At 38.8% G+C, this 144179-nt stretch overlaps 1 protein-coding gene across 1 annotated transcript; it reads left to right on the plus strand.

The window, feature by feature from the left end:
- The first annotated feature begins 50049 nt into the window (after positions 1–50049).
- On the plus strand, positions 50050–94801 carry LOC128664754 (alpha-2,8-sialyltransferase 8E-like). The gene is made up of 5 exons (XM_053719562.1): positions 50050–50075; positions 51193–51337; positions 63427–63554; positions 93928–94014; positions 94339–94801. Exons 1-5 carry the CDS (start codon positions 50050–50052, stop codon positions 94799–94801), a joined length of 849 nt encoding a protein of 282 aa, XP_053575537.1.
- Positions 94802–144179: the final 49378 nt, after the last annotated feature.

Raw genomic sequence — 144179 nt, forward strand, 5'->3', positions numbered from 1 at the left:
TGCAATCTAAGTGCCGAAACCGGAAGTGGCGTTCTGTGTATGACGCCACCTCCGGAGATTCGGTTTCCCCATCGTTACAGTCCTCTGTTGTCAACCTGCTCTGAGTGCCGAAAACCGGAAGTGGCGTTGGCGTGTAGCGTCACTTCCGGTGTTTCGTTTTCACTTTTTTGCTGTTAGGGTGGATACATCCCTATAGCGGTATGTTGGCTCAAGTCTATTATCGGGAGTATAATTACCTTACAAAAAATAGCCACAAATATCTGAAAGCAGTTCAATTGAGTAGAATGATATCTAATTCCTGCTCCTAGCCACATCGGTGAAATATATGTTTAAAAACAATTGACAAATGCGTAGATTGTAAATACAATTGGCAGATATATATAATAAATTTAAAAATTAAAATTACAATGTGTCTATAAGATCCCTATCTAAAGGTGTAATGTATCTACTAAAACCATCATATATAAGTGTCATATAAAAATGATGCATAAGGTGCATCTTACTAAAACACTTGCTTAAAAATGTAAGATGTAAAATATAAAATATTTAAAATCCCTTTTAATCTAATGAATGTGAGGTAAATTGTACATACACTTGGGGGGGCGGACCTAGCCGCAGTGGAGAGCAGACGTGTTTTGCAAGAGCTCCGTCTGATATATTTTCCATAAACTTTAATATCCCTGGTTATACTTAAAAATTTTACCTTCCACATCTCTATCTACAAGCTACTTGAGATCCTGCAGAGATTGGGACAATATATAAAGTCCGAAATTCCTAGAGAAGTCGCTGAGGGCCTTTCAAGCTGCGGGCCTTCACAGTCGACATCACTGCGCCAAGACACATACTTTACTGCCGCCAGCCTAAATTGGCAGAGTTGCTATACTCCGGAGGGTCGGGGCTCCGCTCCGGAGTAGTTGTGCGACATATACTTACCCAGCTTAGACACACGGCCAACTGAACTTATGAAATAGCAGTTCCTCACGTGGCCTATAGCTTGACCCGGCGGAGATCTGAGCGGCTCATCTTGATCTGCCTGAGGTACCGGACGTCTTGCCTGACATAGAAGTATCAGCACAATCAAACTCCTGACAGGTTGCCGATTGCAAACAGCCGGATAATCTGAGGTGGAGATCACCAGAGTTTTGGCGCGGAAGCCCGCCATCTTTCCTGAGACCGGCTACGCAGCAGCTGCCCTCTGCATTTCCCTAGCGCCAACAAGCAGATACAGTGACCGGAAGATTTGGGGTAAGAACTTTACACCCCAGCCCACACGCACGGCACAGCCTGTATATGCTTTACTGGCAAGGGCCTATTATAAATAGGAGAACTGAGCCTCACATAGACATATCAAGCCTATATAAGGGAATTATCTTGGGTTGTTTGTACTGACACAGTGGGGAGATTGAAGAATATAGATCTCAGCAAATGAATAAAAGGCTACGCATCTCACTCCAGAGACTCCACGTGTTTATGCTGGTGTTAAGCAACTAAGCCCAGTCGTATTCACTCTGATACTCTGACTTATAAGTAGTATAACCTACTCTGTAACTGGTACTTTCTATAACAGAACTCTAACCTTCACGCATAAAATGTCTACAAGCACAGGGGAGATCTGGTCCACTTGTGTGACTTCTAGGCACAGCTTCTAACATAACGGGGCCAACCATTCAAGCCCCGTATAGACACTGGGAATAAAGAGGCCCTGCTACATTATTTCCAGAAAATAGCTATTAGTGCAATTTTCATGCATAGAGGGCCACTGGCTCAATGTAACTGCTCTTTGATATATATTCTAAGCTGCTGCGTCAGCTCAGGTGTCTCTGTAACTCCTCAGTACAGGGTGTAGTGTACATTTCTTAACCTGCCTTTTTCTCCACAGGGAATTTGACCTGTTCTTCTCATCACTCACTGGGTGATTATAATTTAAGGTTATATCCCACCATATATACACTCTCTCCACCCCTTTCCTGCTGTAGATGGTTATAGCAGGTCATACCCAACTCCCTTTCTCCGACATGGCCCAGTGAGGGCAAGGTTCCCTGGAGAGAGTGTACGGTAAAGTTAATATATTGGCCAACCATATGTGACAATTGTGCAAGTCCTACTACTGCTATAACTCATACTAAATCACCACTCTCTGCTATTAGATTTCTGGTGCTCATTGCTCATATCCCTCCTAGGTATCAAAGTGTGGTGCTTGTTGCATAAAGTGTTTGTTTCTCCACAGGACACCATATCCGTTTGCATCTTTACTCACAGGGTGCCTATAAAGGAGAGATTAATCTCATCTGCTATACTCACTCTCCACTCCTGTCCTGCTGTGTGAGACTGCAACAGGTCACACCCAAGCCCCATCCAGTGTGGGCATAGCTCACTGGAGGGAATATACACCACGGATATTATATAACCAGTTCTTATGTGACGCTAAGCAGGACACTCTATTGATACACAGTACATTGCTACAATTCTCTCTGTCTGCAGGTAATATGCTGAACATGGCTGCCTAATCTAAGATTGACGTCAGGGGGACTATGTCACAATTTTCTACAATTTACTCTTTATAGTTGCTATTCTACATTTCAGTGCAATTCTTGCCTGAATTCTGGTTGCCTACACTCCTCCAACTGAGGACAGGAAACAGAGCATGTCCCAAAACTCTAAAAGAAGACCAAGGCTATCTCAACCACCCAAGAAGACAGTGGTTGACCACTTTAAAGGCCAGTTATCTCATAAAACTCAGGCATACCGAGACTCTGCTTCTGCGATGGATGACAGCGAATCTGACAACAGCATTGATTCCCAAGCTCCCACATCGGACGTAATATCTACATCTATTGTTGATGCTCTCACCAAACAAATGAACCTCCTTCAAGACACGTTAACTAAAGAAATAAAAGGTTCTACAGCTGAGCTGCACAGAGAGATTGCGTCACTAGGGGAACGGACGGAAACTCTAGAGCGCAAACAAGAAGATCTTACAGTTGATCAGGCTCATCTTCTAGCATATTCCCAGAGCTTGGCAACCCAGTTATCAGATCTAGAGATAAAGCTGGCTGATATGGAGGACAGGTCCAGACGGAATAATTTGAGGTTCCGGGGGATACCTGAAGATATTGGCTCACAAGATCTGGAACCCTATGTCCTAGAGTTCTGTAAGACTGTATTGCCTGATACCGACCCGACAAGTTTCCTATTAGACAGGGTCCACAGAGTGGCAAGACCAAGGTCGGTATCTCAAGATAAGCCGAGAGATGTCCTTGCTAGGATACATTTTTTCACCCATAAGGAGAAGATAATGAGAGAGTTGGCCAATAAACCTCAACTACCAGCTAAATTCCAGCAGATCTCAGTCTTTCCAGACATCTCAAGCTTCACTCTGCAAAGAAGAAGAACCTTCAGGAATATTACCCATATCCTAAGAGCAGAAAACATTAGATATAGATGGGGATACCTGACAAAATTGATAGTCTCAAAAAATGGGGAAACCCATACCATTCTCACCATTCAGGAGGGATTTGACTTGCTAAAGGAGTGGGATCTGATAACGCCTGAATCCAGAACAAGAAGGGACTCAATACCTAATACATCTGGCCCTGATACACTCCCTCTGACCCTTCAACCTAAATTGCGAGCTGGAGCCCCAGACTTCACACCTGGGCCACAAAAGCCTTCCATAGGAAAACAAATTTCCCCAGCTGCTGTTCTTCTGAGGGACAGAAAGTGATATGATAGCACTCTTTCAAACGATATATATGCCATTACAAGTTTTGTTGTGTGTACTTATGTTTCTTTTTAGATATCTGTTTCATGTTGAGGAAGGAGAGATTCGGGATTTCTTGTTGGAAACAGAAAATCTGCCCTGAGGCGTTTTGCCTCTATCTACTAAACATCCTTTTTCCAGAGGATGAGGGTTGCGAATATCTCCCCTTCTCCAAATAGTTTATGCTGCAAACTGTTCAACAGGCATATAGTAAGAATTGTTTAAAACTAAATCTAGATCCAACTGGAATTTGAATATATGGTTATAACATAAAATAGACCAATAGCACTGAATGTAGACTTATGTTACTATGTTAGTTCATTTGAGTTATGATTGTTGTCCTGAAGTTCACACTCCCCCATGGATAGTCAATCTACTTATACAAGTTGATATACTTGTACCGCCCCCCCCCTCGTATACGCAAATTATATTTGTGATATCCCCTTTTAAGGGGACAGGAGAAGTTAGTCTAATTCCTAGATACGCTTCTCCTTTTGATGATCCGACGGGTCATCATACTTGTTAATACACTTACACTTTAAGTAAATAAACCTGAGTAAGCTTGGTTTAGTGTTAACGATATAGGTCGTACTTTTTATATGGCATAAATAATCCCAGGCTAATTGTACTTCTTCTTCCAGGTAACAAATATAGATTCCTTGGAATTTTGTCTATTGAGACCTTTCTGAACATAGACCAGAACTTCTTAACCTAAAATTACCAGGAGTCATATTTGGGTGTGCAGATCTAGGCGGGGTAAGTTTTGTACCTTAACCCTATTTCTTTCTCCACTATATTTTCCCTTCTCACCCCCTCAGCTTCCTAGGCCTGCAAATATGTCGATCCCCAATAATATCTCTTTTGCAACACTGAATGCTAAGGGCCTCAATTCACAAGACAAAAGAAGTATGCTTACAAACACCATGAAGGCTCTCAAAATACAAATTATCTTTCTACAAGAGACACACTGGTTAGCGTCCTCCCAGGCCCCATACAGACCCCCAGATTATCCCACGGTGATTCTAGCCTCTCACTCTGAGAAATCTAGAGGGGTAGCTATTGCCATACATAAAACTATACATTTTGAACATATCTATGTGGAGAAAGACTCTCAGGGTAGGTATTTATTACTCACCTGTAAACTTAACGGTATTTTATTCACATTGGTAAATATCTATGCCCCTAACCAAACACAACCCAATTTCTTGAAAGGGATACTGTCTAAAATAGAGAAATATAAGACTGGAACTCTGATTCTGGGGGGTGATTTTAATATGGTGTGGGACCCCCTAGTTGACAAGAAAGTTCAGAAGGGAAAAAAAATTGACGCATATACCATAAATACTGCCAACAGATTCCATCAGCACATAATCCAGCACAAGCTTTATGATATTTGGAGGGCGTACCACCATAATGACAGAGATTACACATACTTCTCTAGACCTCATCACTCTTACTCGAGACTGGACCATTTTTTCACTGACTCATGGACACTTGACAGAGTTTTAATGTCGCATATAAAGGTTTGTGCTTGGTCGGACCATGATATTCTCACGTTTACTCTCTCCACTGACCTAACAACTATGTCTAGGCCTAGCTGGAAATTCCCTAAACAAGTACTCCAGGATAAGCCTTTTAGGACATCCCTCCAGAACTCAATAAGAGAATTCTTAAGACTAAAGAAACTCCAGGTATGCCATCCCAAACAGTTTGGGCTGCTCTGAAGGCGTATATGAGAGGGATCTGCATTCGGAGACAGGCAAAGCTTAGACATCAGTTGAAAGGCCCTCTGGGCCTTCTTATGACAGAGTTACGACTGGCAGAACAAGAAAATAAGAATTCCCCATCGGGCCCTCTAGCTGATAAAATCAAAACGCTTAGAGCGCAAATAGCAGATAAGGAGCTGGAGAGAGTAAAAGAAGCCCATACTCGATTCAAAAAGTTTCTATACTGTCAGGGTAATATAGCCTCTACGCTCTTAGCACACAAACTGAGAGGTAGAACCGCGGCAGCTAGAATACTGTCACTCAAACAGGGGACTATATCGGTCTCGTCACCTAAAGAAATTGGGCAAACTTTTGCGGCCTACTATTCTGATTTATACCATCTCCACCCTTCAATGGCTGGTGAGGAATCCCCTATACCAGAAGTGAAGGATTTCCTACAAAATCTTAATCTGCCCACTCTATCAGAGGAGGTTAAAGAAACACTTAAGGCCCCATTCTCTCTAACTGAAATTAATTTAGCCATCAAGCATACCCAAAATAATAAAGCCCCCGGCCCAGATGGGTACCCGGCATCCTTCTACAAGCTCTTTAAAGCTGATTTAAATAAAATCCTTCTCAAGGTTTTTTCAAAGGCCCGAGAGTCAGGTCTATTTACTAAAGAATATCTGCAGGCAATAATTCTACCTATTGCCAAGCCAAACAAAGATCCAACACAATGTACCAGTTACAGACCAATCTCATTGATTAATGGTGATGTAAAGCTCTATGCCAAACTTTGGGCCAACCGCCTTAATACTCTACTCCCGAAGGTAATACATTCAGACCAGGTGGGGTTCACCTTTGGTAGAGAAGGGCCGGATAATTCTCGAAAAATGCTGGACATCCTCACAGAGGCGTCTCGTTTAAAACTTCCCATGCTGGCCCTGTCTTTAGACGCAGAAAAAGCGTTTGACAGGGTCAGATGGGATTACTTGTGGTGCACACTAACTCAATTCGGCATACCAGACGAAGTGATAACAGCGATCCGTGCCTTATACTCCTGTCCATCTGCGGTTGTTAAGGGCCTGGGTTTTGCCTCTCCGGAAATTCGTATCACTAACGGTACCAGACAGGGGTGTCCCCTATCGCCCTTAATTTTCACACTGGCCATTGAACCTTTGGCCCAAGCCATTAGAAATTCACGTACGATACAGGGAGTACAGTTTTCCGGACGAACTGCAAAAATAGCACTGTTCGCGGATGACGTGACACTATTCCTCACAAACCCACTAGGCTCCCTACCTGCCCTCCTTGATCTTGTTTCCAAATTTGGTGCCCATAGCTATTATAAGGTTAACGTCTCTAAGACCGAGGCTTTGCCTGTTGGTCTTCCTGCTTTTGAACTAGATGTTCTGCGAACCTCATACTCCTTTCAATGGTCACATTCCACCATCCGACACTTGGGGATTCAGCTTGGCGCAGACCCGAAAGCAGTACTTGCTATAAACTACTCAGACATTATTAAAGAAGTTACTGAGCTCACCACCTCATGGAACTTTAAAGAGATCTCATGGCTGGGCCGCATAGCATCTTTTAAGATGACGTTCTGCCCAAAATTCTTTATTACTTTCGCTGCATTCCTCTCAATGTTCCTAGTGCCCTTATAGATAAGCTCCAATCTCTTGGTCAAAAATATATCTGGGGTAAATCTAAGCCTCGTATTGCAGCAAAGATACTTCAGAAAAAGTACGACCAGGGAGGCGTAGCTATGCCTAGTATTCGCGGGTACTATGAGGCTGCCAGACTCTCTCATATTTTAGCATGGGCACACAAAGGTGAACCGCAAGGATGGAAGACCATAGAGGCTTGTGATCTCCCTACAGGTTTGGGTTTAGCTGACCTGCCATGGATCCCTACCTATCGGTTAGACACTCTGGGAATAAAGAATGTCATTGTTAGAGAAAACTTAAAAATTTGGCATAACCTTAGGAATCTACCAGAGGTTGCTCCGCACCCGTCTCCTATACAATCTTTGCCCGCCTTGCTCGCAGCCCTGCCGGACACACATGTGCAGCGCTGGGGTGTTTGGGATTTGAAACTGATCTCCCAGTTATATCCCTCGGGCACTTTGGTCATCCAGAGCAATATAGGATCTGTCATTCAAAACCCCCCCGTGTGGGTTAAATTTGAATACTCTAGACTATACGCTTTCCTGATTTCTTGGGGATTCCCTAAAGGCCCTAATAGACCTTTGACTGTGGCAACTCCCTGTTAGGACCCCTAAACTTATCTCATTCCATTATAGCTTACTACAGTCGTCCACAAACAAGGACAGACCTTGGCAACTTAGAGCTTGGGAGGGAGACTTGTCCAGACCAATTACTGACAAAGATCTACACATGGCTATGACACTAACCAAGAAGACAGTACACTGCGTGAACACTCTAGAATCGTATATGAAATTGTTTCTGAAATGGTACTATACCCCCTCTAGACTTTCACAGATGTTTCCTACAACATCCCCTCTCTGTTGGAGAGACTGCGAATTAAGAGGTTCAGATATACATATATGGTGGGACTGTCCTAAGTTAAAACATCTGTGGACACAAGTGTCCTCCCTCTGTTCTACCCTTGGGCTAAATAGACCACTTACCCCTGATATAGCTCTACTACACATATTAATTTTTGTTCTCGCGGCCACTAAGTTGGCGATAGCGAGAGCTTGGAAACAGACGCAGCCCCCAGACATTGCAGCTATTACCTCTATAATACAGACATATGCCAAGATGGAACAGGGTTTCTACTTCAATATGGATAAAGAAGATCTCTACTGGCAGATCTGGGAACCTTGGTTTCATTACCAAGAAAACTCTAGATAGATGGGCGGACCCTGACTTTTGTTACAGGCCCCCCCATCTGCTCTCTTTTATCTGCAAACACTGACCCATGCTCTCTCCCCTTCTTTTTCTGTTCCCCTATCCCCCACCCTCTCTTCTCATAATATGCAACCTACTTTCCCTACCCCAGCCCTTTCTTTCTACTGCTCCTATTTCTTCTGGGGCGGCTTGCCCCGCCTGGAGATGCACATTGGAATTGATCCGTCGGGTCACTGAGAGAAGCATGGTAATGGTTTTCCCTAGACTGACTTGTTGAAATTACTACAATGTTGAGTTAATACCTATGATTATTGTATTCTACTAATCACTATTATTAAGGTCGGTCAAAATGTAATGTCCTTTTTAATATGTTTATGTAAACTGAAAAACCCTTGCGGGTGTATGATATGACCTGTGTTTGCTTATGATGGCATTCTCACTGTGATTTCAGAAAGACCTATGTATATACAAGAAACTGTCTAACATGTTATTGTTATTAACAAGTTTATCTTAAAATAAAAATTACTTTTGAAAAAAAAAAAAAATTGTACATACACTTAGCCACATGTGATGTTGAAACTTAAAAAAGTTAAAATATAAATTGGCATTTAATAGACGGTACTGGAGTTCTTATTATAATCTTAAAAGAGTTTAAAAAGATTTTAAATGATTTCAAATTTTTAAAAACTTTAAAAATCTTTAAAATCCTTAGTATAATATAAAAGTAAATACCAGGAGGAGGCTGTATGATCGGAATATTTCAAATTTAAAATTAGAATTAAAGATTTAAAACGAGGTTGTGGCTATTTTATAGTAAATGTAAGATCTCTGTGTTGCCATTAAAACCTTTGGGGAATATGCAGTGTAAATTAAAAATCCATTTGGACTCTTCTCTCAAGAGTGACTTTTCAAAATCCCCTCCTCTCCAATTCCTTCTAATTTTACTTATTCCCATATATCTAAAAGTTTTATTGGAACTACCGTGGACTTCTTTAAAATGTTTATACATAGGAAAATCTTCCTTTTTCCATTTGATCTGTAGCAGGTGTTCTCTTATCATGTCTTTAAGTTTCCTGGAAGTCTGACCTACATATTGTAGTCCACATCCACACTCTATTAGATATATAATGCCACTATCTTGGCATTTGATCATATCTCTTATGTTAAAAACCTCTCCTGTTATTTTAGATTTAAAAGTCTTTGTTTTTCTACCATGCTTACACACTTTGCATAAATGGCATGGGAAAAAACCTTTTAATTGTTGACCTAAAATGTCATTTGTTCTGTTATTCAGAGCAGAGACTTCGGGACACTTGGTGCAAGAATATTTTTCAAATTTCTTGTCTTTCTATAAATGAACCTGGGTGTTTTGGTTAGGTCTTTTCCAATGATGTTATCTTCCTTTAGATAGTGCCAATTTTTTCTTATAATATTTTCAATTAAGAATCGATTCTCACTATACTCGGTTATGAACAGTACTTCTAATCCTTTATTTCCTTCAGGTGTCTTCTGTTGTTTGTATTGTAACATTGGGTTTCTATCCATGTTCTCGATTTCCTCTATGGTTTTATCTATATTGTTCTCTTCATACCCCCTTTCAAGAAATCTCTTCTTTATGATCTGTGACTGTTCTCTCCATTTCTTGACATCCGAGCACTTCTTTCTTATTCTCATCATTTGACCTTTAGGAATGTTGGTCTTCCATCTCTGGAGGTGACAACTTGTTTGATGAATATAATTACAGCAGTCCACTTCTTTAAAATATGTTGAGGTAGATATCTTGCCTTTCTCCACATATATGTCTAAGTCTAAAAAGTGGATATTCTTCTTACTTAATTCGTAAGTGAATTTTAAATTTGCGGTATTTTTATTCATTACATATATAGTGTGTTCCAAATCTTCAATGGTCCCCTTCCACACTATTAAAATGTCATCTATATACCTTTTGAAGAGGACCAGGTCTGCGCCTGCTGGGCAGGATTCCCAAAATAGGTTCTCCCACTTTCCCATATATATAGTCTTTCCCATATATACTTTCCCATATATATAGTCTGTAATGAAATAAAGAAACTAAATAACACATCTCTCAAAAAATTCAACCATAACTTGAATAAAACACAAATCGAGACCATTACAAATTTAGAGAGAAATAAAAACATTACAATTAAACTGGCTGATAAAGGGGGAGGGATCATAATTTTGGATAAGGAGGACTACGAAAAGGAGTCAAATAGAATCCTAGGTGACTCTGATACATACAAAGTGTTAACAAAAGATCCTACAGAACTCTTTAAAAAAGATTTGGACAGTATGCTCACATCAGCCAAGAGTAAAGGAATATTGAATCAACAAGAATACAGGTATATCAGGACAGATCATCCGAGAATACCTGTATTCTATTATTTGCCCAAAATTCACAAAAGCCAAACAAACCCTCCGGGGAGACCTATAATATCGGGCATTGGTTCAATTACCTGTAATTTATCAGAGTATATCGATAAGAAACTTCAAAAGTATGTTAAAGATCTCCCTTCCTACCTTAGGGATTCCACCGAGGTCCTTAATATACTGAACAACCTCGAATGGGGAGATGAGTACATTTTAGCCACATGTGATGTGACTGCCCTATACACAAGTATTCCACACAATTTAGGTATAGAGGCAGTCAACTATTTTTTAGAGAAAGACGATGGAGTAAGCCCTGATCAAAGAGAGTTTATTTTAGACAGCATACACTTCATTCTAATGCATAACTACTTTTATAATGGAGGTAAATTTTATAATCAAATTTGCGGTACAGCCATGGGGACCAGGTTTGCGCCTAGTTATTCAAATCTATATATGGGAAAGTGGGAGAACCTATTTTGGGAATCCTGCCCAGCAGGCGCAGACCTGGTCCTCTTCAAAAGGTATATAGATGACATTTTAATAGTGTGGAAGGGGACCATTGAAGATTTGGAACACACTATATATGTAATGAATAAAAATACAGCAAATTTAAAATTCACTTACGAATTAAGTAAGAAGAATATCCACTTTTTAGACTTAGACATATATGTGGAGAAAGGCAAGATATCTACCTCAACATATTTTAAAGAAGTGGACTGCTGTAATTATATTCATCAAACAAGTTGTCACCTCCAGAGATGGAAGACCAACATTCCTAAAGGTCAAATGATGAGAATAAGAAAGAACTGCTCGGATGTCAAGAAATGGATAGAACAGTCACAGATCATAAAGAAGAGATTTCTTGAAAGGGGGTATGAAGAGAACAATATAGATAAAACCATAGAGGAAATCGAGAACATGGATAGGAACCCGATGTTACAATACAAACAACAGAAGACACCTGAAGGAAATAAAGGATTAGAAGTACCGTTCATAACCGAGTATAGTGAGAATCGATTCTTAATTGAAAATATTATAAGAAAAAATTGGCACTATCTAAAGGAAGATAACATCATTGGAAAAGACCTAAACGAAACACCCAGGTTCATTTATAGAAAGACAAGAAATTTGAAAAATATTCTTGCACCAAGTGTCCCAAAGTCTCTGAATAACAGAACAAATGACATTTTAGGTCAACAATTAAAAGGTTTTTTCCCATGCCATTTATGCAAAGCGTGTAAGCATGGTAGAAAAACAAAGACTTTTAAATCTAAAATAACAGGAGAGGTTTTTAACATAAGAGATATGATCAAATGCCAAGATAGTGGCATTATATATCTAATAGAGTGTGGATGTGGACTACAATATGTAGGTCAGACTTCCAGGAAACTTAAAGACAGGATAAGAGAACACCTGCTACAGATCAAATGGAAAAAGGAAGATTTTCCTATGTATAAACATTTTAAAGAAGTCCACGGTAGTTCCAATAAAACTCTTAGATATATGGGAATAAGTAAAATTAGAAGGAATTGGAGAGGAGGGGATTTTGAAAAGTCACTCTTGAGAGAAGAGTCCAAATGGATTTTTAATTTACACTGCATATTCCCCAAAGGTTTTAATGGCAACACAGAGATCTTACATTTACTATAAAATAGCCACAACCTCGTTTTAAATCTTTAATTCTAATTTTAAATTTGAAATATTCCGATCATACAGCCTCCTCCTGGTATTTACTTTTATATTATACTAAGGATTTTAAAGATTTTTAAAGTTTTTAAAAATTTGAAATCATTTAAAATCTTTTTAAACTCTTTTAAGATTATAATAAGAACTCCAGTACCGTCTATTAAATGCCAATTTATATTTTAACTTTTTTAAGTTTTAAACATCACATGTGGCTCAGTGTATGTACAATTTACCTCACATTCATTAGATTAAAAGGGAATTTAAATATTTTATATTTTACATCTTACATTTTTAAGCAAGTGTTTTAGTAAGATGCACTTTATGCATCATTTTTATATGACACTTATATATGATGGTTTTAGTAGATACATTACACCTTTAGATAGGGATCTTATAGACACATTGTAATTTTAATTTTTAAAATTTTTATTTTTATTTGTCATTGTGTATTATATATATCTGCCAATTGTATTTACAATCTACGCATTTGTCAATTGTTTTTAAGCATATATTTCCCCGATGTGGCTAGGAGCAGGAATTAGATATCATTCCACTCAATTGAACTGCATTCAGATATTTGTGGCTATTTTTTGTAAGGTAATTATACTCCCGATAATAGACTTGAGCCAACATACCACTATAGGGATGTATCCACCCTAACAGCAAAAAAGTGAAAACGGGGGGGCGTGTCCGGGCTTAGGCTGAAGATGGCCGCAAAACTGAGAGCTCTGGCAGATTAAATTACATGCCGCCATGTAATTCATATATTCTGATGCCATCCAGCATAGAATTTTAAACTGTCTGAAAGGGAATGGATTGCTGGTTCAGGCGATACCTTTACTGAGTAACCTCTGGATCTCTCGGACCGGATCGCTGTAGCTTATTCTTGGCGGCCCTTACGGAGGGAATTCTCAGCACACCCCCCCCCCCCCCCGGGGAACCGGGGTATGTGGAGATATTTGCTAAGTCTCCTTCTACATGTAACTCATCCAGCCTAACTCTTAGTTGTGCTGAACAGGGGATAATGAGCCGGATCGGGCAATATTGCAGAACTAGTCTACTACCCTAACATGGAGAGGATATACTTCACAATCAAGAGCCTTATGGAAGAGCGGGAGGCGCAAATCTGTAAAAGAGTGGACCGAATTCTTACACTCCTGACTACATCGCCTTTGGCACATAACGCAGCCACTCAGCAGAAAATACCGCAGTCTGAATGGCGGCTGCCCCCCTCACAACGATCTAATCTCATAGAATGCCGGATTCCAGGAGAGAGCAGGATAACGCCGCAGAGCTTACCTGATGCGGATTCCTCCCTCCAGACCCTGGATGTTCGCAGCTCAGAGTGTTTGGAACATATTCGGACTGATCACAGTCCCATCAAGGCTCCCCAAAAGCGTGCAGGTGTATGTGACACGCAGGATCTAGCTGCTGAGCTGTGGGCCCAGTCGACCACGGGGAGAGATACAGCTGGCTCTCCTGGAGGGAAGATGGGGCCTCCCAGCATAGGTGTCTTTAAGGGACTGGGAGTCACAAACCGGGCCGTATGCAAGCAGCTTGATGGTATGAGCTTGTTAGTGGGAAACCTCTCCTCTAATCTCGGCAGCCCTGCCTCTTCAGGATCATTTGAACTTCCAGTTACTGGCGCATATGCTGGGGATGTGTTTATGGAGGCCCGGTCTGGCATCGGTTAACTTTAGACACCCTGTTTGGCCCTAAGCAAGAGCTACATCTCTGAGTTATTGTGACTCCCTTTTTTGGACTAAGGACGACCTTTGGTCTGATGTGCTCCTTAAAGTTTGCGGTAATTTGTATCAGAGAATGCTCACCAGTGTACTATATGATGCCATATTTAGTACTGTTATGTACTGCTATATTGGAAGTATGAGATACCATTGCTGTTCCCTGAGTAAGGCGGTACATGGTTAACTGATACAGGGACATTATATAAATAATATGCTGTATTTCCTTTATCTTATCCCAGAAGGAAGTTTATTTAGCTTAGAATGTCCCTGAATGAGGGCTCATGTTGGCCCATATAATAGGCCAAAATCCATGGGGTATCATGTTATTATAGCTTTCATATAGGAATTATATTTTTTATTAAGTGTCAGCTAAGGGAGGTAGGGGCTTCCTAATAATATCTTAGACCCTATAAGGTTCCATATGATAAAGCACGCCTGTAAAAAAATAGTACCTGCATGTTTTGTATGTAGTGAAATAAAGTATACCCCTCTATCTAAAAAGGGGCACCTATAGTTATAACCCCTACATTCGCCTATCGGTTATTAGTAATACTCATGGGCTAAGACTGCCCACTACCTGTCAGTTGAAGTGGGCTCCTCTCCTAGTTTAGCATATTTTAGGGGGCTCTGTGGCAAAATGCATATACTTTTATATTAGGATAAAAATGTGTTGCTTTGTATGCTAGGTTAGCCAACTGTGAAGACCTGTGTGCTTGACAGCATGTAGTTGCATGTATATATTATTGAGCTAAATCCAAAGTTTAGGCTGTACTAGACATGCCGTTCACTATACTGTGCTGACCTCTATAGAGCATTTTGTTGGCATAATTTTAAAGTAAGGGTCCAATATATATCGGGTGCTATTTAATGATTCCCCCCTCAATGTTTTGAGGTAGAGAAAATACTATTATAGCATTGGGTCAGAGAGTGGCCCTGTTAACATTCCTTCCATTCTTTACCTATCACCTATATATTCTTTTTTCCCTTTTTTTGCTAACACATCTTCTGTTGCTCAAATTACACTGCATGTATTGCAAGTTATGTTGAATATATCACGGACAAGTACAAGCCTGCATATGTTGCAAATTGATCATTGAAATTAGGCTTATACTCAGTTGGTTGTTTTACTCTGTGTTATTTGTCCTTTTGAATATGCACTTAGATAAAATGAGGTAATCTACATGGCTAGAAAATGTACCTTTGGGTTAGGATATACTTAGATATTACAGATATGAAGACATGCCTGTTTAATTCACCATGTAAATCCTGATGTATGTCAAATGGGCATGTTGCCATGATGTTTCTTTTTGCAATTGTATTTTTGTCTGCCATATTACCTCAATAAAAAGTTATTTAAAAAAAAAAAAAAAAAAGTGAAAACGAAACACCGGAAGTGACGCTACACGCCAACGCCACTTCCGGTTTCGGCAGTCAGAGCAGGTTGACAACAGAGGACTGTAACGATGGGGAAACCGAATCTCCGGAGGTGGCGTCATACACAGAATGCCACTTCCGGTTTCGGCACTTAGATTGCATAGCAACAACAAGCTCCAACAGAGGTCAATAAATAAAAGAAATACAGGAAGTTAGTAACTTAAATCCAGTTTACAAGAACATCCGGATCAATACATCACTAAGAAAAAAAAAAAATTCCGGGTCAAAGTGGACCAATGGAATCAGCGCGATTTTGGCGCAAATTTTTTGGCTGTTAATTTTTTGGGACAGAATAGCCTATTTAAGACAAAGGTTTATACAGAGCCATACCAGTCTTGAGAAAGATCCAGTAGGATTGAAACGCGTAGACTAAACTGGTATTACAGCTCAGGTCCCTATCTGGTGAGTTTATTACCATTTTTAGCCACTTGTGAAAGCTTTATTGCACTATATATTTTTACTTTATTTAGGTTAATGAAGATATCTTCCGAATAATGGAACATTAGGAACACTAGGAGCCAATCACCATTAATAACATCCCAATATAGGATATACTCGGACATACATCATCACTTAGAAGATTTTGGATTTCAACACAGGAACTATTAACTTTTCATCACGTATATACATATAATTTTTGGAATTTTCACATCTCTTACAAATACCACCCACAAGGAATTGAACACTAAGATTTTAAAGGTGTACACCTAATATCTATTTTTTGATATTTTTGTTTTTTTTCTCACGTTTTTTGGAGCAATTGCACTCATTTTTTACACCCATTTTTATATATTTTTTACATTTTTTGTTTTTTGATTATAGTTTTTTATTGATTATATTTTTTCACGAGCACATCTTGTGATTAACTTTTGTAACCTGATATAAACCATGTATACAGATGCTATTTAGAGGTTCTTAATTGACCATTGATCAATACTGTTGTTTTAAACTTTTGTTATAATAAATTGTACATTTTTAAAGCTTAAAATCCCAGAATCCTCTTTGACTCTACTGAGCAGAGACTCCTAATAGAGGTTTTCTCAGCGCTCCTTCTAGCCTATATTGTTTGTTCCTTTATAAGATCTGGTCAAGAGATCTTGCATATAGGAGCAAAGTAGTATTACCCTTTGGTGCTGGAGACTTACAGACTTGTACAATTTTTTCCTATCTTGATTTAATGACAGGCCTGATACGAACCAAAGCCTGAAAAAAACAATGAATATCAGGAAGATTAGCAATTTTTTTGTGGAACAGAACAGAAAGAGCAGAGATTTGTCCTTTCAAGGAACTTGCAGACAAACCCTTATCTAAACCATCCTGAAGAAACTGTAAAATTCTAGGAATTCTAAAAGAATGCCAAGAGAATTTATGAGAAGAGCACCATGAAATGTAAGTCTTCCAAACTCGATAATAAATCTTTCTAGACACAGATTTATGAGCCTGCAACATAGTATTAATCACTGAGTCAGAGAAACCTCTATGACTAAGCACTAAGCGTTCAATCTCCATACCTTCAAATTTAATGATTTGAGATCCTGATGGAAAAACGGGCCTTGAGATAGAACGGAAGTGGCCAAGGTTGGCTACTGGACACCCGAATAAGATCCACATACCAAAACCTGTGTGGCCATGCTGGAGCCACCAGCAGTACAAACGAACACTCCATTATGATTTTGGAAATCACTCTTGGAAGAAGAACTAGAGGTGGAAAAATATAAGCAGGTTGATAATTCCAAGGAAGTGTCAATGCATCCACTACTTCCACCTGAGGATCCCTGGACCTGGACAGATACCTGGGAAGTTTCCTGTTTAGATGAGAAGCCATCAGATCTATTTCTGGAAGCCCCCACATCTGAACAATCTGAAAAAACACATCTGAGTGAAGAGACCAGTTAAAATATAAATTGGCATTTAATAGACGGTACTGGAGTTCTTATTATAATCTTAAAAGAGTTTAAAAAGATTTTAAATGATTTCAAATTTTTAAAAACTTTAAAAATCTTTAAAATCCTTAGTATAATATAAAAGTAAATACCAGGAGGAGGCTGTATGATCGGAATATTTCAAATTTAAAATTAGAATTAAAGATTTAAAACGAGGTTGTGGCTATTTTATAGTAAATGTAAGATCTCTGTGTTGCCATTAAAACCTTTGGGGAATATGCAGTGTAAATTAAAAATCCATTTGGACTCTTCTCTCAAGAGTGACTTTTCAAAATCCCCTCCTCTCCAATTCCTTCTAATTTTACTTATTCCCATATATCTAAAAGTTTTATTGGAACTACCGTGGACTTCTTTAAAATGTTTATACATAGGAAAATCTTCCTTTTTCCATTTGATCTGTAGCAGGTGTTCTCTTATCATGTCTTTAAGTTTCCTGGAAGTCTGACCTACATATTGTAGTCCACATCCACACTCTATTAGATATATAATGCCACTATCTTGGCATTTGATCATATCTCTTATGTTAAAAACCTCTCCTGTTATTTTAGATTTAAAAGTCTTTGTTTTTCTACCATGCTTACACACTTTGCATAAATGGCATGGGAAAAAACCTTTTAATTGTTGACCTAAAATGTCATTTGTTCTGTTATTCAGAGCAGAGACTTCGGGACACTTGGTGCAAGAATATTTTTCAAATTTCTTGTCTTTCTATAAATGAACCTGGGTGTTTTGTTTAGGTCTTTTCCAATGATGTTATCTTCCTTTAGATAGTGCCAATTTTTTCTTATAATATTTTCAATTAAGAATCGATTCTCACTATACTCGGTTATGAACAGTACTTCTAATCCTTTATTTCCTTCAGGTGTCTTCTGTTGTTTGTATTGTAACATTGGGTTTCTATCCATGTTCTCGATTTCCTCTATGGTTTTATCTATATTGTTCTCTTCATACCCCCTTTCAAGAAATCTCTTCTTTATGATCTGTGACTGTTCTCTCCATTTCTTGACATCCGAGCACTTCTTTCTTATTCTCATCATTTGACCTTTAGGAATGTTGGTCTTCCATCTCTGGAGGTGACAACTTGTTTGATGAATATAATTACAGCAGTCCACTTCTTTAAAATATGTTGAGGTAGATATCTTGCCTTTCTCCACATATATGTCTAAGTCTAAAAAGTGGATATTCTTCTTACTTAATTCGTAAGTGAATTTTAAATTTGCGGTATTTTGATTCATTACATATATAGTGTGTTCCAAATCTTCAATGGTCCCCTTCCACACTATTAAAATGTCATCTATATACCTTTTGAAGAGGACCAGGTCTGCGCCTGCTGGGCAGGATTCCCAAAATAGGTTCTCCCACTTTCCCATATATATAGTCTTTCCCATATATACTTTCCCATATATATAGTCTGTAATGAAATAAAGAAACTAAATAACACATCTCTCAAAAAATTCAACCATAACTTGAATAAAACACAAATCGAGACCATTACAAATTTAGAGAGAAATAAAAACATTACAATTAAACTGGCTGATAAAGGGGGAGGGATCATAATTTTGGATAAGGAGGACTACGAAAAGGAGTCAAATAGAATCCTAGGTGACTCTGATACATACAAAGTGTTAACAAAAGATCCTACAGAACTCTTTAAAAAAGATTTGGACAGTATGCTCACATCAGCCAAGAGTAAAGGAATATTGAATCAACAAGAATACAGGTATATCAGGACAGATCATCCGAGAATACCTGTATTCTATTATTTGCCCAAAATTCACAAAAGCCAAACAAACCCTCCGGGGAGACCTATAATATCGGGCATTGGTTCAATTACCTGTAATTTATCAGAGTATATCGATAAGAAACTTCAAAAGTATGTTAAAGATCTCCCTTCCTACCTTAGGGATTCCACGAGGTCCTTAATATACTGAACAACCTCGAATGGGGAGATGAGTACATTTTAGCCACATGTGATGTGACTGCCCTATACACAAGTATTCCACACAATTTAGGTATAGAGGCAGTCAACTATTTTTTAGAGAAAGACGATGGAGTAAGCCCTGATCAAAGAGAGTTTATTTTAGACAGCATACACTTCATTCTAATGCATAACTACTTTTATAATGGAGGTAAATTTTATAATCAAATTTGCGGTACAGCCATGGGGACCAGGTTTGCGCCTAGTTATTCAAATCTATATATGGGAAAGTGGGAGAACCTATTTTGGGAATCCTGCCCAGCAGGCGCAGACCTGGTCCTCTTCAAAAGGTATATAGATGACATTTTAATAGTGTGGAAGGGGACCATTGAAGATTTGGAACACACTATATATGTAATGAATAAAAATACAGCAAATTTAAAATTCACTTACGAATTAAGTAAGAAGAATATCCACTTTTTAGACTTAGATATATATGTGGAGAAAGGCAAGATATCTACCTCAACATATTTTAAAGAAGTGGACTGCTGTAATTATATTCATCAAACAAGTTGTCACCTCCAGAGATGGAAGACCAACATTCCTAAAGGTCAAATGATGAGAATAAGAAAGAACTGCTCGGATGTCAAGAAATGGATAGAACAGTCACAGATCATAAAGAAGAGATTTCTTGAAAGGGGGTATGAAGAGAACAATATAGATAAAACCATAGAGGAAATCGAGAACATGGATAGGAACCCGATGTTACAATACAAACAACAGAAGACACCTGAAGGAAATAAAGGATTAGAAGTACCGTTCATAACCGAGTATAGTGAGAATCGATTCTTAATTGAAAATATTATAAGAAAAAATTGGCACTATCTAAAGGAAGATAACATCATTGGAAAAGACCTAAACGAAACACCCAGGTTCATTTATAGAAAGACAAGAAATTTGAAAAATATTCTTGCACCAAGTGTCCCAAAGTCTCTGAATAACAGAACAAATGACATTTTAGGTCAACAATTAAAAGGTTTTTTCCCATGCCATTTATGCAAAGTGTGTAAGCATGGTAGAAAAACAAAGACTTTTAAATCTAAAATAACAGGAGAGGTTTTTAACATAAGAGATATGATCAAATGCCAAGATAGTGGCATTATATATCTAATAGAGTGTGGATGTGGACTACAATATGTAGGTCAGACTTCCAGGAAACTTAAAGACAGGATAAGAGAACACCTGCTACAGATCAAATGGAAAAAGGAAGATTTTCCTATGTATAAACATTTTAAAGAAGTCCACGGTAGTTCCAATAAAACTCTTAGATATATGGGAATAAGTAAAATTAGAAGGAATTGGAGAGGAGGGGATTTTGAAAAGTCACTCTTGAGAGAAGAGTCCAAATGGATTTTTAATTTACACTGCATATTCCCCAAAGGTTTTAATGGCAACACAGAGATCTTACATTTACTATAAAATAGCCACAACCTCGTTTTAAATCTTTAATTCTAATTTTAAATTTGAAATATTCCGATCATACAGCCTCCTCCTGGTATTTACTTTTATATTATACTAAGGATTTTAAAGATTTTTAAAGTTTTTAAAAATTTGAAATCATTTAAAATCTTTTTAAACTCTTTTAAGATTATAATAAGAACTCCAGTACCGTCTATTAAATGCCAATTTATATTTTAACTTTTTTAAGTTTTAAACATCACATGTGGCTCAGTGTATGTACAATTTACCTCACATTCATTAGATTAAAAGGGAATTTAAATATTTTATATTTTACATCTTACATTTTTAAGCAAGTGTTTTAGTAAGATGCACTTTATGCATCATTTTTATATGACACTTATATATGATGGTTTTAGTAGATACATTACACCTTTAGATAGGGATCTTATAGACACATTGTAATTTTAATTTTTAAAATTTTTATTTTTATTTGTCATTGTGTATTATATATATCTGCCAATTGTATTTACAATCTACGCATTTGTCAATTGTTTTTAAGCATATATTTCCCCGATGTGGCTAGGAGCAGGAATTAGATATCATTCCACTCAATTGAACTGCATTCAGATATTTGTGGCTATTTTTTGTAAGGTAATTATACTCCCGATAATAGACTTGAGCCAACATACCACTATAGGGATGTATCCACCCTAACAGCAAAAAAGTGAAAACGGGGGGGCGTGTCCGGGCTTAGGCTGAAGATGGCCGCAAAACTGAGAGCTCTGGCAGATTAAATTACATGCCGCCATGTAATTCATATATTCTTATGCCATCCAGCATAGAATTTTAAAATGTCTGAAAGGGAATGGATTGCTGGTTCAGGCGATACCTTTACTGAGTAACCTCTGGATCTCTCGGACCGGATCGCTGTAGCTTATTCTTGGCGGCCCTCACGGAGGGAATTCTCAGCACACCCCCCCCCCCCCGGGGAACCGGGGTATGTGGAGATATTTGCTAAGTCTCCTTCTACATGTAACTCATCCAGCCTAACTCTTAGTTGTGCTGAACAGGGGATAATGAGCCGGATCGGGCAATATTGCAGAACTAGTCTACTACCCTAACATGGAGAGGATATACTTCACAATCAAGAGCCTTATGGAAGAGCGGGAGGCGCAAATCTGTAAAAGAGTGGACCGAATTCTTACACTCCTGACTACATCGCCTTTGGCACATAACGCAGCCACTCAGCAGAAAATACCGCAGTCTGAATGGCGGCTGCCCCCCTCACAACGATCTAATCTCATAGAATGCCGGATTCCAGGAGAGAGCAGGATAACGCCGCAGAGCTTACCTGATGCGGATTCCTCCCTCCAGACCCTGGATGTTCGCAGCTCAGAGTGTTTGGAACATATTCGGACTGATCACAGTCCCATCAAGGCTCCCCAAAAGCGTGCAGGTGTATGTGACACGCAGGATCTAGCTGCTGAGCTGTGGGCCCAGTCGACCACGGGGAGAGATACAGCTGGCTCTCCTGGAGGGAAGATGGGGCCTCCCAGCATAGGTGTCTTTAAGGGACTGGGAGTCACAAACCGGGCCGTATGCAAGCAGCTTGATGGTATGAGCTTGTTAGTGGGAAACCTCTCCTCTAATCTCGGCAGCCCTGCCTCTTCAGGATCATTTGAACTTCCAGTTACTGGCGCATATGCTGGGGATGTGTTTATGGAGGCCCGGTCTGGCATCGGTTAACTTTAGACACCCTGTTTGGCCCTAAGCAAGAGCTACATCTCTGAGTTATTGTGACTCCCTTTTTTGGACTAAGGACGACCTTTGGTCTGATGTGCTCCTTAAAGTTTGCGGTAATTTGTATCAGAGAATGCTCACCAGTGTACTATATGATGCCATATTTAGTACTGTTATGTACTGCTATATTGGAAGTATGAGATACCATTGCTGTTCCCTGAGTAAGGCGGTACATGGTTAACTGATACAGGGACATTATATAAATAATATGCTGTATTTCCTTTATCTTATCCCAGAAGGAAGTTTATTTAGCTTAGAATGTCCCTGAATGAGGGCTCATGTTGGCCCATATAATAGGCCAAAATCCATGGGGTATCATGTTATTATAGCTTTCATATAGGAATTATATTTTTTATTAAGTGTCAGCTAAGGGAGGTAGGGGCTTCCTAATAATATCTTAGACCCTATAAGGTTCCATATGATAAAGCACGCCTGTAAAAAAATAGTACCTGCATGTTTTGTATGTAGTGAAATAAAGTATACCCCTCTATCTAAAAAGGGGCACCTATAGTTATAACCCCTACATTCGCCTATCGGTTATTAGTAATACTCATGGGCTAAGACTGCCCACTACCTGTCAGTTGAAGTGGGCTCCTCTCCTAGTTTAGCATATTTTAGGGGGCTCTGTGGCAAAATGCATATACTTTTATATTAGGATAAAAATGTGTTGCTTTGTATGCTAGGTTAGCCAACTGTGAAGACCTGTGTGCTTGACAGCATGTAGTTGCATGTATATATTATTGAGCTAAATCCAAAGTTTAGGCTGTACTAGACATGCCGTTCACTATACTGTGCTGACCTCTATAGAGCATTTTGTTGGCATAATTTTAAAGTAAGGGTCCAATATATATCGGGTGCTATTTAATGATTCCCCCCTCAATGTTTTGAGGTAGAGAAAATACTATTATAGCATTGGGTCAGAGAGTGGCCCTGTTAACATTCCTTCCATTCTTTACCTATCACCTATATATTCTTTTTTCCCTTTTTTTGCTAACACATCTTCTGTTGCTCAAATTACACTGCATGTATTGCAAGTTATGTTGAATATATCACGGACAAGTACAAGCCTGCATATGTTGCAAATTGATCATTGAAATTAGGCTTATACTCAGTTGGTTGTTTTACTCTGTGTTATTTGTCCTTTTGAATATGCACTTAGATAAAATGAGGTAATCTACATGGCTAGAAAATGTACCTTTGGGTTAGGATATACTTAGATATTACAGATATGAAGACATGCCTGTTTAATTCACCATGTAAATCCTGATGTATGTCAAATGGGCATGTTGCCATGATGTTTCTTTTTGCAATTGTATTTTTGTCTGCCATATTACCTCAATAAAAAGTTATTTAAAAAAAAAAAAAAAAAAGTGAAAACGAAACACCGGAAGTGACGCTACACGCCAACGCCACTTCCGGTTTCGGCAGTCAGAGCAGGTTGACAACAGAGGACTGTAACGATGGGGAAACCGAATCTCCGGAGGTGGCGTCATACACAGAATGCCACTTCCGGTTTCGGCACTTAGATTGCATAGCAACAACAAGCTCCAACAGAGGTCAATAAATAAAAGAAATACAGGAAGTTAGTAACTTAAATCCAGTTTACAAGAACATCCGGATCAATACATCACTAAGAAAAAAAAAAAATTCCGGGTCAAAGTGGACCAATGGAATCAGCGCGATTTTGGCGCAAATTTTTTGGCTGTTAATTTTTTGGGACAGAATAGCCTATTTAAGACAAAGGTTTATACAGAGCCATACCAGTCTTGAGAAAGATCCAGTAGGATTGAAACGCGTAGACTAAACTGGTATTACAGCTCAGGTCCCTATCTGGTGAGTTTATTACCATTTTTAGCCACTTGTGAAAGCTTTATTGCACTATATATTTTTACTTTATTTAGGTTAATGAAGATATCTTCCGAATAATGGAACATTAGGAACACTAGGAGCCAATCACCATTAATAACATCCCAATATAGGATATACTCGGACATACATCATCACTTAGAAGATTTTGGATTTCAACACAGGAACTATTAACTTTTCATCACGTATATACATATAATTTTTGGAATTTTCACATCTCTTACAAATACCACCCACAAGGAATTGAACACTAAGATTTTAAAGGTGTACACCTAATATCTATTTTTTGATATTTTTGTTTTTTTTCTCACGTTTTTTGGAGCAATTGCACTCATTTTTTACACCCATTTTTATATATTTTTTACATTTTTTGTTTTTTGATTATAGTTTTTTATTGATTATATTTTTTCACGAGCACATCTTGTGATTAACTTTTGTAACCTGATATAAACCATGTATACAGATGCTATTTAGAGGTTCTTAATTGACCATTGATCAATACTGTTGTTTTAAACTTTTGTTATAATAAATTGTACATTTTTAAAGCTTAAAATCCCAGAATCCTCTTTGACTCTACTGAGCAGAGACTCCTAATAGAGGTTTTCTCAGCGCTCCTTCTAGCCTATATTGTTTGTTCCTTTATAAGATCTGGTCAAGAGATCTTGCATATAGGAGCAAAGTAGTATTACCCTTTGGTGCTGGAGACTTACAGACTTGTACAATTTTTTCCTATCTTGATTTAATGACAGGCCTGATACGAACCAAAGCCTGAAAAAAACAATGAATATCAGGAAGATTAGCAATTTTTTTGTGGAACAGAACAGAAAGAGCAGAGATTTGTCCTTTCAAGGAACTTGCAGACAAACCCTTATCTAAACCATCCTGAAGAAACTGTAAAATTCTAGGAATTCTAAAAGAATGCCAAGAGAATTTATGAGAAGAGCACCATGAAATGTAAGTCTTCCAAACTCGATAATAAATCTTTCTAGACACAGATTTATGAGCCTGCAACATAGTATTAATCACTGAGTCAGAGAAACCTCTATGACTAAGCACTAAGCGTTCAATCTCCATACCTTCAAATTTAATGATTTGAGATCCTGATGGAAAAACGGGCCTTGAGATAGAACGGAAGTGGCCAAGGTTGGCTACTGGACACCCGAATAAGATCCACATACCAAAACCTGTGTGGCCATGCTGGAGCCACCAGCAGTACAAACGAACACTCCATTATGATTTTGGAAATCACTCTTGGAAGAAGAACTAGAGGTGGAAAAATATAAGCAGGTTGATAATTCCAAGGAAGTGTCAATGCATCCACTACTTCCACCTGAGGATCCCTGGACCTGGACAGATACCTGGGAAGTTTCCTGTTTAGATGAGAAGCCATCAGATCTATTTCTGGAAGCCCCCACATCTGAACAATCTGAAAAAACACATCTGAGTGAAGAGACCAGTTAAAATATAAATTGGCATTTAATAGACGGTACTGGAGTTCTTATTATAATCTTAAAAGAGTTTAAAAAGATTTTAAATGATTTCAAATTTTTAAAAACTTTAAAAATCTTTAAAATCCTTAGTATAATATAAAAGTAAATACCAGGAGGAGGCTGTATGATCGGAATATTTCAAATTTAAAATTAGAATTAAAGATTTAAAACGAGGTTGTGGCTATTTTATAGTAAATGTAAGATCTCTGTGTTGCCATTAAAACCTTTGGGGAATATGCAGTGTAAATTAAAAATCCATTTGGACTCTTCTCTCAAGAGTGACTTTTCAAAATCCCCTCCTCTCCAATTCCTTCTAATTTTACTTATTCCCATATATCTAAAAGTTTTATTGGAACTACCGTGGACTTCTTTAAAATGTTTATACATAGGAAAATCTTCCTTTTTCCATTTGATCTGTAGCAGGTGTTCTCTTATCATGTCTTTAAGTTTCCTGGAAGTCTGACCTACATATTGTAGTCCACATCCACACTCTATTAGATATATAATGCCACTATCTTGGCATTTGATCATATCTCTTATGTTAAAAACCTCTCCTGTTATTTTAGATTTAAAAGTCTTTGTTTTTCTACCATGCTTACACACTTTGCATAAATGGCATGGGAAAAAACCTTTTAATTGTTGACCTAAAATGTCATTTGTTCTGTTATTCAGAGCAGAGACTTCGGGACACTTGGTGCAAGAATATTTTTCAAATTTCTTGTCTTTCTATAAATGAACCTGGGTGTTTTGTTTAGGTCTTTTCCAATGATGTTATCTTCCTTTAGATAGTGCCAATTTTTTCTTATAATATTTTCAATTAAGAATCGATTCTCACTATACTCGGTTATGAACAGTACTTCTAATCCTTTATTTCCTTCAGGTGTCTTCTGTTGTTTGTATTGTAACATTGGGTTTCTATCCATGTTCTCGATTTCCTCTATGGTTTTATCTATATTGTTCTCTTCATACCCCCTTTCAAGAAATCTCTTCTTTATGATCTGTGACTGTTCTCTCCATTTCTTGACATCCGAGCACTTCTTTCTTATTCTCATCATTTGACCTTTAGGAATGTTGGTCTTCCATCTCTGGAGGTGACAACTTGTTTGATGAATATAATTACAGCAGTCCACTTCTTTAAAATATGTTGAGGTAGATATCTTGCCTTTCTCCACATATATGTCTAAGTCTAAAAAGTGGATATTCTTCTTACTTAATTCGTAAGTGAATTTTAAATTTGCGGTATTTTGATTCATTACATATATAGTGTGTTCCAAATCTTCAATGGTCCCCTTCCACACTATTAAAATGTCATCTATATACCTTTTGAAGAGGACCAGGTCTGCGCCTGCTGGGCAGGATTCCCAAAATAGGTTCTCCCACTTTCCCATATATATAGTCTTTCCCATATATACTTTCCCATATATATAGTCTGTAATGAAATAAAGAAACTAAATAACACATCTCTCAAAAAATTCAACCATAACTTGAATAAAACACAAATCGAGACCATTACAAATTTAGAGAGAAATAAAAACATTACAATTAAACTGGCTGATAAAGGGGGAGGGATCATAATTTTGGATAAGGAGGACTACGAAAAGGAGTCAAATAGAATCCTAGGTGACTCTGATACATACAAAGTGTTAACAAAAGATCCTACAGAACTCTTTAAAAAAGATTTGGACAGTATGCTCACATCAGCCAAGAGTAAAGGAATATTGAATCAACAAGAATACAGGTATATCAGGACAGATCATCCGAGAATACCTGTATTCTATTATTTGCCCAAAATTCACAAAAGCCAAACAAACCCTCCGGGGAGACCTATAATATCGGGCATTGGTTCAATTACCTGTAATTTATCAGAGTATATCGATAAGAAACTTCAAAAGTATGTTAAAGATCTCCCTTCCTACCTTAGGGATTCCACGAGGTCCTTAATATACTGAACAACCTCGAATGGGGAGATGAGTACATTTTAGCCACATGTGATGTGACTGCCCTATACACAAGTATTCCACACAATTTAGGTATAGAGGCAGTCAACTATTTTTTAGAGAAAGACGATGGAGTAAGCCCTGATCAAAGAGAGTTTATTTTAGACAGCATACACTTCATTCTAATGCATAACTACTTTTATAATGGAGGTAAATTTTATAATCAAATTTGCGGTACAGCCATGGGGACCAGGTTTGCGCCTAGTTATTCAAATCTATATATGGGAAAGTGGGAGAACCTATTTTGGGAATCCTGCCCAGCAGGCGCAGACCTGGTCCTCTTCAAAAGGTATATAGATGACATTTTAATAGTGTGGAAGGGGACCATTGAAGATTTGGAACACACTATATATGTAATGAATAAAAATACAGCAAATTTAAAATTCACTTACGAATTAAGTAAGAAGAATATCCACTTTTTAGACTTAGATATATATGTGGAGAAAGGCAAGATATCTACCTCAACATATTTTAAAGAAGTGGACTGCTGTAATTATATTCATCAAACAAGTTGTCACCTCCAGAGATGGAAGACCAACATTCCTAAAGGTCAAATGATGAGAATAAGAAAGAACTGCTCGGATGTCAAGAAATGGATAGAACAGTCACAGATCATAAAGAAGAGATTTCTTGAAAGGGGGTATGAAGAGAACAATATAGATAAAACCATAGAGGAAATCGAGAACATGGATAGGAACCCGATGTTACAATACAAACAACAGAAGACACCTGAAGGAAATAAAGGATTAGAAGTACCGTTCATAACCGAGTATAGTGAGAATCGATTCTTAATTGAAAATATTATAAGAAAAAATTGGCACTATCTAAAGGAAGATAACATCATTGGAAAAGACCTAAACGAAACACCCAGGTTCATTTATAGAAAGACAAGAAATTTGAAAAATATTCTTGCACCAAGTGTCCCAAAGTCTCTGAATAACAGAACAAATGACATTTTAGGTCAACAATTAAAAGGTTTTTTCCCATGCCATTTATGCAAAGTGTGTAAGCATGGTAGAAAAACAAAGACTTTTAAATCTAAAATAACAGGAGAGGTTTTTAACATAAGAGATATGATCAAATGCCAAGATAGTGGCATTATATATCTAATAGAGTGTGGATGTGGACTACAATATGTAGGTCAGACTTCCAGGAAACTTAAAGACAGGATAAGAGAACACCTGCTACAGATCAAATGGAAAAAGGAAGATTTTCCTATGTATAAACATTTTAAAGAAGTCCACGGTAGTTCCAATAAAACTCTTAGATATATGGGAATAAGTAAAATTAGAAGGAATTGGAGAGGAGGGGATTTTGAAAAGTCACTCTTGAGAGAAGAGTCCAAATGGATTTTTAATTTACACTGCATATTCCCCAAAGGTTTTAATGGCAACACAGAGATCTTACATTTACTATAAAATAGCCACAACCTCGTTTTAAATCTTTAATTCTAATTTTAAATTTGAAATATTCCGATCATACAGCCTCCTCCTGGTATTTACTTTTATATTATACTAAGGATTTTAAAGATTTTTAAAGTTTTTAAAAATTTGAAATCATTTAAAATCTTTTTAAACTCTTTTAAGATTATAATAAGAACTCCAGTACCGTCTATTAAATGCCAATTTATATTTTAACTTTTTTAAGTTTTAAACATCACATGTGGCTCAGTGTATGTACAATTTACCTCACATTCATTAGATTAAAAGGGAATTTAAATATTTTATATTTTACATCTTACATTTTTAAGCAAGTGTTTTAGTAAGATGCACTTTATGCATCATTTTTATATGACACTTATATATGATGGTTTTAGTAGATACATTACACCTTTAGATAGGGATCTTATAGACACATTGTAATTTTAATTTTTAAAATTTTTATTTTTATTTGTCATTGTGTATTATATATATCTGCCAATTGTATTTACAATCTACGCATTTGTCAATTGTTTTTAAGCATATATTTCCCCGATGTGGCTAGGAGCAGGAATTAGATATCATTCCACTCAATTGAACTGCATTCAGATATTTGTGGCTATTTTTTGTAAGGTAATTATACTCCCGATAATAGACTTGAGCCAACATACCACTATAGGGATGTATCCACCCTAACAGCAAAAAAGTGAAAACGGGGGGGCGTGTCCGGGCTTAGGCTGAAGATGGCCGCAAAACTGAGAGCTCTGGCAGATTAAATTACATGCCGCCATGTAATTCATATATTCTTATGCCATCCAGCATAGAATTTTAAAATGTCTGAAAGGGAATGGATTGCTGGTTCAGGCGATACCTTTACTGAGTAACCTCTGGATCTCTCGGACCGGATCGCTGTAGCTTATTCTTGGCGGCCCTCACGGAGGGAATTCTCAGCACACCCCCCCCCCCCGGGGAACCGGGGTATGTGGAGATATTTGCTAAGTCTCCTTCTACATGTAACTCATCCAGCCTAACTCTTAGTTGTGCTGAACAGGGGATAATGAGCCGGATCGGGCAATATTGCAGAACTAGTCTACTACCCTAACATGGAGAGGATATACTTCACAATCAAGAGCCTTATGGAAGAGCGGGAGGCGCAAATCTGTAAAAGAGTGGACCGAATTCTTACACTCCTGACTACATCGCCTTTGGCACATAACGCAGCCACTCAGCAGAAAATACCGCAGTCTGAATGGCGGCTGCCCCCCTCACAACGATCTAATCTCATAGAATGCCGGATTCCAGGAGAGAGCAGGATAACGCCGCAGAGCTTACCTGATGCGGATTCCTCCCTCCAGACCCTGGATGTTCGCAGCTCAGAGTGTTTGGAACATATTCGGACTGATCACAGTCCCATCAAGGCTCCCCAAAAGCGTGCAGGTGTATGTGACACGCAGGATCTAGCTGCTGAGCTGTGGGCCCAGTCGACCACGGGGAGAGATACAGCTGGCTCTCCTGGAGGGAAGATGGGGCCTCCCAGCATAGGTGTCTTTAAGGGACTGGGAGTCACAAACCGGGCCGTATGCAAGCAGCTTGATGGTATGAGCTTGTTAGTGGGAAACCTCTCCTCTAATCTCGGCAGCCCTGCCTCTTCAGGATCATTTGAACTTCCAGTTACTGGCGCATATGCTGGGGATGTGTTTATGGAGGCCCGGTCTGGCATCGGTTAACTTTAGACACCCTGTTTGGCCCTAAGCAAGAGCTACATCTCTGAGTTATTGTGACTCCCTTTTTTGGACTAAGGACGACCTTTGGTCTGATGTGCTCCTTAAAGTTTGCGGTAATTTGTATCAGAGAATGCTCACCAGTGTACTATATGATGCCATATTTAGTACTGTTATGTACTGCTATATTGGAAGTATGAGATACCATTGCTGTTCCCTGAGTAAGGCGGTACATGGTTAACTGATACAGGGACATTATATAAATAATATGCTGTATTTCCTTTATCTTATCCCAGAAGGAAGTTTATTTAGCTTAGAATGTCCCTGAATGAGGGCTCATGTTGGCCCATATAATAGGCCAAAATCCATGGGGTATCATGTTATTATAGCTTTCATATAGGAATTATATTTTTTATTAAGTGTCAGCTAAGGGAGGTAGGGGCTTCCTAATAATATCTTAGACCCTATAAGGTTCCATATGATAAAGCACGCCTGTAAAAAAATAGTACCTGCATGTTTTGTATGTAGTGAAATAAAGTATACCCCTCTATCTAAAAAGGGGCACCTATAGTTATAACCCCTACATTCGCCTATCGGTTATTAGTAATACTCATGGGCTAAGACTGCCCACTACCTGTCAGTTGAAGTGGGCTCCTCTCCTAGTTTAGCATATTTTAGGGGGCTCTGTGGCAAAATGCATATACTTTTATATTAGGATAAAAATGTGTTGCTTTGTATGCTAGGTTAGCCAACTGTGAAGACCTGTGTGCTTGACAGCATGTAGTTGCATGTATATATTATTGAGCTAAATCCAAAGTTTAGGCTGTACTAGACATGCCGTTCACTATACTGTGCTGACCTCTATAGAGCATTTTGTTGGCATAATTTTAAAGTAAGGGTCCAATATATATCGGGTGCTATTTAATGATTCCCCCCTCAATGTTTTGAGGTAGAGAAAATACTATTATAGCATTGGGTCAGAGAGTGGCCCTGTTAACATTCCTTCCATTCTTTACCTATCACCTATATATTCTTTTTTCCCTTTTTTTGCTAACACATCTTCTGTTGCTCAAATTACACTGCATGTATTGCAAGTTATGTTGAATATATCACGGACAAGTACAAGCCTGCATATGTTGCAAATTGATCATTGAAATTAGGCTTATACTCAGTTGGTTGTTTTACTCTGTGTTATTTGTCCTTTTGAATATGCACTTAGATAAAATGAGGTAATCTACATGGCTAGAAAATGTACCTTTGGGTTAGGATATACTTAGATATTACAGATATGAAGACATGCCTGTTTAATTCACCATGTAAATCCTGATGTATGTCAAATGGGCATGTTGCCATGATGTTTCTTTTTGCAATTGTATTTTTGTCTGCCATATTACCTCAATAAAAAGTTATTTAAAAAAAAAAAAAAAAAAGTGAAAACGAAACACCGGAAGTGACGCTACACGCCAACGCCACTTCCGGTTTCGGCAGTCAGAGCAGGTTGACAACAGAGGACTGTAACGATGGGGAAACCGAATCTCCGGAGGTGGCGTCATACACAGAACGCCACTTCCGGTTTCGGCACTTAGATTGCATAGCAACAACAAGCTCCAACAGAGGTCAATAAGTAAAAGAAATACAGGAAGTTAGTAACTTAAATCCGGTTTACAAGAACATCCGTATCAATACATCACTAAGAAAAAAAAAAAATTCCGGGTCAAAGTGGACCAATGGAATCAGCGCGATTTTGGCGCAAATTTTTTGGCTGTTAATTTTTTGGGACAGAATAGCCTATTTAAGACAAAGGTTTATACAGAGCCATACCAGTCTTGAGAAAGATCCAGTAGGATTGAAACGCGTAGACTAAACTGGTATTACAGCTCAGGTCCCTATCTGGTGAGTTTATTACCATTTTTAGCCACTTGTGAAAGCTTTATTGCACTATATATTTTTACTTTATTTAGGTTAATGAAGATATCTTCCGAATAATGGAACATTAGGAACACTAGGAGCCAATCACCATTAATAACATCCCAATATAGGATATACTCGGACATACATCATCACTTAGAAGATTTTGGATTTCAACACAGGAACTATTAACTTTTCATCACGTATATACATATAATTTTTGGAATTTTCACATCTCTTACAAATACCACCCACAAGGAATTGAACACTAAGATTTTAAAGGTGTACACCTAATATCTATTTTTTGATATTTTTGTTTTTTTTCTCACGTTTTTTGGAGCAATTGCACTCATTTTTTACACCCATTTTTATATATTTTTTACATTTTTTGTTTTTTGATTATAGTTTTTTATTGATTATATTTTTTCACGAGCACATCTTGTGATTAACTTTTGTAACCTGATATAAACCATGTATACAGATGCTATTTAGAGGTTCTTAATTGACCATTGATCAATACTGTTGTTTTAAACTTTTGTTATAATAAATTGTACATTTTTAAAGCTTAAAATCCCAGAATCCTCTTTGACTCTACTGAGCAGAGACTCCTAATAGAGGTTTTCTCAGCGCTCCTTCTAGCCTATATTGTTTGTTCCTTTATAAGATCTGGTCAAGAGATCTTGCATATAGGAGCAAAGTAGTATTACCCTTTGGTGCTGGAGACTTACAGACTTGTACAATTTTTTCCTATCTTGATTTAATGACAGGCCTGATACGAACCAAAGCCTGAAAAAAACAATGAATATCAGGAAGATTAGCAATTTTTTTTGTGGAACAGAACAGAAAGAGCAGAGATTTGTCCTTTCAAGGAACTTGCAGACAAACCCTTATCTAAACCATCCTGAAGAAACTGTAAAATTCTAGGAATTCTAAAAGAATGCCAAGAGAATTTATGAGAAGAGCACCATGAAATGTAAGTCTTCCAAACTCGATAATAAATCTTTCTAGACACAGATTTATGAGCCTGCAACATAGTATTAATCACCGAGTCAGAGAAACCTCTATGACTAAGCACTAAGCGTTCAATCTCCATACCTTCAAATTTAATGATTTGAGATCCTGATGGAAAAACGGGCCTTGAGATAGAACGGAAGTGGCCAAGGTTGGCTACTGGACACCCGAATAAGATCCACATACCAAAACCTGTGTGGCCATGCTGGAGCCACCAGCAGTACAAACGAACACTCCATTATGATTTTGGAAATCACTCTTGGAAGAAGAACTAGAGGTGGAAAAATATAAGCAGGTTGATAATTCCAAGGAAGTGTCAATGCATCCACTACTTCCACCTGAGGATCCCTGGACCTGGACAGATACCTGGGAAGTTTCCTGTTTAGATGAGAAGCCATCAGATCTATTTCTGGAAGCCCCCACATCTGAACAATCTGAAAAAACACATCTGAGTGAAGAGACCACTCTCCCGGATGTAAAATCTGACGACTGAGATAATCCGCTTCCCAATAGTCTATACCTGGGATATGGACCACAGAGATTAGACAGGAGCTGGATTCTGCCCAAGCAAGTATCTGAGATACTTCTTTCATAGCCTGAGGACTGTGAGTCCCACCCTGATGATTGACATATGCCACGGTTGTGACATTGTCTGTCTGAACATACACCAGAAGCTTAGCACCTGTCACGTGTCCTTATGTAGCCAAGTCCAAACATAAACCCCACTGCTTTGTGACATTAGTAAATTACACCCTTCAAGAAATTCAGTTCACACATTTCAAACTTCACTTTTGGGTTAAAACACTCACATTCGCCCTTTGTCCGGAACTCATCCCCCTCTTATAGACAAACCTGGTATTCACCTGTGGTCTGCCTTGGAGACTCCACTATCGCGGAAGCCCGGCTCGTCCTTACTCGGCGTTCTGTGTTTCTCTGTTACCTCTTTGTGTGTGTGCTCGTTGACGTCAGGGCGTGCTTCCGTCACAATACCTGCAGTGGGGCGTGGTGGAAATCGCTGCCGTGTGTGCACTCTAGTGATTACTCAGGTAATTCTCAATAGCAAAAAAAGGCACCTTCACGGTTATGCGATTTAAAGTTCTTTTGTTTATTTCTTGAACAGCAGACAAATAGTTCTTAAATTCAGTTCAGGATGGAAAGTTTGGGTTATTCCCAGTGACCCACTGACGCGTTTCGGCTCGCTGGCCGTAATCGTACGGTTACGGCCAGCGAGCCGAAACGCGTCAGTGGGTCACTGGGAATAACCCAAACTTTCCATCCTGAACTGAATTTAAGAACTATTTGTCTGCTGTTCAAGAAAAAAACAAAAGACCTTTTAAATCGCATAACCGTGAAGGTGCATTTTTTCGCTATTGAGAATTGTCTGTCTGAAAACAAATGAACGGTTCTCTCTTCAGTAAAGGCCAAAACTGAAGAGCTCTGAGAATCGCACAGAGTTCCAAAATATTGATTGGTAATCTCGCCTCTTGAGATTTCCAAACCCCCTGCGCTGTCAGAGATCCCCAGACAGCTCCCCAACCTGAAAGACTCTCATCTGTTGTGATCACAGTCCAGGTCGGATGAACGAAAGAGGCCCCTTGAACTAAACAATGGTGATCTAACCACCAAGTCAGAGATAGTCGAACATTGGGATTTAAGGATATTAATTGTGATATCCTTGTATAATCCCTGCACCATTGGTTCAGCATACAAAGCTGAGGAGGTCTCATGTGAAAATGATCAAAGGGGATCGGGTCCGATGCTGCAGTCATGAGACCTAAAACCTCCATGCACATAGCTACTGAAGGGAATGATTGAAACTGAAGGTTCCGACAAGCTGAAACCAATTTCAGACATCTTTTGTCTGTTAGAGACAAAGTCATGGATACTGAATCTATTTGGAATCCTAAAAAGGTTACCCTTGTCTGAAGAATCAAAGAACTTTTTGGTAAATTAATCCTCCAACCATGTCTTTGAAGAAACAACACTAGTTGATTCATGTGAGATTCTGAAGAATGTAAAGACTGAGCAAGTACCAAGATATCATCCAAAAAGGAAACACTGCAATACCCCGCTCTCTGATTACAGAGAGTAGAGCACCGAGAACCTTTGAAAAGATCCTTGGAGCTGTTGCTAGGCCAAAAGGAAGAGCAACAAATTCGTAATGCTTGTCTAGAAAAGAGAATCTCAGGAACTGATAGTGATCTGGATGAATCGGAATATGAAGATATGCATCCTGTAAGTCTATTGTGGACATATAATGCCCTTGCTGAACAAAAGGCAGAATAGTCCTTATAGTCACCAACTTGAATGTTGGTATTCTTACATAACTATTCAAAATGTTTAGATCCAGAACTGGTCTGAAAGAATTCTCCTTCTTTGGGACAATGAACAGATTTGAATAAAACCCCAGATCCCGCTCCTGAAAATGAACTGGCACAATTAACCCAGACAACTCCAGGTGAAACACACTTCAGGAAAGCCTGAGCTTTTTCTGGGTTCACTGGAATGCTTGAGAGAAAGAAACTTCTCACAGGCGGCCTTACTTTGAAACCTATTCTGTATCCCTGAGAGACAATGTTCTGAATCCAATGATTTTGGACTGAATTGATCCAAACATCCTTGAAAAATCTTAGTCTGTCCCCTACCAGATGGGCTGGAATGAGGGCCGCACCTTCATGTGGACTTGGGGGCTGATTTTGATCTTTTAAATGGCTTGGATTTATTCCAGACTGAAGAAGGCTTCCAATTGGAAACCGTTCCCTTAGGGGAAGGATCAGGTTTCTGTTCCTTATTTTGTCGAAAGGAACGAAAATGGTTAGCAGCCTTAAATTTACCCTTAGATTTTTTATCCTGAGGCAAAAAAGCTCCCTTCCCCCTAGTGACAGTTGAAATAATTGAATCCAACTGAGAACCAAATAATTTATTACCTTGGAAAGAGAGAAATAGCATCGTTAATTTAGAAGTTATATCAGCATTCCAAGATTTAAGCCATAAAGCTCTTCTAGCTAAAATAGCTAAAGACATATATCTAACATCAATTCTAATGATATCAAAAAGGGCATCACAAATGAAAGTATTAGCATGTTGAATTAACTTAACAATGCTATACACATTATGATCTGGTACTTGTTGTGCTAAGGTTTCCAACCAAAAAGTTGAAGCAGCTGCAACATCAGCTAAAGAAATAGCAGGCCTAAGAAGATGACCTGAACATAAATAAGCCTTCCTTAGATAAGATTCAAGTTTCCTATCTAAAGGCTCTTTAAAAGAAGTACTATCTGCCATAGGAATAGTAGTACGATTTGCAAGAGTAGAGATGGCCCCATCAACTTTGGGTATCTTTTCCCAAAACTCCAATCTATCAGATGGCAAAGGATACAATTTCTTAAACCTTGAAGAAGGAGTAAAAGAAGTACCCAGTCTATTCCATTCCCTAGAAATCACATCTGAAATAGCATCAGGAACTGGAAAAACCTCAAGAATAACTACATGAGGTTTAAAAAACGAATTTAAACGTTTATTAGTTTTAATATCAAGAGGACTAGTCTCCTCAATATCTAATGCAATCAACACCTCCTTTAATAAGGAACAAATTGTAGGGTCACTTCTTTTGTTCCTTAGCTCTGCTCTGGCTGATAAGGGTGCGGCACACGTTTTCTTCAGGGCCCTGGGGTGACCACTGAAATCACACACACATGCAACTGAGTGTTTTCACAAAACTCCCCTTTATTTGAAGAACACACAAAGACTTTATAGTGAAGTATACGTCATACATGAGGTCACAGGAAATATATAAAAAACGTAGTTAACTTCACATCTGCATAAGGGGCCCACAGGAAATAAGAATGTTGTTATAGCACATAACAGAATATGCCCATATCCATTTGTAGAGAGGAACTTATATTAGAACCATATGTTACAACTTATACAGAAAGAAACTTGTGGAATGCTGCTTTATAAACATTTGATACTAGATTTAAAGTTACCCTCAATATGCTTAATATGTGAGATTCAAATTACCCATATAACATAATATATATAATATATATATATATACACACATATACACATATATATATATATACATATACATATACATACATACACATACATACATACATACACACATATATACCCATCATTCCCCTCTTTGATCACATCGTGATCACATAACCTGTAATGTTCCTACAATATAAACTATCTGGGTCTACCTCTAATTAAATTTTGCAGTTGAACTTTTTCTGCATCTTGTATCATACCTGATATTTTCTTTCGTAAAGTACAAGACATGTAACAGTTAAACAATGTTAATAATAGTAAACAAATAGGTGTAAAGTGTTCAGCATCTTCAGGTAGGTAATAACATGCTGTTATTAATACTATTGGGATATACACAAATATCAATATCCCCATTAGGACAAGGAAGATCTTGCAGAAATGTCTTGGATCCATGATTGAGATGGTCATCCTGGTCTTTGTGAGGAGTGATCGATACCTTATCACCCACTTCTCCTTTGTGAGGGGTGACCGATAGCTTGTCACCCGCTTCTCCTCTCTTTGGACAGAGTTTCACTCGTGAAGCATGTATCCAGATGTCCTTGTCGTCAGTCAGTACGGCAGTCCTGGTTACAGCGATCACAGTGACTGGCTTGCTGAACGGGAAACCTCCTTTCTTTGCTTTATTCAGCTGGCGAATGCAGACCAGATCTCCAGGCTTGAAAGGATGGGTTGGTTCCTGTGAGGGAAGAGGTAAACGGGAAGACACATCACCATAGATGCCATTCAATTTATCAATCAATTGTTTTACATATTGTTCCTTAATACAATCTAAATCACCATTTTTAATGATAAGTGGGCCTTTTACCCATGGAGTTGGGAATGGTCTACCCATTAGGACCTCAAATGGAGACAACCTGGTTGTCCTATTTGGGGTCATTCTGATTTCTGCTAAAATCGCAGGTAAATAGTTTTGCCATTTAACCCATGTACCTGCTGTTGCCTTTAAAAGTTTTTCCTTGATATTGCGATTCATTCTTTCTACAATCCCTGAGCTTTGAGGATGGTAGGGAATGTGAAAGTTCCAATTAATCTGTAACCATTCTACTAACTCATGTGTGATTTTACTAATGAACGCTGGACCGTTATCAGAATTAATCTGAAGCGGACAACCAAATCTGGGAATTATTTCAGTGGCTAAAATTTTAGCGACTGTTTTTGCATCTTCCCTCTGGGTAACAAAAGCTTCTGGCCACTTAGAAAATTGGTCAACTATTACAAGCAGATATAATTGTTTAGTGCCAGTTTTTGGAATATGTGTAAAATCAATTTGTAGATGTGTGAATGGGGCTGTAGGTGGGGGTAAGTGGTCATGCTGGGCTTTATTGGGAATGGTTGCATTGGTCTGTAAGCAATATACACATCTATTAATATATGCCTTGCAATGATCACCTATACCTCTAATGTAGAAAGATTGCTTCAACAAGTTAGTTGTTGGTTTTATACCTAGGTGTCCAACACCATGGGCTTGTGCTATAAAGAGTGGTGCCTTCCCCTCTTTAGAAAACAAACCATTCTCATCTAAAGCTAACCCATTAGTAGTCCAGAAAGATATGTCACTAGGAGTGGCATGTCCCTGGAGTTCAAGAAGCATATGGTCTGTAGGACATGAAGGTGGGGCTAAAACAGCATACATACGGATGGTGGATTTGGGTGTATGAGAAACATAAGCAGCCTCTTTAGCAATTTTATCTGCAAGTGCATTACCCAAGGAAATAGGGTCAGACTTGTATGTATGTGCACGGCAATGTATGATCGCTATGTCCTTTGGGAGTTGTATGGCCTCTAAAAGGTCATTAATCAGGTCTGTATGAGAGATGGTCTTGCCATCTGCTGAAACAAAACCACGTTGTTTCCATATCATACCAAAATCGTGCACAACCCCAAAAGCATAGCGAGAGTCAGTGTAAATGTTAACAGATTTATTTTCAAACAATTTACATGCTTTTGTGAGTGCTATTAATTCTGCAGCTTGTGCAGAAGGATAAGGAATGGGGCCTGCATCTAGAACAATGTCTGGTAGTTGCACAACGGCATAGCCTGTCTTATAAATACCATCACTAGGTCGGGAACAAGAACCATCAACAAACACATTATCAGCATGGTCAAAAGGTTTATCCATCAAGTCAGGTCTTGGTGTGGTAATGTGGTGTATTACCTCTATACAATCATGATCTGTTGGAAAGTCTGGTGATCCTGTAAGTAAGGCACTAAGTATTTGAGTTGGCCCTGAGGATACACTACTATATTTAATAGTCAGATTTGTATTATTCAGTAATATACATTCATAACCAGAAAATTTTTTAGAAGTCATGTGTTGGGTAGTGACATTTTTTACAAGATGTAAAACTTGGTGACTAGTGTGTAGTACTATTGGATGGCCTAATGTGATTGTTTCAACCATCTCTACAGCCATGGCGCAAGCCGCCAATGCTCGGAGACAAGCCGGCATCCCTTGTACCGGTATTGGAACTACTTTGGAAAAGAAAGCTACGGGACGCATATTGCCTCCACCATGCTCTTGGGCACAGACAGCAGCCATGGTTTTACAATTGTCCCTCGCATACAAGTGAAATGGTTTACAATAATCAGGTAGTCCTAAAGCAGGGGCACTAATAATGCTAGTCTTCAGAGCTATGTAGGATTTAGTCATGTCTGTGGTCCATTGTATATGTTCAGGGCTATCCCCTTTTGTGGCTTGCCTTAGAATGGAATCATGATGGGAGCACTCAGGAATCCATTGTCTGCAATAATTAATCATACCTAGAAAGGTGAGCATGTCCTTTCTAGTAACTGGCTTTGGGATCTGTTGAATCGCTTGGATTCGTTTGGGACTAATGGACCGGTGGCCTTGGGAAAGCACAAAACCAAGGTAATCCACTTTTGTCACTCCTACTTGTAGCTTATGTTTTGCTATTTTATGACCTTCAGCAGCAAGGTGTTTTAACAGACTTATTGTATCTACTGTATTAGCCTCCTGGTTAGGACTACACAACAGTAGGTCATCGACGTACTGAAGGAGGACCGAACCGTGGCTGGGAGTCCATGACCGCAAGGTACGTTGGAGCACCAGCGAGTAGACCGCAGGTGAGGCCACATAGCCTTGAGGGAGGCATGTCCAGGTAAGCTGACGCCCATCATAATAAAAAGCCATAAGTAGCTGTGTCTCAGGGTCCAATCGGACTGAAAAAAATGCGTTGGCTAAATCAATGACTGTAAATATACAGACATCATGTGGAATGGCTGTGAGTAAGGTTGTAACATCTGGGACAATTGGGGCAATTGGGATTACTATTTCATTAATTGCCCTTAGGTCTTGTACTAACCTATATTCATTGTCTTTCTTTGGGATCGGATTTATGGGGGTATTATAGGGAGAAACTACTGGACGGAGGATTCCTTGTTTAAGGAATTCCTCTATCATGGGTCTTATCCCTTCTTTCTTTTCTCTAGACAATGGATATTGTTTAATAAACACTGGAGTAGTATTAGGTTTTAATCTGGCTTTATATGGGGTACACTGAACTAAACCAACGTCAAGTTTTGAAGATGCCCATACAGAGGATGGGACATCTGTCAATATGTCATTAAAAAAACACAGGTTAGTGGACCCTAGACTCACATCTAACCCACCCTGTCTAGTGACAGCTACTTTCAAACCAAGGGGACCCATAAGATCACGACCCAAAAGGTTAAGGGGACACCCAGTTATAATACGAAATGGGTGCAAAAGTTGTTGGCCAGTACAGGGTACCCTAACTTCAAGCGGCGGTGTGATGCGAGTCTGAGTCAGCACTCCATTAATCCCTAGAGAAGGTTCAGATTTTCCAGTAATGCCATCATACATATCTGAGCATAAGGCAGAGCATGTAGCTCCTGTGTCTACTAGAAATGGTAGGGGTTCTCCCTCTACTTCTAGGACTAAGTACGGTTGCTCATGATAACTTGTTGACACCACTGGAAAAATTGGAGTGCTACCTTCTAGGCACCCCTATGGCCATTGTATGTTGTGTTTGGGTGCCTACATGGGTGCAGGGGCTATGTAAGGCTGTCTGTTATACTGTCGGGGATTGTAAGGGGGGCCAGAATTATTAGGGGGTTTTGGGCATTCATTTTTCCAATGTCCCTGTTCCCCACAGTTAAAACAATGTGTTCTGTTTGAAGTATAATTCCCTCTAGCTCTTCCTCTAGCTCTCCCTCTACCTCTCACAAACATTCTATTACTCCCTGTATAATCCCTTTCCCTGGCCTGGAATGGATCACAATGTTGTAAACTCTGCTTTTGATAAAAAGCAGCGTTTTTTCCCTCTAATTTCCTGATGTCAAAACAACCTGCCCCTTCTTTTTCATGAATTCTTTTCAAGAATTCTGCTGGAGTCAACTCTGGCCAATCAGAGACAAGTTGTTTCACCAACAAAGAAAACTGAGGTTGCATATTACTAATGCAAGTCTGGACCTTCAGAGAGCCCATTGCATCTCCTGATTCCATTCCAGCCTCTTCCTTCCAGCATTTATAAAAACGCTTAACAAATTCTACTACTGTTTCCTTTGTATTCTGTTTGCACGCTAGTGCAATTGACATACTTTGTTTATCCTTCCATATTCTATGCATTTCTATACTTAATTCTGTCCACATTTCATCAAGTCCTTCACGTGTGTTTAGGGCATAGTTAATTGTTGGATCTCGACTCAATTTACTAATACTCTTTACATTACCCCACTCCCAACCTGATTCAGGGTCATAGTCTAGAAGTGCATCAATAATAATTCTTATATCTGTCTGTGTCATGTTTTGTCCTTGTAACATTCTTTTTAAATACATAATACAAGCTGATGGATGTTGACGGGGGTTTGGGGCTCCCTTGGTAATTTCCCTTAATTCACCCGGGGACAAAGGTTTAATAATTAATTGGTCTCCCACAGTAAGAAATGGCATACTAGCTTCTGGTACAGCTGCCTCCTCCTCCTCTACTTCTTCATTCCCTCTTTTATATTGTGGGGTTATTGTAGGGGGGTAGGAAGGTGTTACTGGTTCAACCTTAATCGGGGGTTTGGGCATAATTGGGGGTTTAGTGACCTGGTATCGGGGAGTTACAGAAGGTCCTGGCAAGGTCCATTCCTGGGGTACCTGAGCAGAGGCAACAGCAATAGTCTCTAGATCTGTCACTAGGGGATGGGAGGCTAGGATATAGTCTGTTATATGATGGCAAAGGTAGGTGAGGGGCATTATATGGGGCAGGGGGGGGTGAATATGCTTTCTGTTTTTGCTTCTCACTTTTACCCTTCTTTTTATTCCCATCTATATCAATATATCGCCAGTATGGAGCAACAGTCAGCAAATTTTCCCCACCCTTTTTCATATAATCTATATTTATACCATGGAAATGCCTCTTCATCACCTAGACACAACCCTTTTACCATATTCATATGAAATGTATCATTATCCCCCTCTCTGGGGAATGGATCAGAGCTTCTCATAGCTTCTGTCCATTCTGCTATATTTTCTCACATAATCTTTACATTTTTCTCCTGGTCTAGGTGATGGAAATTGTTTAGACTGGGATTTGCCCATTCTCAACTCCTAACTTATCTTTTAAAACATTTACAACAAAATATAATACAATACAAAACAAAAACAAAAAACAAAAAAAATAAATAATAAAAAATAATAAAAATAAAAAAATACAATACCTTTACCTTTAAGAGCAATTAATTATTGAATCTTTTTGCATAAACCACATTAACTAGAATGGTTGTACTCTGTTACCAGTTATTGAGCTTAATGCTTAAGTTTACAACAAGAGAAAGAAAAAAAAATATCACTATGCTGATTCTTTCAGTAGTTTCTGGCATTAATTATCTCTAGGTCAAAGGTCACCCTTCACCAGAAAAAATGTAGCCTTTTACTAACATTTAAAAACAGCAATACATATTAACAACAGTTTACTTTCTTAATACTTTAAACAATAAGCAGTATTTTACTTCCTTAACACTTTATACAAATAAACAGAATTTTACTTCCTTAACACTTTATACAAATAAACAGTATTTTGCCATACAGCATATTTAAAAACAAGCAGCATAAGAATTCATATAAACAATGCAGTATTTATCTTATAACTTTAAAACAATGTTAGCCATACAGCAATATTTCAAAAGCAAGCAGTAAGAAAACGTGTGTTTTAACCCTTCAGCCAGACTTTATATAACCTGATTTCTACCAAAGAAATCTTATTCCCTTTTTATTTTTTTTATTTTTAATCAAAGATTTGATTAGAATCTACCAAAGATTCATATATATATTTAACCTGATTTTTACCAAAAAAATCTACTATTCCTCTTTTAGAATCTACCAAAGATTCACATATATATATATTCCCCAACTATTCCTATGTAAAATGAAACTTAAGGGGTCTCGTGGTAAGAGAAAAAAGGTCAGAATAAAAAGACTCTTTGTTCAACTCACCTTCCGAGAGTTCCCTGTTTCATTCCACTTCTGACGCCAGTTTTGTAGGGTCACTTCTTTTGTTCCTTAGCTCTGCTCTGGCTGATAAGGGTGCGGCACACGTTTTCTTCAGGGCCCTGGGGTGACCACTGAAATCACACACACATGCAACTGAGTGTTTTCACAAAAGTCCCCTTTATTTGAAGAACACACAAAGACTTTATAGTGAAGTATACGTCATACATGAGGTCACAGGAAATATATAAAAAACGTAGTTAACTTCACATCTGCATAAGGGGCCCACAGGAAATAAGAATGTTGTTATAGCACATAACAGAATATGCCCATATCCATTTGTAGAGAGGAACTTATATTAGAACCATATGTTACAACTTATACAGAAAGAAACTTGTGGAATGCTGCTTTATAAACATTTGATACTAGATTTAAAGTTACCCTCAATATGCTTAATATGTGAGATTCAAATTACCCATATAACATAATATATATAATATATATATATATACACACATATACACATATATATATATATACATATACATATACATACATACACATACATACATACACACATATATACCCATCACAAATATACACCATTTTAAACAAATATGAAGATTTGTCAGTGTCAATATCTGAGGCAGAATCTTCTGAACCAGATAGATCCTCATCAGAGATAGATAAATCAGAATGTTGTCGGTCATTTAAAAATTCATCAATCTTATGAGAGGTTTTAAAAGACCTTTTACGTTTATTAGAAGGCGGTATGACAGACAAAGCCTTCTGAATGGAATTAGAAACAAATTCTCTCACATTAACAGGAATATCCTGAGCATTAGATGTTGAAGGACCAGCAACAGGTAATGGACTACTACTAATGGAAATATTGTCTGCATGGAAAAGTTTGTCATGACAACTATCACAAATTACAGCCGGAGGAACAGTTACCACAAGTTTACAACAAATGCTTTGGTAGAAACGGCATCAGGCAGCAGAATTCCAGTAGTAGATTCTGAATCAGGGTCAGTTTGAGACATATTGCAATATGAAAGAGAAAAAATAACATATAAAGCAAAATTATCAATTTCCTTAAATGACAGTTTCAGGAATGGGAAAGAAATGCAAAACAAAATAAGCCTCTGGAAACCAGAAGCAAAAAGAAATGAAGTCTTAAATAATGTCAAAAAGTTTGACTCCAAGTATGACGCCCAACTGACAAAATATTTTTTGGCGCCAAGAACGTCTGCAACAAACACGAACGTCATAGATGCCGGAAATGACAAAATTACGTCAACAAACATAATTCTTGCGCCAAAAAAAAATCTTGCACCAAGAATGATGCAATAAATTATAGCATTTTGCGCTCCTGCAAGCCTAACAGCCCTCAATTTTGAAAAGAGAGTCAATTTGAAAACTTTTTTTATGCATTTCCCAAATATGAAACTGACAGTCTGCAAAAAGGAAATATACTGATAAACCTGAATCATGGCAAATATAAGTACAAACATATATTTAGAACTTTAAATATAAAGTGCCAAACCATAGCTGAGAGTGTCTTAAATAAAGAAAACATACTTACCAAAAAACACTCATCTACATAAAGTAGATAGCCAAACCAGTACTGAAACGAGAATCAGCAGAGGTAATGGTATATAAGAGTATATCTTCGATCTGAAAAGGGAGGTAGGAGATGAATCTCTATGACCGATAACAGAGAACCTATGAAATAGATCCCCGTTAGGATGACCATTGTATTCAATAGGTAATACTCCCTTCACATCCCTCTGTCATTCACTGCACTCTGAGAGGAACGGGCTTAAAAAAAGCTGAGAAGCGCATATCAACGTAGAAATCTAGCACAAACTTACTTTACCACCTCCATAGGAGACAAAGTTTGTAAAACTGAATTGTGGGTGTGGTGGGGGGTGTATTTATAGGCATTTTGAGGTTTGGGAAACTTTGCCCCTCCTGGTAGGATTGTATATCCCATCCGTCACTAGTTCATGGACTCTTGCCAATTACATGAAAGAAATGTGCTTTACAAGGTTTCATAGAAGTTTCTTAAATGGAGGCATATAAGAGAGGTTTGTCTACATATATGGTATATAAATAAAAAATTCTACTAATATATCATTTATAGGTTTCACCTTAAACTATTACTGAATTGTATATGATATGAAGTAAGTAGGCTTAACTATACATATAGATGGATATGTATCAAGCTGTCAACTTTGTTGCATCTGCCGGCATCAATACGCTCGCCTAACATCGCGGCTGCGGATCTCAATACGCTCACCTTATTTATAAAAAAAGACGCGCCCCATGTACGGGTGCGATGAGCATCGGACTGTTGTTAACTAGCAGTCATCGATCTTGCGTCTATTCGTCTTTTTTCTAACTTTATTTATACCCTGTCACTAAACACCGCCACTATACTAAAATGTTTAACCCCTATCACGCCACTGCCGCAAACTAAATAAAGTTATTAACCTCTACCCCGCTGCTCCCTGACATTGCTGCAACCTAAATAAAGTTATTAACCCCCTATCCCGCCGCTCTCCCCAACACCTCTGCCACTAAATAAATGTATTAACCCCTAAACCTCTGGCCTCCCATATCACTACTACCAACTAAACCTATTAACCTCTAAACCGTCAGCCCCCCACATCGCCAAAAACTAAATTAAGCTATTAACCCCTAAACCTAACAACCCCCTAACTTTAAATTAAAATTACAACATCCCTATCTTAATATAAATTAAAACGTACCTGTAGAATTAAAATAAACTATTTTAAAATATTAATTAACCTACCCTAACTATTATACTACAATTAAATTAAACTATCAATTAAATAAAATAAATTACATATTAAAAAAAACTAACCCTACTCAAATTATTTAAATATACTATTAAACATTATTAAAAGTTCTAAGTTACAGAAAAAAAAAAACACTAAATGACGAAAAATAAAAAAACAAATTATCAAAAATAAAAAAGAATTACACCTAATCTAATAGCCCTAGCAAAATAAAAAAGTCCCCCCAAAATAAAAAAAAACCCTAGTCTACAATAAACTATCAATGGCCCTTAAAAGGGCCTTTTGTGGGGCATTGCCCCAAATATATCAGCTCTTTTACCTGTAAAAAAAATACAAGCACCCCCAACAGTAAAACCCACCACCCAACCAACCTGCCCCAAATAAAAAACCTATCTAAAATAACCTAAGCTCCCCATTGCCCTGCAAATAGCATTTGTATGGGCATTGCTCTTAAAAGGGCATTTAGCTCTTTTACATGCCCAGACCCCAATCTAAAAATAAAACCCTTAAAAAAACTAACACTAACCCCCGACGATCCACTTACAGTTCTTGAAGTCCCGCTTGAAGGATCCATCCAGCCGGAGAAGTCCTCATCCAGACGGCAAGAAGTCTTCATCCAGCCGGAGAAGTCCTCATCCCGGCGGCAAGAAGTCTTCATCCAGACTGCATTTCTATCTTCATTCATCCGACGTGGAACGGGTCCATCCTGAAGACATCTGGCGCGGAGCATCCTCTTCATACTGTCGCCGCCGTAAACTGGAACTTCAATGCAAGTGACGCCATCCAAGATAGTGTCCCTTGCATTCCTATTGGCTGAAAGATTTCAATCAGCCAATAGGAATTAGAGCTGCTAAAATCCTATTGTTCTGTTCTGTTGAAATCAGTCAATAGGATTTGAGCAGCTCTCATTCTATTGGCTGTTCCAATCAACCAATAGGATTTGAGCAGCTCTCATTCTATTGGCTGTTCCAATCAGCCAATAGGATTTGAGCTCTCATTCTATTGGCTGATTGGAACAGCCAATAGGATAAGAGCTCAATCCTATTGGCTGATTGGAACAGCCAATAGGATGAGAACTCAATCCTATTTGCTGATTTCAACAGCCTATAGGATTTTAGCAGCTCTAATCCTATTTGCTGATTTAAATCTATCAGCCAATAGGAATGCAAGGGACGCTATCTTGGATGGCGTCACTTGCATTGAAGTTCCAGTTTACGGCGACGACCGTATGAAGAGGATGCTCCGCACCAGATGTCTTCAGGATGGACCCGCTCCACGTCAGATGGATGAAGATAGAAATGCAGTCTGGATGAAAACTTCTTGCCGCCCGGGTGAAAACTTCTTGCCACCTGGATGAGGACTTCTCCGGCTTAATGGATCCTTCAAGTGGGACTTCAAGAACTGTAAGTGGAGCGTCGGGGGTTAGTGTTAGTTTTTTTTAAAAGGTTTTATTTGGGTGGGTTTTATTTTTAGATTAGGGTCTGGGCATGTAAAAGAGCTAAATGGTAGTTTAATTTAATTTAATGATAGTATAATAGTTAGGGTAGGTTAATTAATAGTTTAAAATAATTTATTTTAATTCTACAGGTAAGTTTAAATTTATTTGAAGATAAGGATGTTGTAATTTTAATTTAAAGTTAGCGGCTTGTTAGCTTTAGGGGTTAATAGTTTAATTTAGATTATGGTGATGTGGGGGGCTGACGGTTTAGGGGTTAATAGGTTTAGTTAGTGGTGGTGATGTGAGAGGCCAGAGGTTTATGGGGTTAATAGGTTTAATAGGTTTAGTAAGTGGTGGTGATGTAGGAGGCCAGAGGTTTAGGGGTTAATAGGTTTATTTAGTGGTGGTAATGTGGGAGGCCAGAGGTTTAGGGGTTAATACATTTATTTAGGTTGCAGCGGGTTGGGGAGCAGCAGAATAGGGGTTAATACATTTTATTTAGGTGTTGGCAATGTCGGTAGTGGCAGATTAGGTGTGTTTAGACTCAGGGTTTATGTTAGGGTGTTAGGTGTAAATGTTACTTGTTTTCTACCATAGAAATCAATGGGTTATATTTCGAACATTAGCTTTCGCTGGGTGGCGGATTGAAAACCAGGTACGATGCGTCTGAATAGCCGCAAGCATACCTGCTTGTTTGATAACTTGGAAAAACTGTCAGATAGAACCGAATGTGTATTTGGAACATCTGTAATGACGTAAGCATCGATTTGCGTCGGATTGAGACCGGCGGTTCGTAAGTTACGTCACAAATTTCAACTTTTGCTGGTCTGTATGCTTTGATAACTAGGTCGGATCAGTCTCGCAACAATTACGATGCGGAATTCCGGCGTATTTGCAGTTGACATGTTGATAGACTCCATAGCCACTGATCACTACTACATACTGTGATTTGTGATCCCCCAACTCAATTACCGGCTGAAGAGTATACGGGATTATGCCTCCCATGAATGATTAGTAGTAAGAAAAACCTCTTCCTCACTATGTAAAGAAGCATGCAACATCCCTGTAAGGAAATTTTGCCTAAAACTATATGTAAAAATACAAAAAATGACAATATAACAATAATTGTAAATAGCCTAAGTATGGGCAATGGATATACACAGCCACAGTGAGTAGACTAATATGCCTGGTAAATAAGTTGACCTTGCAACTTTAACACTTTAGCATAATAATGAAAAATAAAAAAAGGAAAGAAGGGAAAGATCTCACTCTGTTGGTAACAGGTTTTATGGACAAGTGATTACACTATCAGCAAACTTATAAATGTTATGTTAGGTCTGTCCTCTAGCAGTCTAGTTAAAATATGAACTGCTGAGCTATCGGACTCTAGCCCTTACATAGTGAGTGTTCATTAATTTCTGTAAGTCCTTAGTGGAAGCACTGTCCATCAAAGAATAATAGTCAGATATCTTCAACCATCGATTAAGTGTTATGACAGAGTACTCAGACACAGCCCAGGGTGTTTTTCAAATGACATAAGAATTGTCAGGCTAAAATTGTGAACTTTCAAAGGCTGGCCCTTCTATAATTTGCCAAAAGCCCTCAGATATCTGGGCTCGCAAGTGTTCTCTCTTCTTGATGAAACCCCTGATGAGGTTATCGCCCATAGAATATTTCTCATCACTTTGCTGAGATCCTCAGGAGTTATTAAACTGCCATTGCTGTCTTTTATGCTTTCTTCTGGCACGCTCTGAACTGAATTACAGGCATATCTAAGCTCTTGAATAAGAGTGCATTGATGGCTGTCAATGATGTTCATTAGGTTGCGCAGTGCGCCTGCAATCTGTGACTCCATACTGAGAAATAATATGGCTGCTAATAGAACACGCATCTGTGAGCTTTATTGCGCACTTTTAATTTATGTGCTGTTGCAGATGTATCAGAGACAACACTGAAACGGTGCGTTGTAGAATTCCAATCACTTCCCCCTGCCCCCTGCAGCTGTCCGTTAAGGAACGTGTTGTTTTGTCATCACTTAATTATGGGGTCAGTCGCATCAGTATTTTCTTGCTCCCAAGATATTCTGATCACATTTGCGACCCTTTTAGTTGATGTATGTGCCAAGTTTAGATCTCACCAGCTTGCTTTGACACGGAGCTCCGTTATTAAGCTGTCATTCTCGTTGGCTGTTGGCTCCGCCCCCCCATAAACATGTTTTACTAGTTTCCCGATAACCAACTTTAATTGTTTTTATATCATCAAAATATTTTCTTTTTTTTCCAAAGATCAGAGCTTCAGGCTTGTTGTAATAGCAGTTATGAACTTCTGGTAACAAAGAAAAATGCACAACTCGGTGACTTTATACCTTATGAGATGCATGAGGATAAACAAACACAAGTGGATGAAAAAATCTATGATATGCTGCCAGAGGTATGTCTAAGACTATTTTTTCTTTTAATATAACTAAGCATCATTTTAAAGACCCAAACAAGCTACAAACTGTAGCAGGAAATATTTATCAAAGGTTGTTGCAGACTGAGTGTAAATGGATTTATAACCCAAAAGTCTTAAAACCGAATGGAATGAATGAAGAAATACCTTTTGCCCTATTCCTCAACAATTAAAATAGGCTGAAAGAGAGTGTAAGTGTGCTATTATTTATTCTTAAATACTCAAGTAGATGGATTAATTGCAAAATAACATAAATTAGATTGAAATGTAGTGAATGTTCTAAATTGGTAAAAAAATACCCATCTGCCAACACATCTCTGTAAAATATGAATAGTATTAATATTGTGTGGATAAGATAGGTATAAACTAGCAAAACATTGAAAGTGTAAATTGTGTAAAATATCCATAAGTTTGACAACATATGCCTAGATTACGAGTTTTTCGATATAGAGGGTGCGAAATGAACGCAACAAAAGTTGCGTTTTTTCACCCTTTATAGCACTACCATTACAAGTTTTTTTTTAAAAAGTCTCCTTGTGCGTGTGATATGGTGGCGTTAAGCTCCATACCGCACAAAATCCAAGGGCTGCTTTCATGTGCTTGTGCACGCTTTTCCCATAGACATCAATGGGGAGAGAGTGTTAGAAAAAAAACTAACACCTGAAGTGCGGAATGAAAAGCTCTGTAAGGCAACCCCATTGATGTCTAAGGGGAAAAAAAGTTACTTTTAAACCTAACACCCTTAATCTGCCCCCCCCCCCTGACATCACCGACACCTAAATAAAGTTATTAACCCCTAATCTGCTGCTCCCGACATCGCCGTCACTAATAAGAGCTATTAACCCCTATTCAGCCGCTCCCCGACATCGCCTCCACTATAATAAAGTTATTAACCCCTATTCTCCTGCTTCCTAACATCGCCAAAACTATAATAAAGCTATTAACCCTTATTCCGCCACTCCCCGACATCGCCGCCACTTAATAAAGTTATTAACCCCTAAACATCTGGCTTCCCACATCACCGCCACTAAATAAACATATTAACCCCTAAACTCCAGTCCCCAACATCGCAAAAAACTAAATGAAACTATTAACCCCTAAACCTATCACCCCCTAACTTTAAATTAAAATTACAATATCCCTATCTTAAAATAAATAAAAACTTACCTGTGAAATTAAAAAAACCTAAACTAACAATTAACCTAACTTTACTATTATACTAAACTATGATACTAAAATTAAAATAACTACCAATTAAAAAACCTAAATTACACAATAAAAGAAAACACTACTAAAACAATTTAAGTCTAACATTACAAAAAATAAAAATACTAAATTAAGAAAAATATCAAACACTAAATTACGAACAATAACAAACAAAATTATCAAAAATAAAAACAATTACACCTAATCTAATAGCCTATAAAAATAAAAAGCCCCCCCCCCAAATAAAAACACCCCCTAGCCTACAATAAACTACCAATAGCCCTTAAAAGGCCCTTGTGTAGGGCATTGCCCTAAAGAAATCAGCTCTTTTACCTGGAAAAAAATACAAAGACCCCCAACAGTAAAACCCACCACCCAACCAACCCCCCAAAATAAAAAACTTAACTCTAACAAAAACCTAAGCTCCCTATTGCCCTGAAAAGGGCATTTGTATGGGAATTCAGGGCATTCAGCTCTTTTACATTGCTACGAAAAGGGCATTCAGCCCAAGCCCTAATCTAAAAAAAAACCCACCCAAAAAGATTTAGAAAAAACCCTAACACTAACCCCCGAAGATCCACTCACAGTTTCTGAAGTCTGGATATCCAAACGGTGTGAAGTCTTCATCCAGGCGGCGAGGTCTTCATCCATCCCGGCGGCGTCTTCTATCATCATCCCGGCGGCGTCTTCTATCTTGATCCCGGTGGCGTGGAGTGGGTCTATCCTTGAAGACATCTGGCGCGTAGCGCCCTCTTCATACAGTCACCACCGTACACTGGATCTCCAATGCAAGGGAGCCTTTTCAAAATGGCATCCCTTGCATTTCTATTGGCTGATTTGATTTTTGAAATTCAAATCAGCCAATAGGATGAGAGCTACTGAAATTCCATTGGCGGATATGAATAGTCAATAGAATTTCATTAGCTCTCATCCTATTGGCTGATTTGAATTTAAAAAATCAAATCAGCCAATTGGAATGCAAGGGACACCATTTTGAAAAGGCTCCCTTGCATTGAAGATTCAGTGTACGGCAGTGACCGTTTGAAGAGGACGCTCCACGCCAGATGTCTTCAGTGATAGACCCGCTCCGCGCCGCCGTGATAAAGATAAAAGATGCCGCCTGGATGAAGATAGAAGACGCTGCCTGGATGGATGAAGACCTCGCCGCCTGGATGAAGACTTCTCGCCACCTGAATGTCGGGACTTCAGAAACTGTGAGTGGATCTTCGGCAGTTAGTGCTAGGTATTTTTAAATCTTTTTGGGTGGGGTTCTTTTTAGATTAGGGTTTGGGCTTTATGTAAAAGAGCTGAATGCCCTTTTAAGGGCAATGCCCATACAAATGCCCTTTTCAGGGCAATGGGTAGCTTAGGTTTTTGTTAGAGTTAGGTTTTTATTTTGGGGGGTTGGTTGGTGGTGGTGGGTTTTACTGTTGGGGGGTCTTTGTATTTTTTTCAGGTGAAAGAGCTGATTTCTTTAGAGCAATGCCCTACAAAAGGCCCATTTAAGGGCTATTGGTAGTTTATTGTAGGCTGGGGGGGTTATTTGGGGGGGCTTTTTTATTTTTATAGGGCTATTAAATTAGGTGTAATTGTTTATATTTTTGATAATTTTGTTTGTTATTGGTTGTAATTTAGTATTTTTTAATTTTTTTTTTAATTTTAGACTTACATTTTTTTAGTAGTGTTAGTTTTTTTTAATCTGTAATTTAGTTTATTTAATTGGTAGTTATTTTAATTTTAGTATAATAGTTTAGTATAATAGATATGTTAGGTTAATTGTTAGTTTAACCCCTAAAGGACATGGCCATTTTTCAATTTCTTTCCCTTAAAAGGATAGTTTAGTCAAAAATAAACGTCCATGATTCAGACAGAGCATGCAATTTTAAGCAACTTTCTAATTTACTCCTATTATCATTTTTTCTTTGTTCTCTTGGTATCTTTATTTAAAAAAGTTGGAATGTAAGCTTAGAAGCCAGCCCATTTTTGGTTCAGCACCTGGATAGCGCTTGCTGATTGGATAGCTACATTAGCAAGCGCTCTCCAGATACTAAACCAAAAATGGGCTAGCTTCTAAGCTTACATTCCAGCTTTTTAAAATAAAGATATCAGGAGAACGAAGAAAAATTGATAATAGGAGTAAATTAGAAAATTGCATCCTCTATCTGAATCATAAAAGTTTAATTTTGACTATACTATCCCTTTAAGGACCAGGGCTATTTTTACATTTCTGCGGTGTGTGTGTTTAGCTGTAATTTTCTTCTTACTCATTTACTGTACCCACACATATCATATACCGTTTTTCTCGCCATTAAATGGACTTTCTAAAGATACCATTATTTTTATCATATCTTATAATTTACTATAAATTTTTTTTATAAAATATGAGGAAAAAATGGAAAAAACACACTTTTTCTAACTTTGACCCCCAAAATCTGTTACACATCTACAACCACCAAAAAATACCCATGCTAAATAGTTTCTAAATTTTGTCCTGAGTTTAAAAAATAACCAATGTTTACATGTTCTTTGCTTTTTTTGCAAGTTATAGGGCAATAAGTACAAGTAGCACTTTGCTATTTCCAAACCACTTTTTTTCAAAATTAGCGCTAGTTATATTGGAACACTGATATCTTTCAGGAATTCTTGAATATCCCTTGACGTGTATATATATATATTTTAGAATACATCCCAAAGTATTGATCTAGGCCCATTTTGGTAAATTTCATGTCACCATTTCACTGCCAAATGTGATCAAATAAAAAAAAAAATTCACTTTTTCACAAATTTTTTCACAAACTTTAGGTTTGTCAATGAAATTATTTGCAAACAACTTGTGCAATTATGGCATATATGGTTGTAAATGCTTCTCTGGGATCCCCTTTGTTCAGAAATAGCAGACATATATGGCTTTGGCATTGCTTTTTGGTAATTAGAAGGCCGCTAAATACCACTGCGCACCACACGTGTATTATGCCCAGCAGTGAAGGGGTTAATTAGGGAGCATGTAGGGAGCTTCAAGGGTTCATTTTAGCTTTAGTGTAGTATAGTAGACAACCCCAAGTATTGATCTAGGCCCATCTTGGTATATTTCATGCAACCATTTCAACGCCAAACTCGATCAAATTTAAAAAAAAAGTAAAATTTTTCACAATTTTAGGTTTCTCACTGAAATTATTTACAAACAGCTTGCGCAATTATGGCACACATGGTTGTAAATGCTTCTCTGGGATCCCCTTTCTTCAGAAATAGCAGACATATATGGCTTTGGAGTTGCTTTTTGGTAATTACAAGGCCAATAAATGCCGCTGCGTATCACACGTGTTTTATGGCTAGCAGTAAAGGGGTTAATTAGGTAGCTTGTAGGGAGCTTGCAGGGTTAATATTAGCTTTAGTGTAGAGATCAGCCTCCCACCTGACACATCTAACCCCCTGATCCCTCCCAAACAGCTCTCTTCCCTCCCCCACCCCACAATTGTCCCCGCCATCTTAAGTACTGGCAGAAAGTCTGCCAGTACTAAAATAAAAGCTATCTTTTAATTTCTAAAAAAATCTTTTTAGCATATTTACATATGCTGCTGTGTAGGATCCCCCATAGCACCCAACCTCCCTGATCCCCCCCACAAAGCTCCCTAATCTTCCCCCTCTCACTATTTGGTGCCATTTTGGGTACTGGAGCTGTCTGCCAGTACCCACTTTTCAAACTTTTGTGCAATTTTTTAATATATATATATTTTTTCTGTAGTGTAGCTGGTCCCCCCCTTAATACCCCCTCCCCCTCTCCCAGATCCCTTTTATAAATAAAAATTTAACCCCCATCACCCGCTCCCACCCACTCCCACCACAACCGGTCCATTTAGATTGTGGGGGCGTGCGCGCTCCCGCACGCACCGGGGACTAATCCGGAAGAAGATTCCCAGCGATGGGCTGCCCACCCTCCTCCCTGCAGCTGTTCCCACCCATCAACGATCGGCACCATCGCTGGCCGATGCAGAGAGGGCCTCTGCATCGGTGTGCCAGAAAAGGTATTGCCATGATGCCTCAATATCGAGGCAATACATGGAAAGCATCTGGAAGCTATCAGGATCGCTTCCAGCAGCTTTAAACACCTAGGTCGTACAGGGTACGTCGCTGGTCTTTAAAGACAAGTTTGTGTAAGACGTACCGTGTACGACCCTTGACGTTAAGGAGTTAAACGTATTTTTTTTTTATTTCACAGGTAAGTTTTTATTTATTTTAAGATAGAGCTATTGTAATTTTAATATAAAGTTAGGGGGTTGTTAGGTTTAGGGGTTAATAGTTTAATTTAGTTTTTTGAGATTTGGGGGGCTGGCGGTATATAGGTTAATAGTTTTTTTTAGTGGTGGTGATGTGGGAGGCCAGAGGTTTAGTGGTTAATAGGTTTAGTTATTGGTGGTGGTGTTGGGGAGCAGCAGAATAGGGGTTAATAAGTTTATTATAATGGGGGGTTTGTGGCCGGGCGGCAGATTAGGGGTTAATAAATTTATTATAGTGTTTTTGCTATGCAGCAGGGCCTTGGTTTAGGGGTTAATAGGTAGTTTATGGGTGTTAGTGTACTTTGTAACAGTTTAGTTATGAGTTTTGTGAAACACTTTTGTGGGGCAAAACTCATAACTACTGCTTTCAGATAGCGGAATGGACCATGTCGGTATAGGCTGTAATGCAAGCATTTTAGACTCACCGCACAACTTGTAATACCGACGCTATGGAAATCCCACACAAAAATGTAATTTTTTTGAGTGCGGGATTGACGTTGCGTTACAGGCTAAAATGCTTGCGGTATAGCTATACCGACACGACTCGTAATGGCTGCTTTACTGTTTTTACGATGAAATGGTGATTTTTTGTCAGTGTTCAAACCATAATGCAAAACTCGTAATCTAGACGATAGATAACAGTTTATTTTGTATATTTCACCCAGACATGAGAACGAGGTTGAATTCTTGGAAATAAATACATAATTTTCTACGTTTACTAATCAAATGTAGCCCATAGAAGGTTTGGGTGAAACGTGCGTAGCTTGTTGTGGTTTTAAACAGAGGTCTATACAGCTGAACACCTCCATTTTCCTAGCACTTGTAGAAATGGAAGATTAAGGAAAGGACCGAGCTTCAGGGGTATGTTTACACTTATGTACCCTTTTTGAACAATGTGTTGGTTTGCTGCACTGCACCCACTATCTATACCAGTCAAACCCGTGAGGCAGGTGTACGTACTAACAGATTGTATACATAGCCTGGTGTTGGAAAAGAGTTGCTTTTTTCTCTCTTTTTTTGTTTTGTAGAAATATATATTTAATAATAACAATTAAACTTTTTTCTAGGTAAAGAACATAGGAATGTAAAATATGCTGAACTTGCTTCAGGTTTTGCGCTTTAGGTCTAATGCAGTATCAGGTTAGCATATAAAGAATTGCTAATCTCAAAGTGCCTTTTTTAAATATTACATATTAAATATTAAAAAATATTAATAATTATTATTTAAAAATGTTACACATACTGTAAACAAAAATTCTAAATAATCCATAGAATATACAGTATATATCTTTTACAGTATGATATAATCATTTTTAATAATTATCATTAATATTTTTTAATATTTCATGTGTAATATTTTAAAAACGCACATTGAGATTAGCAATTCTTCATGTGTACTAACCAGACAAAGCATTAGACCTAAAGCGCTAAACCCTAAGGGCTAGATTACAAATGCCCCGAATGCCCTCAAAATAGAGGGCATTATAATTTTTTATTAAAACAAAATGTAGCTTCTTTTTTTTTTTAAATAAAAAAATAACTGCACTAGGCAGTTTTGGGGCTTTAAAGTTGGTTGGAGTGGGGTGTTAGAAAAAAATGGCACTGAAAAGTGCCTTTACATTGCGGTCAATGGGAACTGTGTGTTCCCATAGACAGGAATGTGAATATATAATTATGTATATGACTATATACATATATATGTGTTAATATGTGTATATGCACATATTAACACATAAATATAATATTAACACATAAACATATATGTATATATTTATATGCATATACATTTAAAAAGGCTGCCCATCGCTTCCCGACTTACCCCCTTCTCTGCACGAGGTTCTGATGCCGTCTCTGATGGCAACAGAATGAGGTTCCCATAGAAGCCTAAGGGGCATATTTATCAAGGTCTGGCGGACCTGATCCGACACTGCGGATCAGGTCCGCCAGACCTCGCTGAATACGGCGAGCAATACGCGTGCCGTATTCAGCATTGCACCAGCAACTCGCTGCTTCATAACTAGCCTGCAGGCTCATCAGAAACATGGGGCATCAAGCTCCATACGGAGCTTGATACATTTGCCCCTATTGAAGCACGCTCTTGTTATTTACTTGTAACACAAGCGCACATTATCGTGCACTGGTATTATAAAGTGGAGCACTTGCACACAAGTGATATTTAGCGCTCCACTTGTAATCTAGCTCTAAGTGTGTTACGCATATTTTTATATTCCAACGTTCTACTCCAGTGATCCCGGGCGACCTTGAAATTTCTTGGGACGAACATGGTCTGAAATTTTCAACATGTATCTGTCATATAAACTTTCATTTTTATAAAGATTACTGTTTTCTTAAAGTATAAAAATGCTCAACACGTTAAAACAATCCTGTAGAAAGTGCCTTAAAAACAGAAGATTCCCCCTATAACTTTTTGCAGGCTAAGCCATGTTGATTGTTTTATTTATACTGGCAACAAAAATTATGTGCCAGCAAAACATATATAATTTAAGTTTTTTTAATTATGTAAAAAGAAATAATTCCCTGTAATATTTCAAATAAAGTTTAAATTATTTTACAGCTACTTCACTTTGGCTGAATGATAAGCAAGTCACTCAGGATGGGTGGTATAAGGGTAAAGCAAACTCCCAGCATTTGTGCACACTTTATAAGTGGTCAACTGAAAATATTTGGTATATTAAGGGACCAGTATGTATATCTTTTTTTATGCAGCATTAGCTACAATTTATTAAAACGTGTTTACATTTATATGCTGCTGGAACAATTTTAAGTTATGATTTTCTCATATTATGTTACTACTACTTTTTCTAATACTGCCCCACACAACAATTTTAAAATAAATAAAGTAATTGTAGAGGCTGTTGCAGTTTACTCCCAGTAACACTGCACTTCTCGGGTCAATATTCCCAAATGATAGGGTGATAAATAACAGAAAACAAAGGGGCCGATTTATGAATGTGCGGGTGGACATGATCTGCTGTAGCCCCACATCGATAAATGCATACGCTGTCGGCATTTATCATTGCACAAATATTTCACTAGAAATCCTTGTGCAATGCGGCCCTCTGCACATTCGTGACTAATCGCCCGCTAGCAGGGGGTGTCAATCATCCCGATCATTTCCGATTGGGATGATTGCTGTCCGCCACTTCAGAGGTGGCGGACAAGTTAAGGAGCAGCGGTCTTAGGACCGATGCTTCTTAATTTTTGTTTCCGGTGAGACTGAAGGCTCGTGCAGAAACTGCAGCATACGCTGCATAGTAAATCGTCCTCAGGAGGGATATCTATCAAGCCGTCAACTTTGGTGCATTCACCGGTATCAATATGCTCGCCTAACATTGCCTAACATCGTGGCCGCATATCTCAATACGCTTTCCTTAGTTATTAAAAAAGACGGAAAAAAGACACGCACCAAGTACAGGGCGATGAGTATCGGACTGTTGTTAACTAACAGTCATCGATGATGCTGCTATTCGTGTTTTTCCCAACTTTATTTATACCCTGTCGCTAAATGCCGCCACTATACTAAAATGTTTAACCCCTATCCCGCCGCTCCGACCCGTCGCAACATAAATACATTTATTAACCCCTATCCCGCTGCTCCCCGACCCAGCCGCAACATAAATAAATTTATTAACCCCTATCCCACCGCTCCCCGACCTCGCTGCAACCTAAATAAATTTATTAACATCTATACCCTAACCCTACTCAAATTATTTAAATATACTATTACACCTTATTAAAAGTACTACATTACCAAAAGAAAAAAAACTAAGGTTCAAACATTATAAAAATTAAAAAAGAATTACACCTAATCTAATAGCCCTATCAAAATAAAAGCTCCCCCCCCAAAAAAAAAAAAACCCCTAGCCTACAATAAACTACCAATGGCCCTTAAAAGGGCCTTTTGAGGGGCATTGCCTTAAAGAAATCAGCTCTTTTATCTGTAACAAAAAATACAAACACCCCCCCAACAGTAAAACCTACTACCCAACCCCCAAATAAAATAACCTAAGCTCCCCATTGCCCTGAAAAAGGTTTAGGGGTTAATAAGTTTATTTAGTGGCAACGGTGTTGGGGATCGGCGGAATATGGATTAATAATAACTTTATTTATGTTGCGGCGGGGTCGGGGAGCAGTGGAATAGGGGTTAATACATTTTATTTATGTTGCAACAATGTCGGCGGAGGCAGATTAGGGTTGTTTAGACTCTGGGTTTATGTTAGGGTGTTAGGTGTAAACGTCACTTGTTTTCTAATATATAAATCAATGGGATATCTGGCAGCATCAAACATAAGCTTTCGCTGCTTTCAGACTCCCAATGATTTCTATGGCATCCGCGGCCTCCAGGGTGGCGGATTGAAAACCAGGTACGCTGGGCCGGAATAGCTGCAAGTGTACCTGTTAACTATTTGATAAATGGGAAAAAGTGTCAGATAGAGCCGAATGTGTATTCGGAACATCTGTAAAGATGTAAGCATCGATCTGCGTCAGATTGAGACCAGCGGATCGTATGTTACATCACAAATTTCAACATTTGCCGATCTGTAGGCTTTGATAACTAGGTCGGATCAAGCTTGCAACAATTACGCTGCAGAATTCCGGTGTATTTGCGGTTGACGGCTTGATAGATATCCCCCTAAATGTCTATAATGTTACATGCAGAATGAATCCCCTAATCTGGTCACTATAAAATATATCTTGCCTGAAAAAGATGATGGTTAAAAGTTTGTCTATAGTAGAGGTGGGTTCTACACTTTAATGTCTTAGTTTGTTTTTTTTTAGCAACCTTTGCTTGTACCCTATGGCTGCACAGTGGAGATGGCAGAGGGTATCATATTTACTTATTTCTACTTTTCTTATGTATCATTCTCCTTGTCCTGCTGTAGGATAGGATATGTAAAAAAACTACCTTGTAAAGGTCTGGCTGTTAGTGCCTTTAAGAAGGAGGGGTGCTACAGTAATAAATGTGCCACCTCCATAGTAACTGCAAAACAATTGTGTGTAAGAGAGTTTGCGCCATATTTATCAAGCTCCGATTGGAGCTTGATGCCCCGTGTTTCTGGCGAGCCTGCAAGCTTACCAGAAACAGCAGTTATGAAGCAGCGGTCACAAAGACCGCTGCTCCATAACCTGTCTGTCTGCTCTAAGCAGGCGGACAGACATCACCGGAAATCAACCCGATCGAGTACGATCGGGTTGATTGACACCCCCTGCTGGTGGCCTATTGGCTGCGAGTCTGCAGGGGGCAGTGTTGCACCTGCAGCTCTTGTGAGCTGCTTGTGCAATGCTGAATACGGCAAGCGTATTGCTCGCCGTATTCAGCGAGGTCTGTCGGACCTGATCCGCACTGTCGGATCAGGTCCGACAGACCTTAATAGCTAGAGGCCTTTGTGTGTGTTAGATAGTGAGAATATGAGAGAGTGAGCAATAGGATGTGTGTGTGAGAAAGTGAGAATACATGTGAGAGAAACTGTGACAGTGTGCGTAGGTCTTATTTGTAAGAGTGTGTGAGAGAGTGTTTGTGTGAGTGTGTAAGAGAGAGCTTGTGTGAGAGAGTGTTTGTGTGTATCTGTGATTGTGTGTGTGTGTGTATATATCTGAGTGTGTGTATATCCCTGGCTATATATGTATGTGTGTAATTATTCCTGCCTCAGCTTGCTGCCATATGAACAAGAATATTCTCTTTTAGGTATGAGAAGTTTAACATATTTATTAGTATATAATTGTATACAAAGAGTGTTTCATTCTTAATACAAATGTATATTAGAAGCGTATAACGGCGTAATACAAGTTTACGTATGACATAGTGAAAATTTGCAGTTGAAAAAGTGGGACCACTAAGAAATTTCATAGGACCACTAGCTCTTGGGCAACTTTTTCAATCCCTGGGTATAGGTATATTACAAATATATAGAAATATATATTTATAATAAAAATAACAATGTTCTGTAAGTCAAGAACATTGGAATGTGAAATATTCATAACTCCTGTTGGAGTGGATAAGATTAAAATAATCAAGACCATTTTGAACGGATATAGGGGCAGATTTATCATGGGCCAAATGGCCCCTGATGCCCCTGTTTCCACGCGAGCCTTCAGGCTCGCCGGAAACAGCGGTTATGAAGCAGCTGTCTTAAAACCGCTGCTTCTTAACTGGTCCGCCTGCTCTGAGGCTGCGGACATAATTCCGCCCAATCTTATGCGATCGGGTTGATTGACACCCTCTGCTAGCGGCCGCAAAACTAGTTCACAAGAACTGCTTGTGCAATGATAAATGCTGTTGGCATTCATCGATGTCTGTCGGACATGATCCGCTAAGTGGATCATGTCAGACAGATCGATGATAAATCCCCTTAGTCTTAGAACATCCCCTTAGTCTTAGAGCATCCCCTTAGTCTTAGAGCATCCCCTTAGTCTTAGAACATTCTTACGTTGCAAAATGATACAGATTGTGCTGATAAAGTTAAAGTTTTAATTACTTTAGAAACACTTAATTTGTATTTAGATCTTTCCTAGCATTGAATATAAATTGAAAATGTTTTAATGAAATTTTTTAAAGTTTAACATCTTATACTTTCCTTGCAGGCAATGCCATTTTCAGACAAACCCTATAAGAAGTGTGCTGTGGTTGGTAATGGAGGAATCCTATTAAACAGTTGCTGTGGCTCTGAAATTGATCAATCAGATTATGTTTTCAGGTAACTAATATATATGTATATATGTTACTTTATCATGATTGTTAAAGGGAAAGTCAAGTCCAAAATAAACTTTTATGGTTCAGATTTTAAACAACTTTCTAATTTACTTTTATCACCAATTTTGCTTTGTTCTCTTGGTTTTCTTAGTTGAAAGCTAAACCTAGGAGGTTCATATGCTAATTTCTTAGACCTTGAAGGCCGTCTCTAATCTGACATATTTTCACCACTAGAGGGCGTTAGTTCATGTGTTTCATATAGATAACATTGAGTTCATGCACGTGAAGTTACCTAGGAATGAGAACTGATTGGCTAAAATGTAAGTCTGTCAAAAGAACTGAAATAATGGGGTAGTCTGTAGAGGCATAGATACAAGGTAATTACAGAGGTAAAAAGTGTATTAATATAACTGTGTTGGTTATGCAAAACTGGGGAATGGGTAATAAAGGGATTATCTATCTTTTTAAACAACAAAAATTCTGGTGTTGACTGTTTCTTTAAATTATTTCTTTAAAAAGATAAAGTTTTGCCCAATATATAAACCAAATTAAGTCTAATGCATATTTAAATTGTGTTTAAAGGGACATAAAACCCAAACATTTTCTTTCATGATTTAGATAGAGCATACAATTTAAAACAACTTTCCAATTTACTTCTATTATCAAATTTTCTTTGTTTTGTTGTTATCCTTTGTAGAAAAACAGCAAAAGTAGATGGCAGCATTTTTACAACAATGTTATACGTAAGCAAGAGCACTAGATGGTAGCACTATTTTCTGTCAAGTAGTGCCCCAGACGTGTGCACGCTACCTATATAGATATCTCTTCAACAAAGCTACGCTGGAAAAAACGCTGGAAAAAAAGTGTAACAACAACTTTAAAAATACATTTAACAGTACAGATACACTCATAATAACACTTTAATAAAACTGTCTGATAATTATTTAAAAAAAAAGATTGTATAAAAAATGTAATAAGGGCTCAAAGAAAGGCTTCAAAGGTCTTTAACACAGAGATACATAAATATACATGTCTAAATATGCATTTGTATGTATGTATGTATATATATATATGTGTTTATATGTGTGTATATATATATATATGTGTTTATATGTGTGTATATATATATATATATATATATATATATATATATATATATATAAAAACATGGGTGGGGTCAGCACTCTCAGGCCAGACCGGCTACACATCCTATGACCCTGCAACATGCACAGCTCTGGGTGCAAACCAGCACTCTCAGGAAGCTGCACTGTCACCAGAGTCGCAGGCACTTAACCCCAGACAGGCCTGGGTGCAAGGGACAAATACAAAAAAATACATTAATATAACACACAGAAAAAGTCCAGCACTCACTCACAGGCTCTCAACTAAGATAAAAAGCAGCAATGGAAGAGTTAGTTAACACATCTGGCCAAATGGGAAAAGCCCAGGTACCTCGTCAAGGTCTCTTCCAAAAAAACCTGGGTCCCTAAACAGCTACACAATGCAGGCTCACAATCTAACAACTGTGAAAAAAGCAACTGTGAAAAAATGGAGGGTGCACAGGCTTATGTAATTTCCCCAAACATATACAAAACACGGTTGGGGTCAGCACTCTCAGGCCGGACCGGGTACACATCCTATGACCCTGCAACATGCACAGCCCTGGGTGCAAACCAGCACTCTCAGGAAGCTGCACTGTCAACAGTGTTGCAGGCAGTTAACCCCAGACAGGCCTAGGTGAAAGGCCCAAACAGGGAAAATTACAAAAAAATAATACATTAATATAACACACAGAAAAAGTCCAGCACTAACTCACAAGCTCTCAACTAAGATAAAAAGCAGCAATGGAAGAATTAGTTAACACATCTGGCCAAATGGGAAAAACCCAGGTACCTCATCAAGGTCTCTTCCAAAAAAACCTGGGTCCCTAAACAGCCACACAATGCAGGCTCACAATCAAACAACTGTGAAAAAATGGAGGGTGCACAGGCTTATGTAATTTCCCCAAACATATACAAAACACGGGTGGGGTCAGCACTCTCAGGCCGGACTGGGTGCTGGACTTTTTCTGTGTGTTATATTAATGTATTTTTTTGTAATTTTCCCTGTTTGGGCCTTGCACCCAGGCCTGTCTGGGGTTAACTGCCTGCGACTCTGTTGACAGTGCAGCTTCCTGAGAGTGCTGGTTTGCACCCAGGGCTGTGCATGTTGCAGGGTCATAGGATGTGTACCCGGTCCGGCCTGAGAGTGCTGACCCCCACCGTGTTTTGTATATGTTTGGGGAAATTACATAAGCCTGTGCACCCTCCATTTTTTCACAGTTGCTTTTTTTCACAGTTGTTTGATTGTGAGCCTGCATTGTGTGGCTGTTTAGGGACCCAGGTTTTTTTGGAAGAGACGAGGTACCTGGGCTTTTCCCATTTGGCCAGATATGTTAACTAACTCTTCCATTGCTGCTTTTAATCTTAGTTGAGAGCTTGTGAGTGAGTGCTGGACTTTTTCTATGTGTTATATATATGTATCATATATATATATATATATATATATATATATATATATATATATATATATATATATATATATATGTTGTAATAAAAAGTGCATTATTTGTGAAGAACATAGGAATGTAAAATATCTGTTTTGCGCATTGCATTTCTGCCCACTTGGATGAAGACTTCTGCTGGCTTCGATGAGGACTTCTGCCCGCTTGGATGAAGACTCCTGCCTGCTTTGATGAGAACTTCTGCCCGCTTGGATGAAGACTTCTGCCGCCTGGATGAGGATGGATGGTCGGTCTTCGAAAACTGTAAGTGGATCGTCGGGGGTTAGTGTTAGGTTTTTTTAAGGGTTTATTGGGTGGGTTTTATTTTTAGCTTAGGGTTTGGGCAATGTAAAAGAGCTAAGTCCATCCAAATGCCATTTTCAGGGCAATGGTTTGCTAAGTTTTATTTAGATATAATTTTATTTGGGGGGTTTGGTTGTGTGGGTGGTGGGTTTTACTGTTGGGGGTTGTTTGTATTTTTTTTTTTACAGGTAAAAGAGCTGATTTCTTTGGGGCAATGCCCCGCCAAAGGCCCTTTCAAGGGCCATTGGCAGTTTAGTGTAGGCTAGGGTTTTTTTTTTTTTTTTTTTTTTTTTGATAGGGCTATTAGAATGGGAGTTATTCCTTTTTTTTGTTGCTAATTTCGTTTTTTATTTTGTGTAATTTACTGTTTATTTTTTTTTGTAATTTAGAAAATAGTTTTTTAAAAATTGTATTTTATTGTAAGGCTAGTTTTTAGTGTAAGGCAGGTTAGGTTTTATTTCACAGGTAAGTTTGTATTTAGTTTATTTAGTTAGTAAATAGTTAATAACTATTTACAAACTAGTCTACCTAGTTAAAATAAATACAAACTTACCTGTGAAATAAAAATAAAACCTAAGATAGCTACAATGTAACTATTAGTTATTTTGTAGCTAGCTTAGGTTTTATTTTATAGGTAAGTATTTAGTTTTAAATAGGAATTATTTAGTTAATAACTGTAAGGTTTATTTAGATTTATTTTAATTATATTTAAGTTAGGGGGTGTTAGGGTTAGGGTTATGCTTAGGGTTACGTTAAGGTTAGGGTTATGCTTAGGGTTAGGGTTAGGTTTAGGGGTTAATATATTTATTTAGTGTTAGTGATGTTGGAGGCCAGAGGTTTAGGGGTTAAATTACTTTAGTATAGTAGCGGCGACATTGGGGGCGGCAGATTAGGGGTTAATAACTGTAATGTAGGTGGTGGCGATGTTAAGGGCAGCAGATTAGGGGTTAATAACTGTATGTAGGTGGAGGCAATATCGGGAGCGGCAGATTAGGGGTTAATAGTTTTATTTAGGTGGCGCCGATGTTAAGGGCAACTTAGGGGTTAATAACATTATGTAGGTTGCGGCGATGTCGGGCGGCAGATTAAGGGGTGTTTAGACGTGGTTTTTATGTTAGGGTGTTAGGTTTAAACATAACTTTCTCTTTCTCCATAGACATCAATGGGGCTGCATTACGGTGCTTTTCTCTGTGCGATCGCAGGTGTTAGGCTTTTTTTTTTGCCGGCACTCCCCATTGATGTCTATGGGGAAATCGTGCACGTCAAAGCAGCGCTTGTATTAGGGTGAGATATGGAGATCAACGCCACCATATCGCCTGCACAAGCCGGGTTTTTTCAAACCTGTAATAGCAGCGCTATGAAAGGTGAGCAATGAAAATAACATACACAAAATTAGCGAGCAGCCATAACGCCATAACTTGTAATCTAGTCGTATGTGTTTAACTATGTATTTACTGTAAATATTTCACATTCTAAAGTTTTTCACATAGGGGAATTAAAGAGACACTGAACCCATTTATTTTCTTTCATGATTCAGATAGAGCATGCAATTTTAAGCAACTTTCTAATTTACTCCAATTATCAATTTTTCTTTGTTCTCTTGCTATCTTTATTTGAAAAGAAGGCATCTAAACATTTTTTTGGGTTCAGTACTCTGGACAGCACTTTTTTATTCGTGGATGAATTTATCCACCAATCAGCAAGAACAACCCAGGTTGTTCACCAAAAATGGGCTGGCATCTAAACTTACATTCTTGCATATCAAATAAAGATACCAAGAGAATGAAGAAAATTTGATAATAAGAGTAAATTAGAAAGTTGCTTAAAATGTCATGCTCTATCTTAATCATGAAAGAAAAAATTTGGGTTCAGAGTCCCTTTAACCCCTTAATGACCAAGGACGTACGCCACACGTCCTCAAAAAAAATACAGTTAATGACCGAGGACGTGTGGCGTACGTCCTTGGTCTGGAAAGCAGCTGGAAGCGATCCTGCTCGCTTCCAGCTGCTTTCCGGTTATTGCATTGATGCCTCGATATGGAGGCATCCTGCAATAATCCCCCTTGGCCATCCGATGCAGAGAGAGCCATTCTGTGGCCCTCTCTGCACCGGACATCGGTGGCCGGTATCGTTGGTGGGTGGGAGCAAGTATGGGAGGCGGGTGGGCGGCCATCGATGTGCCGAGTGAAGAGAAGGGGGGCGGGATCGGGGGCGGAACCGTCGGGAGCGCGCACGGGAGCGCGCGCGTGCACGGGGGGCGGCGGGCGCGTGCACGGGGCGGGAGCGGGAGGGAACCGCTACACTACGGAAAAATAAGGCTGTGAAAAGTTAAAATAACATTTTTTAAAATGTTACAAATAAACAGCTAAGGGATCTGGAAGGGGTGGGGGGATGGTCTTGGGGGGGGGGGAAGCTACACTACAGAAAAGGGATTTTTTTTAAAAAAAAAAGGCACATTTGTTACTAAACTGGGTACTGGCAGACAGCTGCCAGTACCCAAGATGGCGCCCATTAAGGCAGAGGGGGAGGGTTAGATAGCTGTTTGGTGGGGGATCAGTGAGGTTGGGGAATAAGGGGGGATCCTACACAGCAGCATAGGTAAATATGCCAAAAAAAAAACAAAAAAAGCCCAAGTATAGCTTTTATTTTAGTACTGGCAGAGTTTCTGCCAGTACTTAAGATGGCGGGGACAATTGTGGGGTGGGGGAGGGAAGAGAGCTGTTTGGGAGGGATCAGGGGGTCTCATGTTTCAGGTGGGAGGCTGAGCTCTACACTAAAGCTAAAATTAACCCTACAAGCTACATAATTAACCCCTTCACTGCTAGCCATAATACACGTGTGAAATGCAGCGGCATTTGGCGGCCTTCTAATTACCAAAAAGCAACGCCAAAGCCATATATGTCTGCTATTTCTGAACAAAGGGGATCCCAGAGAAGCATTTACAACCATTTGTGCCATAATTGCACAAGCTGTTTGTAAATGATTTCAGTGAGAAACCTAAAATTGTGAAAAATTTTACGTTTTTTTTAATTTGATCGCATTTGGCGGTGAAATGGTGGCATGAAATATACCAAAATTGGCCTAGATCAATACTTGGGGTTGTCTACTACACTACACTAAAGCTAAAAGTATCCCTAAAAGCTCCCTACATGCTCCAAAATTAACCCCTTCACTGCTGGGCATAATACACGTGTAGTGCGCAGTGGCATTTAGCAGCCTTCTAATTGCTAAAAAGCAACACCAAAGCCATATATGTCTGCTATTTCTGAACAAAGGGGATCCCAGAGAAGCATTTACAACCATTTAAGCCATAATTGCACAAGCTGTTTGTAAATAATTTCAGTGAGAAACCAAAAGTTTGTGAAAAAAATAGTAAAAAAGTGAACGATTTTTTGTATTTAATCGCATTTGGCGGTGAAATGGTGGCATGAAATATACCAAAATGGGCCTAGATGAATACTTTGGGATGTCTACTAAAAAAAAATATATACATGTCAATGGATATTCAGAGATTCCTGAAAGATATTAGTGTTCTAATGTAACTAGCGCTAATTTTGAAAAATAATGGTTTGGAAATAGCAAAGTGCTACTTGTATTTATGGCCCTATAACTTACAAAAAAAAGCAAAGAACATGTAAACATTGGGTATTTCTAAACTCAGGACAAAATGTAGAAACTATTTAGCATGGGTGTTTTTTGGTGGTTGTAGATGTGTAACAGATTTTGGGGGTCAAAGTTAGAAAAAGTGTGTTTTTTTCAATTTTTTCCTCATATTTTATAATTTTTTTTATAGTAAATTATAAGATATGATGAAAATAATGGTATCTTTAGAAAGTCCATTTAATGGCGAGAAAAACGGTATATAATATGTGTGGGTACAGTAAATGAGTAAGAGTAAAATTACAGCTAAACACAAACACCACAGAAATGTAAAAATAGCCTTGGTCCCAAACGGACAGAAAATGGAAAAGTGCTGTGGTCATTAAGGGGTTAATGTCCAAATAAAACAGTGCTTAAATCATGTAAAAACTGTGTACTTACAAGAAGCTACCTCAATCTAATGAGGTAAGTGTAATGTGGTTTATGAGGGCCGTCCTGGCACTTATAGGAGAGTTTTTCATATGAGCCCCGTGTTTTGTATATATATATATATTCTTTTACATGTATACTTTCTTAAAGGGACAGCATACTCCAGAATTGCTATTGTTTAAAAAGATGGATTATCCCTTTATTACTTTATTTATTTCCCAGTTTTGCATAACCAACACGGTTATATATTTTATTTATTTATAAAATATTTTACCAGGAAAGATACATTAAAATTTCTCTCGTTTTCAAGTATGTCCTGGGTACACAAAACATTGCATTGATACAATAGGAACAATAAAATACAAAACAATAATAATACACGATATATGCACAAAAATTTAACATAGAACAGGTAGGAAATATATAATCAACCATGACAGGTGCATTCTGTTTTGAGTTATGTATAGAGGGATTTCTTAAAGGATTTTAGGCATGGGGAAGGTTTGAAAGTGTGCAAGAGGTCGTTCCATAATTGTGGTGCTGTGTAGGAAAAGGAGGATTGAGCTGCTTTCTTTTTGTATTGAGGCACGCTAAACAATGTGCTTGTACTGGATTGGAGGTTATAGGAGGTGGGAATAACCGGTGAGAGCATTCTGCTCAGGTAGGGTGGGAGCTTCCCAGAAAAGCTTTTAAACACAAGGCAGGAAAGATAGAGGGTGCGTCTGGATTCCAGCGACAGCCAGTTTAGTTCTTTTAGCATGTCACAATGGTGGGTCCTGTAGTTACATTGTAGCACAAAGCGGCAGAATGAGTTATACAATGTATTAAGTTTATTAAGGTGAGTTTGCGGTGCAGGTGCATATACTACATCCCCATAATCCACGATTGGCATCAGCATTTGCTGTACAATCTTTTCCTTTACAGTAGGGCTGAGGCAAGATTTGTTTCTGTACAGGGCACCTATTTTTGGATAAAGTTTAGATGCCAGTTTTTCTATATGGAGGCAAAAAGATAGATTGGGGTCTAACGACATACCAAAGTATTTAAAAGAGTGGACTGTAGTCAGTGTGCAATTTGATTTTATTTTGATGCATAGATGGGAATTTTGTAGTTTGTGTAATTTAGGTCCCTTTCCAAAGATCATTGTGACAGTTTTGTCAGTGTTTAGGAAGAGTTTGTTTTTTGAAATCCACTTTTCTACCTCTGTGAACTGGTCTTGGAGCACTGCTTCAAGCTGCGGTAGATCGGAATTGTTTGCATAGATTACCGTGTCCTCTGCATACATGTGCACAGTTGAGGATTTGCAGACATTAGGCAGATCATTTATAAATAATGTGAATAGCAGGGGCCGAGAATGGAACCTTGGGGAACACCACACGTGACTGGGAGAGGGAGGGAGTCACTGTCAGAAATGGAGACATATTGTGATCAATCTGATACATATGATACTAGGGTTGGCGGACGATCACCAATACCTGAGTTTTTTAGTTTGAGCAGTAGTATGTTGTGGTCTTCTGTGTCAAAGGCCTTTGCAAAATCAAGGAAAATAGCTCAAATATATATGTTACCTCTGTGATTACCTTGTATCTAAGCCTCTGCTGACTGCCTCCTTATTTCAGTTCTTTTGACAGACTTGCATTTTAGTGAATCAGTGCCCTCTCATAAGTAACTCCACGGGCATGAGCACAATGTTATTTATATGGCACCCTCTAGTTGTGAAAAACTGTCAAACGCATTGAGATAAGAGACAACCTTCAAGGGCTTAGAAATTAGCATAGGATCCTAGATGTAGCTTTCAACTAAGAATACTAAGAGAACAAAGCAAATTTGGCGATAAAAGTAAATTGGAAAGTTGTTTAAAATGACATGCCCTATCGGAATCATGAACGTTTAATTTAGACTAGACTGTCCCTTTAACAGATGAATCCATATTCAGGTCAATGCCTTTATTATGGTATATGCAATTGTATTTATAAATACTTTGGTGATTGGTGATCCAAAAATTCCTAAACGTAATAACAAATTTGATTCATCCTAACACGTTTATTACTACCCTGGGCCGGTAAGTCACATGACCCCGGACACCAAATAATTACTTTTAAATATTCCCAGAAAAAGTTCTCTTCATGGGCAAACATGCTCCACATAACAAGGCAATGAGTATTCTGTCAACCTAGAGGCGTGCTCTGTTCACACATGCAGGCCATCCAGGTCACATGACCCTTGCGAACCAATCACCATTTGTAACTGTTACATAGGGGAGCCGCTACCTCCGTTATCAAGTTGTGTGTAGCTTAGTAATGCTGAACTACCTCTGCTGAAGAAGGCAATAATGTGAAAGCTTTCGAAAAATGTCAGGTGACTGATTACTTAAAGATCAAACTTGTATTTCATTTTATTGTTTGCGCTTCAACCACTGCTATTGGACACTCTGTCACACAGGAGTTGTGAATACACAAACACTTACACTAAAACATCTGGATATCAAAAGCTGCATGGGATTTATAACTTTTACAATACCTCATTGTTTATTGAGGTTCCTAAATGTAAGCATATGATACTCTGAGTGTACACTGTGTCTTTTATTAAATAACTGAGTTGCACTATTATCTTCTCTTGTTTATTTTCCTTTTCCATACCCCCACCCTAGAGTACTGTTTTCTACCATACTAGAGGAAGCAGTAAAGAAGAGACCAGCAAATAGCTGACAATTGCCTCCAGACTGGGGTTTTAAAGGGATATAAAACCCCCAAAAATATTTTATGATTCAGATACAGCATACACTTTTAAACAACTTTAAAGTTTATTTCTATTATCTAATTTGCATTATTCTCTCGGTATCTTTTGTTGAAAAGGATACCTAGGTAGGATCAGGAGCTGGGACCTAGCTGCTGATTGGTGGCTGCACACATATGCCTTTTGCTATTGTTTTACCAATGTTTTTAGCTAGTTCCCAGTAGTGCATTGCTGCACCTTCAAAAAAATGATGCCATGAGAATGAAACAAGATTAATAATAGAAGTAAAATTATTATTATTATTTATTATTATTATACTTTATTTATAAAGCACCATCATATTACGCAGTGCTGTCCATGGATACAGTTCATTTAAATAAAACAATAATCTAAAACTTCTAAGAGACAGGACAAAATTTACAAACACATACAGGAGGAATTGTGGGCCCTATTCCACTGGGAATTTACAATCTAGAAGGGTAGGAGGTTGAGAAACAGGAGGTGAGATTGAGAAAGATGTTAATGCAGAGTTAGATGAGGGAAATGTTGTTAGGTAAAAGGAATATTATTGAGTTGGGTGGTAGGCTTCTTTGCACAAAAAAGTCTTCAGAGAGCATTTAAAGGAAGAAAGATTAGGGCAAAGCCTGACAGCACAAGGGAGAGTGTTCCAGAGGGTAGGTGCTGCATGACAGAAGTCCTGCAGTCTAGCATGAGAAGAGGTGATAGTCGCAGATGCAAGGAGCAGATCCTTGTTGGATCTTAGTGGGCGGGCTGGAGTATACTTGTTGATTAGAGAGGATAGGCAGAGGGGAGAGGTGTTGGTGAGCGCTTTGTATGCAAGGGTGAGAATTTTGAATTTAATTCTGCTGTGAATGGGGAGCCAATGAAGGGACTCGCAGAGAGGTGTAGCAGATACAGAGCGACGGGAAAGGTGGATCAGCCTGGCAGAGACATTTAGGATGAGAGAGAGGGGGAGATGTGGCAAAGAGGAAGGCCAGTAGGTTATGTAGGTTATTGCAGTAGTCAAGTCTGGAAATAACAAGAGAGTGGATTATTTGCTTTGTGATGTTAGCGCACAGAAAAGGTTGAGTCTTGGAAATATTGCGTAGATGGTTGCGGCAGGATGTAGAAAGTGATTGGATATGGGGGGCGAAGGATAGATTTGAGTCAAGTGTAACTGCGAGGCAGCAGACTTGGGGCAATGGGGAAATGGTGATGCCGTCAACAGGGATAGAGAAGTCACAAGTCGGCGTAGAGCTTGAGGGTGGGGGGATAAGAAGGAGCTCAGTCTTGGACATGTTAATCTTTAGGCGGTGAGAGGCCATCCAGGAAGAAATACCAGATAAGCAATCGCTGACATGAGAAAGGACAGAGGGAGAGAGAGCAGGGGTGGAGAGGTAGATCTGGGTGTCATCAGCATAGAACTGACATTTGAAGCCATAACTGTTGATAAGTTTACCCAGCAAAGAAGCATAAATGGAGAAGAGTAGAGGACCCAGAACAGATCCTTGAGGTAGTTCAACAGACAAAGGCATTGGAGAGGAGGAGTCACCGGCAAATGACACCGGAAAAGACCTGTGAGAAAGATAAGAATGAATCCAGGAAAGAGCAGTGTCACAGAGGCCAAAAGAGCTAATGGTCTGTAGGAGGAGGGGGTGGTCAACTTTGTCAAAGGCAGCTGAGAAGTCAAGTAAGATGAGTATAGAGTAGTGGCCAATATTTTTAGCAGAGAGATCGTTAGTAACTTTGGTAAGGGCAGTCTCAGTTGAGTGTTTGGGGCGGAATACGGATTGCAGGGGGTCAAGCAAGGAGTTGGTGGACGGGAAGTGGGTTAGGCGATTGTAAACTAGTTTTTCAAGGAGTTTTGATGTTAGTGGAAGCAGTGATATGGGGCGGTAGCTTTCAGGAGAATTAGGGTCGAGGGAGGGTTTTTTGAGTATGGGAGTGACTTTTGCGTGTTTGAAAGAAGATGGGATTGATCCGGGAGAGAGAGAAAGTTTGAAAATGTGGGTAAGAGCAGGAGTGAGGGTGGAAGATAGGAAGGGTATTAGATGGGAAGGAATAGGGTCGAGTGAGCAGGTAGTGAGGTGTGAGGAAGATAGTAAGGAAGAAACTTAATTCTCAGTAGCTGGATGGAAGATGCAGAGGGTGGCAGAGGGAGTAACTGGGCCTGTTGATAGAATATTGCAGGTTGGTGTTGGGATGTTGCTTTGGATAGTACGTGTTTTGTTTTAAAAGTAGTCTGCCAGGTCTTGAGCACTAAAGACAGATGGGTAGGTGGAGCGGGTGGGTAGAGGAGAGAGTTAAAGGTGGAGAAGAGTCGTTTAGGGTTTGAGCAAAGAGTAAATATAAGAGAAGAGAAGTTGGTTTGCTTGGCTAAGTGAAGGGCATAGGTGTATGAACAAAGAATAAACTTATAGTGTATGAAGTCAGGTTCAGAGTGAGTTTTCCTCCACACACGCTCAGTAGAACGGGAGCATTTTTGCAAATAGCGTGTTTGCTGAGAGTGCCAGGGCTACAACTGACGGCGTGATGTTTTGCGCAGCTGGGGAGGGGCAAGTGTGTCTAGTGCAGAGGAGAGAGTTTTGTTATAGTGGGCTGTTGCAAGATCAGGTCAGGTTATAGTGGAAATGTGAGGGAGGAGATCTTGAATAATTTTTGAAAATTGGAGCGGATCCACAGCATGTAGATTTCTACAGGTGCGGGGGCAGGATGGAGGAGTTGCATTAATATTATAGGTGACCAGGTGATGGTCTGAAATGGGAAAAGGGCGACAGGTGAGGTTAGATATAGAACAGAGGTAGGAAAATACCAGGTCGATGAAGTGTCCATCACGGTGGGTAGGGAATAGGGTGGATTGTGAGAGACCGAAGGAGGATGTGAGTGAAAGAATTTTAGAGGCAGCAGGGGCAGAAATGGAAAGTTGTTTAAATTACAGGATCTATCTAAATCAAGAAAGATCATTTTTGGGTTTTATGTCCTTTAGGTATAAAGGTCAACGCAGCTCTCTCCTATAAGTGCCAGGACGGCTCTCTCTCCTATACCACCTTGCACTTACCTAATTGGATTGAGGTAGAATTTTGTGAGTACACTCCCCAGAAGGGTAAATCCTGATTTGAACACTGGACTATTCCAAATATATTTCCATTGTGTATATTTATGGACTAATCCACTCCATGTTCTCATATTTTTCTTTACCATTGTTTCTGATTGTGGTATCTTTACCAATAGTTTTAAGAATAAGCAAGCAGCATAATTACACATACCCTTAAACCAACTTATATCGCAGGTACTTTGAGCTAGACTTTACTCTTGCTCTACACACATATATATATATATATATATATCCACATACACATTTACTATAAATATATACTATAATAAATACTGTATATATTATATCCCTTTCCATTCAAACACCTTTGGCCTGATATTCAAAACCTCGCAGCTGAAGCGAAATAGGCTATGAAGTCACAACGGTACAGTGAGACCCTTAAAACAATTTAGAAACGCAAATTTTATTTTGAGAAATGTTTATGTTGCTATGTAGTGTTATTTATGTGAAACAGAGACTCCTACATCAAAATACAAGGTCTAAAAATATCTCAAAGATTTCTCTCCATGCCAGCGAGGCGAGGTTTTGAATATCAAGCCCATTGTCATATACCATATACGTTTTAACCCTTATATTTTTTTATTAGATAGTGTTTAAATGAGTGTAATACTTTATTTAAATATATTTATGTTGTGTTTGGTGAAACTTTTTTTTAGCTGTAACCCTTTACGTAAGGTCTTCACTCGCGCTAACCTGTTGTGCACAATTTTAGATTGTGTTTGGCGGTGCACATTTAATTTCAACTTGTAATATCAGCACAAGTTAACGTGGGTGCGAAATTGCAATATCATGCCCACACTAAAGTTAGCACTCCACTTGAAATCTAGCCCATTATTTGCTTCAAAATGTATGGGAACATTAGCACATGAAATATAAATCTAAAGTCCAGCACTGTGTCTTTGGTTCAGGAATCTCCATAGAAAATGTTTGGTTTAGCTGAAAAAAATGTCTTGTTTTACACAGAAATATATCTGCCTGTTTTATGTTTAAAAAAAAAAAAAAATTAACTCTGCTGTTGCCTTATCACTCTCCTGTTTTTTATTAGGACAGGCATAAAGTTCATAAACCTTTATAAACAGCAAGCCATGCAATATGTAGTATAAATATACACTTGGGGACAGTTTATGAGGAGTGCTATCGTTAGTGCGAGGAGCATAAAAGTGATCATGAGATCATGGTGTTATTTACACTCAAAACCTTATTACAGTGGCATGTTATTTAAATTACCGCAAATTCATTAGCACAAACTTATATTTTCTATGTGCAGTGTTGAGCAGAAACGCCCGCTCGTATTACAAGTGGAAAGTAAATGCGATCTCTCAAACACAATCGGCTAGAGTTCTGCGGCCAAAGGGGTGCGTAAGCTACGCGTGTTTTTTTTCCCCCCGCACCTTTTAAATACCGCTGGTATTTAGAGTTCACAGAATGGCTGCGTTATGGCTCCAAAAAAGGGAGCGTAGAGCATATTTACAGCCACTGCAACTCTCGATACCAGCGGTGCTTATGGACGCGGCCAGCTTCAAAAACGTGCTCGTGCACGATTCCCCCATAGAAAACAATGGGGCTGTTTGAGCTGAAAAAAAACCTAACACCTGCAAAAAAGCAGCGTTAAGCTCCTAACGCAGCCCCATTGTTTCCTATGGGGAAACACTTCCTAAGTCTGCACCTAACACCCTAACATGAACCCCGAGTCTAAACACCCCTAACCTTACACTTATTAACACCTAATCTGCCGACCCCGCTATCGCTGACCCCTGCATATTATTATTAACCCCTAATCTGCCGCTCCGTACACCGCCGCAACCTACATTATACCTATGTACCCCTAATCTGCTGCCCCTAACACCGCCGACCCCTATATTATATTTATTAACCCCTAATCTGCCGCCCCCGCTATCGCTGACCCCTGCATATTATTATTAACCCCTAATCTGCCGCTCCATACACCGCCGCAACCTACGTTATCCCTATGTACCCCTAATCTGCTGCCCCTAACACCGCCGACCCCTATATTATATTTATTAACCCCTAATCTGCTGCCCCCAATGTCGCCGCCACCTACCTACAATTATTAACCCCTAATCTGCCGACCGGATCTCACCGCTACTCTAATAAATGTATTAACCCCTAAAGCTAAGTCTAACACTAACACCCCCCTAAGTTAAATATAATTTAAATCTAACAAAATAAATTAACTCTTATTAAATAAATTATTCCTATTTAAAGCTAAATACTTACCTGTAAAATAAACCCTAATATAGCTACAATATAAATTATAAATATATTGTAGCTATATATGTATATATTTATTTTACAGGCAACTTTGTAATTATTTTAACCAGGTACAATAGCTATTAAATAGTTAATAACTATTTAATAGTTACCTAGTTAAAATAATTACAAAATTACCTGTAAAATAAATCCTAACCTAAGTTACAATTAAACCTAACACTACACTATCAATAAATTAATTAAATAAACTACCTACAATTATCTACAATTAAACCTAACACTACACTATCAATAAATTAATTAAATACAATACCTACAAATAAATACAATGAAATAAACTAACTAAAGTACAAAAAATAAAAAAGAACTAAGTTACAAAAAATAAAAAAATATTTACAAACATTAGAAAAATATTACAACAATTTTAAACTAATTACACCTACTCTAAGCCCCCTAATAAAATAACAAAGACCCCCAAAATAAAAAAATGCCCTACCCTATTCTAAAATTAAAATAGAAAAGCTCTTTTACCTTACCAGCCCTGAAAAGGGCCCTTTGCGGGGCATGCCCCAAAGAATTCAGCTCTTTTGCCTGTAAAAAAAAACATACAATACCCCCCCCCCAACATTACAACCCACCACCCACATACCCCTAATCTAACCCAAACCCCCTTAAATAACCCTAACACTAAGCCCCTGAAGTTCTCCCTACCTTGTCTTCACCACGCCGGGTTCACCAATCGATTCAGAAGAGCCTCCGATGTCTTGATCCAAGCCCAAGCAGGGGGCTGAAGATGTCCATGATCCGGCTGAAGTCTTCATCCAAGCGGGAGCTGAAGAGGTCCATGATCCCACTGAAGTCTTCTATCAAGCGACATCTTCAATCTTCTTTCTTCCGGATCCATGTAGTTCATCCCGCCGACGTGGAACATCCATCTTCACCGACGACTTCCCGACGAATGACGGTTCCTTTAAGGGAATTCATCCAAGATGGCGTCCCTCGAATTCCGATTGGCTGATAGGATTCTATCAGCCAATCGGAATTAAGGTAGGAAAATTCTGATTGGCTGATGGAATCAGCCAATCAGATTCAAGTTCAATCTGATTGGCTGATCCGATCAGCCAATCAGATTGAGCTTGCATTCTATTGGCTGATCGGAACAGCCAATAGAATGCGAGCTCAATGTTGGATGTTGGATTGCCAGTAGTGTGTTGTTAGAGAAATGAATGCTGTGCCCTAGGGACACTCAATTGGGCAGATTTATCAAGGGCAGAATGGCCCCTGATGCCCCTGTTTCCGCACGAGCCTTCAGGCTCACCGGAAACAGCAGTAATGAAGCAGCGGTCTTAAGACCGTTGCCCCATAACTGGTCCGCTGCCTCTGAGGCTGTGGTCTGTAATCCGTCCGATCCTATACGATTGGGTTGATTGAAACACCCTGCTAGCAGCCGCGAATCTGCAGAGGGCAGCATTGCACAAGCAGTTCACCAGAACTGATTGTACAATGTTAAATGCCGACATCGTATGCTGTCGGCGTTCAGCAATGTCTGTCGGACATGATACGCTACAGCGTATCTTGTCATACAGACAATGATAAATTGGTACCCATGTGTCTATAGGCAATTACAAGCCTTGTCCTGCAGCCTTTCCTATATTCCGTAAGTTCTTTATAATGGTGGTGCAAGAGAGTACATGGCAGTGGAGCGCCACAGTATATAGAAGTTTCTTAAAGAGCTCAACTTCTATCACCTAATAAGTAAACAATTAACAATGATCTATCCAGTCAGGCTTGTTACTTTTTAGTCATCTGCTTGGACATACCCCTCAAACTGAATCCCACAAAATTCCTTAAGGTTTGGCTGATGGCTATCTCCTGGCTTACGTTTTGATGTTGTGCTCTCAGTTGACATAAAAAATGAAATTGTCCTTTGCTCTGGCTGGTACAGCTGCTCATGCTGGAGGGGATAGTATGTGTTTTTTGGTGCTACTGATGGTGTCACTTCTGCCAGTTGCATTGCTTTATAGACAATGCAATATTGCTCTGTGGTGTGTTTACAGGTGTACAAAATGTAGCCCATATCATGGTTTTAAGAAAGGCTACCTTCCTTCTTCTTTTATTGACTTAGGGATGACCTCTTCTTTTGGTTGGACTGCACATCTGGCGACAAATTCTTCTGGGGCACATGGTTGCTTGCCCTGCTGTTTCAGATTTATTTCTGAATACTCTTAGGTAACTGCATATTAGCTAAGCCAACTATGAACTTTAATATGAAAATAAATATTACAGTTAATATAGAGAGGTTCATCCCCTTTTCTTACATCATTCCATGGGGTCTTCCCATGTGAGGAACACAATGACATTTCTCTCAATGCTAACACATTTTGGATAATCAGTCCCTCAGAGAAATGTTATGCTAAATTCTCAACTTCAGACTGAAGTAAATGACTGGCATAAATGTCTTAGGTATATTTTATTAAAAACTAATACTTTGAAAAATAATATTTTTACATATCTGTGAACATATAGAAAAACTACATAATGTTATACAAGTTTACCATCTCTCCATTGTTTACTGGCATTTTAAATTTAAATTTTCAAAGATGCATTATTTAGAAACAAAAAATACATAATATAATATAATTGTGCTGGAATTTGGCAGTTTTGTAGCTACCACTTGTGACTATGGGGCAGATTTATCATATGTCTGTCCGACATGTATGATAGACATCGCTGAATGCCGACAGTATACGTTGTCGGCATTTATCATTGCACAAGCAGTTCTGGTGAACTGTTTGTGCAATGCTGCCCCCTACCGCCAAACTCTAAATCTAGCCGAATCTCATTTAACGCTCAAACTTCTTAGAGAGTTAGGCTGGAGGAAACAGTTGCACTAAAGTACTCTATTAAACCATAAACCACCACAACCCCATATCGCAAACTACACTGCTACAAATCTTTTGTAGGGCATTGCCCTAAAGTGACTTAGCTCTTATTTAATACAAAAAAACAAAACATTAATCTACAAGTAACCCCCAACACCCCCCAAAAAAGGCTATCTAAAAAAATCTACTCTAAAATTTGCGCTGAAAAGGGCATTGGCTGGGCATTGACCTTAGAATGGCATTTAGCTCTTTTTCTGCCAAAAAAAATAATAAAAAAAACGCCCCAAAAATCCTTACACTAGACCCCAAAGATGGCACTTACCAAAGTTCTGGGCTGCAATAAAATGAAAGCTTTTGCTATTGGCTGATTTGAATTTGAAATTGAAAATCAGCTAATAGGAATGCAAAGGTACCCCTATATAAAGGGAAAGCATTGCATTAAAAATTCAGTGTTCGGCTGGTGACTGCATGATGAGGACATTGGAGACAGAAGATAAGTAGATTGATGAAGATAAAAAGATAGCTGCTGGGATGAAGATGGACCACAGTGGAGATGAAGATGGAGTGCCGCCGCCCCTCCTTAGCATACCCCTCTTGGCCTACAGCCATTTTTCTTTCATTACTCAGCATATAAATAGGTGCCAGGGAGAGCCTTAGAGGGACATGAAACCCAAATATTTTCTTTCATGATTTAGAAAGAGCATACAATTTTAAACAACCTTCTAATTTACTTCTAATATCTAATTTGTTTCATTCTCTTGATATACTTTGCTGAAAAGCATATTTAGATAGGCTCAGCAGCTGCTGATTGGTTGCTGCACATAGATGCCTTGTGTGATTGGCTCATCATGTGCATTGCTATTTCTTCAACAAAGGATATCTAAAGAATGAAGCAATATAGATAATAGAAGTATATTGGAATGTTGTTTAAAATTGTTTTCTCTACTTGAATCATGAAATACTTTTTTGGGGGTTTAGTGCCCCTTTAAGATAATCAAGGAAAGAATACATTTTATTCAAAAGGTGACATTGACTTGGTTCAGAATTTAGCTCATGTGCCTCAATGGTTGAAGAACTACCATCACCTGCCCTATGATTGTGAATTCATCTTACCCAAAAAAGCACACCATCCTACAATTATGTTTCTGAGTCACTGAGTGAATTGCTTTTTGCTGCTAGCATTCCCAATATAGGGTTACAACTGGGCACAGTGCTAAGGGTGACAGGCCCTATGTTGCTCCTCTTCAGTCTGATGGATTGCCTTCATTTTGTGGTGAAAGTGCTTGATCTTTCAATGCTACTCAACTAGCAAACCTGACTTCTCTTGGCACAGCAGTATTTACTACCAAGTGAAAAGTGTGCTGCACTATAAAAAAACATTTTTTTAATAAAGACCCTTTTCCATCATCCCCATTTCCACCTGGGTACCTGCCTGCTCTCCCACCCGCCATGCTAGCATAGTGCAGAGAGCTGAACGTTATAAAGGGTATAAGCCTCATCTATCACCTAGGAGTGCAATAAAATAATCATACCCTATCTGTTCTGCAGTATTACCTGTAGCTTTTTCCAGGAGATGTTGGATTGCCAGTAGTGTGTTGTTAGAGAAATGAATGCTGTGCCCTAGGGACACTCCATGGGGCAGATTTATCAAGGGCAGAATGGCCCCTGATGCCCCTGTTTCCGCACGAGCCTTCAGGCTCACCGGAAACTGCAGTAATGAAGCAGCGGTCTTAAGACCGTTGCCCCATAACTGGTCCGCTGCCTCTGAGGCTGTGGTCTGTAATCCGTCCTATCCTATACGATTGGGTTGATTGAAACACCCTGCTAGCAGCCGCGAATCTGCAGAGGGCAGCATTGCACAAGCAGTTCACCAGAACTGATTGTACAATGTTAAATGGCGACATCGTATGCTGTCGGCGTTCAGCAATGTCTGTCGGACATGATACGCTACAGCGTATCTTGTCATACAGACAATGATAAATTGGTACCCATGTGTCTATAGGCAATTACAAGCCTTGTCCTGCAGCCTTTCCTATATTCCATAAGTTCTTTATAATGGTGGTGCAAGAGAGCACATGGCAGTGGAGCGCCACAGTATATAGAAGTTTCTTAAAGAGCTCAACTTCTATCACCAAATAAGTAAACAATTAACAATGATCTATCCAGTCAGGCTTGTTACTTTTTAGTCATCTGCTTGGACATACCCCTCAAACTGAATCCCACAAAATTCCTTAAGGTTTGGCTGATGGCTATCTCCTGGCTTATGTTTTGATGTTGTGCTCTCAGTTGACATAAAAAATGAAATTGTCCTTTGCTCTGGCTGGTACAACTGCTCATGCTGGAGGGGATAGTATGTGTTTTTTGGTGCTACTGATGGTGTCACTTCTGCCAGTTGCATTGCTTTATAGACAATGCAATATTGCTCTGTGGTGTGTTTACAGGTGTACAAAATTTAGCCCATATCATGGTTTTAAGAAAGGCTACCTTCCTTCTTCTTTTATTGACTTAGGGATGACCTCTTCTTTTGGTTGGACTGCACATCTGGCGACAAATTCTTCTGGGGCACATGGTTGCTTGCCCTGCTGTTTCTCTATCAGATTTATTTCTGAATACTCTTAGGTAACTGCATATTAGCTAAGCCAACTATGAACTTTAATATGAAAATAAATATTACAGTTAATATAGAGAGGTTCATCCCCTTTTCTTACATCATTCCATGGGGTCTTCCCATGTAAGGAACACAATGACATTTCTCTCAATGCTAACACATTTTGGATTAATCAGTCCCTCAGAGAAATGTTATGCTAAATTCTCAACTTCAGACTGAAGTAAATGACTGGCATAAATGTCTTAGGTATATATTATTAAAAACTAATAATTTGAAAAATAATATTTTTACATATCTGTGAACATATAGAAAAACTACATAATGTTATACAAGTTTACCATCTCTCCATTGTTTACTGGCATTTTAAATTTAAATTTTCAAAGATGCATTATTTAGAAACAAAAAATACATAATATAATATAATTGTGCTGGAATTTGGCAATTTTGTAGCTACCACTTGTGACTATGGGGCAGATTTATCATATGTCTGTCCGACATGTATGATAGACATCGCTGAATGCCGACAGTATACGTAGTCGGCATTTATCATTGCACAAGCAGTTCTGGTGAACTATTTGTGCAATGCTGCCCCCTGCAGATTCACGGCCAATCGGCCGCTAGCAGGGGGTGTCAATCAACCTGATCGTATCTGATTGGGTTGATTGCTGTCCGCCACTCAGAGGCGGCGGACCAGTTAAGGAGCAGTAGTCTTAAGACCGCTGCTTTATAACTGCTGTTTCCGGCGAGCCTGAAGGCTCGTGCTGAAACAGATGTATTAGGCACCATACCGTGCTTAATAATTAGGCCCCTATAAAATAAATTTCAACTAATTTGGTCATGCCCTTTTTAATGTTGAATAAAAGTAATTTTTTTCTGAAAAATTCTATTGAATTATAATGGAGATTTTGGTCAGTACTACATCAGATATGGCTGAGTGTATGTTCATGAAACATAGCAGGCTTTTTACTTGATCTAATGTACTTTGGTAGTTAGAAGTTTATAACTTTTTATTTTTAAATTATTTTATTCAAATTAATGATTGTGCTACACATGCCAGATGCACGCTCCCTTGCAGTCCTGGGGCATGCATCCTGATTGGAGGGCTTAAAGGGACATTCAACACTAAAATTGTTATTGTTTAAAAGTTAGATAACACCTTTACTACCCATTGCACAACCAACATTGTTATATTAATATACTTTATAACATTTAAACCTCTAAATTTCTAACTGTTTCTAAGCCACTATAGACGGCCTCTTAATCACATGCTTTTTATTTGCTTTTCACAACAGGAGACTGCTAGTTCATGTGGGCCATTTAGATAACATTGTGCTCATGCCTGTGGGTTCACATCTAAAATGCAAGTCAATAGATAATAAAGAAAAAGTCATATGATCAGGGGACTGACAAAATAGGCTTAGAAACAAGGTAATCACAGAGGTTAAAAGTATTAATTAAACTATGTTGGCTGTGCAAAAATGGGGAATGTGTAATAAAGGGATTATCTATCTTTTTGAACAATTACAATTTTTGAGTTGACTTTAAACAGCCTCTGACATATGTATTTTTCAGAAGTGTACTCCCTTAAAGTGCCAATATGACAACCCTACACCAGACACAATAGAGCCCTATGGGCTCCATTTATTAAGCAGCGGATGCTGCTTTGGAGCCTCGCCGGCGGACCCGAAATGACGGGGCTCCAAAGCAGCATGCTCTATCTGAATCATAAAAGTTTAATTTTGACTAGACTATCCCTTTAAATATAGAACTAAGGGGGATATTTATCAAAGCCTCAACTTTGTTTCATTCTCCGGCACCAATACGCTTGCCTAACATCGTGGCCGCGTATCTCAATATGCTTTCCTTATTTATAAAAAAGCCAGCAAAAAGACGTGCACCAAGTACGGGATGATGAGCATCGGACTGTTGTTAACTAACAGTCATCGATCTCGTGTCTATTCGCATTTTTACCAACTTTATTTATACCCTGTCACTAAATGCCGCCACTATACTAAAATGTTTAACCCCTATCCCACCGCTTCCCGACCCCGTTGCAACATAAATAAACTTATTAACCCCTATCCCGCTGCTCCCCGACCCCGCAGCAACATAAATAAACTTATTAACCTCTATCCCGGCGCTCCCTACCCCCTCCGCGAACATAAATAAACTTATTAACCCCTATCCCGCTGCTCCCCGACCCCACTGCAACATAAATAAAGTTATTAACCCCTATCCCGCCGCTCCCTGACCCCGCTGCAACATAAATAAACTTATTAACCCCTATTGCGCCGCTCCCTGACGCAACATAAATAAACGTATTAACACCTATTCCGCCACCCCCCGAACCCACCGCAACATAAATAAACATATTGATCCCTATCCTGCCGCTCCCTAACCCTGCTGCAACCTAAATAAAAGTATTAACCCCTAAACCTCTGGCCTCCCACATCACTCTTCAAATAAATTTAAACTTACCTGTAGAATAAAAATATTAATTAACCTACCCTAACTATTATACTAAAATTAAATTAAACTACAAATTAAATTAACTAAATTACATATTAAAAACCCCTAACCCTACTCAAATTATTTAAATGTACCATTAAACCGTATTACAAATTGCTAAAATACAGGGGGGAAAACACTAAGTTACAAAAACGCACCACCCAACCAACCAACCAACCAACCCCTCCAAATAAAAAAACCTAAGCTCCCCATTGCCCTGAAAAGGGCATTTGTATGGGCATTGCCCTTAAAAGGGCATTTAGCTCTTTTACTGCCCAGACCCTAATCTAAAAATAAAACCCACCCAAAAAAAAACCTTAAATAAACTTAACACTAACCCCCGACGATCCACTTACAGCTATTGAAGTCCCGCTTGAAGGATACATCAAGCCAGCAAGAAGTCTTCATCCAGATGGCAAGAAGTCTTCATCCGGGCGGCCTCTTTCATCTTCACCTATCCGGAGAAGTCATTATCCAGTCGGCAAGAAGTCTTCATCCAGACGGCATCTTCTATCTTTATCCATCCGGCGCGGAGCGGGTCCTTCCTGAAGACATCCGGCACGGAGTGCATCCTCTTCATATGATCCCCACCATAAACTGGAACTTCAATGCAAGTAACATGATCCAAGATGGCATCCCTTGCATTCCTATTGGCTGAAAGATTTCAATCAGCCAATAGGATTAGAATTGCTAAAATCCTATTGGCTGTTTCAATCAGCCAATAGGATTGAGCTTTCATCCTATTGGCTGATTGGAACAGCCAATAGGATGAGAGCTGCTCAAATCCTTTCAGCCAATAGGAATGCAAGGGACGACATATTGGATGACATCACTTTAATTGAAGTTCCAGTTTACGTCACCGACCGTATGAAGAGGATGCTCCGCACCGGATGTCTTCAGGAAGGACCCACTCTGCGCCAGATGGATGAAGATAGAATATGCTGTCTGGATGAAGACTTCTTGACGACTGGATCAGGACTTCTTGGGATGGATGAAGACGGAAGAGGCTGCACGGATGAAGACTTCTTGCCGCCTGGATGAAGACTTCTTGCCAGCTGGATGGATGCTTCAAGCAGGACTTCAATAATTGTAAGTGGATCATCGGGGCTTAGTGTTAGGTTTATTTAAGGGTTTTTTGTGTGGGTTTTATTTTTAGATTAGGGTCTGGGCAGTAAAAGAGCTAAATGCCCTTTTTAAGGGCAATGTCCATGCAAATGCCCTTTTCAGGGGAGATTAGGTTATTTAAGATACGTTTTTTTATTTGGGGGGTTCGTTGGTTGGTTGGTTGGTTGGGTGGTGGGTTTTACTGTTGGGGGGTGTTTGTATTTTTTTTTTTACAGGTAAAAGAGCTGATTTCTTTGGGGCAATGCCCCCACAAAAGGCCCTTTTATGGGCCATTGGTAGTTTATTGTAGGCTAGGTTTTTTTTTTTTGGGGGGGGGGCTTTTTTAATATTGATAGGGCTATTAGATTAGGTGTAATAGGTGTAATTTTTTATTTTTGATAATGTGGTTTTCTTATTTTTCGTAAGTTACTGTTTGTTTGTTTTTTGTAACATAATGTTTTTTTCTGTAATTTAGTAATTTGTAATAAGGAAATAAGGATTAATAGTATATTTGAATAATTTGAGTAGGGTTTTTTAATATATAATTTAGTTAATTTAATTTGTAGTTTAATTTAATTTTAGTATAATAGTTAGGGTAGGTTAATTTATTTGAAGATAGGGATGTTGTAATTTTAATTTAAAGTTAGTGGGTTGTTAGAATTAGGGGTTAATAGCTTAATTTAGTTTATGGCAATGTGGGGGGCTGATGGTTTAGGGGTTAATAAGTTTATTTAGTGGCGGCGGTGTTGGGGAGCGGCTGAATAGGGGTTAATAAGTTTATTTAGGTTGCGGCCGGGTTGGGAAGTGGCGGGATAAGGGTTAATAACTTTATTTAGGTTGTGGCGGGGTTGGGGAGTGGCGGGATAGGGGTTACTACATTTTATTTGTGTCGGCGATGTCGGGCGGCAGATTAGAGGTGTTTAGGCTCGGGGTTAATTTTAGGGTGTTAGGTGTAAACGTTACATGTTTTCAACCATAGAAATGAAAGGGATATCTGGCAGCATTTAACATAAGCTTTCGGTGCTTTCACATTGATTTCTATGGCCTCCAGGGTGGCGGATTGAAAACCAGATACACTGGGCAGGAATAGCCACGAGCGTACCTGATAAAAGTTTGATAACTTTGAAAAAGTGTCAGATAGAGCCGGATGTGTATTCGGAACATCTGTTATGACGTAAGCATCGATCTGCATCGGATTGAGACCGGCAGATTGTATGTTACGTCACAAACTTTAACATTTGCCGGTCTGTAGGCTATGATAATTAGGTTGGATCAATCTTGCAACAATTAAGCTGCGGAATTCCAGCGTATTTGCGGTTGAGGCTTTGATAAATATCCCCCTAAGTGTGTTGTGTTGTGTTGCCTTGAAATAAGACAAGTGGTGCAGGGATAAAGATCATTGGGAAACCACTGACAAAAAGATGTGTGACCCCTGTACAAGGTTAATATGCAAATTTATGAAGCATCCATATTTAAAAAAAAAAAAAGATATGTGATTTTTTTTTCCCTCCAATTTATCATGTTCTTAATATTGGAGAACATGTTTTTACAGTTACTATAATAGCTATCAGTTAATCAAGTACTTCTTTTACAACACTTTACATACATCCAAACAGATTTGACTACAACTAGGCGGTAGAAGAGCAGGTACAACTTGAGTCAACTTAATTTTGTGGGAGTTGGACCAGTGACTTCTGGGCTGTTGCTTTGCCAATGAGCCACTGGAAGACTGGAAGCTGCTTGATCTACTGAGTCATCAAGTTCCGGCCCCAATAACACCATCACTCCTTTATCACTACACCCCACAGTTAAACTTCTATGTAAAGAAAAACACAAGACTTCATTCTTGGTATAAAGTATATAAGTTTTAGTTATTGCAGATAGTACTGTTTCACAGTTTGTTTGTTCCTGCTACTTGGAAATTAAGCCTTCATTTCAGACTCCTTTCTTGATCCTTCCTAATTGGATTAATTGCACTTCTGCTACCTGTTTGCAAACGGACATCATTGCTTTGCAAAATTACAAGCTTCATTTATTTCTTCTGAAGTACTGAACTAAACCTGTCAGCCTGCTTGGAGTTCAAGCAGTGTGCATTCCCTGCTGCATTACAGAGACAAGCCTGGGAGACTACCTTTGTAAACGGATGATGCATGTGGAGGGACATTAAGAGGCCAAAGTGGCATCATCACCAGCCCTAAATTTCCATCGGAATACAATAACAACGCAGACTGTACATGGACAATCCTGGCGGAGCTTGGAGATACTATTGCCTTGATCTTCACAGACTTTCAGTTAGAAGAAGCTTATGACTACCTAGAAGTCACTGGGACTTCTGTTTCGGCTGGAGATCATTATCATCATTAGGAGCACTGGTCTGGGATTCAGAAGACAGAGACTTCCAGCATATTTGGGGGAGATCCATACACAGCCAGCTGGTTTGCTGTTGAAAACCAGCCTGCTCCTATTGGCACGAGAGAGTGCCGGCTCCTTTGTGAGTACCCTTATTCTGCTCCTTTATTGGATGTTTTGGTTTTATTGACCTTCACATGTGGCGCCTCTGTTCTTGTTTTTGTTTTGACATCACAGAATTGCATCAGCCCTTTGGGTGAAGACAGAGAGCGGCCTTTTCAAGTATTGGGGGACACTTGAGGACATCTGCTGGACTTTCCAGATCTGGTTTGCCCAGATTATTGATTTGTATTAATATTTTTTTTTAACTAACATATAGTATTTTACATTTAGAATCCAATATATTTTGTGTGGTTATATATTGTTCTAAATATTGATATTTGTTCCATTGTCATTCGATACTCCTTTACATAGGTATATATATTTTCTCATCCATATATACATTTATGTAAGAGTTAAGCGCCTCCTATAGAAGCCTAGTGATTGTTCTCATCACGGTGACTTCTTTATTGCTTATTCTTGGTATAAATATGGCCGCAGCCTACTTTATTAAATAAATAAAACTCTTTTATATAACTATAAATAATCATATAAACAACAATATACAATAATAAACACTGTTCTTAATAAGAACATTTACTCCCAATTGAAACCAATAAGCAGTGCTAGTTCACCTATCAGTATCCTGGCCCAGTCCCGCCACCACTTCAAATGGCCCCCAAGACCTCCATAAAATCCAAGATAAATAGCTGCAGGCCAACATCATTCAACTAAACACCATCTTGTAAATAGAACTCCCCTTGACCCACCTCCTCCAAATCCTTGTGGTGGGCAACAACCCCTCCCAATCCTCCTAATAAAAGACCCAATCAATTTAATCACTTTCTTTCTACTGTTATCCAGCTTAATTGGGTCCCATGCTGCTCTCCACACCATCCTAGGAATAATGTCTGACCACACAATTGTCAATTTGGGGAACAAATCCCGTAGTCTACCCAGATCACGTTTATTTTTTTGCACTAACTCCCTCTGAGACATGAACCCAAGTCATTTCCACCTGCGTGTACCACTTGCACATCAGGGGCGGAAACCTCCTACAATAGTCCACAATCATCGGCAACAAGCAATCCCATCGCAGGCCCCTAACCCCAAACCAATTTACCTCCCAGGCCGATGCCGGAAAACCCAACTGCAGGCTGTCAACCTTCATGGCCACTGCTCTCCCATGGCCCAATAAATGAAGGAATGACCCACCAACCAAATTTATGTAACACCTAGGATAAAACAAAGTAACATAACACATCCTATACTCTCATTTCAGGTCGAACATACAATTTAAATCTCTGAGATCCCCATCTCCCAATGTTCTTCAACACTTTCTCATTCAAACCCAACACTGACGCCTCCGTAGCTGCTCCAATCCTAAAAGAATGGGTCCCAAACTCTGAAGGAGTCAAACCTAATTTTTCAAGAGCCTTTTCAAGTACTGATCAAAATTTAAATTGTGACAGGAAACTCCTATCCTTATGAATTAACAATGGGCCCCTAACCTGCGGCCACAACTGCAGAAACTGTCCTAACATCTTGCAAGGGCACACCCCCTTTCCACTAGGAAACAACACAACAGTTTATCCTTTCTTATATTGGTCAGTTTTGCTTCCCCTCAACAAAATATTGGCCCTTGACTCTGAAAACAAAATAGCCTCAATTCCCAACCCACTTGGACTCTGTCTACTCATACTCAACAGCTCAGGGATACGAAATGCCCCCAAAAAGGCCAAAACAAAGGTGGTCCGGAATAAGCAAACTTCAAATGAAGAAGAAAATGCTCCGTCCAGCACGTCATAAAGCCTCTCTAATAAAACAAAAGTAATGGGCCTTCTGTGGTCCCTCACTGGGCCCTTTTTCTTCATGATTTTCAACACCTACCTAACACAAAAGGACTTGGTTACATCACTAAGTCCCAAAAGCTTAAAGCGAAAAGCCAGAGCAGCTAGCTTCCTATCAATTGCTGAAGATGACAACCCTAATCAGTTCCATTGCCACATCCATTCAAGTAAACATCCCTCAAGACCATCCTGAACCTCACAAGCACCAACCTTATCCAACCACATTTCCCATTCCATCCAAATTCTTTAATAAGAAGAACATGTACTTAGAGCTAACAATGACTTTACCATTCCAGCCAATCCTCCAACCCAAGCCTCCACAGCTGTTCCGGACACCGTAGCCCTTCTGCATCCACCTGTGGAGCCAAGTCCCAAAACCGCTGCCACTGAAAATGAGGCAAAGCATCCGCAACTGAGTTACACAATCCAGGAATATGCTTGGCTCTAATCAACACATTCAATTTCAGACATTTGAACACAAGCAACCTCAACAAACGCAGTACAGGGTGGGACAAAGCCGACAGGCTGTTTAATTCTGACACAACCCCCATGTTGTCTGAGTAGAACACTACCAACTTGTTAAGCAAATCCTCCTCCCACACATAAAGTGCCACAATCACTGGGAACAGTTCCAAGAACACTAGGTTTCGCACCAGACCAGTATCGACCCAAGAGTCTGGCCAAGGTGCCGAACACCAGTGCCCCTGAAAATAATCCCCAAATCCAAAACCCCCAGCAGCGTCAGTCACTAGGCCCAACTCTTTATTGGACACCTTCTTGTCCTGGAACAAAGATGCCCCATTAAATTGACCCAAAAAAATCCCCATACCTTCAAATAGTCCCTATGTTCTTTGTTCAGTCTTATAAAGTGATGAGGCAGCGCTACCTTTGCAGTAGCCATAGACAGCCGCCTACAGAACATCTGTCCAATAGGAATAATCCTACATGCAAAATTAAGTTTTCCCACCAGTGACTGCAATTCTCTAAAAGTCACCATTGCCACTGCAAGGAAACACTATATGATATCCACTAAGTCCTTAACTTTATAGTCTGGAAGCCTACACTCCATTCTCCTAGAATCTATGATAATCCCTAAAAAACGAAGGGACGTGGTCGGACCTTCTGACTTCTCTCTAGCAATAGGCACCCCAAAATCATTTGCAACACGACAACAATTGTCTCTCAAAGAGGAGCAAACCTCCGACCCAGCCGGACCAACAAAAAGATAATCATCGAGAGAATGAACTGTCGACTGAAAACCAAACTGGACCCGAACCACCCACTCCAAAAAAGGAACTGAAACACTCGAAAAGGGAACAGGAAATGGAACACCCCATGGGCTGGCATAGTCAACATAATAAGAACCCTCAAAACCCTTTCTATTGTTTGTTAAAGAACCATTCCCATTTTGGCATGATCGGAAAACAAGATGGAAGCTACGGCTTTCGATTGAAAGGACATATAGGGGTCAATTTATTAAATGTCGAGCGGACATGATTTGCTATAGCGAATTATGTCCACTCGACATTGCTAAGTGCCGACAGCATACGCTCAAAGGTGGCAGAGAAGTTAAGGAGCAGCGGTCTTGTTAAATATACCCCAATGTGTGTTCTTATACAGGATTTTAACATCACTTAAACGGTAAAGCATAATCCTGCTGCCTTACAACATTGTGTCTTCCTAGGAGTGCATATACTGTATATAAAGCACTCCTAGGCAGATGCAATTATAGATAGATAGATAGATAGATAGATAATAGATAGATAGAAGATTATAATAATAATAATAATTATTATTATTATTATTATTAATATTATTAATAATCCATGCACCCAAACATATTCCCATGCCAAGTTCTAAGTAAAATCTAAACTAGATTTTATTCACAACAGAGCATCTTGCTTTTGTAGAGATATCTCATCAAATTACAGTAATTATGCTTTTGGTGCTTACATGTTTATTATAGTCATCAATAGACATATTCACTTCACCATGTTTCTCATTTTGTCTGTTTTCTCCAGATTCAATTTGCCACCGATGACTCATTCATATGACATTGGGAACAAGACAGATCTTGTCACTGCAAACCCAAGCATTCTTATTAAAAAGTAAGTGATTGGGTATATAATTCATTACATGGAATTTCAGCAGATTTTTTTTGTTTTCTTTAAATTTTGTTGGTGCATTCATTTTAACGAAACGGATATCAGATTTTTGTTACAAATTTGCATTGGTAAGAAAACAAATGCACATCTCTACTTCTTATACCATCTCAAGCTATCATTAGTACGCCACTTGTAGTCTGGCCCTATATGTAAAAATATACCAATCGTAATTCCAAGTGTTTGAATACCTAGGAATAGTTTTACTTGTTTACAACATAATCATTGTAATTTGTCATTATAACTTCTCTGGTTATATTCCCTTCGTAGCTTTTCAAAATTGAACGAGTTTCGGAGACCCTTCTCAGATATGGTGAAAGTCTACGGTTCAGCTCTATTCATTATGCCAGCATTCTACTCAATGGGTAACAAAGAGTTGTCATTTAAGGTTTATTATACGTTAAAAGACTTTGACTCTGAGCTGCGCTTGGTTTATTTCCACCCCAATTACCTGAAGAATCTGGGCCTCTACTGGAAACACAAAGGAATCACTTCTAGACGTCTATCCTCTGGTTTTATGCTGGTCAGTTCTGCTCTGGAGCTTTGTGATGAGTTGACTCTTTATGGATTCTGGCCTTTCTCTGAAGATCACAAAGGAAACCCAGTTCCCCATCACTACTACGATAACATAATGCCTAAACCTGGATTTCATTCTATGCCTGATGAATTCTTTTTTTATGCTCAACTGCACAGCCTGGGGGCTCTCAAGCTTAAAGTAGGAAGATGCTACTGAAATGTAACTTTATGATCCTAATAAGATGAAAACTGTGTGGTTCAATTATATTTTTTTAGCATGGTGGTTTTCTCAAATACATATCCAAGTTTCCACCATTTTTCAGCAACGTTGCATTATCAGTGGATACAGTCATTGCTCAGCATGCTCTTTTCTTCTTTATATAGCTATAGCTAAATGTTATCTTATGTATACAATTGTGTACTTGATATAACTAAATTTGGTCAAATAAAATTAGATTTTTAGGGGTATATTTATCAAGCAGCGGCTGCTGCAATCTACCGCTGAAGTTTCAGGTCCGCCTGAAACTTAAGTTAAGAAGCAGTGGTCGTAAGAGGTGGCAGACAGCAATCATCCCTATCGATCGGGATGATTGACACATGATTGACACCCCCTGCTAGTGGCCACTTGGCCACGAATGTGCAGGGGGCGGCATTGTGCAAGCTCTTCACGAGAAATGCTTGTGCAATGATAAATGCCGACATCGTATGCTGTTGGCATTTAGCGATGTCGGGCGGACATGATCCGCTACAGCGGATCATGTCTGCCCGACATTTGATAAATCTACCCCTTAGAGTCTATTATATATTTCTACTGACATAGAAATGGTAGCTTATTTTGTTTGAAAAATAATTACCTGTTTCATATATTGCTCTGTGATATTAACATGTATTTTTACAATAAAAATAAAGCATAAATGCTGAGATCTATCAGCAATTAGATTTACATTTCCCTAGTTTGCATGTATATGGGCTGATCGAGATTCATTTTTCCTCAGTTACATAACTTTATATAAGGGGCCAAACTACCATTGGTGCATCAGATGCAGTTGCACCAGGGCCCAAGTGCTATAGAACCCCTATCTATACATAGGCGTGTGCAGAATGTGTACAATTTTAATACAGTGGAGCCTTTTATTAGTGTTGGTTATCTATTGGTCTCATTGCAAAATCATTATACAGAGCAGCATGTACATTGTTGCTATCGCTTACTACAGTTACTTTTAGGGGACCAATAAACCAGGGCCCTCTGTTGAGTATCTCCGCTACTGCTCTAAATCATATCATTTTAAAAACTCTCATTATAATGAATAGTTGTGATATGTTTTTTAAACTAACTTTCCTGCTTTCACAGCAGAAGCCATAGAGGCCTGGAATCTAAGATTGTGCTGTAAAATATAAGATACATATTTATTAATTACGCATGTGCATATGTTCAGTTCATAGCATGAGGATGTTTCTTAAAGTTAATGTTTTATGATAATTGATCACCACTTGTTATTTTCAATGAGATGTATTAACAGAGGTTTATAATTACATTAGCCCTTGATATTTATCCACACAATATCTTTAGTGCATGTGACAACTGGGGGCTTTCAGAACCTCCCCCTGTGCCAAGAGGCCATGCCTGGAGGTTTAGAAGTGCTATGCTACAGTAAGGAGCTTAAGGGAGCTGCAAGTATCCAAACCCCTCAATCTCAGGTCCCTTAAGTCTTAGAAACCCCAATTGCCAGCTCTTTCAAACTGTATGTGTCTTGCCATGTAAAGTGAAAGCACAATTTAAAAAAATATAAATAAAAAAAACACACATCTTCAGATACCTATACACTTAAAGTAGGCTTTCAAAGAGGCCTAGAGACCCCCATTACCCTGTGTTGTAAAGCCCAGAAGCCCCTCTTTAAAATAAAGCCTCTGCATAAATTTAATTTACTAGCTGATCATTGTGATAATAGTGATCACCTGGCATTAATAAATGTGCATTTTTTTGAGAAAAGAGGCTCATGGAAGCCCTTATGTCCACATCAGTTCTATAAATATACCCAAAGGCTCGAATTTATATGAGGATAACCCTTTCTTCTATTCACTATAGAGTTTAGAATTAAAAAAAACACATTGCACCAGTTTTCAACCTTGTTTATTAAAATTGTAATACACTGTATGCAGTATATAATAGGCCATCGAAAAGTTGTATAGACCCCCAAAGCCTCTCGTTTTGGGCCCTATATAGGATTTTAAGTATTAATAAATGTCCATTTATACAAGCAGAGGCTCATGGGATGTGCACATCAAAGTTATACAACTATAACAAAAAGCCCAAATTTATATAGACCTAGATTTGGAGTTTGGCGTTAGCCGTGAAAACCAGCGTTAGAGGCTCCTAACGCTGGTTTTAGGCTACCGCCGGTATTTGGAGTCACTCAAAATAGGTTCTAACGCTCACTTTTCATCCGCGACTTTTCCATACCGCAGATCCCCTTACGTAAATTGCGTATCCTATCTTTTCAATGGGATCTTTCTAACTCCGGTATTTAGAGTCGTTTCTGAAGTGAGCGTTAGAATTCTAACGACAAAACTCCAGCCGCAGGAAAAAAGTCAGTAGTTAAGAGCTTTCTGGGCTAACGCCGGTTTATAAAGCTCTTAACTACCGTGCTCTAAAGTACACTAACACCCATAAACTACCTATGTACCCCTAAACCGAGGTCCCCCCACATCGCCGCAACTCGATTAAATTTTTTTAACCCCTAATCTGCCGACCGTCACCTACGTTATCCTTATGTACCCCTAATCTGCTGCCCCTAACACCGCCGACCCTTATATTATATTTATTAACCCCTAACCTGCCCCCCACAACGTCGCCTCCACCTACCTACACCAATTAACCCCTAATCTGCCGACCGAAAAAGCGCCGCCACCTACGTTATCCTTATGTACCCCTAATCTGCTGCCCCTAACACCGCCGACCCCTATATTATATTTATTAACCCCTATTCTGCCCCCCACAACGTCGCAGCCAGCTACCTACAATAATTAACCCCTAATCTGCCGACCGCAAAGCGCCGCCACCTACGTTATCCTTATGTACCCCTAATCTGCTGCCCCTAACACCGCCGACCCCTATATTATATTTATTAACCCCTATTCTGCCCCCCACAACGTCGCAGCCAGCTACCTACAATAATTAACCCCTAATCTGCCGACCGCAAAGCGCCGCCACCTACGTTATCCTTATGTACCCCTAATCTGCTGCCCTAACACCGCCGACCCCTATATTATATTTATTAACCCCTAACCTGCCCCCCACAACGTCGCCTCCACCTGCCTACACTTATTAACCCCTAATCTGCCGACCGGAGCTCACCGCTATTCTAATAAATGTATTAACCCCTAAAGCTAAGTCTAACCCTAACACTAACACCCCCCTAAATTAAATATAATTTAAATCTAACGAAATTAATTAACTCTTATTAAATAAATTATTCCTATTTAAAGATAAATATTTACCTGTAAAATAAATCCTAATATAGCTACAATATAAATTATAATTATATTATAGCTATTTTAGGATTTATATTTATTTTACAGGTAACTTTGTAATTATTTTAACCAGGTACAATAGCTATTAAATAGTTAAGAACTATTTAATAGCTAAAATAGTTAAAATAATTACAAATTTACATGTAAAATAAATCCTAACCTAAGTTACAATTAAACCTAACACTACACTATCAATAAATTAATTAAATAAACTACCTACAATTACCTACAATTAACCTAACACTACACTATCAATAAATTAATTAAATACAATTCCTACAAATAAATACAATTAAATAAACTAGCTAAAGTACAAAAAATAAAAAAGAACTAAGTTACAAAAAATAAAAAAATATTTACAAACATAAGAAAAATATTACAACAATTTTAAACTAATTACACCTACTCTAAGCCCCCTAATAAAATAACAAAGCCCCCCAAAATAAAAAAATGCCCTACCCTATTCTAAATGACTAAAGTTCAAAGCTCTTTTACCTTACCAGCCCTGAACAGGGCCCTTTGCGGGGCATGCCCCAAAGAATTCAGCTCTTTTGCCTGAAAAAAAAAAACATACAATCCCCCCCCCAACATTACAACCCACCACCCACATACCCCTAATCTAACCCAAACCCCCCTTAAATAAACCTAACACTAAGCCCCTGAAGATCATCCTACCTTGTCTTCACCTCACCAGGTATCACCGATCCGTCCTGGCTCCAAAATCTTCATCCAACCCAAGCGGGGGCTGGCGATCCATCATCTGGTGGCTGAAGAGGTCCAGAAGAGGCTCCAAAGTCCAAAGAATGAAGGTTCCTTTATGGGACGTCATCCAAGATGGCGTCCCTCGAATTCCGATTGGCTGATAGGATTCTATCAGCCAATCGGAATTAAGGTAGGAATATTCTGATTGGCTGATGGAATCAGGCAATCAGAATCAAGTTCAATCCGATTGGCTGATCCAATCAGCCAATCAGATTGAGCTCGCATTCTATTGGCTGATCGGAACAGCCAATAGAATGCAAGCTCAATCTGATTGGCTGATTGGATCCTATCAGCCAATCGGAATTCGAGGGACGCCATCTTGGATGACGTCCCTTAAAGGAACCTTCATTCTTCAGTTGGACGTTGCCGGATGAAGATGGGTCCGCGTCAGAGGTCTTCAGGATGGAGCCGGTCCTCATCGGATGAAGATAGAAGATGCCGCTTGGAAGATGATGGTTGCCGGTCCAGATCTACTCTTCTTCCCGGATAGCATGAAGACTTTGGAGCCTCTTCTGGACCTCTTCAGCCACCGGATGATGGATCGCCAGCCCCCGCTTGGGTTGGATGAAGATTTTGGAGCCAGGACGGATCGGTGATACCTGGTGAGGTGAAGACAACGTAGGATGATCTTCAGGGGCTTAGTGTTAGGTTTATTTAAGGGGGGTTTGGGTTAGATTAGGGGTATGTGGGTGGTGGGCAGTGTTCCCTCTAAGGACAGTTTTGTGTGCAGCCCAGCAGTGAAACAGTTAACAAGAGAACCATACCTTGCCATCTGCATTGTGCAGAGTTTGCTAATTGCAGGGGGTGGTTACCTAATTAACTGTTTCACTGCTGGGCCGCACACAAAACTGGCCTTAGAGGGAACACTGGTGGTGGGTTGTAATGTTGGGGGGGGGATTGTATGTTTTTTTTTTCAGGCAAAAGAGCTGAATTCTTTGGGGCATGCCCCGCAAAGGGCCCTGTTCAGGGCTGGTAAGGTAAAAGAGCTTTGAACTTTAGTAATTTAGAATAGGGTAGGGCATTTTTTTATTTTGGGGGGCTTTGTTATTTTATTAGGGGGCTTAGAGTAGGTGTAATTAGTTTAAAATTGTTGTAATATTTTTCTAATGTTTGTAAATATTTTTTTATTTTTTGTAACTTAGTTCTTTTTTATTTTTTGTACTTTAGCTAGTTTATTTAATTGTATTTATTTGTAGGAATTGTATTTAATTAATTTATTGATAGTGTAGTGTTAGGTTAATTGTAGGTAATTGTAGGTAGTTTATTTAATTAATTTATTGATAGTGTAGTGTTAGGTTTAATTGTAATTTAGGTTAGGATTTATTTTACAGGTAAATTTGTAATTATTTTAACTATTTTAGCTATTAAATAGTTCTTAACTATTTAATAGCTATTGTACCTGGTTAAAATAAATACAAAGTTGCCTGTAAAATAAATATTAATCCTAAAATAGCTATAATATAATTATAATTTATATTGTAGCTATATTAGGATTTATTTTACAGGTAAGTATTTAGCTTTAAATAGGAATAATTTATTTAATAAGAGTTAATTAATTTTGTTAGATGTAAATTATATTTAATTTAGGGGGGTGTTAGTGTTAGGGTTAGACTTAGCTTTAGGGGTTAATACATTTATTAGAATAGCGGTGAGCTCCGGTCGGCAGATTAGGGGTTAATAATTGAAGTTAGGTGACGGCGATGTTAGGGAGGGCAGATTAGGGGTTAATACTATTTATTATAGGGTTAGTGAGGCGGATTAGGGGTTAATAACTTTATTATAGTAGCGCTCAGGGCCGGTCGGCAGATTAGGGGTTAATAAGTGTAGGCAGGTGGAGGCGACGTTGTGGGGGGCAGATTAGGGGTTAATAAATATAATATAGGGGTCGGCGATGTAAGGGCAGCAGATTAGGGGTACATAGGGATAATGTAAGTAGCGGCGGTTTACGGAGCGGCAGATTAGGGGTTAATAATAATATACAGGGGTCAGCGATAGCGGGGGCGGCAGATTAGGGGTTAATAAGTGTAAGGTTAGGGGTGTTTAGACTCGGGGTACATGTTAGGGTGTTAGGTGCAGACGTAGGAAGGGTTACCGCATAGCAAACAATGGGGCTGCGTTAAGAGCTGAACGCGGCTTTTTTGCAGGTGTTAGGTTTTTTTTCAGCTCAAACAGCCCCATTGTTTCCTATGGGAGAATCGTGCACGAGCACGTTTTTGAGGCTGGCCGCTTGCGTAAGCAACTCTGGTATCGAGAGTTGAAGCTGCGTTAAAAATGCTCTACGCTCCTTTTTTGGAGCCTAACGCAGCCTTTATGTGGACTATCAATACCAGAGTTATTTTTATGGTGCGGCCAGAAAAAAGCCGGCGTTAGTTTTTCGGGTCCTTACCGACAAAACTCCAAATCTAGCCGATAGTCTTTTTTTACTAAAACATTCAGAAAATAAAACACACAATTATTTACATCCTTAATTTTTTAAATTTTAATAAAAATATAGATATTTTTTAACACTTTTTAAGAACTCCAAAAACAGCTCAGTACAGAGCTGGAAATGTCTCAGCAGTTAAGGGTATATTAAAGGGACAGGGAACACATTGAATTGTTAAAATGTCACAGTCTTCTGGCAATCCGTGCACATAATAAGAAGTGATGATTTATGTTGTTGGTAGTGAACTATACACTGGATTTAGACAATTTTTTTAGATTAATAAAAACAAATCCAACATTTTAGTTTAATAACATGAGGCAATACAGGCTTGTATATGATGTTTGTTGTTAAATAATTTTTTTAGCACTTTTCATTATCATTTTCACCCTGAAGAAGAAAATGATGCCATAATATATGTAGCTTTAAGAGGCCTATTTAACAAAGGTCTGTCTCACCTGATCCGACAGTGCGGATCAGGTCCGACATACCTCGCTGAATGCGGAGAGCAATACGCTCTACGTATTCAGCATTGCATCAGCAGCTCTTGTGAGCTGCTGGTGCAACGCCGCCCCCTGCTGATTCGCAGCCAATCGGCCGCCAGCAGGGGGTGTCAATCAACCCGATCGTACTCGATCGGGTCGAATTGTGGCAATCTCTGTCCGCCTCCTCAGAAGCGGACAGGTTATGGAGCAGCTGTCTTTACACCGCTGCTCCATAACTTGTGTTTCTGGCGTGTCTGAAGGCTCGCCAGAAACACGAGGTGTCAAGCTCCATACGGAGCTTGTTAGATATGCCCCTAAGGCTTACTAAAGCCTGAATATTAAAAAAGCTGCCATGTGCAGTTTCACGTTCATAGTTTTAAACCCACATTATTGGCTGATTATAGATACAAGTTTCAAAAACAAATGGCAACATGATTCACATTATTTATTACAAGGCATTGTGAAATAATTGTTAACATAATAAAATAAATATGTACCTTGTTTGTCAGTGCAGCCTCTTGTGGCCCCTGATAACTCATGATAAAGCACTGGCTATAGTCACCTCATAGGGCTTAAAGACAGTGGAATGTGAGACCTCTAGCTTGCTCCCTCCCTCTGCCACTGTCACCAGTCCTCTCATCCATAACATTATATTGTACTTTAAGTTTGATGTCTGACAGCCACTTCTTCATCTACAAAGCCTTTTGGGTGGCTGACACTGCTCTGACAGCTCCCAGATATTATCCCTAATCGCAGAACAAGTCAACTTCTGTTCACCAAACACACGGCCAGATTACGAGTTTTGCGTTATGAGCGGCTCGGTAATAACTTGCAAGTTATCTCCACCGCTCACCTTTAATAACGCTGCTATTAAAGGTTTGCAAAAACCCGGCGTTAGCAGGCAATATGGCAGCATTGAGCTCCATACCGTACTCCAATACCAGCGCTGCTTTGAGCTGGTTTTATGTGCTTGTGCACGATTTCCCCATAGACATCAAAGGGGCGAGCCGGCTAAAAAAAAGCCTAACACCTGAAATAAAGCAGCGTAAAGCTCCATAACGCAGCCCCATTGATTTCTATGGGGAAAGAAAATTTATGTTTACACCTAACACCCTAGCATAAACCCCAAGTCTAAACACCCCTAATCTTCCGCCCCCGACATCGCCGACACCTACATTACACTTATTACCCCTAATCTGCCATCCCCGACATCACAACCACCTACCTAAACTTATTAACCCCAATCTGCTGCCCCGAATGTCGCCGCCACCTACATAAATTTAATAACCCCTAATCTGCCGCCCCTAACGTCATTGCCACCTACATAAATGTATTAACCCTTAATCTGCCCCCCCCCAACGTCGCTGCCGCCACTATACTAAAGTTATTAACCCCTAAACCTCTGGCCTCCCACATCACTAACATTAAATAAATATATTAACCCCTAAACCTAAGTCTAACCCTAACACCCCTAACTTTAATATAATAAAATAAATCTAAATAAAAATTACTATCATTAACTAAATAATTTCTATTTAAAACTAAATACTAACCTATAAAATAAACCCTAAGATTGCTACAATATAACTAATAGTTATTTTGTATCTAGCTTAGGTTTTATTTTTATTTCATAGCTAAGTTTTTATTTATTTTAACTAGGTAGATTAGTTAGTAACTAGTTATTAACTATTTACTAGCTACCTAGTTAAAATAAATACAAACTTACCTGTAATATAAAATCTAACCTGTCTTACACTAAAACCTAATACTACAATTAAATAAATTAAATTAACAAAATACATTTATCATGTTGTATATGCTGTTACAATTGCATTTTCATTTATGTAATGGATTTGTTGGCAGAACATTTTATTTATCAAGATCTTTGGCTAAAGGGCAGTTTCTAGCATAATTAGGGGGGGCAGTAAAAATCTTGTGATTACAATATTTGTCTACAGTCTTGCAATAAATGAACATAATGGTTAGACAATATTTTTAATGCAATATCACCTCTTTTTGCTGCAATTGTTTTTCAGTATTTAAACTTCCCTCAATTCTTGACTTATTTAGAGATGCAAATCCAGACTTATTACAAGAGTAGATACTAATAGCCACTATACTTTTTTAAAGCAAAATCTACATTGTTTTGCACTTTCTTATCTGATCATCTATGCAGAAGTCAATTAGGGCAGATGTGTGACAGGGTTAGGCTTGTGAAATCTGTGAGCTTCCAGTTCTCAGAATTGCAAAACTCTTATTTTTCTGCCATCAAACACAAGCAAATGGGGCAAAAGAAATATTAAAAATATATTGCAATGCTATTTTCATAAACATAATTACTTTTTTTAATTTTCAAATAGAAATTATAACATATATAAATGAAAAATCAATAATATATCACAATGTAAATAAAAAATAGAAAATGTATACAGGAGAGAGTAATTAAATATTGTACAGTTTACAGTAAGGCCTATCAGCTTCATAAATGAGAAACATTAACAGCAATTTGAGAAACATTACAGCAATTTGATTATAGAAAAGAAGTTTCAAATCATGTTCAAATGCAAAACAATGATCCAAACAATGAGGCCCATTTATCAAGCTCTGTACGGAGCTTGAGGGCCCGTGTTTCTGGCGAGTCTTTAGACTCGCCAGAAACAGCAGTTATGAAGCAGCAGTCTAAAGACCGCTTCTCCATAACCTGTCCGCCTGCTCTGAGCAGGCGGACAGACATCGCCGGAATTCAACCTGATCGAGTACGATCGGGTTGATTGACACCTCCCTGCTGGCAGCCGATTGGTCTGGCGTTGCACCAGCAGTTCTTGTGAGCTGCTGGTGCAATGCTGAATACGGAGAGCATATTGCTCTCCGCATTCAGCGAGGTCTTGCGGACCTGATCCGCACTGTCGGATCAGGTCCGCAAGACCTTTGATACATAGGCCCCAATGTTCACTAATCCTTATAATAAATATTTGCAAATGAGTTGTGAGAGTGAACAAATACACCATAGAAATGAATTATATCAAAATGATGTATGCAAGCCTGAAATGCTAGTTAAATAGCAGCTGTCTTAAAGAGATCTTCAATTCAAATTTAAATGTTCATGATTAAGATAGAGTACGCAATTTTAAACAACTTTCCAATTTACCTTTATCATAAAATTTGCTTTGATTTCTTCTATTCTTTGTTTAAAGCTAAACCTAGGTAGACTCATGCTAAGTTCTAAGCCGTTCATGGTCACATCTCAGTTCAGTATATTTTGACAGTTTTTCACAGACTAGCTCATGTGTGCCGTATAGATAACATTGTGCTCACTCATGTGAATTATTTTTTTATTTTTATTTTATTATATTTTCAGCACTAATTGGCTAAAATGCAAGTCTGAAAAAAGAACTGAGATAAGGGGGCAGTCTACAGAGGCTCCCAAGTTAATCACAGAGGTAAAAAGTGTATTAATATAAAAGTGTTGGTTATGAAAAACTGGGGAATAAGAAACAAACGGCTAGATTATGAGTTGTGCGTTAGGGTTAAAAAGCAGTGTTGAAAGGTCCCAATGCTGCTTTTTAACGCCCGCTGGTATTACGAGTCTTGCAGGTACAGGTGTACCACTCACTTTTTTGGCCAGACTCGGAAATACCGCAATTCCACTTACGTCAATTGCGTATCCTATATTTTCAATGGGACTTGCATAGCGCTGGTATTACTAGTCTGACAAAAAGTGAGCGGTAGACCCTCTCCTGTCAAGACTGATACCGCATTTAAAAGTCAGTAGTTAAGAGTTTTACACTACAACGCCGTAGCATAAAACTCTTAACTAAAGTGCTAAAAAGTACACTAACACCCATAAAGTACCTATTAATCCCTAAACCGAGGCCCCCCACATCGCAAACACTAAAATAAAATTTTTAACCCCTAATCTGCCGAAACGGAAATCGCCGCCACTATAACATATTAACCCCTAAACCGCCGCACTCCCGCATTGCAAGCACTAGTTAAATATTATTAACCCATAATCTGCCTGCCCTAACATCGCCAATACCTACCTACATTTATTAACCCCTAATCTGCCGCCCCCAACGTCGCCGCCACTTTATTAAATGTATTAACCCCTAAACCTAACCCCCCCTAACTGAAATATAATTTTAATAAATCTAAATAAAATTACTATCATTAACTAAATTATTCCTATTTAAAACTAAATACTTACCTATAAAATAAACCCTAAGATAGCTACAATATAACTAATAGTTACATAGTATCTATCTTAGTGTTTGTTTTTATTTTACAGGCAACTTTGTATTTATTTGAACTAGGTACAATAGTTATTAAATAGTTATTAACTATTTAATAACTACCTAGTTAAAATAAAGACAAATTTACCTGTAAAATAAAACCTAACCTATGTTACAATTACACCTAACACTACACTATATTTAAATTAATTACCTAAACTAAATACAATAAATTACAATTTAAAAAAATGATCTAAAGTGCGAAAAAACCCCCCACTAAATTACAGAAAATAATAAAATAATTACAAGAATTTTAAATAAATTACACCTACTTTAATCCCCCTAACAAAATAAAAAAGCCCCCCAAAATAAAAAAAAGCCCTACCCTACACTAAATTACAAATAGCCCTTAAAAGGGCCTTTTGCGGGGCATTGCCCCAAAGAAAACAGCTCTTTTACCTGTAAAAAAAAAGTACAAATACCCCCCCAACATTAAAACCCACCACCCACACTACCAACCCTACTCTAAAACCCACCCAATCCTCCCTTAAAAAAACCTAACACTAACCCCTTGAAGATCACCCTACCGTAAAGTTTTAAATATACCGTATGTATTTTACTTATATTTGCCATGAGTCAGGTCTATGTATATTTCCTTTTGCAGAATGTCAGTTTCAGTTTGGGAAGCATGTTTAGGAAGTTATTTGTCTTACCTGGGGTATATTCCTTTTTTTCAAATTGACTGTTTTTCTTTTAATTTCGCGGGCAAAATTAGGCTGTTTTTTATTGTGTCATTCTTGGCGCGAGAAATTTTTTGGCACGAAGATACGTCTTTTATGATGCTATTTTGTCATTACCAGCGTCTTAGTTGATGCCAGGGTTCCTTGCACGAGGTTGCGTCTGTGATGACGCAAGTTGCATCATTTCTGGATGTTGATGGCGCCAAAAAAAAAATTAAACTTCTTTTTGCGTTGTGCGTCATACTTGGCACCAAAAAATGTAGTTTATTTTTCACCTCACTTCCTATATGCATCTTGCCTTCTATATGCTCAGAGGGCGATGCTGTTTGCATTTTTTCCCATTCCTCAAACAGCCATATAAGGAAATTGTAAATTAAGCTTTAATGTTGTTTTTTATATTTTGCAAGATGTCTCAATCTGATCCTGTCTCAGAAGCAACTGTTGGAACCCTGTTGACTGATCACAGTTCTACCAAAGCTAAGTGTATCTGTTGTAAATTAGCTGAGATTATATCTCCAGCTGTAGTTTGTAGCAGTTGTCATGATAAACTTTTGCACGCAGAAAACGTTTCCATCACAGTACTAGCACAGTTTCTGTTGTTCCTTCAACATCTAATGCACATGATATCCCTGTTGATATGAAAAATTATATTGCTGATGCGATAAAGAAGGCTTTGCCTTCTGATAAACGTAAAAGGTCTTTTAAAACTTCTCATAAAATTGATGAAATTTCAAATGACCGACAACATACTGAAATATCCTCCTCTGATGAGGATCTCTCTGATTCAGAAGATCCTACCTCAGACATTGACACTGACAAATCTACTTATCTTTTCAAGATTGAGTGAATTTGTTCCTTGTTAAAAGAAGTTTTGGTTACTTTTGATATTGAGGAGTCTAGTCCTCTTGATATCAAAACTAGTAAACATTTAAATTCTGTTTACAGTATAAACCTCCTGTGATTTCTCCTGAGTTTTTCCAGTTCCTGATGCTATTTCTGATATGATTGCTAAGGAATGGGTTAAGCCTGGTACTTCTTTCATTGCTTCTTCTAGGTTTAAAAGGTTGTACCCTTTGCCAGCAGCTAGATTAGAGTTTTGGAAAAAAAATCCCCAAAGTTGATGGGGCTGTTTCTACTCTTGCCAAAAGTACTACTATTCCTATGGAAGACAGTACTTCTTTTAAAGATCCTTTATATTGGAAACTTGAATCTTATCTAAGGAAAGCTTATTTATATTCTGGCTATCTTCTCAGGCCTGCCATTGCTATGGCTGATGTTGCGGCTGTGTCAACCTTTTGGTTGGTTAGCACACACAAAAGGAAACAGATCCTGATTTGTCTAGCATTGTTCGTTTGCTTCAACATGCTAATAATTTTATCTGTGATACAATTTTTTATATCATCAAAATTGATGTTAAATCTATGTCTTTAGCTATTTTAGCTAGAAGAGCTTTATGGCTCAAATCTTGGAATGCTGACATGGTATCTAAGTCTAGATTACTATCTCTTTCTTTCCAAGATACCATTTTATTTGGTTCTCAGTTGGATTCAATTATTTCAACTATCACTGGGGGTGAAGGGAGTTTATTTGCCTCAGGATAAAATATCTAAGGGTAAATTTAAAACGTCTAATCATTTTCGTTCCTTTCAACAGAATAAGGAACAGAAAACCAATCCTTCCCCTAAAGACTCTAGTTCTAATTGGAAACCTTCTTCAAGTTGGAATAAATCCAAGCCTTTTAAGAAACCAAATCCAGCCCCCAAGTCTGCATGAATGTGCAGCCCTTGATCCAGTTCAGCTGGTTGGGGACAGATTGAAATTATTCCAAGACATTTGGCAGATATTCTGTTCAAAATCGGTGGATTCAAAGTATTGTCTCTCAATGTGAGAAGATTCTTTCTCTCTCACGTTCCAGCAAATCCGTTGAAGGCTCAGGCTTTTCTGAAGTGTGTTTCAGATCTAGAGCTTTTAGGGGTAATAATACCAGTTTCATTTCAGCAACAGGGTCTGGAGTTTTATTCAAATCTATTCATTGTCTCAAAGAAAGAAAATTCATTCAGGCCAGTTCTGGATCTGAAGTTTTTGAATCGTTTTGTAAGAGTCACAACTTTTAAGATGGTGACTATAAGGACTATTTTGCCTTTTGTTCAGCAAGGTCATTATATGTCCATGATAGACTTACAGGATGCATAGCTTCACATTCAGATTCATCCAGACCACTATCGATTTCTGAGATTCTCTTTTCTAGACAAGCATTACCAATTTGTCGCTCTTCCATTTGGCCTAGCAACAACTCCAAGGATCTTTTCAAAGGTTCTCGGTGCCCTTCTATCTGTAATCAGAGAACAGGGTATTGTGGTGTTTCCTTATTTGGACGATATCTTGGTACTAGCTCAGTCCTTACATTTAGCTGAATCTCACACAAAATCAACTCGTTTTGTTTCTTCAAAGACATGGTTGGAGGATCAATTTACCAAAGAGTTTCTTGATTCCTCAGACAAGGGTTAACGTTTTAGGTTTCCAGATAGATTCAGTGTCTATGACTCTGTCCTTAACAGACAAGAGACAAATGAAATTGGTTTCAGCTTGTCGAAACCTTCAGTCTCAATCATTCCCTTCAGTGGCTGTGTGCATGGAGATTTTAGGTCTCGATCCCCTTTGTTTGTTTTCACATGAGACCTCTACAGCTTTGTATGCTGAATCAATGGTGCAGGGATTATACTCGGATATCACAATTGATATACTTAAATCCCAACATTCAACTCTCTCTGACTTGGTGGTTAGACCATCATCATTTAATTCCGGGGGCCTCTTTTGTTCATCCTACCTGGACTGTGATCACAACAGATGCAAGTCTTTCAGGTTGGGGAGCTGTCTGGGGATCTCTGACAGCACACAGGGTTTGGAAAACTCAAGAGGCGAGGTTACCAATCAATATTTTAGAACTCTGTGCTATTTTCAGGGCTCTTCAGGTTTGGCTTCTGTGGAAGAAAGAACCATTCATTTGTTTTCAGACAGACAATATCACAACTGTGGCATATGTCAATAATCAGGGTGGGACTCGCAGTCCCCTAGCTATGAAAGAAGTATATCAGATACTTTCTTGGGCAGAATCTAGCCCTTGTCTAATTTCTTAGGTGTATATCCCAGGTGTAGACAATTGGGAAGCGGATTATCTCAGCCGTCAGACCTTACATCCGGGGGAGTGGTCTCTCCATCCAGATGTATTTTGTCAGATTGTACAGATGTGGGGTCTTCCAGAAATAGATCTGATGGCTTCTCAACTAAACAAGAAACTTCCCAGGTACCTGTCCAGGTCCAGGGATCCTCAAGCAGAGATGGTGGATGCTTTAGCAGTTCCTTGGTTTTAACAACCTGCTTATATCTTCCCGTCTCTAGTTCTTCTTCCAAGAGTGATCTCCAAGATCATTATGGAACAATTGTATGTTTTTATGATAGCACCAGCGTGGTCTCACAGGTTTTGGTATGCAGACCTTGTTCGGATGTCCAGTTGCCAGCCTTGGCCACTTCCTCTAAGACCAGACCTTCTGTCTCAAGGGCCATTTTTCCATCAGGATCTCAAATCGTTAAATTTGAAGGTATGGAAATTGAACACTTAGTGCTTAGTCATAGAGGTTTCTCTGACTCAGTGATTGATACTATGCTACAGGCTCATAAGTCTGTTTCAAGGAAGATTTATTATCGAGTTTGGAAGACTTATATTTCATGGTGTTCTCATAAATTCTCCTGGCATTCTTTTAGAATTCCTAGAATTTTACAGTTTCTTCAGGATGGTTTGGATAAAAGTTTGTCTGCAAGTACTTTGAAGGGACAAATCTCTGCTCTTTCTGTTTTATTTCATAAAAAGATTTCTAAGCTTCCTGATATTCACTGTTTTTTTCAGGCTTTGGTTCGTATCAAGCCTGTTATTAAATCAATCTCTCCTCCTTGGAGTCTTAATTTGGTTTTGAAGACTTTGCAGGCTCCTCCTTTTGAGCCTATGCATTCTTTGGATATTAAACTACTTTCTTGGAAAGTGTTGTTTCTTTTGGCTATCTCTTCAGCTAGTAGAGTTTCTGAATTGTCTGCTCTCTCTTGTGAGTCTCCTTTTCTGATTTTCCATCAGGATAAGGCTGTTTTGCGGACTTTGTTTACATTTATTCCAAAGGTTGTGAATTCTAACAACATTAGTAGGGAAATTGTTGTTCCTTCCTTGTGTCCTAATTTCAAAAATGCTCTTGAAAGATCTTTGCATTCTTTGGATGTTGTAAGAGCTTTGAAATATTATGTTGAAGCTACTAAAGATTTCAGGAAAACTTCTAGTCTATTTGTTGTCTTCTCTGGTTATAGGAAAGGTCAGAAAGCTTCTGCCATTTCTTTGGCATCTTGGTTGAAGCTTTTGATTCATAAAGCTTATTTGGAGGTGGGACAGTCCCCACCTCAGAGGATCACAGTTCATTCTACTAGATCAGTCTCCACTTCTTGGGCTTTTAAGAATGAAGCTTGAGTTGATCAGATTTGCAAAGCAGCAACTTGGTCTTCTTTGCATACATTTACAAAATTACCATATTGATGTATTTGCTTCTTCCGAAGCAGTCTTTGGTAGAAACATTCTTCAGGCAGCTGTTTCAGTTTGATTCTTCTGCTAATGTTTTAAGTTTTTTCCTTTCAATTTATGTGAAAAACTTACAGCTAGATTACGAGTTTTGAGTTATGAGTGAAAAAGCCTCATAACGCTGGTAGTGAGTTTTGCAGGTATAGCTGTACCGCACACTTTTTTGGCCATAACACAACGTAACTACCGCAGCTTTCAAAAATTCATTTTTCAATGGGACTTCCATAGCGCCGGTATTACGAGTTTGCCTGTCCGGCCAAAAAGTGAGCAGTACAGCCTATAACTACAAGATCCGTACCGTAAACTGAAAGTCAGTAGTTATGAAATTTATGCTACAGATTTGTAACGTAAAACTCATAACTAAAGTGTTACAAAGTACACTTACACCCATAAACTACCTATCGCAAACACTAAAATAAAATTATTAATCCCTAATCTGCCGCTCTGGACATCGCCGCCACTATAATAAACATATTAACCCCTAAACCGCCACACTCCTGCATCGCAAACACTAGTTAAATTTTATTAACCCCTAATCTGCCGCCCCCAACATCACTGCCGCCACTATACTAAAGTTATTAACCCCTAAACCTAACACTAAGTCTAACCCTAACACCCTAACTTTAATATAATTAAAATAAATCTAAATAAAAATCTATCTTAGGTTTTATTTTTATTTCACAGCTAAGTTTGTATTTATTTTAACTAGGTAGAATAGTTAGTAAATAGTAATTAACTATTTACTAACTACCTAGTTAAAATAAATAAAAATTTACCTGTAAAATAAAACCTAACCTGTCTTACACTAACACCTAACATTACACTACAATTAAATAAATTACATTAAATACAATTAACTAATTACAAAAAAAAAAAACACTAAATTACACAACATAAAAAAGAAGTTATCAAATATTTAAACTAATTACACCTAATCTAATAGCCCTATAAAAATAAAAAAGCCCCCCAAAAATAAAAAAAAACCCTAGCCTAAACTAAACTGCCAATAGCCCTTAAAAGGGCCTTTTGCGGGGCATTGCCCCAAAGAAATCAGCTCTTTTACCTGTAAAAAAAATACAAAGCAACTCCCCAAACAGTAAAACCCACCACCCACACAACCAAACCCCCCAAATAAAACCCTATCTAAAAAACCTAAGCTCCCCATTGCCCTGAAAAGGACATTTGGAATGGCATTTAGCTCTTTTTCCTTGCCTAAAACCCTAAGCTGAAAATAAAACCCACCCGATAAACCCTTAAAAAAAAACTAACACTAACCCCCGAAGATCCACTTATAGTTTTTGAAGACCGGACATCCATCCTCAACGAAGCCGGGAGAAGTCTTCATCCAAGAAGCAAGAAGTCCTCAATGAAGCCGGGAGAAGTCTTCATCCAAGTGGCAAGAAGTGGTCCTCCAGACCGGCAGACGTCTTCATCCAGACGGCATCTTCTATCTTCATCCTTCCGACGTGGAGCGGCTCCATCTTCAAGACATCCGGCGTGGAGCATCCTCTTCTTTCGACGGGCTACTGAAGAATGAAGGTTACTTTAAGAGACGTCATCCAAAATGGCGTCCCTTGAATTCCGATTGGCTGATAGAATTCTATCAGCCAATCGGAATTAAAGGGTAAAAAATTCTATTGGCTGATGCAGTCAGCCAATAGGATTGAGCTTGCATTCTATTGGCTGATTGGAACAGCCAATAGAATGCGAGCTCAATCCTATTGGTTGATTGGATTTTTTCACCTTTAATTTCGATTGGCTGATAGAATTCTATCAGCCAATCGGAATTCAAGGGACGCCATCTTGGATGACGTCCCTTAAAGATGGAGCCGATCCACATTGGAAGGATGAAGATAGAAGATGCCGTCTGGATGAAGACTTCTGCCTATCTGGAGCACCACTTCTTGCTGCTTGGATGAAAATGTCTCCCAACTTTGTTGAGGACTTCTTGCCGCTTGGATGAAGACTTCTCCCGGCTTTGTTGAGGATGGATGTCTGGTCTTCAAAAACTGTAAGTGGATCTTCGGAGGTTAGTGTCAGGTTTTTTTAAGGGTTTATTGGGTGGGTTTTATTTTTAGCTTAGGGTTTTGGGCAAGGAAAAAGAGCTAAATGCCCTTTTAAGGGCAATGCCCATCCAAATGCCATTTTCTGGGAAATGGGGAGCTTAGGTTTATTTAGATAGGGTTTTATTTGGGGGGTTTGGTTGTGTGGGTGGGGTTTTTTACTGTTGGGAGGGTTGTTTGTATTTTTTTACAGGTAAAAGAGCTGATTTCTTTGGGGCAATGCCCGCAAAAGGCCCTTTTAAGGGCTATTGGCAGTTTAGTTTAGGCTAGGGTTTTTTTTTTTATTTGGGATGGGCATTTTTATTTTGATTTGAGGGCTATTAGATTATGTGTAATTAGTTTAAATATTTGATAATTTCTTTTTTATTTTGTGTAATTTAGTGTTTTTTATTTTTTGTAATTTAGTTAATTGTATTTAATTAATGTAATGTATTTAATTGTAGTGTAATGTTAGGTGTTAGTGTAAGACAGGTTAGGTTTTATTTTACAGGTAAATTTGTATTTATTTTAGCTAGGTAGTTAGTAAATAGTTAATAACTATTTACTAACTATTCTACCTAGTTAAAATAAATACACACTTAGCTGTGAAATAAAAATAAAACCTAAAATAGCTACAATGTAACTATTAGTTATATTGTAGCTAGCTTAGGGTTTATTTTACAGGTAAGTATTTAGTTTTAAATAGGAATTATTTAGGTGTTAATTGTAATTTTTATTTTGATTTATTTTAATCATGTTAAAGTTAGTGCGTGTTAGGGTTAGACTTAGGGTTAGGTTTAGGGGTTAATAACTTTAGTGTAGTGGCTGCGACGTTGGGGGCAGCAGATTAGGGGTTAATAAGTGTAGGTATGTGGCAGCGATGTCGGGGACGGCAGATTAGGGGTTAATAACTGTAATTTAGGTGGCGGCGAGTGTTTAGACTCAAGTTTATCTTATGGTGTTAGGTGTAAACATAATTTTTCTTTCCCCATAGGGATCAATGGGGCTGCGTTACGGGACTTTACTCTCCTTTATTGCAGGTGTTAGACTTTTTTTTAGCCAGCTCTCCCCATTGATGTCTATGGGGAAATCGTGCACGAGCACGTAAAACCAGCTCAAAGCAGCGCTGGTATTTGGGTGCGGTATGGAGCTCAATGGAGCTCAACGCTGCCATATTGCCTGCTAACGCCGGGTTTTTGCAAACCTGTAAAAGCAGCGCTATAGGGAGGTGAGCGGTGGAAATAACTTGCAAGTTAGTACCGAGCCGCTCATAACGCAAAACTCATAATCTAGCCGTTATTTTTTTGTGGATTTAATTTTTTCAGCGGAAAATGGCTGTTTTAATTTTATCCCTCTCTTTCTAGTGACTCTTCTGTGGAATCCCACATCTTGGTTATTTCTATCCCATATGTCACTAGCTCATGGACTCTTACCAATTACATGAAATAAAACATAATTTATGTAAGAACTTACCTGATAAATTAATTTCTTTCATATTGCCAAGAGTCTATGAGACCCACCCTTTTTCTGATGGTTATGATTTTTTGTATAAAAGCACAATTATATTTCCAATTCCTCTTTTTTGTTTGCTTTTTTACTCCTTTTTCTATCACCCCACTACTTGGCTATTCGTTAAACTGAATTGTGGGTGTGGTGAGGGGGTATTTATAGGCATTTGAGGTTTGGGAAACTTTGCCCTTCCTGGTAGGAATGTATATCCCATATGTCACTAGCTCATGGACGCTTGTTAATATGAAAGAAATTAATTTATCAGGTAAGTTCTTACATAAATTATGTTTTTAAACAATAACAATTCTGGAGAAGACTATCCCTTTAAACTTCAGGTGCTAATTTACCTTCTATTAACTTTAAGCCTGCTAAGGTTAAAGTTTCTATACATAAAGCTGATATGTCCTTAAAGGGTGAGGTTTTGTACTGGTGATCTGGGGCCCGATCCGATATGCAGCATCGCCCGCAAAAGCCGGCGACGCCGAATTTTGCGCGGGTTTGGTATCCTATATACGGCGTAACCTAGAAGTTACGCTCGTATATATCTGCCGTCGCCCGTAGTTTTTTGGGCCATAGGCAGGTATACCAAACCTGTGCAGTTTGGTATCCAATATACAGCGTAAGGACTTACGTGGTGAAAATGGAGAAATCTTACTCCATTTTCACCTCGCCACAAAATGCAGCCGTAGTAAGCCTTACGCTGTCTATTGGAGCCCCGTAACTCCCTAAACTATCTGCTAAATAAAACCTAACACCTACGCATGCGCAATGTCTATCTACCTGTCAACCGCGATCCCCCGCCGCAATCCCTAATAAAGTATTTAACCCCTAAACCTCCGCTCCCGGACCCCGCCGCCACCTACATTAAAAGTATAACCTCCTAATGTGATCCCCCTACACCGTCACCAGCTACCTTACCTACCCCCTAAAGTAAGCCCCTACCCCACGCCATCTACCTTACCTACCCCCTAAAGTGAGCCCCTACCCCGCCGCCATCTACCTTACCTACCCCCTAAAGTGAGCCCCTACCCCGCCGACATCTACCTTAAATACCCCCTAAAGTGAGCTCCTACCCCGCCGCCATCTATTTTAAAAATATTAACCCCTAATTTAATCCCCCTACACCGCCGCCACCTATATTAAACACATTAACCCCTAATCTAATCCCCCTACACCGCCGCCAGCTATATTAACTATATTAACCCTAATTATATTAGGGTTAATATAGTTAATATAGTTATTATATTATATATATTAACTATATTAATCCTAATTATATTAGGGTTACTCTAGTTAATATCGTTATTATATTATATATATTAACTATATTAACCCTAATTATATTAGGGTTAATATAGTTAATATCGTTATTATATTACATATATATTAAGTATAATAACCCTATCTAACTCTAACATCCCTTACTAAATTCTTATTAAAATAAATCTAATTAATATTAATATTATTAATTAAAATATTCCTATTTAAATCTAAATACTTACCTATAAAATAAACCCTAAGATAGCTACAATGTAATCAATAATTACATTGTAGCTATTTTAGGGTTTATATTTATTTTACAGGTAACTTGGTATTTATTTTAACTAGGTACAATAGCTATTAAATAGTTAATAACTATTTAATAGCTACCTAGTTAAAATAATTACCAATTTACCTGTAAAATAAATCCTAACCTAAGTTACAAATACACCTACACTATCAATAAATTAAATAAACTACAAATATCTAAACTAAAATACAATTAAATAAACTAAACTAAATTACAAAAAACCCCCACTAAATTACAAAAAATAAAAAAAGATTACAAGATTTTTAAGCTAATTACACCTATTCTAAGCCCCCTAATAAAATAATAAAGCCCCCCCAAAATAAAAAAATTTCCCTACCCTATTCTAAATTAAAAAAGTTAACAGCTCTATTACCTTACCAGCCCTTAAAAGGGCCTTTTGCGGGGCATGCCCCAAAGAAAACAGCTCTTTTGCCTGTAAAAAAAACACAATACCACCCCCCAACATTACAACCCACCACCCACATACCCCTATTCTAAACCCACCCAAACCCCCCTTAAAAAAACCTAACACTACCCCCCTGAAGATCTCCCTACCTTGTATTCACCCAGCCAGGCAGAACTCTTCATCCGATCAGGGCAATGTCTTCAATCAAGCGGCAGAGAAGTCTTCTTCCATCCGGGCGATGTCTTCAAGCAAGCGGCAGAGAAGTCTTCTTCCATCCGAAGACATCGCCCGGATGGAAGAAGACTTCTCTGCCGCTTGATTGAAGACATCGCCCGGATCGGATGAAGAGTTCTGCCCGGCTGGGTGAATACAAGGTAGGGAGATCTTCAGGGGGGTAGTGTTAGGGCTGGTAAGGTAAAAGAGCTGTTAACTTTTTTAATTTAGAATAGGGTAGGGAAATTTTTTTATTTTGGGGGGCTTTATTATTTTATTAGGGGGCTTAGAATAGGTGTAATTAGCTTAAAAATCTTGTAATCTTTTTTTATTTTTTGTAATTTAGTGTTTGTTTTTTTTGTAATTTAGTTTAGTTTACTTAATTGTATTTTAGTTTAGATATTTGTAGTTTATTTAATTTATTGATAGTGTAGGTGTATTTGTAACTTAGGTTAGGATTTATTTTACAGGTAAATTGGTAATTATTTTAACTAGGTAGCTATTAAATAGTTATTAACTATTTAATAGCTATTGTACCTAGTTAAAATAAATATAAACCCTAAAATAGCTACAATGTAATTATTAATTACATTGTAGCTATCTTAGGGTTTATTTTATAGGTAAGTATTTAGATTTAAATAGGAATATTTTAATTAATAATATTAATATTAGATTTATTTTAATAAGAATTTAGTTAGGGATGTTAGAGTTAGATAGGGTTATTATACTTAATATATATATAATATAATAACGATATTAACTATATTAACCCTAATATAATTAGGGTTAATATAGTTAATATATATAATATAATAACTATATTAACTATATTAACCCTAATATAATTCGGGTTAATATAGTTAATATAGCTGGCGGCGGTATAGGGGGATTAGATTAGGGGTTAATGTGTTTAATATAGGTGGCGGCGGTGTAGGGGGATTAAATTAGGGGTTAATATTTTTAAAATAGATGGCGGCGGGGTAGGAGTTCACTTTAGGGGGTAGGTAATGTAGTTGGCGGCGGTGTAAGGGGCTCACTTTAGGGGGTAGGTAAGGTAGATGGCAGCGGTGTAAGGGGCTCACTTTAGGGGGTAGGTAAGGTAGATGGCGGCGGGGTAGGGGCTCACTTTAGGGGGTAGGTAAGGTAGATGGCAGCGGTGTAAGGGTCTCACTTTAGGGGGTAGGTAAGGTAGATGGCGGCGGTGTAAGGGGCTCACTTTAGGGGGTAGGTAAGGTAGATGGCGGCGGTGTAAGGGGCTCACTTTAGGGGGTAGGTAAGGTAGATGGCGGCGGGGTAGGGGCTCACATTAGGGGGTTATAGATTTAATATAGCTGGCAAGGGTCCGGGAGTGGCGGTTTAGGGGTTAATAACTTTAATAGGTGGCGGCGGGGTCCAGGAACGGCGGTTTAGGGATTAATACATATTTTATTGTTAGGATAGTGAGGGGGGATAGCGGATAGACGTGTCGGGCTATGTTTGGGAGGCGTGTTAGACAGTACGGGAGATTTTATAACTTTAGTCAGGTTTTGTAGGCGCTGGCAGTTTCTAAAGTGCCGTAAGTCACTGGCAACTCCAGAAATTTGTACTTACGCAGATTTCTGGACATCGCTGGTTTGTCAGACTTACGGCACTTTAGCCTCTGACGGCGCCGTATATAGGATAGCTCGAGTTGCGAGCTGAAACTACGGGTGGCGGGGGTTCCCTCGCTTGCACCGCAAACTACGATCTATATCGGATCATGCCCCTGGGGTATACCTCTGATCATAAATCTGAATTATATACTTATTTGTTTAAATTGAGCATATTTGTTGTCTTTTCAAATAAACTTTGTTTAATTAGAGGTTAAGGTCCTCAAGTAGATGGGAAAAGCTGGTTAACCATTTTAATTCTGTTTTTATAGCTATGGTTAAATACCCTGATGTATTTTCTATACCTAATGAGGTCTCTGAGTTTATTTCCAAAGATTGGACTAAACCAGGTATTCCAATTAACCCTTCTGCAAAGTTTAAAGGGACAGTCTACTCCAGAATTGTCTGTTGTTTAAAAACAAAAGTAATCCTATTATTACCCATTCCCAAGGTTTGCTTAACCAACACTTTAATTTCCTTTTTTCTACCTCTATGATTATCTTGTATCTAAGCCTCTGCAATCTGCCCCCTTATCTCAGTGTTTTTGACAGACTTGCATTTTAACCAATCAGTGCTGACTCATAAATAACGCCATAGAAGTTAACAGAATGTTTATCTATATGGCACATATGAACTAGCACAGTCTAGCTGTGAAAAGCTAATGAAATGCTCTGAGATGAGAGGGCTTAGAAATTAGCATATCAGCCTACAAAGGTTTAGCTTTCAACAAAGAATGCCAAGAGAACAAAGCAAAATTAATGATAAAGTAAATTGGAAAGTTATTTAATACTGCCTCCCCTATCTGAATCATGAAACTCTAATTTTGACTAGACTGTCCCTTTAATTTAAAAATATTGCTGCTGATGGGCTAAAGAAGGACAGGCACAAAATGATAAGTAAGCTTGAGACAACTTAGAATGTAATGTAGTATATTCCTTACTGATATATTAATTGCTTTAGCCGTTTCCTAAAATGATTCCCTTTAATTTAAATGTACAATATTATTCACCTAATAATCTTCCCAACATCCAACTATGGGCTACACTACAAATGGAGCGTAACCAATAGAGCAAGGTGCATTATCCCTAGAGAATAGCGCAAATCCAGTATTACAAGTAGGTGGTAGAAAAAGGTTTACCAGAGAATTTTATTGTGGCTGACATTTTTCTAGCCCATCCTTTACTTTGAATGGATAGTTCAGGGTGCACTTTTATTTTCATATTACAAGTGGAGAGTTAAGTGTTGTACTTGAGTGCAACACAAAATAGCATTGGAAAATATAGTACATTTGGAGACTTGAATTTAACACTTTAACATATGCATAACAAAACACATGCAAATGAAAAATAAAGGTTTATTATTGAAAGAAATGTTTTAACAGTGTTTTAAAGGGATTTTGTATAAGACAAGGTGTTTGGACTGGGAAGGACTCAAAGGTGTATATGTATGTGTGTTTATTTGTATGTGTGTAGATATATACTATATGATCAAAATTATGTGGAAACCCTGCTATTTATTGAGTTCAGGTGTTTCAACCACCCCCATTGCTAACAGGTGCATACACATACCCATGACATCTCTATAGAGAAACTGTAAGCAAGATTACAAGTGTTGCAGTGCGGCTATAATGCTGAAAAATTGGCCTTTGCGCGCGGAATGGCAGGTCTCCCGTATTATAAGTCGAGGCGATACGGCTATACCGCTAGTATTTTAGCCTATACCGCATTCTCCATTCCGTAATCAAAAAATGGCTTTTGAATGTGGAATTTTTTAGTTTTTCCGTATTACAAGTTGTTCTGTCAGGCTATTACGCTACGTTATAGCTTATACTGCAATGATCCATTCCACAATCAAACACCAGTAGTTATGTTTTTTGCAAAACAAAAATGTTTTACAAAACTCATAACAAAAATGTTACAAAGTACACTAACAACCATAAACTATCTGCTACCTACCCACATCGCCAACACTAAATTAAAGTATTAACCCCTAAAGATCTGACCCCCCACATCACCAACACTAAAGAAAACATATGCACCTCTAAACTGCCGCCCCCCCACATCCCAAGTACTAAAATAAACCTATTAACTCTTAAACCGCCGGCCCCCCACACCGCGACAAACTCAATATTTTAACTATTAACCCCTAAACCTAACACCCCTAACTTTAAATTAAAGTTACAATATAACTACCTTTAAATAAAAAAAACTTATCTGTGAAATAAAAAAAAATTAAGCTTAAACTATAAATAAACCTAATATAACTATTTTTAAAAACTAAAATAAATGAAAAATAAAAAACCTAAATTACAAAATTAAAAAAACCTAACATAAAAAACAACACTAAAATGATGAAAAATAAAAAAAATCTAAGATTACAAAAAATAATAAACGAAATTATCCAAAATAATAAAAATTAAACTTAATCTAATACCCCTATAAAAACAAAAAAAGCCACCCAAAATAAAAACACTCCATAATCTAACAATAAACTAAAACAATTACAAAGTACCCCCTGACAGTAAACCCCCCCCCTCACCCAACCAACCCCCCAAAATAAAAAAAAACTAAACTATAAAAAACCTAAGCTACCCATTGCCCCTAAAGGGGCATTTGTATGGGCAATCAGCTCTTTTGCTGCCCATAAAAAAAAAAAAATATTGCTGTAAATTTTTATATTCATAACAACCATAATAATACAAACCATTATTATAAAACAAACTTTTTGTCAGAATGTTTGTGTGATCTATAATAACCTTCTTTATAATGTATTAGAGTCATGTTATCCCTAAATTTGGAGTCTTCTATGCTAGTTCTGTCCTTTTTTTTTAATTAAGGCCCTCATTTACATATGCTTCCCATGTTATTTTCATTTATATATATATATATATGTTGCCACTTTTGTTTTTGTTATATGCGTATTCCTCTAGCTCTAGGAGATGATAACATTTATTCTGCCATTGTGGTAATGTGGGACTTTCTCTACTTTTCCAGTTTTCTGCTATGATGACTTTTATGCTGTTACTAGCTATAAATAGGAGACTTCTTTTATATGATGGTAGTTTGGTAGGGATGTTATTTAGCAACCATATACAAGGATCTAGTGGAATCATTACTTCTAACATTTTTGAAGTTTCTTTCAATTGCGTCCCAAATTGACTTGATATTGGGACACTGCCACCAAATATGTGCCATTGTTCCTAGCATTTGACCACATCTCCAACATCTATCCTCTGAGGACGGAAATAGTTTATGAATTCTTGAAGGAGTGAGGTACCATCTTTGTATGATTTTAAGATTTATCTCTATTAGCCTGCTGGAGGTTGAGACTTTAGTTACATTTGAGAATATATGCGACATATCTTTATATGTTATATCTATGTTAAGTTCTTCTGTCCATCTGTCGATATAGTATGGGATGAACCGGTAGACTGAAGAATTGAGTATGATAAAGTAAGAGTTTTCTTTATAGGCGCTGGGGATTTACATAATTGTTCAAAAGGAGTCAATGATCGTAACAAATTTCTTCTATCTTTATGTTTCTGATTATATGAGTGGCATTATCTTAAAATGAACCAGTTATTAAATACCAAGGGGGTGTCAATCAACCCAATCGTCTTTAGTCCGCTTCCTTATAACTTCTGTTTCCAGGCTCGCCGGAAACAAGGGGCATCAAGCTCCATACGGAGCTTGATAAATTGACCCCCAAGAGACCATTATCTATCAATTTCTTAGAGGAGTACAGTTTCTGTACATTTCCTAATTGTTGGATCATTATTATTAGATGAGAGAATATACTTTGTGAGTTTTTTAAATGTTCCCCTGGTGAGAAGTCCACATTGTCTGTCAACGGTGTCATGGATGAAAATCTTGAGGAGACATGTGGGTATTCCACCAAGACTCTGTCCCATACCTAAATTGTTTCCATGATAATTGTGTTTTGCATAATGGTCTGTGGGAATGTAGTGCGTCGTTGCCAACATAGTGATCTTAGATGTCTTATTTCAGAAATGTCATGTTCTAACTTTACCCATGCCTTATGTTGGTAATTAGTGAACCAATCTATCACTCTCTGCATATGTATTGCCTGTCTATATATTGTGAGATTAGGAACCCCCAAACCTCCCCTTTTAATGGGTAAACACACAAGTTATTTTTATTAATTCTGGGTTTCCGTCTATCCCATATAAAGTCAAATATTCTATTCTGCAACGTTGGTAAAAATTTAGCGGTAAGGGGATGGGTAGTGTTTGAAGGAGATATAAAATACGTGCCAAGATATTCATTTTGACAGAATTTATTTTGCCTAACCATGTTATATTCTTTAACCTAATGACTACATATATCTAATGATTTTTTTAGGGGCTTGTAATTGGTTATAAACATCTCCTCAATTGTAGGAGCCAAGTTAATCCCTAAATATTTTAATTGGGTTTTTTGTAATTGAAATGGAAATGTGGTCGTGATTTTTTTGGTTAAGAATGTTAATATCACAGTGTATGGCTAACATCTCTGATTTTGATTTATTAATTATGAAGTTGGAAATCTGGTAGAAGCTATCTAATTCTTGTAGTAGGAGAGGGATAGAAGTAATTGGATTTCTGAGAAAAAAGAGAATATCATCCGCATATAAGGGGATTTTGTGTTCAGTGTCTTTAATTTGGGGTCCGGTTATATTCGTATTTAGTCTTATCTTGCTCACTAGTGTTTCAACAACAATTAACAATTAGCCTAACATAACTATTATACTAAACTATTATACTAAAATTAAAATAACTACCAATTAAATAAACTAAATTACACATTAAAAAAACCTAACACTACTAAAAAAATGTAAGTCTAAAATTTCGAAAAATAAAAAAAACTAAATTACTAAAATTACAAACACTAAATTACAAAAAATAACAAACAAAATTATCAAATTTTTTACACCTAATCTAATAGCCCTATAAAAATAAAAAAGCCCCCCAAGATAAAAATACCCCTAGCCTACAATAAACTACCAATAGCCATTAAAAGGGCCCTAAAGAAATCAGCTCTTTTACCTGAAAAAAAAATACAAAATACCTCCCAACAGTAAAACCCACCACCCAACCAACCCCCCAATATAAAATCCTAACTCTAACAAAAACCTAAGCTACCCATTGCCCTGAAAAGGGCATTTGTATGGGCAATGCCCTTAAAAGAGCATTCTGCGGGGGGCGGAGCCTACACTTGGAGCGGCAGGACGTGTCTCTGTGAAGCTCCTGCTTATATTTTGCTAAAATCTGCTTTCTGGCTGACTGCAGAGGAACATGCTATAGTATTACTTATCTATTTGGAAGCAGGAATTACTACTACACTTAACCAGCGTTTTTGAGCTGATAAACTGACAAGCCTGACCTATGCTCTCCAAGTAAGCAGCGCGCAACTTTTTGTTGTTAGGCCATATCTGACTTATCGACGAGAGGCGCGCAGCTGAGGATCCTGCACAGATCCCCCCCCAGGTTTCTGGGTTATAAAGTACACAGATACTTCTTGGCACATCAAAAATTTATTCAAGATTGACATTTATTTCTGGGGAACCTCAGACAGTCTCCTTATTGAAGCACTCATCTTACCGCTGTCTTTTCCCAAAATGGCGGCACTGGATACATGGGAACATTACATGCAAGCTACTCTAGACAGCTTCCTTTGTGACTTGGTGTGCGATCTGCACAGACTATTGAAGCCAATTCTCCGGAGTACAGCACCGAGGGGAGACTCGAGTTACATAGTCCCTCGGGAGAGGGAGGGAGACACGGCACCAGAGATCAGAGGACCACGGACGACTGGGCAATGAGACCGTGCTCACTGTTTGCCATGGCGGGTGATGAACACCCGGCTTACACTTGCAAAGCTGGTGCGGTTTCCATGGTAAGCGGCAAAATTACACAAGAGATCCAAACTCTGCCACTTAAGAATCCCACGCATACAGCAGCTGTACTTACCTGGAGAGACCCTGCTGAGGGACAACCAGGAACTCAAGACCGGCTGCGAGGCTGCAGAAGCGGCTCATCTGATCTGGTGCTGCGCTACTTCAATGCTTTTATCAAAGGCACTCTACTTACACTGGGGACTTTTGCCCGCAAGATACAGACTGGCCCAGAGACATATATCCAAAAGAGAGGGATCGGTTAGTACACCATCTACGGACTTTTTATGGCCAGCGACCTCTGGATAGAATTTACTGGAAGAGAAGTATTTTAATGTTCTTTTAGCTGCCTACAGATTGATATTAGGACTGCTCTTCTATAACCATCCTTTCATAGGAACTCTTTACTTTGCAGCTACATTCTATTTGTTTGTTAAAATCTAGTATACATGAACTTTAAGGGCGGCACTGAAGCCTGAGACAGGAGAGACTGTATATGTTGGGACATTTTACTCTGTATTGCACCCCACGCTGAGTTAGAGTTAGTGGTCCTGACTATTTCTACGTGGGTACATATTCTCCTCCCCTGCATATAATTGAAGTTTATGATTTGCATGTGAAGCAGTTAATATTGCTAGATATCGCATGTTTATAGGCATTAGTTTTCTGCTAGTTTATTTAAGAAAAGTTTGTGAAGGAGATATTTGTTTAATTCTGTCACTAGCAATTAGTTATTCGTTATCCACATAAGGAGTATTTTCCTATTTTATGAAAAACTTAGTCAGCAACATATACAATAGCCTAAATAAGCTTCCTTTTTTTATACAATGTTCTGTCTAGTTTGAGAGACGTTTTATACCATTAGACAGCTCATTCAATATTTTTACGTGTGAGCTGATGATGTGACAGATTATCTCCACTAGAGGGGAGTAGAGATCTTTCAATGTCCAGTTGGTGTATAGCTAATATAAATGTGCATCGAATCTATACCTACTGCTCAGTTATTCTTGAGACATATCATAACTGTGAGGTTACTGAAATATGAGACTTCATTGATGGCTAAAGTAAGTTTATTTACAGTTCTAGAAACAATATGTGTGTTTACTGTTAAATTGATTATGCCAAGGGCTGTTAATATGCCTCTGCCTAACATCCTCCTGTAAGGTACTTATGCCTCATAGTCTCAATTGCGATTTAGGCAAGCTGGAATCTTATGGTTTACTAATATGTTGATATGCTATAATCACACTAACATTCCCATACATCTTGCAAGGGTTGTGGTATAGTCACAGCTCTTGCTACATAGAGTGACAAATTATAGACTACCAGATCTATATTTCTGTGCATAATTTTTATGAGTATTGAATTTGAGCACAATGACTGATTTTTCCTGTTATACCTATATCTTGCTAATGTAGAGTAATATAAATAACTACCTACTGTTGATGTACTGTCTGCGGCCGAGATGGTACTTTTATAGTCTATTGATAGAGAGAGGTAATTACTCATGGACACACTTATACATTACACGGAGCACCCTATGGCTCTAACTCCCTAGAGCTTAAATGCATAACTCTGGATTTACAGCAGCAATATATCTAGTTAGACCAAATTACACACATATTTATGAAGATCTTATCTCATACCCACCATGGCAGGACTCTGCATCTTACTGAATCACTATAATATAGCACCTGCTACAACTAATTATTTTACCAAGGTCAGCAATGATGGTTCCCCCTATCAAAATAAAGTTCAATACAAATTTTATTCTCTATGCCCTTAAGCTTTCAAATATACGCTTAACCATAGTGAAAATTGATAATCCCCTCCCTTACAATAAGAAAAAATAAGATTCACTGACTGAGACCCAGCAGTGGTCTCTTACAGTTTCTAATAGCCCTCTTTATCTTAATATACTTCCTATAACATTGAGAGATCCAAGAGAGGTTTCATAGTTTGTTTAGAGGGTGTATAGTTGGATAGGCATAATCCACATATTTTGATTATACAAATGTCTTGTAACTTTATTTTTCTTGTTTTCATTTGTTTATGGATTGAATGTCTTGAAATTGCCTCTGTATTTACTCTTTCCTGACATTTCAGCACTGTATGCCTTAAAATGAATCTTAATAAAAAAAAAAAAAAATTAAAAAAAAAAGAGCATGGAAGAACTTCCGGTGGGCGGGCCAAGGGATAGGCAGCTGTAGTGAAGAGCTCCGGAGCTACTACATATTTAAAATCTATTAAGCTGCTATTTAACCCCTTTTGGATTGCTGGTTTTCACTACTGGCTACCCACAAGTGCATTATAGCCTTAACACGTTTGGTGTTCGGCACTCCAAGCACTGGCGACAGACATCTCGCCCCCACCGTTGAAAGACAGCACATGTACGTGCGCCATTCTGAGTGTGAGAGTGTTACCGCAAAGTTCCGACAACCCGGCTGCTGTTGTAAAGGGCTCGACAGATACCCCCACCTGGCTGGGGAGACCACAAGGGTGAGATTGCTGCCTGAAGAGTACCAAGCCACACCACCGAGTCCGGAAAAAACTTCCCTCCTGTGCCGGTACTGGGAAACATCAAGCAAAGAGGACCGATCTAAGGTGCACTTACCTTTAATAACCGAGGTGACAGCTGAGGTAAGCGGGGCTGTCTGGGAGCAGAGACTACCGACTCCACAAGGCCATCAACATACGGCGCGAAAAGCCGCCATCTTGATCACCGCAAGCCGCTGAGAAAGACCAGACCCACGTGGCGGCTGGAAAACAGCGCTGCCCAACTCCACAAAGCACTGCCGCTTCATACCTTGCATCGGCTCGCTAAAGAAGAGATCACCTGTGTGCCAAAGTACCCACAACACATAACCCGAGACCGGTTGAAAAGGTAACTTTATCACCCTGCACATTTACACTTGGTGTGGGACAGACTCTGGTATTTCACTAGACAAGGGAACGTACTTCTTACAGAGTGCCCTGGCACTATCCCTGGTAGTTAAACATGGGGCCTGGACGGTGCTATAATAACACTCAGAAGCTGTAAGAACACTGGGGGAAGCACAGCTTAGGCCACAAACGGCTCAGTTTGCAGAGAACTTTTTACAACATCAGTGGCTCTAATCACCTTATAGCCCTCTCTCATCATTACTAACCCCCTTGATACGAGCCAGTTAAAACTCTCTACAATCAACAGGGATTCCCCCTGGCTGATCCACCCAAAGGTTAGGGGAAGGGGAGACAGAAGAAAAGAAAACAGACTCTCTTATATATGTTTGTTTCTTGCCTGGACTTTTGGTGATTTCATGCAAGGAGGTCCATACAACTAAGACTCTGTTTAGACTGTGCTACTCTACTGTGCCAAGCGTTTCAAAATAACTAGGGTGGTGTTGTATTTTACAGGCTTTTTCTATTGTATTGATTATACCTCTGAAGGGGAGTGGGGTGGTGGGACACTACCTCTGATAGAGATTGTACCCTTGCATGGATAGATTTTTGACTGGGGGCAAAATGTCAGGGAAAAATAAGTCCTCAGGAAAGAACAGGGGGGCTGCTGACCACACACAGGATACGCCCTCTGCTGTGCAGGACTTTAATGGGCTACCTCTAGATACACATGTTGTGGTGCAGCAGCTTTCCTCCATCTTTCTCCCCAGGATTGATAGCTTGCAGAAGGGCCTAGATCACTTAACAGGGGAGATGAAACAGTTTTCGGTTCGCTTTACTGAGATAGAGAACAGAGTGTCAGGGCTTGAGGACACTGCAGTTACTCATGGTACCCAAATTGATGTGCTAGTAAAGGAAAACATTGTTTTACACCAGAGGCTGGAGGATTTAGAAAATAGGTCCCGCCGCAACAACTTGCGCATATTGGGGATTCCTGAGAGCGTCAAGCCCAGAGACCTTATTCACTTTATAGAAAATACCCTGCCCCTAGTGCTTAAACTCATCCCCAACATTTTTAAAGGCAGTGTAGAAAGGGCACATCGGGTGGGACCTGATAGACAGCAGGAGAGGGATAATGCGCAGCCCAGACAAGTGATGGTCAAGTTACTACATTTCCAATTGAAGGTAGAACTGCTGCGTGCTTATAGAAAAATGTCACCCGTAATTTTTGAAGGCTCTAAATTGCTCATTTTCCAGGATTACTCCTCAGAATTAATGAGGAAGCGTAAAGAATTTTCCCCGCTATGCTCACGACTTAACGCAGAGGGTAGGCAGGTTTACCTTTTATACCCAGCCAGACTTAAACTGCTAACTCCCTCGGGCCCTAGATTCTTTGATTCCCCGCGGGAGGTTACTGAATACCTGGGAAGAGAACAAAATAGAAGAGGGAATAGCCCCACTGGCCCATCTCGCTCAGACCCGGGTTGAGAGGGTTTAGATTAATGGCCTTAAATAGGTCTAGGTTTTTCATTTGCAGGATAGTTGCCATATAGGCCTAATGACTGGTTATGATGTTTATTTTTTGCACACAATGTTTTCTTGTTATGTTTATCTGTGAACCTAGCTCAATGTATATGCTGATAATGTTCTTACTCTTGAAGTTTACTATCATGAGGTATGTGACAGTAATCCGGACAACAGGGCTGGAGCAGAGGGACTGCTACTGCTCCAACACTCAAAGCAATGTTAAGTTGGATAAGACACCCCATATTATAAGGTATCTTCTTTTTATTTCTATGGTAATAATGTTACAATATGTCAGACAGATCATGTCAACAGATTGGAGGGTTTGCAGGTACCGAATCAATCTCTCTGTTATAGTACTAAGATTGTTTAGTTGGGTTTATACGCTATCTTGGATCTGTTTATTTTGCCAATTCTCTGATATTACATATTTAACGATCTCTCTAAAGAATGGGACACAAGTTATGCTCCTGGGAGTGGCGTCCCCGGACCCCGTTAGTTTAAATACTCATGACAACTCTGATGAAATAAAAGACCTCCCCATTCTAGAGTACTTAACCTTTCAGGATAATATCAAATATGTGGTTCTCCCTTTTTTTTTTTTTTTTTTTTTTTCCTTCTCTTTCTTTCCCTCACCCTTCTCCTCTCTCTCCTTCTCTCCCCCTCCCTCTCTTCTTTTCCTTCCTGCTTCCCCTGCCCTCTCTATGCCTTCTCTTGTTGCTCTCGGCTTGCCGCTTGCCTTACCCCTCCCCGACTTCCCCCAATGGGGGGACGACTTGAATGGCCACCTTATAGCATTACTTAAATGGCTGTAAGATTAGTGACATGGAACGTGGGGGGAATTAATTCCCCTGCTAAGAGAAGCACCATATTGGCGCACTTGCGACGATTGGGGACTGACATTGCCCTATTGCAGGAGACTCACCTTTCAGAGGTGGAACACGACAAACTCAGACGGGACTGGGTGGGAATGGTGGAACATGTCTCATACACCAACTCGAGCAGAGGTATAGCCATTCTATTTGGGAAAAGGGGAAACACTGAGATTTTAAACACTCACAAAGACAGTGAGGGACGCTTTTTAATAGTCAAAATTAGAACAAATCAAAAGATACTGGTAATCTGCAACATTTATGCCCCGAACTGTAAATCCACAGCTTTTTGGACCAGGCTCATCCAGACACTGTCCCCTTATCTTGGTCAGGATATCATACTCGGGGGAGATTTCAACCTAGCACCAAACCCTGTGTGTGACAGGTGGAGAGACCCAGAGCGGGTATCGGGAGGCGGACAGCCTCGGGATTCTGGTGCCTTTGAAAAGAGGACCTTCTCTAGATTGTCGAACTCCTTGCAGTTAGTAGATGTATGGAGATTGCGGAATGCAGAAAGCAAGGACTTTACTTGTATCTCTAGAGCGTCGCCCACGGTGTCGCGGATAGACCTGTTCATGATTTCTTCCAATATCGTTCCTAGGGTTAGCAAGGCCAAGATACACCCGGTAGTGGTCTCTGACCACGCACCAGTAGAACTTGTGATCTCTATGGGAGCAATGATTGCCAACAAGCAGACTTTGCGATTCCCAGGATTCTTGTACACCTCGGATGCCTTCCTGAAGCACTTAACACATGCCTGGAATGATTTTTACACGGATAACCAAGCCCACCGGGACAATCCAGAATTGTTCTGGAATACTGCGAAAGCAGTCCTGACTGGGGATATCATCTCCTATGTGGCCGCTCTACGGAAAAAGGCCCAGGCCAAATTACAGACGCTACAATTAGCTCTCACTGAAGCCTATCAGGCCTATTGTGGCAAACCGTGCGAGACTTCTAAGGACAGATACCTGGCCAGTAAGAGCGAACTGGATGTGTTCCTTAACCATCAAGCAGTAGGTCAACTTCTTCGAACCAGCGCTAGGTACTATAGAGAGGGGGACAGGTCGGGCAGGTTGCTGGCCTTATTGATAAATAAACGGACGGCTCGCAAGCCCATAGCGGCCATTAAATACTGTAACAGAACCTACAAGACTCCGGAGTCCATTGTGAAGGCTTTGGCACTATACTACTCTAACCTATATACTAGCCAACAAGACACTACTCCGGAAAGGGTGTCAGACTTTTGGAAAGACCTGGAGCTTCCTCAACTCAGAGATGAGCAACTTGAGGCTCTAAACTCCCCGATATCCCCTGAAGAGATTCAAAAAACAATCTCCTCCATGTCCAATGGGAAGGCAGCGGGTCCCGATGGCCTACCCATTGAATTCTTTAAAATGTTGAGGCCCCAAATTACCCCTACTTTAACTAAACTCTATAACCAGTACTATAAGGAAATGACTGCTCCCTCCCAGACATTTACGATGGCACATGTATCGCTGATCTTGAAACCAGGAAAAGACCCCGGTTTCCCTGAATCATACCGCCCCATCTCCCTCCTCAATTCGGATTACAAGATACTCATGAAGATCTTGGCTGATAGATTAAAAGTAATCCTGACAGACATTATTCATCCGGACCAAACCGGATTTATGTATCATAGAACCTCAGTGACGAATGTGCGGAGAGTGTTACACACTATTGCGCATTTCGCAACGACCCCAGAAACCACTGAGGTGAGAAGGAACTCAGAGGCCTTTCTGCTATCCTTGGATGCAGAGAAGGCCTTCAATAGAGTAGAGTGGAGTCATCTCATAGATACCCTGCGGCGCTTTGGCTTCGCGGGCTCATTTCTTACTTATGTCAGAAATATCTATACATCCCCTTGGGTCCACATTATGGCTAACGGCTTATTCTCCCCACGCATCTCACTGCAAAGGGGCACACGCCAAGGATGCCCATTATCCCCCCTCCTCTTTAACATGGCCTTAGAGCCACTGGCCATCAAGTTACGCTCGGCATATCCGGGCATTCTAATAGGCCAGGAGAGACTACACCTTGCACTATATGCGGACGATATGCTTCTATTCGTAGAGCATCCCGCCAAACATATCCCGAACATCCTGGCGATAATTGAAGCCTTTGGATCTTTTTCAGGCTACAAAGTGAATAACACCAAATCGGAAATTTTGTGGTTGCAAAAGGACAGGGTCCAACTGTTCCCCTACCCATTCCAAGAGGCCAAACCTACCTTGACCTACTTGGGTATTCAGTTATCCCCCAGTGGTCAAGCTCTGTATTGCGACAATATCAGCCGAGCATGTCGTGATGCCGCGGTCACGATGGACGGATGGAGAAATCTGCCAGTCTCTCTCTCGGGGCGCATAAGTCTTGTTAAGATGGTGATTCTGCCACGACTGCTTTACCCATTGCTGATGTTACCTTTTCTTATTAGCAGGAAAGACATGGCGGAGTATAACCGGGCTCTCTCGAAATTCTTATGGAGGGGAGGTAGACCGAGAATAGCTCTTGTGAAGTTATATTCACATCCTTCGGAAGGGGGGCTAGGCCTACCCAACCTGAGGTTGTATAATTGGGCAACACTTGGCCGCCTCATGATCGACTGGCAGCTGCAAACAACCCACTTCTACTCTCCAGAACTAGAGAGACAAGCCATGGGTGGTCTTGATTTATCGGTCCTACCCTTCACCCCCCCCAGCGCCCCACTCACACAGTTTACGGACAGCTTCCTCTATGGGGACACAATGAGGGCCTGGCGACTAGCCCTCAAACAGGTCGGCCGCTGCTGTGTGGCGTCTAGATTGATTCCATTGCGAAACAACACTGACTTTCCCCCAGGAACAGACCCCTCTCCCTTTACCATGTGGGCCTCCAGAGGACTGAGCTCTGTTGGAGATGCTGTGGACCTGTCTAGGAAGTGCATTAAAGCTTTCACCGATCTGCAAACTCAATTTGGGCTACCACGAGCCCACTTTTATGCATACCTACAAATGAGACACTTTATAGACCATCTGATAAGAGGGGACCCACATTTCTGGGAGCCTCATGCATTTGTCAGAACTGTGTCCTCATTTAAATTAGGCAACTTTTCCATTTCGGAAATGTATAGAACACTCTTAAGCTTCATTGAATCTAAAAACATAACTTTGTTGGCTGATAAATGGAGTGGGAGTGTGGAAAGGGAAGACCTCACGGAATTAATCCAGCAGAGTATGATGTACGCTCGGAGAGCGACTTTATCCATGTCCCTGAGGGAATCTCAGTTTAGATTACTACACAGGGATTACATTATCCCTCAAAGATTGACCAAATGGAGACCCGGCGTAGTGAATGAATGTAGCAAGTGCAAATTGGCTAACCCAGACTTTCTTCACTTCTTTTACACATGCCCAAAGATCAGACAGTTCTGGGGCAAGGTTGCCTTTTGGATTACGAGCGCCATTAAGCTTGGAGTTCAACTAGAAATAGAACAAATTTGCTTCTTGGAATGGCGCGATCTCTGTTTCAGAGATACTCTCTTATTGAATACCATTATTTTAATTGCTAGGAAGACCATCTTGGGTGTCTGGGCAGAGAGTACTAGCCCCACCTTCAATGCATTCAAACACCGATTACACAAACAACTGCTCATTGAACAGCTAGACACTAAACTAGACACTACTAGGAGACTTAAACAGTTTATACTTAAATGGCGACGATACATCGAATCATTGAGCTTGGACTCCCAGAGACTAATTTTAAACCCCTTTGCACATACTGAATATATGCTGACAGCTTCCCTAAGAGGCGAGTGGGGATTCTTGTACCAATCACGTGATTATGGGGTGGGAGAGAGGGAAAACATGACCATATAAACGCTTATATGTGACTCTAGGACCCTATCCACTACAGCCTTCACCCTCTTCCCTCTTCCCCCTTCCTCTTTCCTTTTTTTTTTTTTTTTTTTTTTTTTCATAGAGTAGGTACTATAACTATTACAAGTCTTGCCAAGAACCCAACAGATTACTAACCACATGAAGGTGTCACAGTTAATTAATGGATGTATAGAAGTTCAGTTAAATTAATAATGTTCCCCAAATAGGGGAGGAGGAAAAGAGGACAAGTAAAAGATGGATTATGATATAATTTAAACAGTTGTTTTGCTGTTTATTGAAGGCATGCATGTATCAGATGAATATTCCTTTTGTTGACTCCAGACCTGCGAGTCTGCATTGTATAAGTTCACATGTACTTGTATCCTTTTTCTTGTTCTCAATAAAAATAGTATTTTAAAAAAAAAAAAAAAAAAAAAAAAAAGAGCATTCTGCTCTTTTAGATTGCCCTGAAAAGGGCATTCAGCTCTTTTACGTAAAGCCCAAACCCTAATCTAAAAAAAAAAAACACCCAAAAATATTTTTAAAAAACTAACACTAACCCCCGAAGATCCACTCACAGTTTCTGAAGTCCAGACATCCAGGCGGCGAGAAGTCTTTATTCAGGTGGTGAGGTTTTTATCCATCCAGGCCGCAACTTCTATCTTCATCCAGGCGGCGTCTTCTATCTTCATTCTGGCGGCGTGGTGCGGGTCCATCCTTGAAGACATCCGGCGCGGAGCATCTTCTTCATATGGTTACCGCCGTACACTGAATCTTCAATGCAAGGGAGCCTTTTCAAAATGTCTTCCCTTGCATTCCTATTGGCTGATTTAATTTTTGAAATTCAAATTAGCCAATAGGATGAGAGCTACTGAAATCATATTGGCTATTCAAATCAGTCAATAGAATTTCAGTAGCTCTCATCCTATTGGCTGATTTTAACAGCCAATAGGATTTAAGTAGCTCTCATCCTATTGGCTAATTTGAATTTCAAAAATCAAATCACCCAGTAAGAATGTAAGGGACTTCATTTTGAAAAAGGCTCCCTTGCATTGAAGATTCAGTGTACGGCGGTGACTGTATGAAGAGGACGCTCCGTACCGGATGTCATCAAGGATGGACCCGTTCCGTGCCACTGGGATGAAGATAGAAGACGCCGCTGGGTTGAAGATAGAAGACGCCGCCTGGATGAAAATAGAAGAAGCAGACTGGATGGATGAAGACCTCACCGCCTGGATGAAGACTTCTCGCTGCTTGATGACCGGGCTTCAGAAACTGTGAGTGGATCTACGGGGGTTAGTGTTGGGTGGTTTTTTTTTTTAGATTAGGGTTTGGGCTTTATGTAAAAGAACTGAATGCCATTTTCAGGGCAATGTAAAAGAGTTGAATGCCCTTTTAAGGTCAATACCCATACAAATGCCCTTTTTTCAGGGCAGTGGGTAGCTTAGGTTTTTAATAGAGTTAGTTTTTTTTATTTTAGGGGGTTGGTTGGGTGGTGGGTTTTACTGTTGGGGTGCTTTGTATTTTTTTTTCAGGTAAAAGAGCTGATTTCTTTAGGGCAATGCCCTACAAAAGACCCTTTTAAGGGCTATTGGTAGTTTATTGTAGGCTAGGGGGTGTTTTTATTTTGGGGGCTTTTTTATTTTTTAGGGCTATTAGATTAGGTGTAATTGTTTTTATGTTTGATAATTTTGTTTTTTTATTTTTCATAATTTAGTGTTTGTTATTTTTCGTAATTTAGTATTTTTTATTTTTTGTAATTTTAGACAAATTTTTTTAGTAGTGTTAGTTTTTTTAATGTGTAATTTAGTTTTTTTAATTGGTAGTTATTTTAATTTTAGTATAATAATTATGTTAGGTTAATTGTTAATTTTTAATTGTTAATTTTAAAATTTACGGCTAGATTACGAGTTCTGCGTTAGGGTTAAAAAGCAGCGTTAAGGGGAAAGGGTCTACCGCTCACTTTCTTTCCGCGACTCGAGGCTACCACAAATCCCTTTACGTCAATTGCGTATCCTATCTTTTCTATGGGATTTTCCTAACTCTGGTATTACGAGTCTTGGAAGAAGTGAGCGGTAGACCCTCTCTCGCCAAGACTCCAACCGCAAAAAAAGTCAGTAGTTAAGAGTTTTATGGGCTAATACGTGCCAAGATCAGCCAATCGGATTGACCTCGCATTCTATTGGCTGATCGGAACAGCCAATAGAATGCGAGGTCAATCCGATATATATACTGTTATATATATATATATATACGCTTACGTAAAGGAACAGTGTACACCAATTGTCATATAACTGCATGTAATAGACACTACTATAAAGACAAATATGCACACATACTGATCTAAAGTAAAAAAACTATTTAAATTTAATTTAGCAAATCTTAGTTTAACACTGTTGATGAGGTTAGGCTTGGACACCCATTGAAAGTGGCTTGAAAAAACAAAAAGAGCAAACACTCCCCTCTCCTCTACTTCCCTGCATATGAAAAGACAGATAACATAAACAGAAGCCAGCAGGAGTATGTAAACTTATGTATACATCTGGCACTGTGGGTCTTGGTAAGCAGTCTGACAATCTGCATAATGTTATTAAAAACTAATCTGAACTATACACTTTTGGGGGTCTAAATATCAAAGCGTCAATCTCAGTGCATTCGCTGGCATCAATACGCTTGCCAGACATCGCTGCTGCGGATCTGAATACATTCCCCTTATTTATCAAAAAAGCCATCAAAAACACGCGCGTCAAGAGCATCGAACTGTTGTTAACTAACAGTCATTGATGACGTGGTTATTCAGGGTTTTCCCAACTTTATTTATATCCTTTCATTACTGTCCATGAACATCCACATTTTCTCTAAAGCTATTCTTTTATTTTTCAACTGTTAATGTCCAAGAAATAGAGAGATATATACAAACAATATCTCATAGAAAGTTATTGTTATATTGATTTGTTATACAAAAAAAAATCTGTTATATGATACTTTCACATAAATGAATGTGTATTTGTATTTCTAGAAGTCATGATATGCTTTATCTCATTTTTTATTTTTATAAATGATTATTAATGCTAGAATTTGTACATATATCTTTGCACATACTTGTGTATATATATATATATATATATATATATATATATATATATATATATATATATATATATATATATTTGTGTGTGTGTGTGTGTTATGTCAGAAATATTTGCAAACATATTTACATGTCCCTAAAATTCATTCATTTTTTTTGTTCTAAACATTGTTGTCTTTCATATCTCTGTGTTTATTTATACAACTATATGTATATAGTGGAAATTTATTATTATTCTGAGTAGGAATAATTGTGAATATAACATGTAATCAGAGTATCATATGTATTTATTTGCAATCAATGGATATTTTAAGAGCTGGGCCAGTTTTCTCTCTGTAACGCCTCCTGATTGGAATCTAGTTTTAAACCCCCCCCCCCCCCCTTCACAGGTGTGAAAATTGGCTGGCATATAAAATGACATTTCTTACTGAAAAAGAAATTCAAGAGAAGGAAGAAATACACTGAAAATAACATGACAGTAAAGAGGTGATTTTAATTTCTGCTATATCTGAATCATGACAGTTTAATGTTAGGTGGGCTATCCCTTTGAGCTATCAGCTTAAGATTATTTTTAATCAAACATCAATTCGAATTTTAAAATCCTTGTCTAAAATATTACACTGTGTGTCTTAATGTCAGTATCAATATTTATCTTTAATTCTAAATTCACACATACATACTTTCAGTATAATACACAATGTAACCAATGGCACCTACAAGTTCTGATGAGTGATCAATTACACAAGTATCGAGCATTTTGATTAGTTAGTGATAGTTTAAAATGTATATTTGAATCAGATTGGCTGATGTCATAAATCATAAACAATTGTAGGTGGGCCCAGCAAACTAGGATGCGGCCAGTTGGCCAGGTGCACGTTGGATGAGCTAGCGACCATTAGCTCTACATATGTACAAAAAGGCAGTTCCACAGCACCTTAAATAAAATGTCCTTTATTAAACTTTCATGGACAGCATAACATGCAACGTTTCGGGAACATTATCCCTTAATCATGCATACTTCACAATACACCTGAGCCTTGATTTAAAGGCATATCCAACCAATCACTGGTTACCTGTTCATTCCTGTCAATATGTATACTTAACAATGCCATCTAGTGGACAATGAAAATATGTATTCAATGCTTTATATGTGGATAGTGGGTGTATTTGAAATTTTTGTGTCTATGTAAACACAATATTAATACATAATACCTCAAACATTAAAATCAAAATACAATATCCAAGGCATATCCAACCAATCACTGGTTACCTGTTCATTCCTGTCAATATGTATACTTAACAATGCCATCTAGTGAACAATGAAAATATGTATTCAATGCTTTATATGTGGATAGTGGGTGTATTTGAAATGTTTGTGTCTATGTAAACGCAATATTAATACATAATACCTCAAACATTAAAATCAAAATACAATATATATACACACATAAAAAATATAAAAATTGATACAAAAATAAATGTACATTTTTATATGTAGAAACTGTATAATACAATGATCAAAGTACTAAGATCTCCAATATTATAAGAAAACATTGGCACATAATCCAGACTTGTAATAAACACATAGATATATTCAAGGAATATCCTATTATGGCACATCGAAGGGTCAAGAATTTGAGTGACATTTTGGTACACTCGGACATGGGTACTAAGTGTGGTAGTAAAACCAGATACATCACTGAAAAGAACACAGGGTGTTTCCCATGCCTGAATTGTTCTAGTTGCCATTCAATAATAAAGGGCAAAGAATTTGTACATCCGCGGAGTGGACATAAATTCAAGTTAAAATCTCATTATACATGTAATTCTACTTTTGTAATATACATGATAAAGTGTCCATGCTCTAAAATTTATATAGGGGAAACTACACGTAGGATGAGAGAGAGACTAAATCAACATAAGTCCAATATTAGAACAGGTGATCTTCAAGCCCCGGTAGCATGCCATTTTCTAGAAAATGGTCATCAAATTAATCAAATAAGATGGCAGATAATAGACCATGTAGATAATGCCTAGAGGTGGAGGTGATAGGGAGCGTATCCTTAAGCAAAAGGAAGCATATTGGATCCACAAGTTGGAATCCATGTATCCAAATGGTTTAAATAGAGAGTTGGACCTATCAGTCTTCCTGTAGTTATATTGTGTGTTTTTGTATTCCATCTCAAGATATAGATATAGTACTATCAAGAAGTTGAAATATTTTGAAATATACACCTTTAACATTGTTCTTTTTGTATATACTAATTAAGGGAAGAAGCCTTACAGTTTCTACATATAAAAATGTACATTTATTTTTGTATCAATTTTTATATTTTTTATGTGTGTATATATATTGTATTTTGATTTTAATGTTTGAGGTATTATGTATTAATATTGTGTTTACATAGACACAAAAATTTCAAATACACCCACTATCCACATATAAAGCATTGAATACATATTTTCATAGTCCACTAGATGGCATTGTTAAGTATACATATTGACAGGAATGAACAGGTAACCAGTGATTGGTTGGATATTCCTTTAAATCAAGGCTCAGGTGTATTGTGAAGTATGCATGATTAAGGGATAATGTTCCCGAAACGTCGCATGTTATGCTGTCCATGAAAGTTTAATAAAGGACATTTTATTTAAGGTGCTGTGGAACTGCCTTTTTGTACATGTCATAAATCATGTGATTATGCATATTCCAATCAAAAGTGGTTGAAAAATTCACTAGTGTGTGGGTTGTTTAGGAGTTTGCGTCACAATTGGTGCAAAAAGTGTTGCGTCAAAATTGGTGAGAAGTGGAAAGTGGGACTTCTATTACATGGTGCACATAGATTTTTCACAGAAAATAAAAAGGAAATTAACTATATTAAGTTCTGTATTTCATTTTTATCTCTATATCTATGCAACAAATTTGTAGAAATATTGTCCCCTTGCTTTGCAATGAGAGACAAATTTGTAACATAATCCATAATTAGTAATGTATTTTTAATTTTTATTCCTATATCTACTAGTGCAACAAATGTGGAGCAATAATATTGTTTGATTTAAAAAGGGCATACCATGTTAATAGAGTTTCTAATTTGCTTTTATTATGTAATATACTTTATTCTCTTGCATCATCGAACATAAGCTTTCTGTGTTTTAAGACTCCCATTAAAATCTATGGCATCCGCGACCTGAAGGGTGGCGGATTGAAAACTAGGTATGCTGCGTCAGAATAGACATGAGCGTACCTGTTAAATGTTTGATAAATTTGGAAAAGGTTTAAATAGAGTCAAATCTGAATTAAAAACATCTGTAATGATGCAATTATCGATCTGAATCGGATTGAGATTGCGGGATCGTATATTATGTCACAATTTTCAACATTTGCGGATCTTGACGCTTTGATAACTACGGCTGATCAATCTCGTGACAAATACGACGCAGAATTCAGGCGTATTTTCGGTTGACGCTTTGATAAATAGACCCCTTTAAATAACACTCCCTGATGGGCTATCTAAATGGATCATCTACAAAACATTTATGATATGAAAAATCCAGTGTACAATGTCCCTTTAATACAGCAATATTAAAAAATATGTGAAATAAAATATTACTGATAAGTTCATTAACACAGTGGGGTGAACGTGTTTTGAGAAATGGAGCAATGCGCATCTCCTTTGGGAAATGTGACATTGGGGGTAGCGTGTTTTATGAAAAGGGAGCAATGAGCATCTCCATTGGAAGTAAAGACTTTGGGGTGAATGTATTTAATTAATAGGGAGCAATGCGCATCTCCTTTGGAAGCAATAACCGTGAGGTGAGCATATTTTATGAAAAGGGAGCAATGCACACCTCCTTGTGTAAATGTGACAGTGTGCTGCAAATGTTTTTTGCAAGTGGCGGTTTTGGTTGAGCCATGGTTGAATATGAGTGTGCTGCAAGTATTTTTTGAAAGTGGAGGTCTGTACATTTCAAATCTGTAATTATGACAGTGAGCGCATTTAAATGTGAGGTTTGATTATGATAAACTGTCATAACAGTGTTACACTTCAGATATTGCAAATTTCCTTTTTTTAAGTTAACTTAAAACACTGTAGCAGAGGATCTCTTTGAATATTTTGCTGCCTCGTGGCACTTTCGATCATCAGGGCCATAGTGTCTGTGTAAAGAATTCTATATATTTAATTAGTTGTTATTAAACTAAATTAAAATGCTAGAGCTAAAGGAAGGGAAAGTTTAATGCACTTTTAATGTTAGATATGTTCTACAACAGTGCTCGACAAATATGTTCAAAATCTGGGAGCCAGAATATATATGTATTTTTTTTTATTATTGTTAAAAAATAAATATACGGCTAGGATAAAGATTATATATATATATATATATATATATATATATATATATATATATATATAGCTTCATCCTTACCGTATATTTATTTTTTAACAATAAAAAATATAAAACACTGTATGTGTGTATATATACGCTTGCCATTTTAGAAAAACCTTCTTTTTTTTTTATCTGCTGCATGGTTGCCTTTCAACTACCCCACTAGCAGATTTAACAGGGTGGAGAGTGTAAGTGCAAAGTCAGTGGAACCAGGAGAGAGAGGGAATAGGAGACAGAGCTTGAGGTGCAGAACTTTGTATCAGCAGATAAATGCTTGGCAGATTCACTCCACTCCTGGCATATATGTCTAGTTAGAGCAGTGATTTTCAAACACTATGCCCCGGCACACTAGTGTGCCGTGAGAGATCGTCAGGTGTGCTGCTATAAATTGGTCCCTTCTTGCTTAAGTGCACTCCTGAAGCGGAACAGAAGCCGGTAGCTGCTGCTACCCTACGCACTCATCCGGACACGCAGGGACTCTCTCAACTCCCATACAGTTCTCCGGAGGGTCGGGGCTCCGCTCCGGAGATTTCACTTGCCTCAGCTTCATTACAAAAGTTCCTACCAAGGAGATCTGAGCAAGAGAAGACACGTCAAGTCAGTGCGCATTTGGGTGGTGGCGCATGTATTTGAAGGCATCTGCTATCTGCTACGATAGCCACGAGGACTACTGAGAGATCTAATAAAAAACAGAATTTATGCTTACCTGATAAATTACTTTCTCCAACGGTGTGTCCGGTCCACGGCGTCATCCATAATTTGTGGGAATATTCTCTTCCCCAACAGGAAATGGCAAAGAGCACAGCAAAAGCTGTCCATATAGTCCCTCCTAGGCTCCGCCCACCCCAGTCATTCGACCGACGGACAGGAGAAAAAACAGGAGAAACCATATGGTGCCGTGGTGACTGTAGTTAAAGAAAGAAATTCATCAACCTGATTAAAAAACCAGGGCGGGCCGTGGACCGGACACACCGTTGGAGAAAGTAATTTATCAGGTAAGCATAAATTCTGTTTTCTCCAACATTGGTGTGTCCGGTCCACGGCGTCATCCATAACTTGTGGGAACCAATACAAAAGCTTTAGGACACGGATGAAGGGAGGGCGCCAGTCAGGTTACCTAAACAGAAGGCACCACGGCTTGCAAAACCTTTCTCCCAAAAATAGCCTCCGAAGAAGCAAAAGTATCAAATTTGTAGAATTTGGCAAAAGTGTGCAGGGAAGACCAAGTCGCTGCCTTACATATCTGATCAACAGAAGCCTCGTTCTTGAAGGCCCATGAGGAAGCCACAGCCCTTGTAGAGTGAGCTGTGATGCGTTCAGGAGGCTGCCGTCCGGCAGTCTCGTAAGCCAATCGGATGATGCTTTTCAGCCAAAAGGAAAGAGAGGTAGCAGTAGCTTTTTGACCTCTCCTCTTGCCAGAATAAACGACAAACAGAGAAGACGTTTGTCTAAAATCCTGTGTTGCTTCTAAATAGAACTTTAAAGCACGAACTACATCTAAATTGTGTAACAAACGTTCCTTCTTTGAAACTGGATTCGGACACAAAGAAGGCACAACTATTTCCTGGTTAATATTCTTGTTGGAAACAACCTTTGGAAGGAAACCAGGTTTAGTACGCAAAACAACCTTATCTGAATGGAACACCAGATAGGGCGGATTACACTGCAAAGCAGATAACTCAGAAACTCTTCTAGCAGAAGAAATAGCAACCAAAAACAGAACTTTCCAAGATAACATCTTGATATCTATGGAATGTAGAGGTTCAAACGGAACCCCTTGAAGAACTGAAAGAACTAAATTCAGACTCCAGGGAGGAGTCAAAGGTCTGTAAACAGGCTTGATCCTGAACAAAGCCTGAACAAAAGCTTGAACATCAGGCACAGCTGCCAGTCGTTTGTGTAACAAGACAGATAAAGCAGAAATCTGTCCCTTTAGAGAACTCGCTGATAATCCCTTATCCAAACCTTCTTGGAGAAAGGAAAGGATCCTAGGAATTTTGATCTTACTCCATGAGAATCCCTTGGATTCACACCAACAGATATATGTTTTCCATCTTTTATGGTAAATTTTTCTAGTTACAGGTTTTCTGGCTTGTACCAGAGTATCTATTACAGAATCCGAAAACCCACGCTTAGATAAAATCAAGCGTTCAATTTCCAAGCCGTTAGCTGGAGGGAAACTAGATTTGGATGTTCGAATGGACCATGTACTAGAAGATCCTGTCTCAAAGGTAGCTTCCATGGTGGAGCCGATGACATATTCACCAGGTCTGCATACCAAGTCCTGCGTGGCCACACAGGAGCTATCAAGATCACTGAGGCCCTCTCCTGCTTGATCCTGGCTACCAGCCTGGGAATGAGAGGAAACGGTGGAAACACATAAGCTAGGTTGAAAGTCCAAGGCGCTACTAATGCATCCACTAGAGTCGCCTTGGGATCCCTGGATCTGGACCCGTAGCAAGGAACCTTGAAGTTCTGACGAGACGCCATCAGATCCATGTCTGGAATGCCCCATAATTGAGTCAACTGGGCAAATATCTCCGGGTGGAGTTCCCACTCCCCCGGATGGAATGTCTGACGACTCAGATAATCCGCTTCCCAGTTTTCCACTCCTGGGATGTGGATCGCAGATAGGTGGCAGGAGTGATCCTCCGCCCATTTTATGATTTTGGTCACTTCTCTCATCACCAAGGAACTCCTTGTTCCCCTCTGATGGTTGATGTAAGCAACAGTCGTCATGTTGTCTGATTGGAATCTTATGAATCTGGCCTTTGCTAGTTGAGGCCAAGCCCTGAGAGTATTGAATATCGCTCTCAGTTCCAGAATGTTTATCGGGAGAAGAGACTCTTCCAGAGACCATAGCCCCTGAGCTTTCAGGGAGTTCCAGACCGCGCCCCAGCCCACTAGACTGGCGTCGGTCGTG

This window comes from Bombina bombina, chromosome 6 (assembly GCF_027579735.1).
Source record: "Bombina bombina isolate aBomBom1 chromosome 6, aBomBom1.pri, whole genome shotgun sequence".
Lineage (NCBI taxonomy): Eukaryota > Metazoa > Chordata > Amphibia > Anura > Bombinatoridae > Bombina > Bombina bombina.

What these genes read in the sequence shown, in the direction of transcription:
- LOC128664754 (XM_053719562.1), top strand. Translation starts at nt 50,050, where the DNA reads ATGGGCAATGGATATACACAGCCACA. An exon ending in TCTATGATATGCTGCCAGAG is followed by an intron (nt 51,338 to 63,426) that starts GTATGTCTAAGA and finishes GTTTAACATCTT; the next exon opens with ATACTTTCCTTGCAGGCAAT. An exon ending in CAATCAGATTATGTTTTCAG is followed by an intron (nt 63,555 to 93,927) that starts GTAACTAATATA and finishes TGTTTTCTCCAG; the next exon opens with ATTCAATTTGCCACCGATGA.